Source organism: Solanum dulcamara, chromosome 7 (genome assembly GCF_947179165.1).
Source record: "Solanum dulcamara chromosome 7, daSolDulc1.2, whole genome shotgun sequence".
Lineage (NCBI taxonomy): Eukaryota > Viridiplantae > Streptophyta > Magnoliopsida > Solanales > Solanaceae > Solanum > Solanum dulcamara.
In genome coordinates this window covers 58,456,542-58,600,720 of record NC_077243.1, presented here as the reverse complement: position 1 = coordinate 58,600,720, position 144,179 = coordinate 58,456,542, and positions in this window count along the sequence as shown.

The following is a 144,179-nucleotide window of genomic DNA, read 5'->3' as shown; positions in this document are numbered from 1 at the left end:
ACACGAAATAGCAGCAAAAGACACAAAAAATCAGCACATAAAAATACCAATCTGCTGCACCAGACAGCGACACTAGACCACAAAAAATCAGTACCAGACTGCATAAAAAACTGCACCAATCTACAAAAAAAACTACACAAAAAAAGTCACTAAGCTACACCAAACTGCACACAAACAATACCAAACAACACCAAAAAACTTAGCTTAAAAAAGCATAAACGACCAAAATGCTCAACTAATTACTTAAAATTATAATTTGAACTTAAATTTTCACCGTATTCAAATTGTGTCAAACTATACCAATCACGAAAGCACATCACTTTTTTGAGCGTAAATTAGCTTGGCTCTCTGCATCTCTTCAAACTTGCAAAATATAATGAATTAGGAGAAAATATTTACATAATTTAAATATAATAAATAAATAAAATATGCTATAGATAAAAGAAAAAAGTACTGATAGTTTAGTAGGAGCAAATGATAAAGATGATTCTTGATATTGTGGAGTCACATTTTGAGAATCTGTCTGCAACAAATTATACTTGCAAGATCTTGTGTTATGTCCAATCTTGAAACATGTACTACATTCTAAATTCTTTAGCTTCCTCTTCATTTTTGTCCTACTTGTGCCAACTTCATCTGATTTTTTTTCTTTTCTTTTCTTTTCTTTCTTTAGTACTTTGTCTTACTACTCTTGGAGGCAAAGGAGGAAGATTATCTTGGTGCGGCTGCATATTTTGACCATTCATAGGAAGAATAGTAAAACCATAGATTCTTATATAAGTTTTCACCTTATAACAATCATCAATATAAAAACTAATTTCATCATTTTTAGCCCAAATTACTGCTATAGCATGCTTACAAGGTATTCTTGTCAAATCTCATTCTGTACAATTACATTTTCTATTTAGCAAATCTATCTCCCAAAAGTCAGTTACGTTAGCTCTATAAGCTCATAGTTCCATTCATCTGATAATCTAGGAATATATTCAGTAGCAACAACTTGACTTTTGTGCAGTACATCCCTAATCCTAGGACAAATATCATCAGAATTCCACTTGGCAGATTAATCCCTATTTGCTTGCATTCCTATCATGAGAATATATCGAATTTTCTCTAGAAGAGTGACAATAGGTTTATCTCTTGCATCCAATATCACGCTGTTAAAATATTTACACATGTTATTTAGTAAGGTATCACATTTTACATATTCAGAAAAGTGATATCTAGACCATTCACTAGATGACTTATCTCTCAACCAAATAGTAGCTTTGGGATTCAAATTAAATACTTCAAGTATGCGTTCATCAAACCATTTTAATATTGTTTTACTAGAAACTTTTCAAAGTGCATTTCTAAGTGTGTTACCCCCAAATCCAGCCCTTTTAAAATTACTTTGCAAGTGTCTCACACAAATTCTATGAAAGATAAAAGGCAATACATCATTGAATGTTTCTATCAAACCTTTTTTCTTGTCTGACATAAAGGTTCAATGAACTCCATTATCGATCTCCAATTCAAGCTTCAGATGATTTAAAAACCATGACCATGACTCACGATTTTGTTTCTCCACAATTGCATATCCTATCGGATAGATATTGTTATTAGGATCAAGCCCCAATTTTACATAACAATTGAGTCCCATACATTGGACCCTTGAGCGATAACCTTCCACTCTTACTATCCTTCTACAACCACTGTTGAACCCTTCCTTGCAATCACTAAAGAAAACATAAAATCTCTGAAATCTTTTGGTCTTGTAGGGATGTTTATTTTCAACTAACTTTATATAAACAGAAGTATTTGGATTTGTACTTACTATTTCATTGTAATAGTTTCAAAACAACTTGAATTGATCAGAGATATCTCCATTAATTATTGCAATTACCTGCTTCTTTGCCCTTCTATATTTAGATAATGTCACATGTTCTCTTAACTAAATACTATCATGATCTCTAAAGTCGAAGATCTTCCAATTCGTGTTTGCTTTTATGGCATCAAGATATCTTCTAGTAATGAATAAAGATGTGATAATTTTATGTAATGACCCTCCAAGTCATTTTTGAATTTAAGCATTCATTCTATAATTTAGAGTGTTCCTGTAGTAGACCCAAGTCATTTGACTTGCTGGCACTAACTGTTTGGTCGCCTGGTCGTTCATTTGGATTTTAGTCCCATTTCTTTATTTTGGAACTTTTATAAATTAAAAAGTTGACTTTGGTCATAACTTCAACAAATAGACCTCAAAACGGAATTCTGATAGTTCCATCAGCTCCAAAATGACCAAATTAGGCTAGTAGTATGGTCGACATCAGTATCGAGGAAATCAGTACGAGTTTAGGACTATTTGATGCTTTTGCCTTTAAAAATTAGACTATAGTTTACTTTGGTCAACATTCTTGAAAAATGCACTTGAATGACAATTCTGACAGCGCAATTAGCTCCAAAATATCGAGTTTGGTCTAGAACGACCCTTTATTTGGTTCCTAAGGTTTGTGGTCTGATCCCGAGGCCCATTATGGAAACAAACTAAAAATTAAACTTAGGTGTAGAACTCACTTTTCATTAAAATAACCTCGTATGGGAATTTTGAATGCACTATTGAGTTCTGAATATCAAATTTGGTGGGGTAACATATCTCATTTGTGCACACGGGGCTCCGAACAAATTTTGAGCACCCGTCAAAGGTTTTGGTATGCTAAGCTCTTTCTTGCACCAGCTGTGTCCGGTAGCATCGCTTAAGGGATCCTTGTTCATTAATGCAAGTGCCGCTAAAGCAGACAGAAGCTCTCTAAGGCCTCCAACCCATTTGGGCGGGTGTCGCTTAAGGGACAGCCCTGTCCCTAAAGTGACTGATCGTTTAAGCGACCAAGCAGTGCTAAAGCGATGCCCGCCATTTAGGTGGGTGTCACTTAAGTGATCGCCGGGTGGTCGCTAAAGAGACATCTGAGGGTCATTCTTAAGACTTATTTTTTAGATTTTATATCAAGTTTCAAACTTGGTTTTTTCTTTTTCAATTCTTAGGCGATTTGGGCGATTTAAAGGTTAATATGCATAGATTTTTGAGGGAAATCCAATGGTGTTTTACAATTAGGAGTTGAGGCTTCCTTTGAGTGTAGAAAATTTTGGGTGTCGAGCATGCTAAACCTAGAATCCATGTCCTAGGCCTTATTCGGGTAATTATTGGTTTGTGTAAGCATGACTCCTGTGGTTGTTGGTTGTTCCTATCCTGTAATAAATTATATGCCTATGGTTATACATTTGGAAGCATGTTAGGCCTTAGTTTAGGCTTGACTTGTGATTTCCCTAGATGTGCGCTAGTTTGATACTGTTGGGCCTTTGAACTTCTCCGACATCCTTTTAGCCTGTTAGCTTCCTATAGACTGATGTAGCATACTGGACTCTGATAGTCTGAGCCTTATCTAGGAAGTAACTCAACTTGTGACCTTACCTCCATAATGCCCGATCTCCTATCGGTCCTATATCACTAAGTTCTTGATTTTGGAAGTTTTCTCGGCAATTCGAGTTATATTTGGTTCAGGCTGGAATGGTGTATTGATGAAACTCTCTTTAGGGGTACTCCTGTAATTTATGATTGGTCGCTGATTCTAATTCGGTCTGATACTTAGCTATAGATACCCAGTCAAAGTCCGCGGTTCAGCTTACTTGTGTTCAACTCCTTAGCTACATATACACGGTTAAAGTCTATGGTCTAGCTTACTTGTGTTTAGGCTTTTTAGCTATAGTTACAAGGTTAAAGTCCGCGGTCTAGCTTAACCATGCTCAACCTTCAGCTATAGTTACCCAGTTAAAGTATGTGGTGTAGCCTACTCACCTCGACTTATTAACTACAGTTACTTGGTTGCAGTCCGTGGTCCAGCTTGCACGTGGTTAAATTCCTGATTCCCTAATGAATCTTTGGTTTAATTCTCCATCTAATCTCAGGTATGGGTTGAGGTCTTAGAGTTTGGAAATAGTTCAGTTCAAGTCTGAGAAATGGTGATATTACTTAAATCCTTTGGATTCCATTCATTTTTGTTCAACTATTCTTGTATCGGTCAAGCTTATAGGAGTCCGTGCAGGTTGTCACTCTATATTTGTGCATGAGCGTACCAATCGGGTTTCTGAGAGACCAACGGAGTTAGTTAGATTCTCTCTTCTTGCCCTATATTTGGTTGTGATTTTTTTCTTGCATTTCAGTTACTTTTGCTTATCTTTGTTTTGGTATGCATACTACACTTTGCATCTATTTTCATGATGTAGGTCCAAGTACTAGCTACCAATATTGATCTGAGCTAGCTGTGGTTGCGATAGGAGGTGAGGGTGATCATATTGTATCCTGGATTTACCCATCTCCCCCTTTGTATACATTTTTCCTGTCTTTTGCTTTTTGAGACAATTCTATTTCTATGGTCCAGTTTTTGGACTTATACTCTGTACTAGTAGCTCTGTACATGTGACTTTTAGGTTCTATGAGAGATCTTTTTTTTTGTATATATTTAGTTTCTTCCTCCCATTCATGTATGCTCTTATTATTTATTTATTAATTATTTTAGATTGTATTGCTAGTCTTCTTCCCTAAAATCCCATTACTCACAGTTTTGGGATATGGGCGGCATGCCTACTGGTGGGTCATAGTAGGCACCATCATGACTTGAGAAATTGGGTCGTGATAAGTTGGTATCAGAGCCCCAAGTTCACCTATCTCATTTGTACAGAGCTAACGTCTAGAGTCTTGCATATTGGCTAAGAGTCATCCGTGACTTATCCTCGAGAGGCTATAAGATGTCATTAGGAATATCTCTCTTTTGTATCGCTGTTGTGCAATATGTGTATTGTTGGTTCTTGGAAATCTCACTTGTTCCACTATTTTACAGGATGGATCACACGTGCGTGAGTGGTAGAAGTCGACCTTGAGGTCATGCCAGGGTTGCAGCATCAGCCCAAGATTGAGTGCAGTCTCCGAAGATGGAGGTGAAGCCACCAATAACTCCAGTACATTAGAAGCTGGTGGGATCGAGACCAGCCCAACCACTGCTCGAGCCAGCTACAGCTACGGACCTACATTTAATATTCACCCAGATTTTAGCTACCATTGGGGGTATGCAGCAGGACCTAGCTTCTGCCACTCCAGTACTGTAGGACCAACCTACACCAACAACACCGGTTGTTCAGCAGCCAGCGGCACTGGTCGCTCAGCCTGATGATTTGGAGGGCATTATGCCACTTTGGGAGCAAAATTTGCTTGGGGTGTTCCTTAAACTATCACCACCATGATATTATGGGGTTATGGGTAAGGATATCCACGAGTTTCTACTTACTTGTCATGAGTGACTACAGACTTTGGGTTTAGTGGAGTCGAGAAGAGCTGACTTCACCACTTATTAGCTAGACAGTCCTGCCCGGTAGTGGTGGCATACATAATTAAGTAATGCCCCTGCCGTGTTCATAGACTTGATGACCTAGGTGTTTAGGCCGTACGTGGACTCATTCATCACAGTCTTCATTGATGATATTCTGGTATACTCGCAAAGCTGGGAGGAGCATGAGCAACATTGGAGAGTAGTACTCCAGACTTTGAGAAATAAGAGGCTTTATGCCAAGTTCTAAAAGTGTGAATTTTGGCTTGAGTCAGTACCATTCTTGGGGCACATGGTGTCCAAGGATTACATTATAGTGTATCCGGCGAAGAATGAGGCTATTTATGATTGGGCCAGACCCACCTTTGTGACTGAGATTTGTAGCTTCATCGAATTGGCAAGGTACTATAGGTGTTTTATTGAGGGGTTTTCTACTATAGCGGCACCTCTAAATTATTTGACTCGCTAAGATTTCCCATTTGTGTGGCCCAAGGAGTGTGAGAGGAGCTTTTTGAGGCTCAAGGACTTGCTTACCACTAATCCTATATTAACTCTTCTAATTGAGGGCAAGGGATTCACTATTTATTGTGAAACATCCAATATTAGTTTAGGTTGTGTACTGATGTAGTAAGGCTGGGTTATTACATATGTATCGAGGCAGCTTATGCTGTATGAGCGCAACTACACCACTCATGACTTAGAGTTGGCAGTAGTAGCCTTTTCGCTTAAGATTTGAAGGCACTACCTATTTTGGAGTTTGATGAAAGTTTTACACTAATCATAGGATCTTTGAGTACATTATGAGCAAAGGGATCTTAATTCACGGCAGTGCCGTTGGATTGAGCTCTTGAAGGACTATGACCTTTCTATTCTCTACCATTCGGGCAAGGCGAATATAGTAGCAGATGCCTTGAGTCGAAAGGTGGTGAGTATGGGTAGTCTATCCTTCCTTTTTACTATAGAGAAACCATTATATTTGGACATCCAGTCCTTAGCTAACTAGATAATTCAGCTTGATATCTTTTATTGCTAGTGTGTGCTAGCTTATGAGGGAGCTTGGTCATCTCTATTGGACCGGATTTGCAGCTGTCAGTGTGAGAATGAGGATTTAGTTACACTTCAAGATCGGGTTTTGGGAGGTTACGCCAGCCTGGCTACCTTAGATTCATATGGGGTTTTGAGGTTTAGTGGTTGACTTTGTGTTTCAACAGTTCGGGGTTATATTTAGATGATCCTTAGGAAGGTTCATGACTCCAAATATTCTATCCACCCATGCACGCTAAGATGTATCTTGACTTGAGGCAGCACTACTGGTGGAATGGCATGGGGAGAGATATCGCAGATTATGTGTTGCATTGTTTGAGTTTTCATCAGGTTAAGGCCGAGCATTTGAGGACTAGTGGAGAGCTTCAGAGATTACCCATTATCGAGTGGAAATAGGAGTGAATCATCATGGATTTAATTGTGGGGTTGCCTCACACTTCTCATGGTCTTGATAGTATTTGCGTCATCATAAATTGATTGACCAAGTCTGCACATTTCTTTTCCAGTCATATTTCCTACAATGTTGAGAGGTTGTATTTACATTCGGGAGGTAGTCCACCTTTATGGTGTGCTTATTTTTATCATCTTAGACTGAGGCTCACAATTCATATCTAGCTTTTAGAGGACCTTTTAGAAGGAGTTGGGTACCTGTTTTGACCTTAGCACAACTTTCCACTCACAGACTGATGGTTAGTTGGAGCACAATATATAGGTTCTCAAGGACATGTTGCAGGTTTGCATTATGGATTTTAGGGGTCAGTGGGATCAATTTTTTCTTTTTGCAGAGTTTGCGTACAACAACAACTACCACTCTAGTATGCAGATAGCCTCGTTTGAGGCCTTATAGCATTGTCGCTCTCTAGTTGGTTGGTTTGAGTCTACGAAGCCCAGTCCGCGTAGTACAGACTTAATATAGGAAGCCTTAGATCATGTCAAGGTGATTCAGGATAGGCTCAGGACAACTCAGAGTAGACATCGGAGTTATGCGGATCGTAGATGTCGGCCATTAAGATTTGCCATGGGTGATAGAGTATTCCTTTGTATATTGCCCATGAAGTACGTGATGAGATTTGGAGGCAGGCAAGCTTATCCCTAGGTATATTGGTCCTTTTGAGATATTGAGGACAGTTGGAGAGGTTGCATATGAGTTAGCTTTTCCCTCAGTTTTTAAGCTATTTATCTAGTTTTCCATGTTTCGATGTGTACTAGTATATTCTAAATGAGTCCCATGTGATTCAGTATGACGCGGTTGACTTGGATAATCGTTTGAGCTATATTGAGGAGCTAGTTGCTATTTTGGCTAGAGATGTCAGACAATTGCATTCTAGAGCCATTCCTGTGGTTAAGGTCCTTTGGCGGTATCATCCAAATGAGAAGGCTTCCTAGGAGACCGAGTATGAGATGCGGGCACAGTTCCCCTGCTTATTTGAGCCTTAAGGTACTTCTTGACTCTTACTTTTGCTGACGAAAGTTCTTTTAGTAATGCTTGTTGTAATGACGCTCCATGTCAGTTTTGAATTTAAGCATTATTCCATCACTTGAGCATTCCTGTAGTGACTCCAAGTCATTTATGTACTTTTAAAACTGACTGTTCGGTCGCCTAGTCGTTCGTTTGGGTTTTAGGCTTGTTTCCCAATTTTGGAACTTTTATAACTTAAAAAATTGACTTCGGTCATAACTTTAGGAAAATGACCTCAGAACAGAATTCTGATGGTTCCATCAACTCTAGGATGGCTAAATTAGGCTAGTTGCATGGTCGACATGAGTACCGAGGAAATTGGTACGAGTTTTGGACCATTTGGCGCTTTTGCCTATGAAATTTTGCCTATAGTTGACTTTGGTCAATATCCTTGGAAAATATGCTCGAATAAAAATCCTGACAATACGGTTAGCTTTGGAATGCCGAGTTTGGTCTAAAATGACCCTTTGTTCGCTTTCTGAGGCTTACAATCTTATCTCGAAGCCCGTTGTGGAAATAGGCTCAAAGTGGCACTAGGTGTGGGCCCCACTTTTCCTTAAAATGACCTCATATAGGAATTTTGAATACGTCATTAAGTTCAGAACCTCGAACTTGGTGGGTAGAATATCTCAATTGCACACACGGGGCTCCGATCAAATCCCGAGCATGCTAAGCTCTTCTTGCACCAGCAGTGTTTGGTGCCATCGGTTAAGCGACCCCTGCTCACTAAAGTGAGTACCTCTTTAATGTCCAGGAGCTCGCAAAGTGACCAGCCCATTTGGGCAGGTGTCATTTAAGCGACAGCCCTATCGCTAATACTACTGGTTGCTTAAGCGACTAGGCATCGCTAAAGCATTGCCCGCCTTTTAGGTTGGTGTCGCTTAGGCAATCACTGGGTGGTCGCTAAAGCGACACTTGAGGGCCGCTCTTAAGACTCATTTTTAAGATTTTATATCAAGTTTTGATTGGTTTTCTCCTTCAATTCTTAGGCGATTCAAATGGCTAACTTGCATAGATTTTTGAGGGGAATCTAGTGATATGTTCAGAATTAGGATTTGAGGCTTCCTTTGAGCATGGCAGCTTTCAGAGGTCGCTCAGAAGGTAAAAGCTTCAATTTTAGGAAATGATTTTCCCTCCTATTGACAAAGCATGTTTAGGAAATTATACATTGATTTGTATGAGTTTAGTGGGGTTTGGTGTCGAGCATGCTAAATTCCTAGAATCCATGTCCTGGGCCTTATTCGGGTAATTTTTGGTCTTTCTATGCATGACTCTTGTCGTTGTTGGTTGTTCCTATCCTGTACTGAATGATGTGCCTGTGGTAATACATTTGGAAGCATGTTGGGCCTTAGTCTAGGCTTAGACTAGTGATTACCCTAGACTTTCCCTAGTTTGGTGCCATTGGGCCTTGAAACTTCTCCAACGTCATTTTGGACAATTAGCTCTCTGTAGACGTATTTAGCAGACTGAAGTCTGATAGTCCGAGTGTTAGCTAGGAAGTAACTCAGCTTGTGACCTTACCTCCATAATGCCCTATTATCCTATCGGTTCTATATCCCTCAGTTCTTGATTTTGGAATTTTTCTTGACGATTCAGATTATATTTGGTTCAGGATGGAGCAGTGCATTGATGACACTCGATTTGGGGATACTCCCCATGATGCATGGTTGGCCGCTAATTCTAATTCTCTTTGATTCCTTAGCTTCAGATACCTCCGTGGTCCAGCTTACTTGTGTTCAGATCCTTTGCTGGACCCAGTCAAAGTCTGAGGTCCAGCTTACTTGAGTTCAGACTTCTTAGCTATAATTACCCGTTAAAGTCTGTGGTCTGGCTTACTCGTGCTCAACCTTTGGCTGTAGTTATCTGGTTAAAGTCTGTGGTATAGCCTACTCATGTCACCTTATTAGCTATAGTTACTCGGTTGCAGTTCGTGGTCCAGCTTACACGAGGTTAAATTCCTGATTCCCTGATGAATCTTCGGTTTAAGTCTCCATCTACTCTCAACTGTGGGTTGAGGTGTTAGATTTTGGAAATGGTTCGATTCAAGTTTGGGAAATGGTGATGTCACGATCTGACCTAGGGCCTAGTCATAACATGATGATCGAAACCCGAAGTGCTCTAACCAAACCTCTTGTACATATGATAAGCATACATAAGGTAAAATATAAAAGTAGAAACATCATAAGAGAGTCTAAACATGAATAAAAATCTGAGAATGTCTTATGACAACATAGACTCAAACATACACCATGTCATCCCCATCAAATTCAAGCTTTCTCCTCCTAGTGTCCGAATATGACTTTTGACGACTTTGATCCATTTTCAATCTTTTTCTTATGAGCCTTACTTTCTCCATTGCATTAATTACCAAATATGGACCAATAATTGCCATCTCACCAACTTCAAACCACCCCATCGGAGACCTACATCTTCTCCCGTACAAGGCTTCAAAAGGAGCCATTTGGTTGCTAGAGTGATAACTATTATTATAAGTGAACTCAATAATGGAAAATGGTCATCCCAACTTCCTCTAAGGTCAATCACACATTCCCTTAACATATCCTCCAAGGTTTGAATTGTTCTCTCGGCTTGCCCATCAGTTTGAGGATGAAAAGCGGCACTTAGCTTGACTTTAGTGCCAAGACCTTTCTGAAATGACTTCCAAAAATATGAACTAAATTAAGTACCTCTATCCGATATAATCGACAATGGAACACCATGAAGTTTCACAAGTTCACAAATATACAACTTAGCATAGTCTTCGGCACCATAAGAAGTTTTGACTGGTAGAAAATGCGCCAATTTTGTCATTAAGTCCACAATGACCCAAATAGAATCATGTTGTCTTCTAGTACGAGGCAAACCCGTTACAAAGTCCATATTCACATCTTCCCACTTCTATGTAGGAATTTTAATTTCTTGAGTTAGACCTCCCGACCTTTGATGTTCAACTTTCACTTGTTGGCAATTAGGACATTTATCCACGAACTCCGCTATGTCCTTATTCATGCCATTCTACCAATACACTTCCCTCAAGTCACGATACATGTTGGTGGATCCCGGATGAATTGAATACCGAGAACTATGGGCCTCATTTAATATCAACTCTCTTATTCCATCAACATTTGGAATACACAACTGATCTTGGTAACGTAGTACCCCATCTTCTCCTAGGGAGAAAGCCTCAATGGACCTTTTGGCAACAGACTTCTTCAATTCGACCAAAGTTGGATCATTGTCTTGCTTGGCCTTGACTTCTGCCGCAAGAGATGGTTCTGAAACATTATGTATAAATGCCAACATCATTGGAATCAACCAAATGCACACCTAAATATGCCAATCTATGGACCTCTTTGACTAATTCCCTTTTACACCTTCCTCAACATGTACGACACTACCCATACACAACCAACCAAGAGCATCGGCTACAACATTTGCCTTACCTGGATGGTAAAATACGCTCATGTCATAGTTGTTTAGGAGTTCAAGCCACCTCCTTTGCCTAAGGTTTAAGTCTTTTTGACTTAATACATATTGCAAGCTTCTTTGGTCGGTAAACATATCAACATGCACCCCATAAATATAATGGCACTAAATTTTCAATGCAAACACAACCGCCACAAGTTCAAGATTATGGGTTGGATAGTTTCTTTTATGTACTTTAAGTTGCGTAGAGGCATAGGCTATAACCTTACAATATTGCATCAAGACGCAACCCAAACCAATATGTGAAGCATCAAAATAAACAACAAACCCATCTGAACCTTCGAGTAATGTCAAAATAGGAGCTAGCGTAAGACGATCTTTCAACATTTAGAAACTTTTCTCACATTCTTCCGACCATTGGAATTTTGCCTTCTTTTGTGTCAACTTAGTTTAAGGCGAAGCAGTAGATGAGAACCCTTCAACAAACCTTCTGTAGTATCCGGTTAAGCCCAAAAAGCTTCTAATCTCTAAAGGAGATAATGGTCTAGGCCAATTTTTAACAGCCTCCATTTTCTTTGGATCTACTTTAATCCCATCACCGGACACCACATGGACAAGAAATGCAACCTCTCTTAGACAAAATTCGCACTTACTAAATTTAGCGAATAGTTTCTTTTCTCTTAATGTTTACAACACAATCCTCAAGTGACCCATATGATCTTTCTCATTTCGAGAGTAAATCAAGATGTCATCAATAAACACCACTACAAACATATCCAAATATGGCTTGAAAATGCGATTCATCAAATCCATGAATATAGTGGGAGCATTTTTCAATACAAACGACATTAATACATATTCAAAATGACCATACCTTATCCCAAAGGCCATATTAGGAATATCACACTCCCTTACCCTCAATTGATGATAATCGAAATGGAGGTCAATCTTGGAAAAATTGCTTGCTCCTTGTAATTGATCAAACAAGTCATCTATCCTTGGGATTGGATATTTATTCTTTATGGTGACCTTATTCAATTACTGGTAGTCTATACACATTTGGAGTGACCCATCTTTCCTCCTAAAAAACAACACGAGAGCACCCCAATATGAAATACTCAGTCTTATAAAACACTTATCCAACAAATCCTTCAATTGTTTTTTCAACTCCTTAAGTTCTGCCAGAGCCATACAATAAGGAGAAATAGAGAAAGGTTGGGTATTGGAAGGAGATCTATGCCAAATTCAATCTCCCTTTTGGGAGGAATGCTGGGCAAATCATTGGGAAACACGTTGGAAAACTCATTAACTATAGGGACCGACTTAAGAGGAGTTTTGGAATCAATGTCCCTAACTCGCATAATATGATAAATGAACCCTTTGGAAATCATTTTCTGGGCCTTAATACATGAGATTAATCGACCCTTAACCACTGAATCCTTTCCCTTCCATTCAAGAATAGGCTTATTAGGGAAGTGAAACTTAACCACACGAGTTCTATAATATATAGATGCGTAAGTGGCATGCAACTAATCCATACCAAGAATGATGTAGCAATCAGTCATATTAAGTTCAACAAGGTCACATGGAATAACTTTATGCAAGACCCATATTGGATAATTTCTATAAGCTCTCTTGGTTAATACCGAACCACCAATGGGAGTATAGACCGAGAAAGGTTCTATTACCACTTCGCGGCACATATCAAAACTCATAGCAATGTAAGGAAAAAAAATATAAGTTGGCACCCAGATCAAGCAATGCATATACATCAAAGTTAAAGACTCATAATATACCCGTGACCACATCGAAAGACTCATCAACCTCTTGCCTAGCATAAAGGGCATAGAAGCGGTTGTTGTGTTGGCCACCCTTAGGTTGAGCTTGGGCGCCTTGTTGCACTTGGCCTCCTATAGGATGACCATCTCCACCCTTGTTGGCTATAAGAGGGCATTCGGATTGATTATGTCCCATCTTGCCACATCCATAGCAAGCATCTGTTCCCATTAAGCACCTTCCTCCATGACCCTTTCCACACTTTGCACACCTTGGAATAGAAGGGTTACTAGCATTTGCACCTCCTTCACCTTGAGCTTTAGAGTATGTCACACTATACTTATAAAAATTCTTCCCCGAGGTTTGGCCTTGATGAGAGTGTCCACTGCTACCAACAGTCCTAGTATTAGAGAACCCACCTTCATATTGGGCCCTTTTAGAATCCCTCATCCTTATTTCTTTAAGCTTTTCTCCTTCAATTTGTTCGGCAAAAGTCATAAGCTGAGATATGTCCATCTCCTTAAAAAGTATAGTGGTGCGACATTCCTTAGCAACCAAGTTGGAAACCTCTGATATGAATTTACTTATTCGGGCACATGAATCAGCAACCATTGATGGAGCATACTTGGATAGCTTAGTAAACTTGAGGGCATAGTCCCTCATTCCCATATTGCCTTGTCAAAGATTTAGGAAGTCCAATACTTTAGCCTCCCTTAACTCAAGAGGGAAAAAGTAATCAAGGAAAGTAAGTTTAAAAGCTTCCCATTCGACAGGACCTTCATCCACCCTCTCCGACTTCTAGTTAGTATACCATAGTTGAGGAACACCTTTGAGTTTGTAAGTCGCCAACTTTATTTTTTCTTCCGAAGTTATCCCCATAATACTCACTATCTTGTAGACCTCATTAATGAACTCTTGAGGATACTCATCAACCTTGAGCCATGAAACTCCAGAGGATTCATTCGTGCAAAGTCCCTTACTCTTGAGAATGGAGTAGGAACATTAGGGAGCCACAACATCTTTGTTGGTCACCACTCTGGCTAGCATAGTGATAGCGGTTTGGAACTACGCATTAGTCACTTGGTCCTATAGAGGACCATTGTCTTGAGGAGCCGGGGGAGCTTGGGCTTTATTAACATTCTCTCCCCTTAGAAATGGTTGTTTTCTTGAAGCCATTTTCTAAAAATAGTAAAGAAAGACCGTTAGGGAAAATAAGTCTTAACATAAACTCTATAGCATAACATGGATAATGAAAGAGGTAAGAATTCCTAAAATGCCTCATAGCCTCCTACTCATAAGTGTGGCTCGCTTCAAACCCATGAATAAGACTCTACTTAACACGGCATATTGGACACCCTAGGACAATTGGAAAACCTTGTGCTCTAATACCAAGTTTGTCACGACCTGACCTAGGGCCTAGTCATAAAATAGTGATCAAAACCCCAAAAGGCTCCAACCAAGCCTCTTGTACATATCATAAGCATACATAAAGTAAAATATAAAAGCGGAAACATCATAAGAGAGTCTAAAACATGAATAGAACTCTGAGAATGTCTTATGATAACATAGACTCAAATATATGTCCAATGAGATGCCTCTAAACATGAGTATGGGCGGGGCTAAGACATGTCCTTATCTCACCCTCAATACACAATATAAGAAAAAGACTTTTGACAAAAAAACAGTAAGTATCTTGAAACTAGTCCCCGGTCAATGAGGACTCACCACAACACCTTCGAATAGGAACGCCTATTAGTTATGTGGACGAATAGGATATTCAACCTCAACCCCTATATTATGATACAATGTAGGCAAAAAGAATGCATTAGTACATTGGAATGTACTAAGTATGAGGGAATGACATGCAACATAAATCATGGAATGCAAAGGTCAAGTAAAACACATGATAAAATAGAATACGTAAAGTCGTGAGAAAATCATATTGACCAAAGTATTTAAAAACATAAATTCAAGTCATAACATAATTAAGAAATCATACATATGTGGAATAGGAACCATAACAAATAATAAGACTATGCGAGCTATAACATGAAATCCAATGATCCCCACATCGAGAAGGGGGAGGCTACTTTGCCAAGGTAGACTCCTAATCATAAACATGTGCTATTTTTGGATCCCCTAGCTAGGCCATAAAGGCAACCTATGGTGGCACGTATTTATGAGACAAGAAAATTTATATAAGGACCCCTTGATTCTAGCCTCCACCTCAAGTCCACATTCAGTGCTAAGTCAAATCTTGTGGAATACATACATAACATAAGATCATAATTTCATATATCATAGTCATGATCATAGTTTTAAAATCATAGAGTAGCTCATTTTCATAACATACTTGTAATGTGAGAATTTTCATTTCATCATTATAATTATTTTTGCATAATTCATATCGTTAGGCCTTAGGTCGCCTTACTTAATAACTTGCATGAAAAACCGTAATTTAAAACATACTTATAATTCATGATCATAATAGAAATACATAGTCATAATTCATACTTTGAAAATTCATGACCATAGCTTGGACTTGAAATTAGGGTATGACATGAATGCATGATCAATTTACTTGAAAATAATGAAATTAACTTGAAGATATTAATGGTCATAAACTTTATATCAATCCATACATAATTCATATAGATAATATCCTTTAGAAGTATAAATCAAAATACCCATAATTTACATCATGAACCTTAGAAATCAAAATAGGAGACTTCGTAGAAAAATTCTTCAATTTAATTCAATAACCATCAATCTATATCAAAATAGACTCATGATTATATTTTAAATCAAAATTCATGAAATTGAAATGGAGATCACAAAATACATAAAATACCATACTTTAATTTGATAGAAAACCTTGAGAAATTGATTGGCCTTCATGGATGAAAGGATCTATGAATCAATACCCACATACCTTGAGTGAGGACACCAATTAATTTGGAAGAACTTGAGAATTTTAATAGAGAAATTGAGTGAATTTTCTTGAAGTCTTCAATGGAAACCCTTGAGAGCGTTTTTTAGAGAGAAAAATATTTGATAGATGAATTGTAGAATAATGAATTGAATTAGAGGTTTAGGTTAATTTATATAGTTGAATTAGGTCCTAAAAAGGTCTAGGTTCATTAACTAATAATTTGGGAAAAGTCTAAAAAGCCTCTAAAAAAAACTCAATACGACCGGAACTGCTTCCTAGGTCCGCGATGCGGTCCTGTTGTGGACCACATTGTTTTGTGGTTTCTTCAAAAATCCTTCTTCCGTTCTACGGGTCCTAAAAATCCACCGAGAATATTTTTCCACAGGTTTTGATCTCCTGATCAATATTCCAAACTTGGATTTTCCAAAAAGATTAAGGATAATTCGTTACATGAGCGGCCTATTTTCAAGACATTCTTAAAGCACTCATGAACATTTTTTAATGATTTTTAAGGGATGTTACAGGTGATATTACGTAAATCATTTGGGTTCCATTCATTTTTGTTCAACTATTCTTGCATCTATCGTGCTTATGGAAGTCCGAATAGGTAGTTACTCTTTATTTGTGTACGAGCATATCCGTTAGGTTTATGGGAGCTCGATGGAATTAGTTAGATTCTCTCTCTTTATTTTCTAGTACGCTCATGTACATACCTACATTTACTTCTTGCCCTGTCTTTGGTTGTGATATTTTTCTTGCATTTCAATTTACTTTTGCTTATCTTACTTAGTCGGCCTATAATGCCTACTGGGTAACTATTATTTCGGTACTCATACTACACTCTGCATCTTTTTTTGTGATGCAGGTCTGAGTACTAGCTACCGACATTGATCCGAGCCAGCTGCTATCGTGATCGAAGGCGAGGGTGAGCACATTGTGTCCTGAATTTACCCGTCTTCCTCTGTATACACATTTTGCCTGTCTTTTATTTTTTGAGACAACTTTGTTTCCGTGGTCCACTTTTGGGACTTGTACTCTTTACTATTAGCTCTGTACATATGACTTCAAGGATATGGGAGGGATCTTTTTGTTTGTATATATTTAGTTGCTTCCGCCCATTCATGTATGCTCATTTTATTTCTTTATTGTTTTAGATTGTATTGCTAGTCTTCTACCTTGACATTTTATTACTCATAGTTCTGAATTATGAGTTGGCTTGCCTACTGGTGCATCGTAGTAGGCGCCATCAGGACCTAAGAAATTGGGTCGTGAAATTTTATTAATATGATTCCAATTTTTGCACTTGTTGGTGGGATTATACATCTTCACTTAAAAAGCATTATCTCTATACATTTTAGAAGCCATAATCTCCAAAATCAGAATTTGGATGTTTCGCACACCTCCCCGTATCCTTTTCGTATTATTCTTCCGCCATTTTATATACCTTTATTGAGTTCATGAGTTATGACAACATTCTAGAATTCCTTTTTTCTTTTAAATATCAATTCAAGTGCCAATATTGGATAAAGCCCATCTATCTTTGGATTAAACTCAAGAAAGTTTATACCATCTGAATTATAATCACTTTCTAGGCTTTTAAAAGCTTCAGAGTTAACATAGTAAGAATCTCCTTCTTTATGAGCCATCTTATTTAACACTTCTTCACTAACTTCATATCTCTGTGGCCCATTTTCACTCCTTTCTAAAACATCATGTTCATCCGACAAATTATTATCACCACTTGAAGAATATTCAGTCCTTCCCTCTTTGTTAGTACATATAGCAGATTGTTGATGTCCACTTGCATCTTTGCTATTTTGTTCTTCATTGAATGTTTTTCTGATATCCATTTCAATATAAGAATCTAAATGTTCAAAGTCAACCTCAATTACTCTATCTCGAGGGATGTTTTTGGATACGAAATTAGCTTCAAAATCAGTTGAAACAAGCCTTAATTTTTCACTGAGTCTACCATACTTGTCCGAAATGCAACTGAATCATTACCATATCTACATATGTCAGCCATAATCTTAAATTGTGATAACTTTATTTCTAAAATATAAACATGGTCAATGAACTGGACACGACCCCCAAAATAATGTCTTCTAGGCTGGTTTTCATAATACCACCGTGGGTTACTTTGATGTTGACTTTTAATGCATCATGAATAGAATATGTCGAACAAAATATTATTATCTTTTTATAGAAAAATTTCTCACAAATAAAACTTGAACTCTAAAAAAGCTCACAATAGAGAGGAGTTGTACCACCTTCTGATCGTAAAATCATTGTCTTGAGCTTTCAATAATGGTGAAAACTGATGAAAATACTAGGGTTTAATTTTATTATAGCGGCAATGGAGAAAGAAGAGGGAAAGAGAGCGTCAGGAGAGAGAAGCTGAAAAACTAACAATGTTCTTATGGTGTTTGTATAAAAATAAGTAATGACCAAACATGATAAAATTTTGCATAGTTGAAGGTCTAAATCCGGCAAGAGCATATTGAAGGACTATTTTAGACCAACTCATATAATTGAGGGACTATTTGTGGCATTTTCTCTTTCTCAAAATGAAGGCCAAAATATCATGCATGGACCACTTCAGCGACGTTAGTCGTGCCCGCCGAAGTGGTCGGTAAGTAGCCACATGCTCAGACCTTTTGCATTTCGATGCCTTGGTTCTTCAGTTTCTGAGTTGACTAGTTGGCTAGATCTCTCCAACTAGCACATCTGTTTGGCATATCGCCTTGTGGAACTTTTCTTCAATCTTTTATTGCTCAGTTTCTAGGTGGCTCAAATCTTTTGGGCCAGCTTAGTCGAACTTGCCTTTCCAGTCGGTGTGTCCCTTCTTCAATTCAACATTGCCATTTTGGAGCTTTATTCAGGCCAAGTCTTCAGCCTTTTTAGCCTAGCACGATGTGCCTTGCCTTTCTAATTTGGCAATTCGTCATTGGTTTATTTGCTCGCTGCTTTTCCTTGGCTCTTAGATTTGTCCTTCAGTGACATTGCGCGAAATTGGAGCCCTCTAGGCGAATTTCCCTTTCTTTGAGGGCTTCAGTGTTTGTTTTGCTTATTTTTGCCACTGTTTAGATCTTTTCTCAAAATTCATGTTCAAGCCTTGTCCTTAACTCCTCACATATGCAAACCAACACTTTAAGGTCAGCATTGAACACAATATATGCAAAGAGGACACTATTTCATTAAATTTTTAGCCGTAAATGAGTCAAAATGCCTGACTCATCAATAACATGCTTACAAGAACTCAGTACTACCTGAAAATGCCTAAAACATAAATTTTACACTAACAAGAATGTTCGATCACCAAACCAATCCAAATTCTATAAAATCCTCATTTTATCACATAATCAAGTTCAATCTAGGAAGAGAAAAGTCGTAGCTTACCTATAGGCCGATTATACGTGCTCCAAAATTGCAGAACCAGAGCTTTCCCTTTTCAAACATCCTCCAAACATTGCCTCACAATAACAAATAAGTACACAAAGTCAATACGGTCATTTCGTTACTAAATTTACTAAAAATAGAAATGGACAAATTCGGAGTTAAAAATAGAAATGTGGGACCTACTCCAGTAATTCTAAAATTAATTCTGTGAAAAAGTTCTATTTACTACCCTGAACTTGTGTTCCAAAATGGAACACAATTTAGGGCACGAAATAGCCCAAACAAGAACATGCAAGAGTTACACAATTTAGCTGAAAAATTCAACTATGGAAACAGTTGAAAATGGAACTTTATCTCTACTGAAGCTTTCCCAACACTATCCAACCATCCACCCATGTAGCCATAAATATTACAGACATTTAGGACTTTGAATCACCCAATTTGAAGCTCTCTAGTTCAAGTTATGAATGTTTGAAGTTGTGAATTTAGGGTCAATCGTTTTGGTCTTTTATTTAAAGAGACATACCAAGAATGACCTTCACGAATGCGGTCATAGTGGCCCATAAATGTGGAGGTATTAGGAGTCAGCCTTCGTGAATATGGAGGGGCCTCTGCAAACGTGAAAGGCAATTGCCTTGGCCTTCGTGTATGCAGCAGACCTCCCGCGAACATAGAAGTCAACCCATTAACTCTCCGCGAATGTAGCTAGGGTCCTTCGAACAAGGAAACCAATACACTTGTCCTCCACAATCGCGTCCCTATACCCGCTAATATGGGAAAAATACCCTTGCACCTGTAATTGATGCAATTTCCAACTTTGGCATTGTCTAAGTCTTTGACGAGATACTCAAGATTCATCTGGAACCCTATGCACACAAACGAGATATGGTACTCCACAAAATTTGACATTCCAAACTCAATAGAATATTCAAAAATTCTATATGAGGTCATTTTAATTAGAAGTGGGTCCCACACACAAAGGCCAATTTTAACCAAATTCCACAATGAGCTTCAAATTAGACCAAAAACCCTGAGAAGTACATGAGGATCATTCTAGACTAAACTCAACATTCCAAAACTAACTGTGCTGACAAAATTTTCATCCAAGCGTGTTTTCCAAGAATGTTGACTAAAGTCAAACTTAGGCCAAATTTTAAAGGTTAAAATGCCAAATGGTCCAAACTCACACCAAAAGCCTCGATGCTCGTGTTGACCATGCTACAAGCCTAATTTGGCTATTTTGAAGCTGGTGGAACCAACAAAATTACATTTTGAGGTCATTTACATGAAGTTATGAACGAAACCAATTTTCAAGTTTCAAAATCTCCAAAATAGAGAAATGGGCCTAAAATGAAATGAATGACTAGGCGACCAAACAGGCAATGCCACCAAGTCATAAATGTCTTGGGGTTACTACAGGAATGATCTAAATGGCCAAATGAAAGTATTAAATCAAAAATAACCCGGATGGTCATTAAAACATCAAGTACTAAGAATTTTCACCCGTGAAAGTAAAAGTCAAGAAGTACTTGAAGGCTCAAATAAGCTAGGAAACTGTTCCCGCATCTCCTGTTTGGTGTCCAAGGTAGCCTCCTTGACTGAATGATGCCTCCAATGGACTCTAACCATAGGAATGGCTTTGAATCGCAACCTCCTCACATCTCTAGTTAATATGGTAACTTGCTTCTTAATAAAGGTCAGATGGTCATCTAACTCAATTGAATCATACTGAAGCACATGTGACTCATTTATAAAATATCAGAGCAACATCGAAACATGGAAGACTAGATGAATAACTGAGAAGGAAGGAGGTAAAGCTAATACATAGGCCATATAACCAACTGTCCTTATAATCTAAAGGGCCTAATATACTTAGTTCTAAGCTGGACCTACCTCCCAAATCTCATAATGCCTTTCATGGGCTATACTCAGAGGAACACACTATCACCAGTGACAAATCTCAATGGTTAATGCCTACGATCCGTATAACTCTGATGTCTACTCTAAGCTATCTTAAGACTATTTTGAATCACCTCCACATGATCTAAGGACTCCTAAATAAAATTTGTACAACACAACCTCAATTTCATAAACTCAAACCAACAACTGGAGAACAACAATGCCTACCATATAAAGCCTCGAACAGGGCCATCTGAATAGTTGAGTTATAGCTATTGTTGTATGCAAACTCCTTAAAAGGCAAAAAATGGTCCCACTGGCCCCTAAAATCAAAGACACAGGTCTGCAACATATCCTCAAGAACCCGAATAGTGCACTCTGACTGACCATCAGCCTACAGGTGAAAAGGTGTGCTAAAATCGACACGGTTACCGAACTCCTCATGAAAATTCCTCTAAAAGCTATTTATGAACTTTGAGCCTTAGTCTGATATGATAGAAACAGATACCTAATGGAGATGAACCACATCTTGAATATAGATACGAGCCAACCTCTCACCACTTTAGAAAGTATGAATAGAAAGGAAGTGCATGAATTGGTCAATCGATAAATAATAACCCAAATATTATCAATACCTTTGGAAGTACGAGGCAACCTCACAATAAAGTCCATGGTAATACACTCTTATTTCCACTCAGGCATGGGTAATCTCTAAAACTCCCCACCAGGCCTCAAGTGCTCATCCTTTAACGTGCTAACAACTCAAGAAACACGACATGTAGTCTGCAATATATTTCCTCATAACTCTCCACCAGTACTTCGACTACAAGTCACGATATATCTTAGTGGTGCCCCGAATAAATAAAGTAATTAGAATCATGGGACTCGCTAAGGATCAACTAAATCAAACTCCCAACTTTTAGAGGAGATAAGAGGCCATAAAATCACGAAAACCTATCTGAATCTAAGGTAGCCTGACCGGTGTCACCTCCCAAAACTCAATATCAAAGTGCTGCTAATAGAAAGGCCTCAACTCCTACATAAGCTAGCATACACTTTGGAATCTAAAATATCAGGCGAATTATCCTGTGGGCTAAGGAATGGATATCCAAAGCCAAAGGTCGCTATATAATAGAAAGAAAGTCTAGACTACCCTACTCCCTACCTTCCGACTCAAGGTGACTGCTATTATGTTTGGCATGCCTAGATGGTAGAGAATAGAGAGCTCGTAGTACTTTAAGATCTCAATCTAATGGTGCTTCCTCAAATTAATATCCCGCTAGCTCATAATATAATGTAGGCTCATATGATATGTGTAGATATAACAAAAAACTCCATATAGGTAGTGTCTCCAAATCTTAAGCACAAAAACTGCCATAGCTAACTCTAAGTCATGAGTGGCGTAGTTGCACTCATGTAAATTAAGCTGCTTCGATGCATAAGATATAACATGGCCCTGCTGCATTAGTAAAAAATCAAACCAATGCCAGATGATTCACAATACACAATGAATCCCTCATTCTCAATTGGAAGAGTTAATATAAGAGAAGTGGTAAATAACTCCTTGAGCTTTTGAAAACTCAACTCACACTCCTTAGACCACTCAAATGGGACAACCTAGCGAGTCAAATAAGTCAATGGCGCAATAATGCTAGGGAAGCCCTCAGTCGATGATAGTAACCTGCTATTCCAACAAAGTTATGAATATTAGTAATAAAGGTAGGCCTATCCTAAACACGAATAACCTTATTTTTTGCTGAATCTACCATGATACCGTGTTTATACACCACGTGCCCCAAGAATGGTATAAAATTAACCCAAAACTCATAGTTTAAGAACTTGGTAAAAAGCCACGAATCTCTCAAAGTCTGGAGCACTAATATCAAATACTGCTTATGCTTACTCTGGCTCAGTGAATACCCAAAAATGTCATCTATAAGGACTATGAAAAAGGATTCCAGGTATGACCTGTATACACGAGTTATCAAGTCCATGAAGGTGGATGAGGCATTAGTAAACCCAAAAGACATCACTAGGAGCTCATTGTGGCCATATCGAGTCCTAAATGTAGTCTTAGGGATGTCAGCTGCTCTAGTCCTTAGCTAATGGTAATCGAATCTCAAATCTATCTTAGAAATCACTGCGTTACCTTAAAGTTGATCAAATAGGTCATTAATATGAGGTATGGGTAGTGGTTCTTCATTGTCACCTTGTTCATCTACGTGTAATGAACACGCATCCGCATATAATAGTTTTTTTTCTTCACTAATAGGATTGGGGTACCCTAAGGTAAGATACTAGGTTGAGTAAACCCCTTACCAAAGAGGTCCTCTATCCAAGCCCTAAGCTCATTGAATTCTGTAAGGTCCATTCGATAAGGCAAAATAGAAATAAGATAGGTAGGGCAGGTAGGTCGGTAGGAAACACATTTGCAAACTCCTAGACTATAGGATCCAAATCAATTTAAGGGTCCTCCCATCTGACATTACACACTTAGGACAAATACGTTAAGCACCTAGAAGCAACCAATTGCTGATCCCGCATAAAAGAGATAATCCCTGTTGGTATGGGATAATAAGAACCCTACCATAACACAAGAGGAATGCCAGGCATGGCTAAAGTAATAGTCCTAACATAGAAATCTAATACTTTATGGTAGGGTCATAATGAGTCCATGCCAGAATCAAATCGAAATCAATCATATCTGGCAGAATCAAATCAACTCTAGTGTCATAACCGTTGATAGTCACTAAGCAAGATCGTAATACTAGATTCACTACAAAGGACTCACCCACTGGGGTCAAAACATGAATTTTCTTAGACAAGGCTGCACTCATACCCAATCAAGCAACATAATGAATAAAAACATATGAAAAAGTAGAGCCTGAATCAAATAAAACTGTGGGAGGTTGATGGAAAAATAAAAGCATACCTGTGATGACATCGTCAGATGCCTCAACCTTCGCCCTCACTAGGGCTGTAAAGAATTGGCCTTGAGAACCTCTGCCTAGTGCTTCTAAACTTTTATGGAAAAGTTCATAGCCTATAAACATCCATCCCTTCAAATTTCCCTCATATTATATTCATTCCTCAAAATTTTCCTAAGGCAAGACTAAGCAAATTCTATCAAAAGGTTCTCCTATAATTTCAAGCTAGGGTTTCAAGTTCAACAAGTTTCTTCTTTAATTTCTGAGTAAATTCACCATGGTATGTGGGATTAATCCATGGGTTCCTTGCATCCATGGAGTCCCAAGGCTTTCCTCAAGATCTCTTTAAATTTTATTACTTTCTAACCCTAGTTTTGATGAATTTCATTAGGCTATTTTAATTATATTTTTAATTATTATAAATGATCATTATAAGCCTGATTCTACATAAATTTTATGATTTCAAGTTGAATTATGAATGACCATGCATAAAGCTATCTTCAATAAGGACTTACGTGAAGTATGATTATGAAGTGCAATGATGTTCAAAAAAGGTTTTAAGAATGAAGTTGAGACATGCTTTAATGATGAAAGTTATAATAATGATCGATGATGATAAAAGAGAGTTATTATGATATGATAAGGACAATTCTCATACAAGTTATGATTTAAGATGGTGATAGGTACAATTCTCACCAAAGTTATGGATTCCTATGAATCACTAAAGTTAATGAGCTACTCTAATGATTATTTTCATGATGAAGTTAATGATGATGCTTTAATGTTTTAATAAATTCTATTGAGATATTGACTAAGCACCAAGAGGACTTGTAGGTGGGGTTCGGTCCGGTAACGTAGTTAGTTACCCAAAGAAATCCTAATAGCAACCTAAAGTCCCAAACTACATGCCATTGTAGGATTACCTTTATGGCCTATCTAGTGGATCCACATAAAGCTCACAAAAGTTAAAGTTGTTTTCACCGAGTCTACCTTGGCAAATAGCCTCTCCCTTCTCGATGTAGAAGTTACAATGAATTCCATTTTATAGCTCGCATGGTATTAGATGTCGGTTAAATATCTTATACCATAAAATTTGCATGCAAAGATGTAAGTTTTATTGTGAAGTTCTATGGCACATTGAACAAAGGTTTTCATCTATTTTCAAATGCTTTAAATCTTTATTCATGTTCATTATGATTGGCTTTATATCCAATGCCATATTTCTCATGTCCTATTACTTATCCATGCATATCTTATATACTTAGTACCTTGTATGTAGTAATGTATACTTTTTCACATTACCTCATAATGTAGGGGACGACGACCATGTTCATCCTACTCATGGCTAGATTTGACTTAGCTTTCTTAAGTTGTCATTGGTGATTCCTCATTTATCGAGGATGAGACTTTTTTTATGTTGATTAATTTGATTTTCTATTATGATTTGGGTGAGCTAGGAGCTTGTCCTAAGTCCCCATCAAGTATAGACTTAGAGACATATTTAGACTTAGAGACATATTTAGACGATTAAACGGATGTAGTCAATTTTAGACATTGAGTTGAGTTTACTTCCTCTTTTTACATCTATGTTAAGTTGCTTCTTCCATGTATTTCATTATCTTTCAATCGCCTTATGTATTCAATGTATACTAAGATGTCTTGGTTGGGATCCTTCAGGTTCTTGATCGCTGTGTCACATGTAGTCCCTAGGCTTGGGGTTTGACAAACTTGGTATCAGAGCAGAAGGTTTAGGAGCATCCTAGGGATTCTAACATGCCATGTTAAGTACAGTCTTTTGTTCATCGGTGTGAAGCATGCCACATCTATTACTAGGAGGTTATGAAGCGTCTTAGGAAAACCTCACTTTTTTATGATCTATGTCATGAAGTAGAGTGGTACGCTAAGTCTTTTCCCTCTAACTCTTATTCTTTGTAATTTTTAGAAAATGCCTCCATGAAGATACCTCGCTTGAAGGAATGTGGTTGAAGATGAGCTATAACTCTGAATGATCCCTTGAATGACCAACAGACTAATGCTGAGTTTCTAGCGGCCTTTCAAGTACTTGCTGAAGCCGTGATGGAACAAAACAATTGTGAGGTGGTTTCTACCGTGAACCCAAGTGTGGGTATGACGGCAACAAAGGTTCTGACTTCAAGAGGATGAATCCTCTAGAGTTTTGGGGTTCTAAGGTGGAAGAGGATCCTTAAGAGTTTGTTGATAACATTCACAAGATTATGGAGATTATGGGGATTAGCCTGGTTGAGATGGAGGAGTTAGCTACGTATGAATTAAAGGGTGTTTTTCGAATTTAGTTTGATCAATGGAAAAGTGAGAGGCCTAGGGAGGCAAATCTCGTGACTTGGGAAGAATTCAATGGAGTGTTTCTTGGTTGTTTTTTCCTGTTAGAGTTGAGAGAGGCCAAGATAAAAGAGTTTATCAATCTTAAGCAAGGAGATATGAGTGTGATGGAGTATTACCTCAAGTTAACCCAATTTTCGAAATATGCTCCATTCATAGTTCGCGATCCAAGAGCTCGTATGAGCAAGTTTGTGTCGGGTGTGTCGAATTTAGTTTTATGAAATGTTAGACTTCTATGTTGATTCAAGAAATGGACATCTCTAGACTCAAGAACCATGTATAGCATATAGAGGGTGAGAATCTAAGGGAGCATATTAGGGATTCTAAAAGGGCAAGGATTAATGGCAGTGATTACTCTCATGCTAGGTCTGGAAGTGGTGGGCATCGTTATTTTCGACAAAGGTATTTCGGTTAGGGTTCTTCAAATGCCACTACTCCAAGGTTTGAAAAGAATAGGGTGACCAACCCTAAGCCTCAAAGAGGTGCCCCAATTGGCCAAATTACCTCCGCATAAAAGAAGTGTGGGAAAAACCACAAGGGGGAGTGTATACTGGGTTTGAATGTGTGCTATCAATGTAGCAAGTTGGGTCATCATGAGAAGGGGTGTAGGGTTAAAGATGGTCTTCCTCAAGGCTAATCTTCTCATGAAGGCCAAGTATAACCAAGGTGTGGTCAAAGTAACAATCAATTTTATATTCTTCATGGTAAACAAGAGGTCGAGGAGACTCCCGATGTTATTACCAGTATCACATGTCCTTTTTTTAATTAAATGAACCTTACCCAAGGATCTTATACCTTATGGTGGTTAGGGGTTAATCCACACACCCCCAAGACTTAACATAAATAAAACACAAAAGTGCAAGGAGAGGGACATAAACCTTACCTCGTGTCCTATGGTAGTTCATAAGTTGGTTGTCCTACTAAGGATAACCAACTCATACCCAATAATATAAAGAAACAAACCTAGAAACTAAGTACCTAATGAGAGGACTCCTCTCAATACAAAGAAAGTAGGAAAGTAATAAACAAGGGAGACTCTTCCCTTTGCAACAAAATCCTAATTAGAAAATTCTTCAAAAAAAGCTATAACAGCTAGATTGAAGAAAGTATAGTAGCAACAAAAAAATTGGACAAGCATATGGAAGAACTCATGGTGGTTTTTTGATTCTCTTGAATTTTGTTCTTCTGAAGCTGGCCATTTCTATCTTTTTAAGTTCAAAATATTCTCTAGCCTCCTTTGGAAGTTGTTTTCTGGTGAAATAGAGTTGAGTAGTACACTTATGGCTATGATTGGATAATACATTAGTTGTATAATTAGCTTTCCTGTAGGTATGATTGCATCTGAAGTTTTGGATTTGGTTTGTAATGTTCTTGAGCTTGTCCAGTAGGTGTTGTATTTACCATGGAGGTTAGGAACTTTGCTTGATCTAGTTAGTGAGCAGTTCATAGTCTACCTCAAGGAGCACTTTAGAATACCCAAGATGCACAAACCATGAAACACCAAAAATAGCAACTTCAAATTCAGCTTGATTTTTGGTTCCTTCCCCCATAGGTGTAGAAAAAGCATAGATGAATTCTCCATCTCTATCCATGAGAATTCCTCCAGTACCTATTCTACTAGGGTTGTCAATTCTACTGCCATCGGTGTTTAATTTGACAAAGTTTTAAGGAGGTTTTATCCAGGTAACAGTGATCACCTTATTAACATTGGTGCATTTTTCCAACAAAAGGACCAAGTCCTTCCAATGTGCAAGACACAAAATATAAAGGTAGGTAGTTGCAAGTACATTGAATGTATCCTTCTGTACTGAGTATATACCTCTTTTTGTGTTAGATTGCTTTCCTCCATATTTTATTGCATACCTACTTTTCCATAAGTTCCAACAAATAAAAATAGGAATAGAGTGCAATATTAGATTATGAGCATCATTATTATACTTAGCAGTCCACCACCTCATAATCATGTTTCTTAGGGGAGTGTAATCATTACTAATGCCAATTGAATCCACAAAGAACTTCTATATGAACATAGCAAAATGACCAGTCAAGAATACATGCTCAATGGTGTCTTGTCCAGGGTTATAGCAGTAGTAGCAATTAGAAGGGCTATGCCTAAAACTAGTGATCTTCTCATTTGTAGGGAATTTCCCTCTAAGGGTTCTCTACAATTGAAATGAATACTTGTGTTACAACCCATAATTTTGTACCTTGGAATGTGTTCTTAAGTCTCTTGAAAGTCTCTAAAGTTTCATGGAAGGATCGTAAGCCTCTTAAGTTTCTTAAGGTTTCCTAAAGTATCTTAAAGCTTCTAAAAGCTTCTTAAGACTTTTTAAGAACTCTTAAGCTTCTTAATAGTTGCCATGTGAGCCGGATAATCTATAACGCTATCAAATAACTCTAAGGAATGGAGAATGTGATACCCCATAGTAGAGAAGATAGAGTAATAAGAATCCAGAAGAAGTTGGAGACCGAATGATGAGTCGTAGGACACGACTTATTTACATAAGCTACCAAATTGAAAATCTTACATACTTAAGCTACTGGAGTACATACCAAGATTACGTATCAAGAATTATGTAGGTTTGTAAAGTAAGATGAGATTATAAACCCACGAGGGGAAAAAGAGAGTGCCACATGGCAGTATGAGAGAGTGCCACGTGGCAGCATGAGAGAGTGCCATATGGCAGCAACTGGAGCAAGGGTTGTGGACCCCTATATGCCATGTGGCAGCCTGTGATTGGAGGAAAAGGGTGTGTTGTCCCAATGGGGGTTGACATATGTCACCACTTAGGGCTTGGCATGTGTCACCACTTAGGGGTTGACATGTGTCACCACTTAGGGGTTGATACGTGTCACCTCCTAAGGTGGACCATATATATATATGTTGGGTGACACATTCTTATGAGAAATTCATCCTTATCTCCAACAAATTCAATAAAATTCTAGAGAGAGAAACAAGAGAACAAATCGTAGAGCTAGAGAGAAACTAGTAGCGGCCAAGGGGAGAAAAAGGTAAATGTTCTGATTTCATTCTATGAATTAATTATCTAGTGTAAACCATGATGGTATGAAGGTTTTAGTAATTAAAATTTATGGTTTGGATCATCCCAAAATATTAGCAAACAACCACAAAATTTTAGGCGCGCTAAAGGAACTTCTGAGGTAAGTTTCAATGAGTTTGACGAGTTTTGGGAAAGGTAAGGGATTCCCTTTAAAATTGGAGTTTATGATGTTTTTATGAGGTATATCACATGTCTTAAATAAGGTTGGAAGTGGAAAAATTGCATAAGGATGCTTGACGTCAGAAACAAACTAAATTGAAGTGGTTATAGCTAAATCGAAGTCGAGTAGTGGGTTGTCGTTTTGGTGCTGCGAGTGCAGATGGTTGGGTTGAGTTTTGCAGGAATTTAATGTTTTTTAAAAATGATGTGGGTTTTGATGGTTTCAGCCACACTACCCTCCGTTTGGTATGGTTAAAAATTTTGTGAAATAAAGATTAAAAACCCTATTTTCGTATCGTAGTTTGGAGCTAGTTGTTTGGATCTTATATTGTGTAAGGTTGAAGTGATTTACTTGTAAATATGCTTCTTGTTTTTGGTGGTGGTATTTTTGTTGATATTGTATCCGAGTTGAAATCTCGGTGATGTTGAAGTTATAGGAGAGATGCTGCCCGATTTTCAGTAGATTCAGAACTAGTAACAAACTAGTCGAGAGTAATGGATAAGAAAATAACTCCTATAAGTACTTGGGTTTATAGTTGGAAATTGGAAAGTGAAAGGTCATTAATCTTATTATTACTTTCATTTTAAAAAGGTTCAAGAGACGACGAGGCAAACGTGTAAGAGTAATCCGTAAGAGGAATGTAAAGTTATCCTTCTTTTCTTTTGGCATGTCTTAGCCTTAAGTGATTGATATATGAAATGTGGGAATAATTCCATTCATAGAACCTCAAGTATGAATCATAAGTCTTATTCACTTCTCGATGGTAGAATTCCTATACTAGTTGAGTTATTGCCTCTCAAGGCTTCTATATGATGGAGAGTAGTATGTGAAGTTATCTCCTTTCTCATGGCATGTTTTGGCATAAGTATGTAGATCTACCCTTGTTTCCTCTTGATATGTCTTTGTCATAAGGTTGTTTCTATGATGGTAAGGCAATGCAATAATAAAGTTATGATACCGAGCCCATAACGGGCCGGGTACGATATATATAATAATCACTCCTTGAGGAAAGGTAAAGACTAGGTAAAACTTATTCTTATCTTCCTTTGGCATGTCCTAATTGTAAGTAAAATGTGATACGAGCTCTGTGGTAACTCCACTTTTAAGTCCTAAATGTAATCCGTATCTCTTATTCACTTCTGAATGTCAAACTCTTGTAGTAAGTTGAACTACTTTCCTTGAACTCCATAGGTTGAGAAGTACTTGATGCATAAGCTCCTAGTCCTAAGGACTATGTGATGATGGGTATCCCTAATTCTATGAACTGTTAGTATTACTTTAGTACATGTCTAGGGTCCCCAAGATCATAAGTGATATAGGCCTCAATGGCATTTAGAAGGCACTCGAGATGACTACACTACTATTCTGTTCCTTAGACGATAACTTAATCTTCTTACATTGTCCAGTCTCTAATAATGATTTAGATTGTATATGGTTACTCACTACTTGATTAGTGTATACTGTAATACATATGACACAGAGTCCTATAAGGGGCCGGGTACGCTATATGATGATTATGACACCGAGTTCCATAAAGGGCCGGGTATGGTATATGATGATTATGACACCGAGTCCTATAAAGGGCCTAGTACAGTATATGATGATATGATTACACCAAGTCCCATAAAGGGCCGGGTACGGTATATGATAATATGATGACATCGAGTCCTATAAAGGGCCAAGTACGGTATATGATAATGTGATGACATCGAGTCCCATGAAGGGCTGGGTACGGTATATGTATGCAATGATATAATATGATGATATGGATTGGGCTGAATGTTCCTCGGCATTACTATATGATATTTCGATCGGGATGACTGTTCTTCAGCATTACTATATGATAAATTGATCGGGATGTATGTTCCTCAGCATTATTATATGATGTGCAGATCTGGCCGTATATTCCTCGGCATCTACTTACTATATACATGGATCGTACTATACGTTCCATATTGCTAATCATATATATGTAAATATGATGATAGAATGATGTAGATGGTACACCGAGTCCCCCAAATGGGTCGAGCACAGTATGTGATGGTAATATGTATGACTTTCTTTTATACGATGCGAGTGCGGCAAATAGTTAAATGTTATACTTGCCCCCTGCATCCCTATGCCAACTGTAATTTCCTTATGATGTCTATACTTTACATACTTAGTACATATATCGTACTGACCCCCTTTTCTCGGGGGTGCTGCATTCATGCCTGCAGGTACAGATACACACTTTGGGGATCCATCAGTGCAGGAGTTCCACTCAGCAGTTCAGAAGTACTCTATTGTGTTGGAGCCTAGTTTTGGTATTAACCCTCAATGTATATATTTATTTGTTCATGGGTACGACGGGAGCCCTGTCCCGCCTTATATTATTATTCTTACTCGTAGAGGTTTGTGGACATATATGTGGGTTGTGTATGGATTATATATGAATGTATGTATAGTGGTGCCTATAATAAGCCTCGCCGACTTATATGTTATCCTACTTGTTGATGTGCTATAACTTAAACAGGGGAAAAATTTACTTACAAATAGCAGGGATTTATGCGAGTGCCCTATTCGAGCACCCATCACGGCCTACGTGGTTGGGTTGTGACAACTTGATGGGATAAATTTATGCCAAGTGTGAGAGTTGATCATAGTTTTACTCCTTTTGTCTCTTATCAAATTCCATGTAGTAGAACAACTGAAATTCCTATCACTGTTGAGTTTCCAAATAGGTTGATCAGAGGTCTATGGAACTGAAAATGAGTGGCCAGAATAATAGAAACCAATTGTATTGGTGCTTTCTGAGTGATCCTACACTCATTCCACTGTCCATTTTTCAAAAAATCTAAAGCTTTAATGTTGTTTGGTCTAGTGAAAACACTCATATACCCTGTTAGAGGACCTGTGCCCAACCAATCATCCCACCAAAAAAGACTAGTGCCTGAGTAAAGCTGCCACTGAATATGAGGCTCCATTTTCTGCTTGTTAGACATCATATGCTTCTAAGTTAAAGATTGACTAGTTTGCCACTTTTCAGATATGGGATTGGATCTTTGAAAATATTTAGACCTCAAAAAAATAACCCCATAGTGTGTTCTTAGTTCTAAAAATCCACCATTATTTATATTGTAAGAAGGTAGACACATCTGCAATTTGCCTAATTCCAATACCTGCTTCATCATATGGAAAGATCAAATTCTTCCAAGAGGACCAGTGTTACTTCTTCCTATCACTTTTTCATCCGCAAAAAAAAATAAGCAGTGAGGTTTTAGATCTGTTTGAAGGTGGTTTTAGGAGGAGAAATAGCCGACAAGAGGTGGATGGAAAGGGATTGAATTACATGCTTTATCAATGTAGCTCTTCCACCATAACTCATAATTCTAGATTGTCATCTTGTGATCCTATCTATGACTTTGGACACCAAGTTAGATTAGCAAATTACTCTTTGTCTTCCAATATATAGAGGACAACCTAAGTATGTGATATGACTTTTTTCTGAGAGAAACCAATAATCTTTTTGATCTTATCCACAGTGACATTAGTAGGGATCATGAAATGGATTTTTTCCTTGTTGATTAGCTGTCCCAAAACTTTCTCATAACACCAAGAGTTTTCATGTGAGCTTGAGTGAATATTTTCTCCTAGATGTAAAAATAATAACATCATCAGCAAAGCTAAGATGGTTTATTTAAGGTCCCTTTTTTTGCATGTTAAAACCATGATATTGAGGATGCAAGTGCAATATATTCATCAACCTGGATAGAATTTCGTCTACCAAAATAAAGAGGGCAGGGGAATACCAATTACAATAACAAAATACCAATTATTACGCATGATCCTCCAAGCTATATCTATGAATATTTCACCAAAACCAATTTTTCTGAGGACTAAGCAAATATAGGACCAAGAAACCCTGCCATAAGCCTTTGCCATGTCCAGTTTGATGACCATATTACCTCCAATATTTGGATTTTTAATCTGATGGATGGTTTCCTAAGACAACATAATATTCTTAAAAATATTCCTGTTCTTGAAAATAGTAGATTGGTTCAAGTAAAATGAGGTTAGGGAGTATAGGAGATAGTCTAAGACAAAGAAGTTTGGAGATGATTTTGTTGGTGAAGTTGCTTAAACTAATGGGTCTAAATTATAAAATTTTATTAGGATGGTCCACTTTTAGGAGTAGGACAAAACCTGCATGAGAGAAAAATCTTGGCATAGTGTGTCCACAAAAAAAGGAGCTTATAACCTCCATAAGATCTAAACTAATAATACTCCAGGACACTAGAAAGAAATGCCCATTCATCCTATCAAGACCTACTATAGAATTAGGATTCATAGAGAAAACTACACTTTTCAATTCCTCCAGTGTATGGAAAGCTTGAAGATGACTGTTCTGATCAACAATAACCATTCTAAGTATACACTCCAACATATCCTCCTGAATAATCTTCTCCTCACTAGTAAAGATGTGTTTGAAATGTTCACAAGCAGCCTTGGCAATATTATCATCTCTTTGTAACCAGGTACCCTTTTCATCTTGGATTTTATGAATATACAATCTCCTTTTTCTTCCTTTAATCAAAGCATAAAAGTACCTGGAGTTCATGTCACCCTCTTTGAATCATTGGAGCTGATTTTTTTGTTTAAAAACTGACTCCTCTCTTTTTAAGAATTTAATAAACTAAGCATTAGTAGCATTTAGAATGATCCTATTCTATTCTGAGTTCACATTTATGAGATTTTCTTCTGCAACTCTAACTTTTCCTTCATAGTCTTTGTCCTGTGCATAAATGTCTCCAAATTCTTTCTTAGACCAGGTGCTAAGGGTGGCAAATAACCTCTTCATGCTCTGATAAAGGATTCCCCTTGCATTACAATTACTTTTTTATTCCAATAATTATTTACAGTATCTAGGAAGGAGGGATGGTCAGTCCAACATTTAAGAAATTTAAAGTACTTAATATTGATTTTTGTTTCTCCACCATTTCTATAAGTATATGGCAGTCGTCTAATCTAAGTTAAGGTAAATGGGTGATAGAAGTATGAGGCATAGTTTTAAGTCATTTGTCATTAGCTATGGCTCTGTCTAGTCTCTTTCATATCCTGAATTAAATACCCCTTTGGTTAGGAATGGTATACTTTTGACCACTAAAACCAAGATCCATGAGTCCACAAGCCTCAATCACACGTATAAACTCAAAACTCTTTTTCATATTATAAGTCACACCTCCTAGCTTCTCCTTAGGAGTAGTAATGACATTAAAATCCCCCATAGTACACCAGGGCAAGTTGGTGTTAGCATACTATAGTATCTTATCCTAAAGGGGTCTTCTAAGAATGTCCTTACACTTGACATAAATAAACGTGGAGATTAACTTATGAATCCAGAATTCTATAATCCACATCTTTAGACTAGAAAAGACAAATCTTAGCATTAGGATTACAAGCTATATGATCCATGTTAAGATGGATTCTAAAACTATAGATATGGGAGTTATTAGAAAAATGTTCTAACTGGGCGATAAAAGAAATTTGATGGATATTTTTGAGAGTTTTGAGTCTTTACATTGATCATTGGGTATTAATACCCCTCATAATATATATGATTATACTAATCATTGAGAATTTCTAGATTGAAAGACCTTTGTGTTAGGTCTACCAAGAGGGGCAGAGCTGATAAATTTGGTAAGATTAGTGTTGAATATAGTGTTGTGAATACCTCTAGGAGAAAGTCCCTTATTGTTGGTCACTTGATTTAATTCCTCTTCTATTCTATTAACACTAGGGGGATGAAAGCTTTGATCAACTGTTCACTGACTTCATCATCATCTTTCTTTTTATTCCCAAACTGGTTATCCTTGCCTACCTCATTCTTAAATTCAAGAACTTCATACTTACCAAATTCTTCAGGGATTCTAGGAGTGGTATTAAGAGTGATATAAGGAGGTTCTGTAGGTAGTTTATATGGAGATGTAGTATTGTAGTAAAGAACAAATTTATTGTAGCCTGTATCCATTTGTTGTTGCTAAGCTTGACTGACATTCATATTTGATTTCTGCTCACCACCTACACTGTTTTCTTGATCATCCATTTTCTTTTAATAGTATCTCTTTTCTTCTTACTCAACTTAGCTTTTTTAGCTATAAGACTCATACTAGTTGTACTGGCAACTGATCCCAAGTCCTTATTCATAGAACCTTTATTTTTATTTTAAATTGGAGTAGATGCAGTGTCCATAGTTTGATTATGAAATTCAGTGGTTTCAAGGGCTTTAGAGTCAATCCTATGGTCACTGTGTTGTCTCTCATGCAAAATATTAGACAAATTGCCCCTCCTTTTGGTACCCCTTCTTGCAGGCTAGAAAGGCTCTCCTTCATACCATCCTCACCTCTATTAAATACATCATCAAAAACTTCAATGGGAATTGAAGAAGGGGACATAGTAACAATATTTTCCACAATAATATCTGAGGGATTGGGTGGTTGATCCTGTGGTCCAGAATCAACAACAAATTTTTGGAGCTTCTAAGTCAATACTTGAGATTGTTCTTCTTTCCATATGAATTGCAGTGGTGGTTTCTATATTAGAGATCTTACTTTGTGGCTCCTTATCCTATTTTTTCTCCTTATTCTTCTTTTGTTGCATCTTTTTTTGATTATTTACCTAACCATCATCCTTAACTTTATTGTTGTGATCCTTTTGTTATTGTTTACTGCATGTTTGTTATTTTATTGCTAATTTTTCTGATAATTGTTTATTTTATTTTTTATTCTTCATGATTCTGTTGTTTTTAATTCCTTTTTTTGAGTTTTCCAATCACCATCTTGCATTTTTTCTTTCCCTTGTAGTCTTATTGATTGACTTTCCTTTGTTCCTGCATCACTAGTAGCAATATCAACAAAATCAGATTCAATAGAGTTATTTGGAGGAGATACCTGATTGTTGGGTTCATCAACTTGTTTATTCTTGGCTTTCTTAGCTACTTCTATTTATTTTCTTCTTTTTTCCTCCTCATCTCTTTTTTTGATTGTGCAGACTTATTCTCAATGGCCTTGATGTTTACACTATGGGAAGTAAGTAGGTAAGCCATCGTACTGAATAGCCTTCCACCTTCTAATTGTGAGATCATCCTTATCAAACCCCATCCATACACGAGGGGTTCTTTCCTTAGTAAGATCCAACTGAATTCTGACTTTTGCCACACTCCCTCTAATTTTTTTAAAGTGAAGTTGCATCTAGGTATAGTGTTTTTGCAATAGGATATAGGAGGAGTGATATGAATTCCTGAGTATAACAGTGCCAAGGGAGTATCAGAGTCTCTTTTTCAGTGGAAAAAGTGGATGCCATACTTGCAGACTTATAAGCTATCCTTCTATGTACATCCTTTGTTTATTCCAAATGGAGATATGTTCTTTTTAATAATCTAAGTCAATGTAAATGTGCCTAGCATTGAAATGAGCAATTTTGACTCCCCCATTCAATTGAGCTTGTTCAATAAAGCTTTTTATGATGAGCTCAATCTTTGGCATAGTGTTAAAAGGGCTAGATTCTGACATCAATTTGGGGTTGTGAAGTTTTTTGAAGGTAGAGTTAGGGACTTTAGTGGTGGTATCTTGAGGTGAATGCTATTTAAGATTATGGTTGTGATTGGTGTGCTTTTCAAAGTTAGAAGTCAACTTACTATTATCATGAGGAGAAGTTATTTGACTTTTGGTGTTTTGGTTGTTTTCTCTTTTTGGTTGATATCTCTGTTATCCTTACCTTCCATATCACGCTACTAGAAAAATGGCATACGGAAATAGTTCATTTTCTTTTACAGTAGATAGAAATTCTGTTGCTATAACCCTATTGCAACGGTTTTAGAAACCCTCCCAACAGATTACATTCCTAGAGATCTATCGCTATATTTTGTAGCAATGATTTGTATGATCATCGCAATAGAAGTTTGTATTGCAACGGTTCTTACTTTTGAGGTATTACCACGGTTTGAGAATTCTATTGGGACGATTTCAAAACTGTTCCTATAAAGTCTAATGCAACATTTATGTGTTTTTTCAATGGCTCTTACTTATAAGGTTTAGCAATGGTTTCAATGCTCTATTGGGATGGTTTCCAAACCATTTTTATAAAGTTGTATGTAACACTTATTCTATCACTGCAACAGTTATTATATTTAAGGTATTGCAACAGTTTTAACACTCTATTGGGTCAATTTACAATCGTTTCTAAAAATTCTTATGCAACACTTATTTTATCATTGCAACATAATAATTTAAAAGTTCTATTGGGACAGTTTTCAGACCATTTCTATAAAGTCTTATGCAAATTTGAACAAATATTATAGGCAATAATATTGCATAAAGAAACATATATAACATACATAAATATACAGATATGATAACAAGAAAAATCTATTCATAATCAAAATTATAAAACAAGATCCAAGGTCAAGTAATATCCATAAAAGCAAAATACACAACAATTTTTGACCATTCAAAACACTTGCTCGTATAACACAAGTTTTTGGTATTCAAAAATATAAGACTTGTAGAACACATGTTCAATTTCAAAAAGATATCAACTAAATCATCCTAAGGCGTGCCTTCATTGCTTCAAAACCCTTGTTCACTTTCATAACCTACAAATGATAATAAAAAATGAATTAGTACATTTTAAAAAGAATATAATTAAAAAAAACTCAAAAATGTCATAACCCATAGAAAAGAGTAATAAAAAGTCCGCTATGATCAAACCCTATAGAAAGAGAGAATAGAAAATCTTAAGAATAATTGCGTGACACAAAAGAAAGTTGCAACTTTTCTAAAGGAGTATCAAAATTGCATAATACACAAATAATTAGGAAATCATCTTTAATTTCACTTTCACATATTTTAAAATAACTTTTTTTCTAATGCGATACTTATTTTAGGCCAAGTATTTTCCATTTTAGGAATCTCTTCCTATACAAATTTCTTTTTTATTGACTAATATAAATCACAAGCCACTATAAAAATGCAATCTGGCAATAAATTAAACTTGGACCAACCACTTTCACTTATTAGCATAACTTTGACACGGTTATTTTTTAATTTAATCTAATTAGTTACAAATTGATAATAACATGGGCATTTGGTGGTTGTTCACATCAAATTTGACATTTACCAACCAAAGTTGACTACATAATTAATGCAATTACCCAACAAAGAAAGCTAAGTCCAAGGTAACTTCTTTTTTCCTTTAATAAAATATCACCTCTCAACAATCTAGCACATAACCATCAAACCGAATAAGCATGATCAACTTTCTATAAAGGAAAAAAGAAGCAGCTGAAGAAGTCAAAAAAAAGAGAAAACCATAACCCCATAGCTGAAATTGATCTTGTGGTAAGCTCAGCCTCAGTCCAAGCAATGGGGTTTCCATCTTACTCAGTTATAATTCCCATCTAGTAACTGTACATATTCATCTCCTGAATCCTATCTAAGTTTAATGCAACGTCATTCATGAGAAGATTCAATTACATGATTTTGTGTATAATTAGGTACATGGAGACTGATAGGAAGTTGATCACTATTACACTTAACAGAAATTGACCCAATTTGGCTAACTTCATCACTTCACAAATTAAGTTCTTCCTTGTAACTCCATCACTTCCTTCACATACTAGAATTAGGACTAATAAAACTTCTCTTATATTTTTTTTGTATAAATACTAGTAGTACAATATTTTTTTTTGTATCACAAATATCATGGCTTCTGCAGAAAATTACTTCAGTTTCTAAACAATTTTTCTTGTGTATTTGTTGCTTTCAGCAAAATGCTCTTTTCCAAAAGCTCAAAATCTTACATAAGATTACCAACCACTAGTATTGTGCGATGAAATATATGTAGTTGGAGAAGTAGAATGACTAACAAATATATGTAATTAGATGAAATATATGGCCTTGTCCTCAAGATTATCTCTACGAACCTACGAGTAATATTTTATTAGTACTGTACCTTTAACTCTTCATGTTATTATTAATTTCTCCTTAGTTTCAAATTACTATGTAAAATCAGATATTCTTATATATGTTGCCAGTTACTTTCACCTGATGGTGTATAAAAATTTACTCATGTTCCTGTTTTAGCTTGTACAAGTTTATTGAATTTCTATAGAAAATACTTTGTTGCTTCTTGTTATGCAACCCTATAATGATCAAGTCTTTTCTAACAACAAATTTATAGGATGGCGTATGCTGATGTATGATAGCTTACTGAGTATATCGTAGAACAGTACAACACCTAAAAATCAAATTTTTCGATACAAAAATATTAGTTGTTTCAAGTAAATAATCAAAATTTGCTTCTAAAAAATAATCCTAAAAATAGAAATTTTTAGTATTGAAAATAATGTGAAGATTCAACTTCTTAAAAAAAGCCCTAACCCATAATTTTCATAATAACCTTTACAAATGTGTGTTACAAACTTTAAACATAAATAGATTGAATCATAGACATAAAATAGCACAAACAACATCTATTTCATAGAAATAATTTGTGCATTCAAAAACCCTTCAATGGGGTTAAAAAATTTAAAGAGAAGAAGTTCTTTCAACAACGCATGAAAATGTAGAGACAAAGAAAACTTAAAAAGAATGATGTAGATAAAATATCACACCATTTGTTGAAGATTAAGCTGCAGAGGAATACCACAAGTCACATGTTGAATCTGTTGGAGATAGTGCTTTTGTCGGAGAAGAACTCTTCTGGGAGATAAGCTATTGGTGGAGCCGATTCGGAGACAACCCACCAAGGTCAGAGTTCTTGGTGCTTTTTGGAGATGACCCCTCAGAGAAACCCTTGATCTATTTTTCCCATTGATAGAACAAAGTCCTTAATTTTGTATTCTAGAGAAGTCCACTAAAATATTACTTTGCATCTAAAAAAAATAATTCGAGGGCTTCTAAAATTAGTGAAGGGAAATTAAAATTTTTTTGGACAATGCATGTATCAATAGAATTTTTTTCACAAAAACCGTCCCTATAGTATTTCATATTGCAACGGTTAAAAATACTATTACAAAAAGTATATCTCTGGCAACGGTTTTAGCTTTATGCAATGATTTATTTTAATAATTATTGTATTAGGTCCAAGGGTCTATGGTAACGGTTAAAATTGTTGCTATAGAATATTTATAGCAATGGTTATTAAACCGTTTCATAATTAATGTTGCCATAGGCCATATTTCTAGTAGTGTTAGTATTAGCAACACTATTCTTCCCAACATATATGTTATTACTATCATGAATACCATGTTTCATAGAAGAGGTTAGATCAACAATATTTTGCTCAATTGTGTGACTTTGCAATTGACCTATATTATGACTATAATGATTATAAATAGTAAGCTTAGGATCAAGATTTATACCTTGGGAAGTTGACTTAGGATTGCAGATCACTTGTGGATGAGTACCTCCCAATTCATTATCCATATTTTGTAGCTTACCATTGTCCAGTAGCTCTAAATTACTCTTTTCAATAAATTCAACATTCATTTGATCATCATGAAATTGAATTCCTTTATCATGTTTACTTACTTTAATTTGAGCTGTTGACACTTTTATAAGTTGTGGCCCTTCAGTGAATTGACCTCCTGTTCTAAGAGTGGGAGTTTTTTGTCTGTTAGGATGATCAATTTGACCATCCAAACCTATTTGAACTGATTCAAAAGCCATGGTACTACTAGGAGTGTCCACCACCTTGTGTTGAATATTGTGATATTGATCTTGATCGAAGTTCTTCACCGGAGCCCTAGCAACTTTGCCTGAATTCTTGCCAGCATCAATTTCCCCATGGAATTTGTTCATGTTGGTACTAATAGATGTTCCTTCCTTAGGAGATGAGACCCAATATATTTCGAACAACATCAAAATTTGTTCGAATCAAAGGAAGACTCTTAGGTGATTTAAAAGTGATTCTCGTAGAAATTACCATTTGAGAAATCACAATTGGAATGATGGAACTAGCTTTGTCTTACACAACCAAATTTACTTGAATCAATTTAGCTTCTCTCGAAATTGCTACTGTGATTGCAGTTTTTTTTTCCAGATTTAAGGAAATATGAATGGAATTAGAGGATGATGTTTGATGAGTTATGTTCATATTGAGATTCCTCATTATTTGGGAGTCATCCGGTGGCCTGGAAAGCTCTACCAGAGGCGGTGAGGCCATTCTGGTAGAGAAAATTTATTACCATTACGAAGTTGATGAACAGTGTCTTAGTTCAAAGATAATTCATAAGAAGGATAAGTTGTATGTTACAGGTCTTTTACTATGATGTTTATGCCTTACTTGATCCGGGTGCAAATTTATCTTTTTTTACTTCTTATGTGGCCAAAGATTTGATGTTAGCCCCAAAATATTGTTAGAGCCTTTTTCCGTCTATATTTTCGTAGGTGAGTCGGTACTGGCTCAAAGGGTCTATAAAAATTATCCGGTTTTAGTTTTCCATAAAGTTACCTTATGTGATCTAGTTGAGCTTTATATGAATGATTTTGATGTTATCCTTCGTATGGATTGACTATATGCATGTTATGATTCGATTGATTATAGATTCCGAGAGGTAAAGTTTTAATTTTCAAATGAACCAGTCCTAGAATGGAAGGTTAGTAATTTTATGTTTAAAGGTCAATTCAGTTTGTGCCTAAAGCTTTAAAAATGATTTTCAAGGGTTGCATCTTCCATATTGTGAGATTTAGGGATACAAATTCTGAATCCCCTACTCTATAGTCAATCCCTATTGTTAGCTAAAGATCTACTTGGTGTGCCTCCCGAAAGGAAAATTGACTTTGGCATATAACTTCTTCCCGGTACTCAACCCATTTCTATTCCTTTTTAACGAATTGCCCCGGCTGAACTAAAAAAGTTAAAGGATCAATTGAAAGACTTGTTAGACAAAGGTTTCATTAGACCAAGTATATCTACATGGGGTGCTCCTGTTTTGTTTGTTAGGAAGAAGGATGGTTCGCTTTATATGTGTATTGACTACCAGCAATTGAACAAAGTAACCATCAAGAATAAATATCCAATCCTGTGAATAGATGATTTGTTTGATTAATTTCAAGGGACAAGTTATTTCTCTAAGATTGACCTCCGTTCCGGTTATTAACAATTAAGGGTAAGAGAGTGTGCTATTCCCAAGATAGTATTTTGAACAAGGTATGGAAATTATGAGTTTTTAGTTATGTATTTTGGATTGACCAATGACCCCACGACATTCATGGACTTGATGATTAGGGTTTTCAAACAATATTTGGACATGTTTGTAATTGTATTTATTGATGACATTTTGATTTACTCTTGAAATGGGGAGGAGCATGCTAATCACTTGAGGATTGTATTGCAAACTTTATGGGACAAGAAATTATTTTCAAAGTTTAATAAGTATAAGTTTTGGCTAATGGAGGTTGCTTTTGTTAGTCACATTGTATCCGGTGAAGGGATTATGATTGATCCTAAGAAAATCGTGGTGGTTAAGGATTGGCCTAGACCATTGTCCCTTTTGGATATTAGGAGTTTCTTAGGCCTAACTAGATATTATAGAAGATTTGTGGAAGGTTTTTCCTAGATTTCATCACCTTTGACTAAGTTGACCCAAAAGAAAGTAAAGTTTCAATGGTCGGAAGCTTGTGAGAAGAGTTTTCAGGAATAGAAAGATCATCTTACTACCGCTCCTATTTTGACCTTGTCGAAAGGGTCCAATGGTTTTACTATGTATTGTGATGCCTCAAGGGTAGTAATTGGTTGTCTTTTGATGCAACATGATAAGGTGATAGCCTATGCTCATAGGCAACTAAAGATGCATGAAAAGAATTATCCGACTTATGACTTGTAACTAACATCGGTTGTGTTTGCCTTGAAGATTTGGAGACACTATATTTATGGTGTCCATGTGGATGTATTCATCGATCATACAATTTTACAACATGTGATTAAGCAAAAGAACTTGAACCTTCTACAAAGAAGATGGCTTGAACTGTTGAAAGACTATGATATGAGTGTGTTGTACCGTCTGGGTAAAGCTAATGTTGTTGCCAATGCATTAAGTAGATTATACATTAATAGTGTTGCACATGTTGAGGAAGGAAAGAATAAAATAGTTAAGGGTGTGTATATATTGGTTTGTTTAGGTGTATAGTTGGTTGATTCCAATGATGGAGGTCTTCTTATTCAAAATGGTTCAGAATTGTATCTTGTAGCAGATGTTAAGGTTAAGCAAGACAATGATCTAATGTTTGTTGAAATAAAGAAGTCGATTACCGAAAAAGACATTGAGGCTTTCTCCCAAGAAGGAGATGGTGCTCTTAATTATCAAGGCTGGTTGTGTGTGCCTAATGTTGATGGTTTGAGAGAGTTGATATTAGATATGGCATATATTTTACGGTATTCAATTCATCTGGGATCCACCAAGATGTATCACAATTTGAGAGAAGTGTATTGGTGGAATGGCTTAAAAAAGGACATAGCGGAGTTTGTGGCTAGGTGTCCAAATTGCCACCAAGTTAAAGTTGAGCATCAAAAATTGGGAGGCTTAGCTCAAGACATTGAGGTTCCTACTTGGAAGTGGGAATATGTGAACATGGACTTTGTGATGGGTTTTCCTCATATTAAGAAGCAATATGATTCTAGTTGGGTTATTGTGGATTGAATGACTAAGAAGGCTCATTTCCTACAGGTTAAGACTTTTTATAGTGCCAAAGACTATGCTAGGTTGTATGTTTATGCGTTGGTAAGAATACATGGTGTTCCCTTTTCTATTATATCGGATCGAGGTACTCAATTCACTTCGCACTTATTGAGGTCATTTCAAAAAGGTCTTGGTATGAAAGTTAAGCTAAGCACCACTTTCCATTCTCAAACCGATGGTCAAGTCGAAAGAATGATTCTAACTTTAGAGGATATGTTGAGGCCATGTGTGATTGATTTTAAAGAAAGTTGGGATGAGCATTTGGCATTGATTGAGTTTACCTACAATAATAGTTATCACTCTAGCATCCAAATGGCTCCTTTTGAAGCATTGTATGGGAGAAGATGTAGGTCCCCGATGGAATGGTTTGAAGTAGGTGAAATAGCCTTGATTGGTCCCAATTTGGTGATAGATGCTATGGAAAAGGTGAGACTCATAAGGGAGAGATTAAATATGGATCAAAGTCATCACAAGTCCTATTTTGGATGTTAGGAAAAGGGATCTTAAATTTGATGTGGATGATTGCATCTATTTGAAGGTTTCATCCATAGAGGGTGTAAAGAATTTTAGTAAGAAAGGGAAATTGAGACCTAGATATGTTAGACCTTATAAGCTATTGAGGTATATTAGCATAGTGGCTTATGAGTTACATTTTCCATTTGAGTTGGCTATGGTTCACCCAGTGTTTCATATATCTATGCTAAGAAAGTTTGTGGGCGATCTAAATTCCATTGTACCATTGAAAGATGTGAAAATTGAAGAGAAATTCACTTGTGAGGAGATTCTGGTGGAAATCCTAGACCAGAAAGTGAAGAGATTGAGAAATGAGGAGGTTGCGTCCAGAAGGTATGTGGAGAAATCAACAAGTAGAGAGTGCTACGTGGAAAGCAGAGAAGGATATGATAAAACGATACCCGCATCTCTTTCCCTTTATCCAATCCTAAGGTATTAAGTTGTTCTTATTCAAATTGATTGAACTCCTACATATTCAGTTCCTCTTATGTCATTCATATGCATGTTCATGAAGATAATTTCAAGTCATGTTTTATGTTAAGTTTGAAAATCTCATATTTTTTGCATTTTAAGGTGTCATTGTATTCATGTTGGGTTGCTAGTCCTCTTTCTGTGTCCTTCTATGCTAGTGGAATATCCTTTGAGGATTAGTGTTATCGAGAGAGAGATATTGTAACACCCATAAGTCGAAAAGTTAGAGCAAGGGGAAAATTCTAAGAAAACAGAACTGACCTCAAGTGAACGATTCAACCTATGAGTCTTGTATACTCCTTTGAGTTGTAAAAGTGACTTGTAGGGAAGGTTGTGAGTGAAGGAACAAGATTGGAGGAAATAAAGGGTCTATGATTCAAGTTGATGACTCATAGATGCCTGTACAAATCGTAATGGCCACTTGCAAAACTTTAGACACTACTCAATTTTGCTGGTTTTCAAAACCAGTAGGACAAGTTTGGTCTACGACCCATAATCCAGATGACGAGTCATAATCACGACTCATAGAAGCATCTTCAGAGACTCATCCCTTAGGTTTTTTTCATACCTACAAGATGAGGCAAGGCTAAGACTCATAGAATTGAAGACGAGTCATACAGACCAACTCGTAGGTCCAAATTCAATATTTAATAAAAGATAATATTTTCTTTTCCCAAGTTCAGCTCAATGATTCTAGACATTTTTATGGCCAAGTTCATATCCTATAAACACCGATCCCTTCAAATTCCCCTCCTATTATATTCATTCCTCAAAATTCCCCGAGGCAAGACTAAGTAAATTCTCTCAAGGTTCTCCTACAATTTCAAGCTAGGGTTTCAAGTTCATCAAGTTTCTTCTTCAATTTCTAAGTAAATTCAAAAAGATATATGAGGATTAATCCACGGGTTCCTTTCACCCATGGAATCCCAAGGTTTTCCTCAAGATTTATTTAAATTTCATTGCTTTCTAACCTTAGTTTTGATAAATTGCATTGGAATGTTTCAATTACATTTTTAATTATTATTAGTGATCATTATAATAATAATTCTACATTAATTGCATAATTTTAAGTTGAATTATGAATGCTTATGCATAAATCTATTTTCAATAAGGAGTTACGTTTAGTATGATTATGAAGTTCAATGATGTTCAAAGAAGGTTTTATGACTAAGTTGAGGCTTATGATTGAATGATGAAAGCTATAATGATGATCAATGATGATCCAAGAAAGTTATTATGGTGTGATAAGGATAATTCTCACACAAGTTATAATTTAAGATGGTGATAAGGATAATTTTTACCAAAGTTATGGATTTCTATGAATCACTAAAATTAATGAGCCACTTTAATAATTATTTTCAAATAAAGTTAATGATGATTCTTTAATATTTTAATAAATTCTGTTGGGATATTGAGTAAGCACCGAGAGGACTTGTAGGTGGGGTTCTGTCCGATAACGTAGTTAGTTACCCCAGCGAATTCTAGTAGCAACCTTAAGTCCCAAACTACCTGCCACTGCAAGATTGTCTTTATGGCCTAGCTAGTGGATCCACATATACCTCCCAAAGTTAAAGTTGTTCTCACGGAGCCTACTTTGGCAAGTAGCCTCTCTCTTCTCGAGGTGAGAATTACATCATATTCCATGTTATAGCTCACATGGTCTTAGATGCTGGTTAAAGGTCTTATCCCACCCAAGTTGCATGCAAAGATGTAAGTTTTACTATGAAGTTCTATGGCGCATTGACCAAAGGTTTTCATGCATTTTCAAATGCTTTAAAGCTTTATTCATGTTCATTATGATTACTCATGTATTCTATGCCATATTGCTCATGTTCTATCACTTTTTCATGTATATATCACATACTTAGTACCTTTTATGTACTGATGCATATTTTGCCTATATTGTCTCATACTGTAGGGGCCAATAATCACGTTCATTCTACTCATGGCTAGAGTTTACTTAGCATTCTCAAGTTTTCATTGGTGATTCCTTATGTATTGAGGATGAGACTTTCTTTTATGTTGATTACTTTGACATTCTCTTATGATTTGGGTGAGCTAGGATCTTGTCCTAAGATCCCATCAAGTGTGGACTTAGAGGCATGTTTAGACGATTAAAGGGATGTAGTCAATTTTTGAAATTGAGTTGAGTTTACTTCCTCTTTTGACATCTATGTTGAGTTTCTTCTTCCACATATTTCATTATGTTTAAATCACCTTATGTATATGATATATACTAACATGGCTTGGTTGGGATCCTTATGGTTCCCGATAGCCATGTCACCTCTAGGCCCTAGGCTTGGGATTTGATAGGAGTGCCCCAAGGTGAGACACTTGGCCTAATGAACCCCTAATCAATAAAATCTCTCAACTGCTCTTTTAACTTAGATGGAGAAATTCTGTATGGAAGTATAGAGATAGGCTGTATATCATGAAGAACATCTATCATGAAATCTATCTGTCGGGAGGGAGGGGCTCTAGGTAAACCCTTAGGAAAGACTTCCGAAAACTCATTTATAACAAGATCTGACTGAAGGGATGGTGTCACGACTCTATCATCTGTAACTTAAACAATGTGGTAGATTTACCCCTTGGAAACTTACTTTTTGCCCTTAAGGTATGAAATAAATTTACCCTTAGGCACTAGTGGACTACCCATCCACTCAATAACTGACTTAATTGGAAACTAAAATTTGGCAACTCGAGTTCTACAATCTACTTAGGCATAATAAGCATAAAGTCAGTCCATACCTACAATGACATTAAAATCCACCATATCTAACTCAACTTAGTCGGTTATGGTGTTCCTTATGTAGATGGAAACTCTACAGTCTCTACAAACTCTTTTAGCTAAAATGGACTCACCAACAAGATTAGAAACATTGAAGGGCTCTAAAAGATGGAGTCACAAAGGACAGACTTGCACTGGATCAAATAAGGCATAAATATTATAAGAATGGACTTTATGCATACTAGTAACGACGTCTGGCGAGTTCTCTTAGTCTTGGTAACTAGCCATAGTATACACACGGTTTGAACCTCTACCTGCCCTTGAAGTAGTACCTCTTTGGCCAACTCTATCGGAATGTGCTGCTGAAGAAGATTGAACCTTACTTCCCCCCATTACCTTGTATATTTTAAGGGAAGTCTCTCATATGGTGACCCATCCAGTAGCACTTGCAGAAGACATTAATGCCATCACGACACTCTCCCAAATGTAATCTACCACACTTACCACAAGGCTGCATATGTGAAGAACCTTGGCCCATACTCCCTTGAGACTGAGAACCTTGAGCACTGAAGTTCTAGTTACTCTACGACCTCTGGTCATTTCTATTTTTTGATGTAGGTGCACTTTCTGATGATGGTGAATAACTAGAAGACCTTCTATGTAAGAATGACCAATTTTTGTTACCATTCTTCTAGTGGTTTGTCTCATTACGGATAAACTTTGCTTTCTTATGTTGGTTCTCCTCCTCAACCTGTTTTGTATACACCATGAGTCAAGAGGTGTCTATGTTAGAAACCAATAAGGTAGCCTTGCACTCTTTTTTCACATGTTCGCTCAGGACAGAGACAAACTTCCTCATTTTATACCTCACTTTAGGAACTATCTTGGAAGTATACCTGGATAGCTGGATGAACTTAAGGTTCTACTACTTCACTTTCAACCCCTCTTATTTTAGATTCACGAACTCTTCAACCATTGCTTCCTTTAGCTCTCAAGGAAAGATATGGTATAGGAATACACTCTCAAACTTATCACAAATAGAAGCCTCACCACGACTCTCCTCCCACTGGTTATACCAAACATTAGACACATCTTTGATTTGATAAGAAACAAGTTCAACTCCTACAACCTCACTAGCATGCATTGCCTTAAGGGTCTTCAACATCTCATTAATGAAGTTCTGTGGATCCCCCTCAACCTTGGACCCAGTGAAGACTAGTGGGTTTATCATCTAAAAGTCTCTAATTGTCATGATCCGACTTAGGGTGTAGTCGTAACACAGAAATCAAAGCCCCAAAAGGATCCAACCAAGCCTCTTCTACATATCATAAGCATACATAGTGTGAAATATAAAAGAAAAAACATCATAAGAGAGTCTAAATCATGAATAGAAATCTGAAAATGTCTTATGATAATATAGACTCAAACATATATCCAACTAGATGCCTCTAAACATAAGTCTGGGCGGGGGTTAAGACATGTCCCTAGCTCACCCTCAATACATAACATCAGCAAAAGTCTTTTGAAAAGAAAATAGTAACCAACTTGAAACTAATCCTCAGTCAATGAGGACTCACCACAACACCTTGGGATAGAAACGCCTATTAGTTACGTGGACAATAAGGATCTTCAATCTCAACCCCTACATTATGAAATAATGTAGGCAAAAAGTATGAATTAGTATGTTAGAATATACTAAGTATGAGGGCGTGACATGCAATGTAAATCATGGAATGCAAAGGTCAAGTAAAACACATGATAAGATGGAATACGTAAAATCATGAGAAAATTATATTGAACAAAGCATTTAAAAGAATAAATTCAAAATCATAACATACTTAAGAGATCATACATATGTGGGATAGGGACCATAACCGACAATAAGACCATGCGAGCTATAACATGGAAATCGATGATACCCATATCGAGAAGGAGGAGGCTACTTTGCCATGGTAGACTCCTAATCATGAACATGTGCTATTTGTGGATCTACTAGCTAGGCTATAAAGGCAACCTACGGTGGCACGTAGTTTATGGGACTTGAGGCTGCTACTAAGGCTTTTGGTAGGGCCCCCACCTCAAGTACACTTGGTTCTAAGTCAAATCCCACAGAATACATACATAACATAAGATCATAATACCATATATCACAGTCATGATCATAGGCCTGAAATAATAGATTAGCTTATTTTCATAACATACGTGTAATGTGAGAATTATTCTTTCATCATTACAATCATTTTTTGCATAATTTATATCGTTAGGCCTTAGGTCACCACATAGGTCCCTAAGTCACCCTACTTCATAACTTGCGTGAAATTCATACCTTGAAACATACTTATAATTCATGATCATAATGGAAACACATAGTCATAATTCATACTTTGAAAGTTCATGACAATAGCTTGAACTTGAAATTAGGGTATGAAATGAATACATGATTAATTGTATTAAAAATCATGAAATTTACTTGAAGATATGATCATAAACTTATATTAGCCCATACATAATTCATATAGATAATATCCTTTAGAAATAGAGTTCAAAATACTCATAATTTTATTCATGAAACCTAGAGATCAAATTAGGAAAATTTATGGAAAAAGTCTTCAATTTAATTCAATAACCATAAATTTATATCAAAATAATATCATTATCATACTTTAAACCAAAATTCATGCAATTGGAATAGAGATCACAAAACACATAAAATACCATACTTTAATTTGATAGAAAACCTTGAGAAATTGATTGGTCTTTCATGGATGAAAAGATCCATGAATCAATACCCACATACCTTTAGTGAGAACACCAATTAATTTGGAAGAACTTGAGAATTTTGATGGAGAAGTTGAGTGAATTTTCTTGAAGTCTTCAATGGAAACCCTCGAGAGCCTTTTTTGTAGAAAGAGAAATATTTGATAGATGAATTGTAGAAGAATGAATATAATTAGAAGTTTAGGTTAATTTATACAGTTGAATTAGGTCCTAAAAATGTCTAGGTTCATTAACTAATAATTTGGGAAAAGTCTAAAATGTACTTAAAAAAAACTAAATTCGGCCAGGAAACCTTCCCAAGTCTGTGACATGGTCCTGTCGCGACCAACTCAACCGGAACTGCTTCCCAGGTCCACAACGCGGTCTTGTCGTAGACCAAACTATTTTATGGTTTCTTCGAAAATCTTTCTTTCGATCTACGAGTCTTAAATATCCACCGAGATCATTTTCCCATAGGTTTTGACCCGTGATCAATATTTTAAACTTGTATTTTCCAAAAAGATTAAGAATAATGTGTTACATGAGCGGCCTATTTTCAAGGAATTCTTAAGGAACTTATGAGCATTTTGTGAGTATTTTTATAATTCTTTTGAGGGATGTTACAATATCTCCCCATTGGGAACATTCGTCCTCGAATGAGATTCAACTAATATAGGAAAGAAATGCAAAAAAGGATTTAGAAACCTGACATGGACATGAAGACACTTTGAAAAATGCATAGGACGTGTAAACTTCATACTTAAAGCAAAATATAATCCTTGAGAGAAATCATTTTCATGAATCATGCATGCATATGAATGACATGTGGAACTGAAGCATAGAAGTTTAATCGATTTAATTATGAGAAACTTAGTACCTTTAGACTAGAGTGAAAGAAAAGTGATAAGGATATCGCTTCTTTATGTCCGATTCCGCTTCCCATGTAGCACTCTCTACTTGTTGATTCCTCCATAATACTTTAACAGATGCAACATCTTTATTTTTTAGCCTTTTCATTTGGCCGTCTAAAATCTCAACTGGGACCTCCTTATAAGTCAAATTCTCTTCAATACTCACGTTCTCCCTTGGTATAATAGAATTTGGATCACCCACAAATTTCCTCAACATCGATATATGAAATACCAGATAAAACAAAGCCAACTCAAGTGGCAAGTCTAACTCATATGCTACCTTGCCAATGCGCTTTAATATCCTATACAGTCCTATATATCTAGGGCTCAACTTCCCTTTCTTACCAAACGCACCCCTTTTATAGGTGAAATCTTCAAATACACCATCTCATCTACATCAAATTAAAGATCTCTCCTCCTAGTGTCCGAATAGGACTTTTGATGACTTTGAGCCATTTTCAATCTTTCTCTTATGAGACTTACTTTCTCCATTGCACCAATTACCAAATCTAGACCAATCAATGTCATCTCACAAACATCAAACCACCCCACTGGAGACCTAGAGTGATAACTATTATTATAAGCGAACTCAATCAATGGCAAATGGTCATCCAACTTCCTGTAAGGTCAATCAGACATGCCCTTAACATATCCTTCAATGTTTGAATTATTCTCTTGGCTTGCCCATAGGTTTAAGGATGGAACGTGGTAGTTAGATTGACTTTAGTGCCTACACCTTTTTAAAATGACTTCCATAAATGTGAACTAAATTTGGTACCTCTATCCAATATAATCAACAAGGGAAAACCATGAAGTTTCACGAGTTCATGACTGTACAACTTAGTATAGTCCTCGGCACCATAAGAAGTTTTGACAGGTAGAAAATATGCCAATTTGGTCATTCGGTCCATAATGACCCAAATAGAGTCATGTTGTCATCTAGTATGAGGCAAATCCGTGACAAAGTCCATATTCACATCTTTCCACTTCCATGTAGGAATTTTAATTTCTTGAGCTAGACCTTCCGACCTTTGATGTTCAACTTTCACTTATTGGCAATTAGGACACTTATCCATGAATTCCGCTATGTCCTTCTTCATGCCATTCCACCAATACACTTCCCTCAAGTCATGATACATCTTGTTGTTTCCCAGATGAATTGATACCGAGAATTATGGTCCTCATTCAATATCAACTCTCTTATTCAATCAATATATAGAACACACAAACGACCTTCGTAACATAGAACCCAATCTTCTCCTAGGGAGAAATCCTCAACGGATATTTCGGCAACTGAATTCTTCAATTCGACCAAAGTTGTATCACTGTCTTGCATTTCCTTGACTTTTACCACAAGAGATGATTCCAAAACATTATGTATAAGAATTCCTGCATCATTGGAATCAACCAAACGCACACCTAAACGTGCCAATCTATAGACCTCTTTGACCAATTCCCTTTTACCTTCCTTAACATGTGCGACACTATCCATAGACAACCAACTAAGAGCATCGGCTACAACATTTGCTTTACCCGGATGGTAGAATACGCTCGTATCATTGTCTTTTAGGAGTTTAAGTCACCTCTTTTACCTAAGGTTTAAGTCCTTTTGACTAAACACATATTGCAAGCTTCTGCGGTCGGTAAACACATCAACATGCACCCCATAATGATAATGGCGCCAAATTTTCAATGTAAACACAACCGCTGCAAGTTCAAGATCATGGGTTGGATAGTTTATTTCATGTACCTTAAGTTGCCTAGAGGCATAGACTATAACCTTACCATGTTGCATCAAGACACAACCCAAACCAAGATGTGAAGAATCACAATAAACAACAAATCCATTTGAACCTTCGGGCAATGTTAAAATAAGAGCTGACGTAAGACGATCTTTCAATATTTGGAAACTTTTCTCATATTCTTCCTACCATTGAAATTTTGCCTTCTTTTGTGTCAACTTAGTTCAAGGAAAAGCAATAGATAAGAACCCTTCAACAAACCTTCTGTAGTATCTAGCTAAGCCCAAGAAGCTTCTGATGTCCGAAGAAGATAATGGTCTAGGCCAATTTTTAACTGCCTCTGTTTTGTTTGGATCTACTTTAATCCCATCACCAGACACTACATGGCCAAGAAATGCAACCTCTCTTAGACAAAATTCGCACTTACTAAATTTGGCGAATAATTTCTTTTCCCTCAATGTTTGAAACATAATCCTCAAGTGACCCATATGATCTTCCTCATTTCGAGAGTAAATCAAGATGTCATCAATAAATACCACTATAAACATATCCAAATATGGCTTGAAAATGCGATTCATCAAATCCATGAATATAGTAGGAGCATTTGTAAACCCAAATGACATTACTACAAATCCTAAATAACCATACGTTGTCCGAAAGGCTATTTGGAGAATATCACTCTCCCTTACCCTCAATTGATGATAATCGAAATGGAGGTCAATCTTAGAAAAATAGCTTGCTCCTTGTAATTGATCGAACAAGTCATCTATCCTTGGAATTGGATATTTCTTCTTTATGGTGACTTTATTTAATTGACGGTAGTCTATACACATTTGGAGTGACCCATCTTTCTTCCTAAGAAATAACACGGGAGCACCCCAAGGTAAAATACTTGGTCTTATAAAACTCTTATCCAACAAGTCCTTCAATTGTTCCTTCAACTCCTTAAATTCTGCCGAAGCCATACGGTAAGGAGGAATAGAGATAGGTTGGGTATCGGAAAGGAGATCTATGCCAAGTCAATCTCCCTTTTGGGAGGAATACCAGGCAAATCATTGGTAAACACTTTGGAGAACTCATTAACTATAGGGATCGACTCAAGAGTACGAGTTTTGGAATCAATGTCCCTAACTCACACAATATGATAAATTCACCCTTTGGAAATCATTTTTCGGTCCTTAATACATGAGATGAATTGACCCTTAACTACTGAATCATTACCCTTCCATTAAAGAATAGGCTTATTAGGGAAGTGAAAATTAACGACACGAGTTCTACAACATATAGATGCGTAAGCAATATGTAACCAATCCATACCAAGAATGATGTAGAAATTAGTCATATAAAGTTCAAAAAGGTCACATGGAATAACTTTATGCAAGACCCATACGGGAGAATCTCTATAAGATCTCTTGGCTAATACTGAACCACCAATGGGAGTATAAACCGAGAAAGGTACTATTAACACTTCGGGGCACACATCAAATCTCATAGCAATGTAAGGAGTAATAAAAGACAAGTTGGAAACTGGATCAAGAAATGCAAAAACATTGAAGTTAAAGACTCGTAACATACCCGTGACCACATCGAGAGACTCATCAACCTCTTGCCTAGCATGAAGAGCATAGAAACAATTGTTGCGTTGGACACCCCTAGGTTGAGCTTGGTTGCCTTGTTGCACTTAGCCTCCTATAGGACGACCATCTCCACCCTTGTTGGCTACAAAAGGACACTCGGATCACTTATGGCCCATATTTCCACATTCATAGCAAGCACCCATTCCGATCAAGCACTTTTGTTTATAATTCCTTCCACACTTTGCACATTTTGGAATAAAAGGGTTACTAGCATTTCCACCTTCTTCTTCTTGAGATTTAGGGTGCGACATCCTATTCTTATCAAACTTCTTCCTTAAGCTTTGACCTTGATGAGAGCATCCACTCTACCAATGGTCCTAGCATTGGAGAACACACCTTCATACTAGCCCTCTAAGAATCCCTCATCCTCATTTCCATGAGCTTTTCTCCTTCAATTTGTTCGACAAATGTCATGAGATGAGATATGTCGATCTCCTTGACAAGCATAGCGGTGCGACATTCCTTGGCAACTAAGTCGTACACTCCCGATATGAATTTACTCATTCGGGCCTGTGGATCGGCAACTATTGAAGGAGCATACTTGGATAGCTTAGTAAACTTGAGGGCATATTCCCTCATCCCCATACTGCCTTGTCGAAAATTTATGAACTCCAACACCTTAGCCTCCCTTAACTGAAGAGGGAAAAAATGATCAAGGAAAGAAAGTTTGAAAACTTCCCATTCAATAGAACCTTAATCCACCCTCTCCAACTTCCATTGAGCGTACCATAATTGAGCAAAACCTTTGAGTTTGTAAGCCGCTAACTCTTTTTTTTCTTTCGAAGTCATCCCCATAATACTCACTATCTTGTAGACTTCATCAATGAACTCTTGAGGATCCTCATCAACCTTTGAGCCATGAAACTCTAGAGGATTCATTCATACAAAGTCTCTTACTCTTGAGGCTAGAGTAGGAACATTAGAAAGAGCCAGGACACCTTGGTTGGTCACTACTCTAGCTAGCATAGTGATATCAGTTCGGAACTCTGCATTAGTCACTTGGTCCGGTAGAGTACCATTGTCTTGAGGAGTCGGGGGAACTTGGTCTTCATTAACATTTTCTCCCCTTGGAAATGGTGGTCTTCTTGGAGCCATTTTTCTTAAAATCGCAAAGAAAGACCATTAGGGAAAAGAAGTGTTAATGTAAACTCTATAGAACGACATGGATTACAAAAAAAGTGAGAATTCCAAAACGCTTCATAGTCTTCTACTCATAAGTGGGCGCGCTTCACACCCATGAATAAGAATCTACTTGACGTGGTATGTTGGACACCCTAGGATACTTGGAAAACCTTGTGCTCTGATACCAAGTTTGTCACAACCCGACCTAGGGCCTAGTCGTAACATGACAATATAAACCCCAAAAGGATCCAACCAAGCCTCTTCTACATATCATAAGCATACATAAGGTGAAATATAAAAGCAGAAACATAATAAGAGAGTCTAAATCATGAATAGAAATCTGAAAATGTCTTATGACAATATAGACTCAAATATATATCCAACTAGATGCCTCTAAACATGATCCTGGGCGGGGGTTAATACATGTCCCTAGCTCACCCTCAATATACAATATAAGCAAAAGTCTTTTGAAAATAAAATAGTAACCAACTTGAAACTAGTCCCCGGTCAATGAGGACTCACCACAACACCTTGGGTTAGGAACGTCTACTGTTACGTGGACGATAAGGATCTTCAACCTCAACCCCTACATTATAATACAATATAGGCAAAAATTATGAATTAGTACGTTGGAATATACTAAGTATGAGGGCGTGACATACAACGTAAATCATAGAATGCAAAGGTCAAGTAAAACACATGATAAGATGGAATACGTAAAGTCATGAGAAAATCATATTGACCAAAGCATTTAAAAGCATAAATTCAAAATCGTAACATACTTAAGAGATCATGCATACGTGATAAGGATTATAACCGATAATAAGACCATGCGAGCTATAACATAGAATCCGATGATACCCACATCGAGAAGGAGGAGGTTACTCTGCCAAGGTAGACTCCTAATCATGAACATGTGCTATTTGTGGATCTACTAGCTAGGCCATAAAAGCAACCTATGGTGGCAGGTAGTTTTTGGGACATGAAGCTGCTACTAAGGCTTTTGGTAGGGCCCCCATCTCAAGTCCACTTAGTGCTAAGTCAAATCCCATGGAGTACATACATAATATAAGATCATAATATCATATATCATAGTAATGATCATAAGCTTAAAATAATATAGTAGCTTATTTTCATAACATACTTATAATGTTAGAATTGTCCTTTCATCATTACAATCATTTTTTGCATAATTCATATCGTTAGGCCTTAGGTCACCACATAGGGCCCTAAGTCACCCTACTTCATAACTTGCGCGAAATTCATACCTTGAAACATACTTATAATTCAAGATCATAATGGAAACACATAGTCATAATTCATACTTTGAAAATTCATGAGCATAACTTAAACTTGAAATTAGGGTATGACATGAATGCATGATCAATGGTCTTAAAAATCATGAAATTTACTTGAAGATATGCATGATCATAAACTTTATATAAGCCTATACATAATTTATATAGATAATATCCTTTAGAAATATAATTCAAAATACTCATAATTTACATCATGAACCCTAGAGATCAAAATACGAGAATTTATGGAAAAAACTCTTCAATTTAATTCAATAACCATTAATTTATATCACAATAGTCTCATGATCATACAGTAAATCAAAATTCATGCAATTGGAATAGAGATCACAAAACCCATAAAATATCATATTTTAATTTTATAGAAAACCTTGAGAAATTGATTGAGCTTCATGGATAAAAAGATCCATGAATCAATACCCACATACCTTGAGAGCCTTTTTTATAAAGAGAGAAATATTTGATAGATGAATTGTAAAATAATGAATAGAATTAGAAGTTTAGGTTAATTTATAGAGTTGAATTAGGTCCTAAAAATATCTAGGTTCATTAACTAATAATTTAGGAAAAGTGTAAAACACCCTTAAAAAAATTAAATTCAACCAGGAAACCTTCCCAAGTCCGTGACACGGTCCTGTCGCGACCAATTCACCCAAAACTACTTCCCAAGTCCATGACGCGGTCTTGTCATGGGACACACTGTTTTGTGGTTTCTTCAAAAATCCTTCTTCCGATCTACGGGTCCTAAAAAACCACCGAAATTATTTTCCCGCAGGTTTTGACCACCTGATCAATATTCCAAACTCGAATTTCCCAAAAAGATTAAGGATAATGTGTTATGTGAGTGACCTATTTTTAAGGCATTCTTAAGACACTTATGAGCATTTTCTGACCATTTGTTTTTGATTTTTTTAAGGGATGTTACACTAATCCTCCTAAAAGTTTTAGGTGCTTGAGAACTAGAACTAGGGACTGGATTGCTTCGACAACCTGACTAGGCATCTATAAACTGAGTGAGCATAGTAATAGCTCCTCTAGTTTCTGCCTCAAAAAAAAGGGTAGGTTGAGCAGTAGATGTTTGTGGAACCTCTTGAGTTCCTGTTAGTCTCCTACTCCAATACTCAGGCTTTATTCCTTGTCTACATTCCAAGTGGTGGATGCATAGTAGTCGATGGGATTTTAGTGTTGGTAACGTTCTTCTAATTGATAGTGCATTTCAGAGGCATGATCTAATAATGTGTAAACATATGATTTAGATGGAATTTTATGGATTTAAACTCTAGCACAAATTTAAAATATGAAAAAAGTGAAACGCTTTCCTAAATTCATGTTGCCTCCCTATTATAGATGTGGTGCACTTCACACTGATAAGGAGGAATGTACTAGACCCAGCTTCATAGACATCCTAGGACTCTTAAACTATATATTCTGGTACCAAGTCATCAAACACCAAGTCTACACCCTAGGCATGGCCGACACTCAAAAATCATTAATGGTCCAAAGCAAAACCTTGGCCTGCCTAACTACTCTGTGGAAGACTCAACTTAATAAAATAGTATCAAAATGCGTGAGTATTTAAAGCATATTAAAAGTAAACTCCTGATAAATGAAATAAGACTTTGAATATGAGAAAATCACGTCTTAAAACATAAGTAATGAAATACTGGACTGACTTTCGACTTTATTTATAAAGCCTCTAAAACAATAGATAGGTAACTAGACGGGCCCATGGCTACCTCAAGATCTAATAATAAAGGATAAATAAACTAAAAAGAGTCCTTACGGAATGCAATGAGGTCTCACCAAGAGATTAATGAAAAGTGATCTTCAATGATGCGTCTATTGAGGATATCTAACATTTGTATCTATATAATAAAAAGTTACAGCATTGAAAGATGTTAGTACATGAAATATATGGTATATAAAATAATTAAAAGGAAGCATACTCACTAAATACTAAACTGGAATGAAATCCAAAGTAACTCAACTCAAATAAAGAATGCAAATATGAAAATAAGTCAATGCTTTAGAAAATATAAGTCCATTCAACAAAGAAATGGTAATGACAACCGGTCATTCTTTTAGAAAAGGTCTTTTGGATATGCACTATCATTAGCAAGTGCACCATCACCCTGTAATAGAAATGATCAGAGGATCAAGAGTAATTAGACTTCTTAAAGCTCAGGGTTCTCAGTCGCAAGGTAGTGTGGTGTCACTACCTGACCTAGGGCCTAATCATAACACAATGATTGAAACCCCAAAAGGCTCTAACAAAGCCTCTTGTATATATCATAAGCATTCATAAGGTAAAGTAAAAGTAGAAACATCATAAGAGAGTCTAAATCATGAATAGAAATTTAAGAACGGCATATGACAATATAAACTCAAAACATTTATCCAACTAGATACCTCTACTCATGAATATGGGCGGGAATAAGACATGTCCATAGCTTACCCTCAAAATGAAACATAGAAAAAGTATTTGAAAATAGTAACCAACTCGATAAATAGTCCCCGATAAATGAGGACTCACCACAATCGCTGGATAGGAAAGCTTAACTAACCACGTAGATGAGTGTAATCTTCAACCTCAACCCCTACATTATGAGACAATGTAGGCAAAAAGTATGCATTAGTACATTGGAATGTACTAAGTATGTGGGCATGACATGCAATGTAAATCATGGAATGCAATGGTCAAGAAAATCACATGGTAAGATGAGGTAAGTAAAGACATGAGAAAATTATATTGACCAAATTATTTAAAAAGCATAATTTAAAATCATAGCATATCTATACGATCATACATATGTGGGATAGGAACCATAACCGACAATAAGACTATGCGAGCTATAACATGGAATCCCGTTGTCTCCCCATACAACGAAGAAAAAGGATAATCCACTTGCCAAAATAAACTCTACCCCGCTAATCAGTTCATGCATATGCTAAATGTGGATTAACTAGAGAGGCCATGAAAGAATCCTATGGTGGCATGTAGTTATGAGACAAGAGACTTTATATAAGGACCCCGTATTTTGATCCCCCACCTCAAGTCCAAATTCCGTGCTAAGTCAAATCCCATGGAATACATACATAGCATAGAAATCATAATTTCATATATCATAGTTATTATCATTGGTTTGAAATCACGGATTAGCTCATTTTCATAACATACTTGTAATGTGAGAATTGTCCTTTCATCATTACAATCATATTTACATAATATATCATTTGGTCTTAGGTCACCACATAGGGCCCTAAGTCACCTTACTTCATAACTTGCATGAAAATCATCCTTCAAAATATACTTATAGTCTGTGATCATAATTGAAATACATAATCATAGTTCATACTTGAAAATTCATGATCATAGCTTATACTTGAAATTTAGGTAAGACATGAATGCATGATCAATTGATTTGAAAATCATGTAATTGACTTGAAAACTTGCATGATCAAATACTTTATATCAGACCATGCATAATTCATATAGATAATATCATTCGTAAGATAATTGAAAATACTCATAATTTTCATCATGAACCGTACAGATCAAAATAGGAGAATTCATGGAAAAACTTTTCAATTTAATGCAATAACCATAAATTTATATCAAAATAGACTAGTCATCATATTTTGAATCATAATTCATGCAATAGGAGTAGAGATCATAAGACCCATAAAATACCATACTTTAATTTGATAGAAAGCCTTGAGAAATTTATTGGGCTTCATGGATGAAAGAATCCATGAATCAATACCCACATACCTTAAGTGAGAATACCAAATAATTTATAAGAACTTGAGAGTTTTGATGGAGAGCTTGAGTTAATTTTCTTGAAGTCTTCAATGGAGTTCTTGAGAGTCTTTTGTAGAGAGAGAAATATTTGAGAAGGTGAATTGTAGAAGAATGAATAGATTTAGAGGATTAGGTTTATTTATATAGTTGAATTAGGTCCTTAAAACATCTAGGTTCATTAGCTAATAATTTAGGGAAAAGTCTAAGTGCCCTTACTAAAATCTAAATTCGGCCAAAAACACACTGCTAGGTCGGTGACACAGAGGCAAGCAAGTTCGCGATACAGACTTGTCGCGGACCTTACTGGTTTGCGCAGTTCCTTGAAAAATCTATCTTTCGATCTATGGGTCCTAAAAATCAACGAGACTATTTTTCAACAGGTTTTGACCCCTTGATCGATATTACAAACTTGGATTTTCCAAAAAGATTAAGGATAATGAATTAGTTGAGCGGCCTATTCCCAAGACATTCTTAAGGCACTTGTGAGCATTTTGAGGGATGTTACAATATCTCTTCCTAGAGAACATTCATTCTCGAATGAGATTCAACTAATATAGAAAGGACATGTAAAAATGACTAACAACCCAACATGATTATAAGGACACTTCAAAAAATGCATAGAACATGTAAACTTCATACTTAACATAAAATATAGTATTTGAAAAAAATATTTTTATTAATCATGCATGCATATGAATGACATATGGAACTGAAACATAGGAGTTTAATCGATTTGATCATGAACAACTTAGTATCTTTAGGATCGAGTGAAAGAAAAGAGATACGGATATCGCTTCATCATGTCTGATTCCGCTTCCCACGTAGCACTCTCTACTTGTTGATTCCTCCATAACACTTTGACAGATGCAATGTCTTTATTTCTTAACCTCTTTACTTGCCGGTCTAAAATCTCAATAGGGACATCCTCATAAGTCAAATTCTCTTCAATATTTACATTCTTCATTGGCACAATAGAATTTGAATCACCCACAAACTTTCTCAACATTGACATGTGAAATACCGGATGAACCAAACCTAACTCAAGTGGCAAGTCTAACTCATATGCTACTTTGCTAATGCGCTTCAATATCCTATAGGGTCCTATTTATCTAGGTCTCAACTTACCTTTCTTAACAAACCGCATTACCCTTTTCATAGGTGAAATCTTCAAATACATCATATCATCTACATTAAATTCAAGATCTCTCTTGCTAGTGTCCGAATAGGACTTTTGATGACTTTCAGCCATTTTCAATCTTTCTCTTATGAGCCTTACTTTCTTCATTGCATCAACTACCAAATCTGGACCAATCAATTCTATCTCACCTACTTAAAACCACCCCACCGGAGACCTATATCTTCTCCCATACAAGGCTTCATAAGAGGCCATTTAGATGCTAGAGTGATAACTATTATTGTAGGCAAACTCAATCAATGACAAATGGTTATCCCAACTTCATCTAAGATAAATCACACATGCCCTTAACATATCCTTCAAGGTTTGAATTGTTTTTTTGGCTTGTCCATCGGTTTAAGAATGGAAAGCGGTACTTAGCTTAACTTTAGTACCAAGACCTTTCTGAAATGACTTCTAAAAATGTAAACTAAATTGAGTACCTCTATGCAATATAATTGATAAAGAAACACCATGATGCTTCACATATTCATGAATGTACAACTTAGCATAATCTTCGGCACCATAAGAAGTCTTGATCGGTAGAAAATGTGTTGATTTGGTCATTTGGTCCACAATGACCCAAGTAGAATCATGTTGTCTTCTAGTACGAGGCAAACCCATGACAAAGTTCATATTCACATCTTCCCACTTCAATGTAGGAATTTTGATTTCTTTAGCTAGACCTCTCGGCCTTTGATGCTCAACTTTCACTTGTTGACAATTTGGATACTTAGCCACAAACTACGCTATGTCCTTCTTCATGCCATTCCACCAATACTCTTTGTTCAAGTCACGATACATCTTGGTGGATCCCAGATGAATTGAATACCAAGAATGATAGGCCTCATCAATATCAACTCTCTTAATCAATCAACATTTGGAACACACAAGAGACCTTGGTAACGTAGTACCCTATCTTATCATAAAGAGAAAGCTTCAATGGATTTTTTAGAAACTGCCTTCTTCAATTCGATTAAAATTGAATCATTGTCTTGTTTGGACTTAACGTCTGCCGCAAGAGACGATTCCAAACCATTATGGATAAGAATGCCTGCATCATTAGAATAAACCAAACGCACACCTAAACATGCCAATCTATGGACCTATTTAACCAATTCCCTTTTATCTTCCTCAACATATGCAATACTACCCATAAACAACTAACTGAGGGCATCAGCTACAATATTTGCCTTACCCAGATGGTAGAATACGCTCATGTCATAGTCTTTTAGGAGTTCAAGCCACCTCCTTTGCCTAAGGTTCAAGTCCCTTTTACTAAACACATATTTAAACTTTTATGGTCGGTAAACACATTAACATGCACCCCATAAAGATAATGGCACCAAATTTTCAACGCAAACACAACCGCCGCAAGTTTAAGATCATGGGTTGGATAGTTTAGTTCATGCACTTTAAGTTGCCTAGAGGCATAGGTTATCACCTTACTATGTTGCATCAAGACACAACCCAAACCAACGCGTGAAACATCACAATAAACAACAAACCCATTTGAACCTTCAGGCAATGTTAAAATAGGAGCTGACGTAAGATGATCCTTCAATAGTTGGAAACTTTTCTCATATTCTTCCAACCATACGAATTTTGCCTTTTTTGTGTCAACTTAGTTAAAGGCGAAGCAATAGATGAGAACCCTTCAGCAAACCTTTGGTAGTATGTGGCTAAGCCCAAAAAGTTTCTACTGTCCGAAGGAGATAATGGTCTAGGCCAATTCTTAACCGCCTCCCTTTTCTTTGGATCTACTTTAATCTTATCACCAGACACCACATGTCCAAGAAATGCAACCTCCCTTAGCAAAAATTCAAACTTACTAAATTTAGCGAATAATTGCTTGTCTTTCAATGTTTGCAACACAATCCTCAAGTGACCCATATGTACTTCCTCATTTCGAGAGTAAACCAAGATATCATCAAGAAATACCACTACAAACATATCCAAATATGGCTTAAATATACAATTCATCAAATCCATAAATATAGCGGGAGCATTTGTCAACCCAAATGATATTACTACAAATTCAAAATGACCATACCTTATATGAAAAGACATCTTGGGAATATCACACTCCCTTACCCTTAATTAATGATAACCGAAACTGATGTCAATCTTAGAAAAGTAGCTTGCTCCTTGTAATTGATCAAACAAGTAATCTATCCTTAGAATTGGATATTTCTTCTTTATGGTGACCTTATTCAATTGTCGATAGTCAATACACATTCCAAATGACCCTTCCTTGTTCCTAACAAATAATATGGGAGCACCCCATGGTGAAATACTCGGTCTTATAAAACCCTTATCCAACAAATCCTTCAATTGTTCCTTCAACTCTTTAAGTTTCGCTGGATCCATATGGTAAGGAGGAATAGAAATAGGTTGGGTATCCAAAAGGAGATCTATGCAATAGTCAATTTCCCTTTTGGGAGAAATACCGGGCAAATCATTAGGAAACACATCAAAGAACTCATTAACTATAGGGACCAACTCAAGAGTACGAGTTTTGGAATCGATGTCCCTAACTCACACAATATGATAAATACACCCTTTGGAAATAATTTTTTGGGCCTTAATGCATGAGATGAATCGACCCTTAACCACTAAATCATTGCCCTTCCATTCAAGAATAGGGTCATTAGGAAAGTAAAACTTAACCACGTGAGTCCTACAATATATGGATGCATAAGCGTCATATAACCAATCTATACAAAGAATGATATCAAAATCAGTCATATCAAGTTCAACAAGGTTACATGGAATAACTCTATGACCTATATAGGACAATTTCTATAAGCTCTCTTGGCTAATACCGAATCACCAATGGGAGTATAAACTGAAAAGGGTTCTATTAACACCTCGGGGCACACATTAAATCTCATAGCAATGTAAGGAGTAACAAAATATAAGTTAGCACCCGGATTAAGCAATGCATAAACATCAAAGTTAATAACTCGTAATATACCTTTGACCACATCGAGAGCCTCATCAACCTTTTGTATAACATGAAGAGCATAGAATTGGTTGTTGCGTTGGCCACCCTTAGATTGAGCTTGGGCGCCTTGTTGCACTTGGCCTCCTAGAGGATGACCTTATCCACCCTTGTTGGCAACAAGATGGCACTCAGATAGCTTCCAACCCATCTTTCCACATCCATGGCAACCACCATTCCTATCAAGCACTTTTCTCCATGATGATTTCCACAATTTACACACTTAGGAAAAGAAGGGTTACTAGCATTTACACCTCCTTCTCCTTGCATTTTAGGGTATGGTACCCTATTCTTAGAAAACTTCTTCCCTAAGCTTAGGCCTTGATGAGAGCGTCCACTACTACCAACGGTCCTAGCATTGGAAACCCACCTTCATACTGGGCCCTCTTAGAATCTCTCATCCTTATTTCCTTAAGATTTTCTCCTTCAATTTATGCAGCAAAAGTCATGAGACGAGATATGTCCATCTCCTTAACAAGCATAGCGGTGCGACATTACTTGCAACTAAGTCGGACACCCCTGATATGAATTTACTCATTTGGATAACTTAGTAAACATGAGAGCATTTTCCCTCATCCCCATATTGCCTTATCAAAGATTTATGAACTCCAACACTTTAGCCTCCCTTAACTCAAGAGGGAAAAAAAGATCAAGGAAAGAAAATTTGAAAGCTTCCCATTCAATAGGACCTTTATCCACACTCTCCAACTTCCATGTACCATAGTTGAGCAACACCCTTAAGTTGGTAAGCTGCCAACTCCACTTTTTCTTTTGAAGTCACCCCCATAATACTCACTATTTTGTAGACCTCATCAATGAACTCTTGAGGATCCTCATCAACTTTTGATCTATGAAACTCTGGAGGATTCATTCGTGCATAGTCCCTTACTCTTAAGGCCAGAGTAGGAACATTTGGAGGAGTCACAATACCTTGGTTGGTCACAACTCAGGCTAGCATAGTAATGGTAGTTCAGTACTCTGCATTAGTCACTTAGTCCAGTAAAGGACCATTGTTTTAAAGAACCGGCGGATCTTGGGCTTCATTAGCTTTATCTCCCCTTGGAAATGGTGGTCTTCTTGGAGCCATCTTTCTAAAAATCGCAAAGAAAGACCATTAGGGAAAATAAGTCTTATAATAAACTCTATAGTACGACATGGATCATGAAAAAATTGAGAATTCCTAAAATGCCTCATAGCTTTCTACTCATAAGTGTGGAGTACTTCACACCCATGAATAATATTCTACTTGATGCAGAATGTTAGACACCCTAGGATACTTGAAAACGAACCTTGTGCTCTGATATCAAGTTTGTCATGATCCGACCTAGGTTTTAGTCGTAACACAACAATTGAAACCCCGAAGGGCTCCAACTAATCCTCTTGTACCTATTATAAGCATTCATAAGGTATAGAAAAAGCATAAATATCATAAGAGAATCTGAATCATGAATAGAAATTTAAGAATGACACATGACAACATAAACTCGAAATATTTGTCCAACTATATGCCTTTACTCATGAATATGGATGGAAGACATGTCCCTATCTCACCCTAAATATGAAATATAGAAAAAGTCTTTGAAAGTAGTAACCAAATTGATAAATACTCCTGATAAATGAGGACTTACCACAACTGTTGGATAGTAAAGCTTAACTAGCCACATAGATAAGTGTGATCTTTAACCTTAACACCTACATTATGAGACAATGTAGGCAAAAAGTATGCATTAGTAAGTTAGAATGTACTAAGTATGTGGGCATGACATGCAACGTAAATCATGGAATGCAATGGTCAAGCAAATCACATAGTAAGATGAGGTAAGTAAAGACATGAGAAAATCATATTGACCAAAGCATTTAAAAAACATAATTTAAAATCATAGCATATCTAAGAGATCATAAATATGTAGGATAAGAACCATAACCGACAATAAGGCTATGTGAGCTATAACATGGAATCCTGTTGTCTCCCCATACAATGAAAAAATAGGGGAATCTACTTGTCAAGGTAGACTCTACCCCGCTAATCGGGTCATGCATATGCTATATGTGGATCCACTAGATAGTCCATAAAGGAAATCCTACGGTGCAATGTAGTTATGAGACAAGAGACTTTATATAAGGACCCTGTATTTCGTGTCCCCACCTTAAGTCCACATTCCTTGCTAAGTCAAATCCCACGGAATACATATATAGCATATAAATCATAATTTTTGTTACACCCCACCCTTTTTAAACTCAGAATGTCTCATAAGTTCCTTGGACATTATCATGTGAGCCGGATACGCTACGATACTATCAAACGGCTCTAAGGAAGGGAGAATGTGATACCCCATACTAGAGAAGGTTAGAAGGGGAATCATAAGAATCCGGAAGGAATCGGAGGCCAAGTAACGAGTCGTAGGACTCGACTTATCTACGTAAGCTACTAATTTAGAAATCTTACATACATGAGTTACTTGATTACATACCAAGCTTACGTAGAAAGGGTTTCATAGGCTCTTAAAGTGAAACGAGATTACGAACCTACGAGAGGGAGCAAAAACTAGTTTCCGAACTTACGAAAGTGAAGCAAGCAGGTGACAAGCAGGCAGGTGACTCACCTACTTGGGATGGACCCCACGCTGCCACGTGGCAGTTTTGTGTTGGAAGCTTGGACGAGGTGTCACCCTAGGAGGCTGCCACGTGTCACCCTAGGGGACTGCCACGTGTCACCTCCTTAGGAGGTGTATATATACATGTTGGCTGACTCTTTAACTCATTTTCCATCCAAAAACATCAGCCAAATGAGAGGAAAAACGTGAAGAACCAAAAGGAACAAGGCAGCAACATTTTTGAAGAATTAAAGGTGAGTTTTCCAATTTTCTTCCGTGAATTAATTATATACGGTGTACCTTAAGTATGTGGATACATATATATGTATTTTAAGACCTTCATGGAAGTAAAACTCCAGCTTTTCAATTGGAATTTGGAAGAGAAAATAAGAGAAAGTCGAAGGAGAAAATGTTAAGAATTAATTAACCAACCCGTTTTTGGAAGGGACAGTGGTTACTAATATTGGTATAACTTCTTGTGTACAGATTCGTTTCGAGTGATTTAATATGTTTTGGAAAGGTATTTCGTGGTTCTATAACGTTCATTCAGACTCAAAAATCCAGTTCTACTTTTATCAGCTTCAAAAGTGGTGATGAAGTGTAGAGGAGGTACTGCCCAGATTTGGTTTTGGAAATTCTACACGGACAGCTGTAAGTATTTTGTTCATATCTTTTTGTACAAAATTGATGTGGGGATGATTCGAAATTGTTTGCAACCCTAAGACATATGTCTATAACTTTCATGAAGGGCGTAAATCCTGTTTCCCTCCATTACCCCTTCGAAACGAAGCGACAAGGTGAAACAGTAAACTGTCCAGATTTCACATTTTGGATAGTTTTGGCGAGTTTGACAAGTTTAACGTAAGGTAAGGTTTCTTCTTTAAATTTGAGCTTTATGTGTTCTGATGGAGCATGTTACACGCCCTATTGGTGGCTGGAAATATGAAAATGGCTTAGAAATACTTGGCGTTCGGAATAAACTAATTTGTAGTCGTTATAGTTGAATTGTTGTCGAAACAAAGTGTTGTTCTTGTGAGTTGCTCTGCAGGGGTGTGGCTTGTTGTTGCAGGGCCTGAATATGTCATAATGTGGTTTAGGGTGCTTCTAGTCGAAGCCACATGACCCCTCGTTATGTATAATTAAAGGCATCACAAAATAAAGGCTAGACGCCCTATTTTGATATCGTATTTTTGAATAAGTCGTTTGGAGTGTATGTTGTATATTGTTGGTATGAATTGTTGCAGGTTGTTGTTGTTGGTTGGCTGTAGGTATTAGGTACCTAATTGTAAATTTGGATAGGGCACATTATAGGGGAGGTGCTGCCCAATTTTCGTTAACGCCTTAACAAACTAAAGAACTAGTCGAGGAAACGACTAAGGGAATAGATTCCATTAGCATTAAGGCGTAACCTCAGATACTGAAAAGTTAAGAGTAGTTGATATTCGTATTACTTTATATTGAATAGGTTCAGAAGACGACGAGGCGAGCAGGATAAAGGGTAACTCCCAAGAGGTATGTAAAGCTTTCTTGTGGCATGTTTTGGTATAAGCACGTACAATTATCTTTCTTTCCTTTTGGCAAGTTTTAGCCTTAAGTGAATTGTATGTGGAATGTGGGAATAATTCCATTCTCGGAACTCCAGGTATGCCCCATAATCCCTAACTACAGTTAAGTGTTAACGCCCCTACAAGGATTGAGTATTACCTGTTAAGACTTCTACGTGCTAAAAGAATAGTGTATGGAAAACTATCTTTCCCTTCTCTTGATATGTATTTGGTAGTGGATCACCGAGCCCTATAATGGGTCGGGTATGAAATATGTGTATGAAGGTCATCTGAAACAAAGTACAGACTACATAAAGCTTATTCTCTTTCTTCTTTTGGGCATGCCTTTGTCTTAGTTGTAAGTTAAATATGATCTGAGCTCTAGGGTAACTCTATTCTCAAACATCTCTTATTTACTTATGAATATTGAACTCCTACAGTAGTCGAACTATTTCCCTGGAAACTGTTATATGCTATAGAGATAACAAATATACAAGCTCCAAGTCTTACAGACTATATGTTAACAAATATTTCTGGTTCCATAAGCAATTTGGTTTTACTTTAGTACGTGTCTAAGGACCCCAAAACACTAGCTAATATAGCCCCTAATGGCATTTAAAGGGCATTTAAGGTGATTACATTACAATCCTGATTCTCAGACAATAGCTTAATTTTCTTCTACGGTTGAGTCTTCGATAATGATTTAAATTGCATATAGTTGCTCATTACTCTACTCGTGTATACTGTGACCCATCTTTCCTTGAGTCCCGGGCCAGGATATGTTCTCGTGCACAGTTCACTGCATTATTCACTGAGTCCCTCAATAGAGGGCCAGGATACGTGTATAAATATATGATGATGTGTTGTAATAAGGTGGTGATGGCACTGGGGCCATGATGGTTTTACAGAGATGATTTACAGAGATGATTCATCGGACCCCCGAAAGGGCCGGCTATATCATATGACTCGAACATGCATGTTTTTGTAATTCATAAAGTACAGGTACAGGTTTCTGAATTGATATCTTATCCCCTGATTCTCTATCTCAGATATGTTTCGAGTTGTATTATATTATGTTTTACATACTCAGTACACATATCGTACTGACCCCCTTTCTCGGGGGGCTGCGTTCATGCCCGCAGGTACAGATACAAATTTTAGGAGTCCGTCAGCTTAGGATTCCATGCAGCTCAGCTGGAAGAGGCTCCATTGTATCGGAGCCTAGTTTTTGATACTGTCCACGGATGTATAGAAATTGTTTTATCCAATCAGGGGTACGGCGGGGGCCCTGTCCCGCCATATGTTGTCATTTATATGTTTAGAGGTCTGCAGATATGTATATGTGGGTTGTGTATGTCAGTTTGATTAAGCTGGGTCTACATGATATATGATATATGTTATTATGTTATGGCAGCCTTGTCGGCTTGCGTGCCCTGTCATGTTGTGATACAAACGAAAAGTACTACAGTTTATGAAAATGTTATCGCCTAGTGGGGCTCTGTTATATGATATTGTCTTATTCACGATTCAATGTGACCTCAGCTAATAGATATGTGTACGGGGGGTCCAGGTCGGACCCCAGTCGCGGCCTACGGGGTTGGGTCGTGACAGAAGTGGTATCAGAGCAGTTCGTCCTCGGAGTGTCTGCAGATCGTGTCTAGTAGAGTCTTGTTTATCGGTGTGTTGCGCGCCACATCTATAAACAGGAAGCTATAGGATATTTAGGATGTTACCTTCCTTCTACATCTGAGATCGTGCTTTAGATCTGAGTCATAGGAAAAATTCCTTATACTAACCTTGGATCTTAACAGAAGGACGACACCAATAGAAGAAAGTAATTGATGACATGGAAAGTTACAAAGCATGCAAGTAAGTGAAGTAAAGCCACGGAAGATATCCATCGGGTAAGGTATTGAAATATAAAGTTGAAACCTGAAAGAAAAGCAGACAAAAAGTGCAACAGATGTAGTTTGGAGTTGGACATATGAGGTAAGTCTAGTATTTTTATATTATTGTTAACGTTGCAAGCCCTGTGTGGCTGCGATATGATATGTATATATATATATGTTGGCCCTGTGAGGCATTGTTGGTATTTTCTGCGTGCAGGTTTTGGCATAAGTAAGAAATGTAGAGGAAACTTTGTCGAAATTTTCCCAGAACAAGGAAAAGGGAATGAAACATAGATTTTTAGGATGTCCTGGAGATTGATATCAAGTACCCTTATTATGTTTAATTAAAACTATAAGAGGTACTCTTCATGTCGTCAATAAGGGATACTTTTCTTACTCGAGGAAATTATTTTGAAGAAACAAAAGTCTGTCTGAGCAGTACAGTTCAGACCGTAGTATCTCCAACCGTAATTGTGTTGTAAAAAAAAAAAAGAGGCTCAGGATGAAGGATAAGATGTCACGCGAACGAGTATCACTCTTTTTGGGAAAAAAATACCAAACCTCCAATTCCTAATTGTAAATCAGATGAGTTGTTTATAGCTTGAGGATAAACTCAGAAGGAGACCAGGTAGGTCAAGTATTAGAAGAAGTACTGTGATGTTTAAGAGGTTCTAATTTCTTCCAACAATAGTTGGAAAATGATGTACGATAATAGTTTATAATTTGCCACCGATTAATTGGGGAAAGAACTTCTAATAAAAGCACCTCAAAGAGATGTCAGGAACCAAATATATATACGAGTTAAAAGGGGGATAGGTAAGTATGAACTGAACAGTGTGATATGAGTATGCAGGGATAAATTGGAGCCACTAGTAAGACGCACTTAGTACGCGTTGCCTAAGTTAAAGGCCTGCATTGAGAACGCAGTAAGAGCATGGGGCTTAAGATACAAAGAAATAACGCGGGTACACCACGTCGCCCCAAAAATAGTGGAACCCTCAAGGGACGAGGATGGCAAACTTAAGGAATAATTGGCACAACTTGTATTCGTCCCAAGAAACAAAGGATATAGGTTGGGATAAAGCCACTACTTTAAGAAAACCTGGAATAGTTATTCCCAGAATACTAGTACCGCCTAATTGAAATTGGAATGACTACAAGTACATACAGAGGAAAGCACGAGTACCCTCTAAAGGGGGGAAGTTAATGAGAAAATGGCAAAAGTAAGGTGAAGGCAATCAATATGGTAATATATTTGAGATGGACGTCTAAACTTCAATAAGATATCCTGCCGAACCAAGTTAGAAAGGTCTGGAAGCCACCAGTAATTGAACGGAAGCCAGAATGCTACATAAGGCAGCGTTAAGAAGTTTGTGACGAGACCCTGAACAACATAACACTAGAAGGTGGCTGCGTATAAAAATAGAAGAATGTACCAATGAAAGGATATCGAATAATTCAAGAGACACTACGAAGGATAATGATAACATGCTAGAACAAAAGCCAAAATGTTGGTTATAGAGTTAGTCGCAAATGATATTGCGATAGATAAATAACCAAAAAAAAGAATAGAAAGCCTCTTGTGGTAGAAAATATGGAGAACATAAAATGAATAAAGGATCGTAGAGCTAAAGGTCTACACCGATACTAGATGCAAGATAACATATGAAAAGATGGGGCAAAACATAAAGACTCGCGAGACAACGCTGAGGTAAATCTAGAGCTAAGTTGAGTGTCCGCACCTCGTGGAAAAGGTTATAATGAAACGCGACCTGAAGACTTCCCATGGAGGTCACCCATCCCAATATTACTCTCGCCCCAGCACGCTTTACTTCGAAATTCTGATGGAACTTAATATGTTAGTGCTGGTATGATCACGCGAGACAGAAGAATCTGACTAGTAACGGAGAAACGAGATGAGATTATGTACCCGGAGTATTATAAGATATGGTAAAGAAAATCGTAACAAGGTCTTAAGAAAAACAAGAAGGATTAGCTATTTTCTAACTGATGACATACTTGAGTGCCACAACTCTTCAACATAGAACTAGTTAATGAGAGGAAAACCGCAGAATGGCTATATAGGCCAGTGGGCGAGGGAATTTCGACACCACTTGGTAGCCAACTCTGAGGGCAAAAAAGCAAACGCCAAAGGTAAGGGTACTAGCGGATGTAATTTACAAATGATAGGAAGCAGTGCCCAAGGTCGGAAATCCCACAATATGACCAAGACTACAAAACTCATTTTGCACTCTAACGCCAGATGACTCTGGAGGGAATGTTACTTGTGGAATAACGATATTAGTCCCTACTCCTTCGATCAAAGGTTACCTAATCTTCTGAGGAGGTGTAAAATTATATAGTAAAAAAAAAAACATGGTAGGACTATTATCCCAAACAAAGGAGCCCAAGTTGCAACTAACTACTGAGAGGTGCAAAGATAAGTTAAGCCAAACTACCGAGATGGAATTAGTACTACGGGTAAAGTAAGACATGGCCACGATTGGACCAAAGATCTACCCCAACCTCGAGTGTAGGAAGGGAGGAAAGGCAGGGCAAGATATGAGGACTAGCGAGGTAACGCTAGGATGCTTCTTGTACACTCTTGTATTCTTGTAAAGGTAAAAGAATGACAAAAGATAATGTGTCTAGAGGATTATAAGCGGGGGTAAGGGAAATTGTGAAAAGGTTTAAGTAAAACTGACTGAACTAGCTGGTTACTATAGGATAGCGAGCTTCTATGCCCAAACTCTTTTGGAATTACACCAGATCATGTTAGACAAAGCACAGAATGACTACGAGCGCCGTTATATGGGGGGACTACAACATTATTCGGTAGCCAACCCTAAGGATTGGAAAAAGAGGGGAAGAAGGACCCAAAAGATCGAATGCCAGTTAAAGTCCTGAAAAGAGTCGAGAAAGACTATACGAGGCTAACGGTTCCCAAATTATCCATGTCATTACGCACCCATTTTATACTTGGTAAGAGTAGGGTGCTATATGAGTTGTTGTGATTAGGCTAAGGAATCAGCCCATTTGCTTCCAATCAAGAGCACCTATACTGCTGAAATTAGGGGGAGTTATAGAACATGGAGAATGGTAAGGTTCCGTGAGGTTTCCTCCTCTAATATCCAGATAAAGGGACTTCAATTATAATTAATGCCTTGAGATCAGTCCAAGAAGAGGTCAGGAGCACAAACAGGTCTTAGTACCGCATTTCTCCCTCGAGCTACTAAACAGACTGAGCGCACTATTAGACGCTATAAGATATGTCACGAGCCGGGAGATTAACTTTGAAGGTAGCCGGAATGATTATCCATCACTTATCAAGTTTCCTACAATAATAATTACTACACTAGTATTCCAATGGCCTCGACATGATTAAGCAAGCTATTGACTAAAAGCCCAGAGTCGGCAGGAATGACATACAGATAATCGACGTCGACATATAGAGTTCAAGTTGATGATTGGATGTTCATCATAGGGTCACCTAGAAAAGGAACTTGAACCAGAATATATTAGACTGTATCAAGTTACTTATAAGGTGGGCAACGTGGCTGGTAAGTTGAGCTTACCACTTGATTTGGAGACCATACACCCAGCCTATCAGATATAGATATTTTGCGAATGTACTAGCGATCCACCCATAGTATGTTTTATAAATGAAGTCCATGAGATGAAAGAGTTATCCTATGAGGAGAAACTTATTTCCATCGTCGATTGGTAAATTAGAAGGTTGCGAACTGAGGACGTGCCTTCCGTCAAGGTACTGTGGCAAAAATCAAAACCAGAAAAGGGGATGACCTAAGGAATTAAAAAGAGGACATAACACACCAGGTCAACAGGTAACCCCAACTCCTGAAACTCGTATACTAAGTACTTCGATGGAAATATGTGTAAGGAAATAGAAACGAATCCCCCGATGGTCTATATAAGTTCTAAGGGAAGTTTTGTTTAACATTCGGGGACGAATGTTCTAAAGGGGGGAAGGATGTTACACCCCACCCTTTTTAAACTCAGAATGTCTCATAAGTTCCTTGGACATTATCATGTGAGCCGGATACGCTACGACACTATCAAACGGCTCTAAGGAAGGGAGAATGTGATACCCCATACTAGAGAAGGTTAGAAGGGGAATCATAAGAATCCGGAAGGAATCGGAGGCCAAGTAACGAGTCGTAGGACTCGACTTATCTACGTAAGCTACTAATTTAGAAATCTTACATACATGAGTTACTTGATTACATACCAAGCTTACGTAGAAAGGGTTTCATAGGCTCTTAAAGTGAAACGAGATTACGAACCTACGAGAGGGAGCAAAAACTAGTTTCCGAACTTACGAAAGTGAAGCAAGCAGGTGACAAGCAGGCAGGTGACTCACCTACTTGGGATGGACCCCACGCTGCCACGTGGCAGTTTTGTGTTGGAAGCTTGGACGAGGTGTCACCCTAGGAGGCTGCCACGTGTCACCCTAGGGGACTGCCACGTGTCACCTCCTAAGGAGGTGTATATATACATGTTGGCTGACTCTTTAACTCATTTTCCATCCAAAAACATCAGCCAAATGAGAGGAAAAACGTGAAGAACCAAAAGGAACAAGGCAGCAACATTTTTGAAGAATTAAAGGTGAGTTTTCCAATTTTCTTCCGTGAATTAATTATATACGGTGTACCTTAAGTATGTGGATACGTATATATGTATTTTAAGACCTTCATGGAAGTAAAACTCCAGCTTTTCAATTGGAATTTGGAAGAGAAAATAAGAGAAAGTCGAAGGAGAAAATGTTAAGAATTAATTAACCAACCCGTTTTTGGAAGGGACAGTGGTTAGTAATATTGGTATAACTTCTTGTGTACAGATTCGTTTCGAGTGATTTAATATGTTTTGGAAAGGTATTTCGTGGTGCTATAACGTTCATTCAGACTCCAAAATCCAGTTCTACTTTTATCAGCTTCAAAAGTGGTGATGAAGTGTAGAGGAGGTACTGCCCAGATTTGGTTTTGGTAATTCTACACGGACAGCTGTAAGTATTTTGGTCATATCTTTTTGTACAAAATTGATGTAGGGATGATTCGAAATTTTTTGCGACCCTAAGACATATGTCTATAACTTTCATGAAGGGCGTAAATCCTGTTTCCCTCCATTACCCCTTCGAAACGAAGCGACAAGGTGAAACAGTAAACTGTCCAGATTTCACATTTTGGATAGTTTTGGCGAGTTTGACAAGTTTAACGTAAGGTAAGGTTTCTTATTTAAATTTGAGCTTTATGTGTTCTGATGGAGCATGTTACACGCCCTATTGGTGGCTGGAAATATGAAAATGGCTTAGAAATACTTGGCGTTCGGAATAAACTAATTTGTAGTCGTTATAGTTGAATTGTTGTCGAAACAAAGTGTTGTTCTTGTGAGTTGCTCTGCAGGGGTGTGGCTTGTTGTTGCAGGGCCTGAATATGTCCTAATGTGGGTTAGGGTGCTTCTAGTCGAAGCCACATGACCCCTCGTTATGTATAATTAAAGGCATCACAAAATAAAGGCTAGACGCCCTATTTTGATATCGTATTTTTGAATAAGTCGTTTGGAGTGTATGTTGTATATTGTTGGTATGAATTGTTGCAGATTGTTGTTGTTGGTTATCTGTAGGTATTAGGTACCTAATTTTAAATTTGGATAGGGCACATTATAGGGGAGGTGCTGCCCAATTTTCGTTAACGCCTTAACAAACTAAAGAACTAGTCGAGGAAACGACTAAGGGAATAGATTCCATTAGCATTAAGGCGTAACCTCAGATACTGAAAAGTTAAGAGTAGTTTATATTAGTATTACTTTATATTGAATAGGTTCATAAGACGACGAGGCGAGCAGGATAAAGGGTAACTCCCAAGAGGTATGTAAAGCTTTCTTGTGGCATGTTTTGGTATAAGCACGTACAATTATCTTTCTTTCCTTTTGGCAAGTTTTAGCCTTAAGTGAATTGTATGTGGAATGTGGGAATAATTCCATTCTCGGAACTCCAGGTATGCCCCATAATCCCTAACTACAGTTAAGTGTTAACGCCCCTACAAGGATTGAGTATTACCTGTTAAGACTTCTACGTGCTAAAAGAATAGTGTATGGAAAACTATCTTTCCCTTCTCTTGATATGTATTTGGTAGTGGATCACCGAGCCCTATAATGGGTCGGGTATGAAATATGTGTATGAAGGTCATCTGAAACAAAGTACAGACTACATAAAGCTTATTCTCTTTCTTCTTTTGGGCATGCCTTTGTCTTAGTTGTAAGTTAAATATGATCTGAGCTCTAGGGTAACTCTATTCTCAAACATCTCTTATTTACTTATGAATATTGAACTCCTACAGTAGTCGAACTATTTCCCTGGAAACTGTTATATGCTATAGAGATAACAAATATACAAGCTCCAAGTCTTACAGACTATATGTTAACAAATGTTTCTGGTTCCATAAGCAATTTGGTTTTACTTTAGTACGTGTCTAAGGACCCCAAAACACTAGCTAATATATCCCCTAATGGCATTTAAAGGGCATTTAAGGTGATTACATTACAATCCTGATTCTCAGACAATAGCTTAATTTTCTTCTACGGTTGAGTCTTCGATAATGATTTAAATTGCATATAGTTGCTCATTACTCTACTCGTGTATACTGTGACCCATCTTTCCCTGAGTCCCGGGCCAGGATATGTTCTCGTGCACAGTGCACTGCATTATTCACTGAGTCCCTCAATAGAGGGCCAGGATACGTGTATAAATATATGTTGATGTGTTGTAATAAGGTGGTGATGGCACTGGGGCCATGATGGTTTTACAGAGATGATTCACCGGACCCCCGAAAGGGCCGGCTATATCATATGACTCAAATATGCATGTTTTTGTAATTCATAAAGTACAGGTACAGGTTTCTGAATTGATATCTTATCCCCTGATTCTCTATCTCAGATATGTTTCGAGTTGTATTATATTATGTTTTACATACTCAGTACACATATCGTACTGACCCCCTTTCTCAGGGGGCTGCGTTCATGCCCGCAGGTACAGATACAAATTTTGGGAGTCCGTCAGCTTAGGATTCCATGCAGCTCAGCTGGAAGAGGCTCCATTGTATCGGAGCCTAGTTTTTGATACTGTCCACGGATGTATAGAAATTGTTTTATCCATTCAGGGGTACGGCGGGGGCCCTGTCCCGCCATATGTTGTCATTTATATGTTTAGAGGTCTGCAGATATGTATATGTGGGTTGTGTATGTCAGTTTGATTAAGCTGGGTCTACATTATATATGATATATGTTATTATGTTATGGCAGCCTTGTCGGCTTGCATGCCCTGTCATGTTGTGATACAAACGAAAAGGGCTACAATTTATGAAAATGTTATCGCCTAGTGGGGCTCTGTTATATGATATTGTCTTATTCACGATTCAATGAGATCTCAGCTAATAGATATGTGTACGGGGGGTCCAGGTCGGACCCCAGTCGCGGCCTACGGGGTTGGGTCATGACAATTTTATATATCATAGTCATTATCATAGGTTTGAAATCATGGATTAGCTCATTTTCATAACATACTTGTAATGTGAGAATTGTCCTTTTATTATTACAATTATATTTATATAATTCATATCTTTTGGCCTTAGGTCACCATATAGGGCCATAAGTTACCTTACTTCATAACTTGCATGAAAATCATCCTTCAAAACATACTTATAGTCCATGATCATAATTAAAATACATAATCATAATCATAATTGGAAATTCATGATCATAGCTTATACTTGAAATTTAGGTAAGACATGAATGCATGATCAATTAATTTGAAAATTATGTAATTGACTTGAAAACATGCATGATCATAAAATTTATATCAAACCATACATAATTTATATAGATAATATCATTAGGAAGTATAATTGAAAATACTCATAATTTTCATCATGAACCCTAGAGATCAAAATAGAGAATTCATGGAAAAACTCTTCAATTTAATGTAATAACCATCAATTTATATCAAAATAGACTAATGATCATACTTTGAATCATAATTCATGCAATAGGAGTAGAGATCATAAGACCCATAAAATACTATACTTTAATTTGATACAAAACCTTGAGAAATTTATTGGGCTTCATGGATGAAAGAATCCATGAATCAATACCCACATACCTTAAGAGAGAATACCAAATAATTTGGAAAAACTTGAGAGTTTTGATGGAGAGCTTGAGTTAATTTGCTTGAAGTCTTCAATGGAGTCCTTGAGAATCTTTTGTAGAGAGAGAAATATTTGAATAGGTGAATTATAGGAGAATGAATAGAATTAGAGGTTTAGTTTAATTTATAGAGTTGAATTAGGTCCTTAAAACATCTAGGTTCATTATCTAACAATTTAGGGAAAAGTCTAAAGTTCCCTTACTAAAAACTAAATTCGGCCAAAAATACACTGCCAGGTGCGCGACGCGGACTTGTCGCAGACCTTACTGGTTTGCACAGTTCCTTGAGAAATCTATCTTTCTATCTATGGGTCCTAAAAATCCCCCGAGACTATTCTCCTACAGGTTTTGACCCCCTGATCGATAATCCGAACTCGAATTTTCCAAAAAGATAAAGGATAATACATTATTTGAGTGGCCTATTCCCAAGGCATTCTTAAGGCACTTATGAGCATTTTGAGGGATGTTACATTTGCCCAAGGATACACTCAAAATCCACCTTGTGGTACATGTGGTATGCCTTATCAGGGGGAGTGCTTTTAGGGAATAAGTGATTGTTACAAGTATGGGCAGGTGGGTCAGTTTTTGAGAGATTTTCCGATGTGAAAGCAGAGTAGTGGGGGCAATAAGGTCCAATCTTCATCAACAACTCTATCTAGTAGGGTTGACAAAAGAGGTACTACTTTAGGAATAAGTGTGTCATTGGTTTAGGTGACTCCTCTCCTTAGTCACTAATAAGGACTTTTTAGATAGATACATAAGTAAAGTTGGTGTCCTATGCTCTAGTAAGGTATAGATCTAGCAATATTGGCAGAATCTTGTATCATCATGAGGCTTATAGTGATGGTTGTTGATTAGAGAAACTTCATAAGAAAGTAAAGATATTTATTTTAAGATTTGCATTATTGCCTTATATCAGTTTTAATATTTTACCTATTTTCCTTTAAACATGAATTACTTTACTTTGAGACAAGTTATTTTTTGCATTCCTTTCAACATAAGTATTTAGCTAATTTGTTATTACATTCAACTTTATTATACACTGTATATTTTATTTATTGATATCTTTCAATATTGCATCATTTTATGATGCAGGCACAGGTATTCAGGATCATCAACAGACGCACCATTGAGATCATGCTTCATCAGCCTTTTGATGAGTCCTCCATGCTTTTGGAGGACTCCACTTCATTTATTCTTTCAATTTTAATAGTTCCTTTGAGGTAGTCATGGGTCTTGTCTCGACACTTATATTTAGTTAGTAAAGGATTTTTGGATAAAGTTAGTGAGTCAGTTTAATCATTTTAGTTTGATGGTAAACATTATTTCATATTATATTCACTTATTTCAGATAGATGCATGAGTTTTACTTAAAGCATTTTAAAGTCTCATCGTTTAAATCTTCCACGTTCATGCTTAGTCTTCCGCTCAGTAGTTTGTCAGGCTAAGGGTTCTCTTAGGACCAACTATGATTTATGAGTATCGACCATGCCTTAGGTATACACTCGGGCATGATAAGATCATAATACCAGTTCTTATCATTGATATGTGCCTCATGCGGAGCTACTTTTGGGATTTGGAGATAGGGGTGACCTTCTGGCATCCGAAGCAGCCATTCTCCCTCTATTTTTGATAGGACTAGTCTTTATTTTACATTTGAAGACTTTTCTATATATATATATATATATGTATGTATGTATATATATTTGTATTTGTAATGCCTTGTGCGTCTATTTTGATTAAAATCTCTACTACCGCTGATGGTAGGTCTTGGGGTTGTTTAGTATGTATATATTTGTTTATTTCTCTCTCTTCTATTTTGATAATTTCTTCTTCTTTCCATATTTTTTCTTCCACGTGATAGCCTGTTACTCTGTGTTTTGGGCTTTGGAGTTGGCTTGCCTTGTAGTGGGATGTAGTAGGTACCACCATGACCTGAGAAAGTGGGTCATGACAAATAAACATTCTATTTTGGTTTGTTTGTCTTAGTTTGACCCAGGCAGAGTTGAAGAAAATAAATAAAAGTTTTGGATCTTGCTGTCTTAAACCAAAATGTATGAAATATACTAAAATTCCCTTTGAATCTTGTAGGTATAAAGAGTTTCTCTCTCTGTCCCAAATTATGTGGTACAACTCAAATTTCTAAAATCTAACTTTTTAATTTTGATTGTGAATTCATATATTAAATTTGAATCTTTTGAAGTAAAATCTACATATTTGGTGACTATGTAAAGAGTACAATAAGTTACAATAACTGGCTCAATATGTTTAATGAAGAATATTCTTAAAAAATTAGGATGAAATACAAAATATAGAAAGCAATGAATGAATTATTATTTACACACCTAATGTATGTGTACCTTTGGGATAGATAGCTTATTGTTATGTTTTACTAATCTACACTTGTAATGACCCTTCATGTTAGCTTTGTGTTAATGCATTTATTTAGTTGGTTAGAGCATTCTTATAGTGGCTCTAAGTCATTTATAACTTGATGGCACTGACTGTTTGGTTGCCTGCTCGTTCATTTTGGTTTTAGGTATCTTTCCCTATTTTGGAGCTTTTGAAATATCAAAAGTTGATTTTTGTCAAAACATCAGATAAAAAACCTTGAAATGGAATTTTTATGATTCCATTAGCTCTAAAATGGTTAATTTAGGCTAGTAGCATAGTCGGCATGAGTCCCAAGGCTATCATTGTGAGTTTGGACCACTTAGAATTTTAGCCTTTAAAATTTTGCCTAAGTTTTACTTTGATAAACATTCTTGGAAAACACAGTCGGATAAAAAATTCATTAGCATGGTTAGTTCCTGAATATCGATTTTGGTCTAGAACAACCTTTTGTGCTCTTCTTGAGGTTTTTTATTTAATCCCGCGGCACATTGTAGAATTTGGTTTAAAATAACACTTAGGTGTCATACCTACCTTTTATCAAAATGTCGTTTGGAAATTTTAACTGTGCCATTATGTCTGGAATGTCGAATTTAGTGGGGTTGCATATCTCATTTGCACACACGGGATTTAGAATGATTTTCGATCACCCTACGAAAACTTGATCATTTTCCAAACCAGTTGTTGCATCTAGTACTGGTGCATATCACTTTCTTCATCGAGATCATGATAAAGCCTCAACGATTGAGAAGGGTCACCATATCTGGGCATCGCAATAGCGTGGCCCTTGGCCGCGATCGCGATGAATGGTTTGCTGGAGTTGACCATATTTGGTCTTCACGATTGCAACACCTGATCTCCACAATCATGATGGTAATTTTCCTTGGTTGTCACTTTGTGACCCATACCCTCACAATCGCGATGTTCAAGTTCGTCTGAAGTTTTAATTGAAGACCAAACACGAGTAGCCTATTGACCCAAACTTTAAAATTGTATATCTTGAGTTGTGGAGGTCCGAATTAAGTAACTGAAAGCCTGGGTTATGGGTAATTGATGGGAGAACATATAGGAGTTTTCAAGATTTATCGAGAAGGTTTCGTTTGTGGTTAATTTTGTAAAATACGTGCTGCCAATATTGTGTTTTTAAGCTAAAATTCGTGATTTTGATGCATATCTCATTTGGGGTAGTTTTGAGTCCCGAATTGTGTTCCCTTTTTGTCACAATTTTGGGGAACTAAGTTGGACCAATTTATGAAGTCAATCTCAGAATTACCAGAGCGGGTCCCATATTCTCCTTTTTTACTCCAAACATGGTCCATCTCCATTTTTAGTAATTTTAGTGTTTAAACAATCGTATTGATATTGTGAACATATTTTTGATAGTATGACAGCATTCTTAGGCTGTTTGAAAAGGGAAAACTCTGGTACCTTGACTTTGGAGGGCGCGTGATCAGCCTACAGGTAGGCTACAACTTCCCTCTTCCTACACCTGGTTTATTTATATGATATCATGAAGATTACTTAGAATTTAGGTTGTTTAAGTGCTTGATCAAGCCTATTAGTTTAGAAATATTATTTTAGTCTATATTCGGGTAGTAGCGGATCCTTGTGAGCATGCTGTTGTTTCTAATGTCATTATCTATACCGTATGGCTTTGAGTATTAATATTTTCTATTGATATTGACCATGTTGGCCTTAGTCTAGGCTTAGACTAGTGTTTTCCATAGACTTGAAATAAATAGAGCCTTTAGGCCTTGCTTTTAATCCAATGTCAATTCGAATGACTTAGTTTCCTATAGATTAGAATAACAGACCTAGCTCTGGTAGTTTGAGCCATAGATTGGTGTTGCCTCAACTTTGATAGCCTTCTGCCCTTTTCTCTCTTCTTACGGCATGTACGTGGATGATTTAGGCTTTTTGGGCTTGGTTGAGTGATTTGAGATTGGGTTTGGTTTGATCTTGGAGTAGTTGGTTGACTAACTGTGAGTGAGGTGATCCATAGTGATTTTATGATACAAGGTGACCTTATTTGGCCACGATTATCATCGCTAATTCAAGGTCTTATCATAATGCCCTCTTATCCTCTATAGAGATGATTTATTTTGTTATAGATTATAGCCCCTTTGAGACATATTCACTATTTGAGCTTCTAGGTGTGGACTTCTTAGCTAGGTTGTCCATATTGACTATTTCGAGACTACTACTGATTTTCTCTTTAAGGTTCATCCACGGTTTGAGGTCTAGGCATTGGAAGTTTTAGCTAGGTTGTTCATATTGATTACTTGGAGGCTATCTATGGTTCGCGGTCCGAGCTATGCTTATCTTGCTCAGGATTCACGGTTTCACATTTTTAGTAGTTAGTAGTTTTGTGTACTCGTTGGGCTTATGGGGGTTCACTTGGATTTTTACTTAAACTTGTGCACGAGTGTAACTTATGGGATTATTGGACCCAGTTAGATTTAGTTAGTTGTAATTAGTTCTTTTAGTTCCGTACACTCATGTGCATATCCTTTATTTTCTGTCCCACTCTATTATTTTTTCTAGATTCTATCTTTTCTTGTTGCCTTTACATTTCAAGCTCATTCGGTGTACGATGCCTACTAAATACCTTTTGTTTTGGTACTCATACTACACTCTTTATATATTTTCGTGATGTAGGTCGGAGCACCAGTTACCAATATTGATTCGGGGCAGTTGTAATTTATACAAGAGACGAGGGTGAGCACTTGGTATTTTAGAGCCTTCCTATCTTCATCTGTATATAGTTGACTAGTCTTTTTCTTTTTGAGAAAAGTCTATATTTTTAGTGCACTTTTGGGACTTGTATCAGTGTATGTTCTAGGTTCTGGGACAAATCTTATGGTTTTGGTGTATATATTTATTCGATGTGCTTCTACTTATCCATGTTATTCTAGATTTTTCCTTACTTTTTTTAGTTTCTACCCAAAATACCATTTGGCAGTTCTGGGATATGTGTTGGCTTACCTTTTGGTGGGTTATAGTATGTGTTATCATGACTCATGGTATCGGGTCAGGACAAGTTGGTACCAAAGCCTTTGATTCACCGATCTCACTTTTACAGAGCTAATGTCTAGTAGTGTCTTGCAGATCGGTGTGGAGATGTTCATAACTTATCCCTAGGAGGTTTTATGGTGTCTTTAGGAACTCTTTCGCTTTTGTATCACTTTCATGCAGTATGTGTCTTATTGGTTTCATGAATATCACTTGTTCCACTCTTTTACCGGACACCTTGCATATATAATACCGTCTAAGGGTGACGCACCTGAGCCTACTAATAGATCCACTACTTGGGGTACATTCCGACCAAGAGGTCCTGCCAGGGCTACAACACTAGCCAAGGATAAAGGAAAGACTCTAGAGTAGGAGGCAGATCCTCAGGTGGATCTTGTTCATCACTAGTTGGTGAGGCCGAGGCCATACCAACAACCACCCACACCAGTTGTGGCTCCTGAGCTACAAATGGACATTACTTAGCTACTGAGAGTGTGAAGGGGTATGCTCTAGTAGGCCCGATCTATAGCCACAGTCATACTAGTATAGTAGGGTAGCCTACAGTAACGGCTCTAGAATTTTGGTGGCCACTATACCCCACCACCGATCAGCCAATTATAGTCGATGGGGATATATCTCTACACGAGTAGAAGATGTTTGGGGTGTTCCAAATATTGTCACTACCTAGATTTTCTACAATGATAGGAGAGGATGCCCAGGAGTTCCTGATGACACATTAGGAGTAGCTTTATTCTTTGGGACTTGTGGAGTCGAGAGGGGTTGACTACACCGCTTACCAATTCTGCAAATCCACCAGGTAGTGGTGGTATTAGTATCTATAGACCAAGCCTGCTAGGTCATCTCAAGTATTATGGGATGAGGTTTTAAAGTCCTTCCTGGCATGATACATACCACAAAGCATCAGGGACAAGCTTCATGACTAGTTCTTCAGGTTAGAGTAGGGATCCATGACTGTATCGCAATATGAGGTAAGGTTCCATGAGCTATATTTCCATGCCACCATGATATTACCCACCGAGGAGGAAAACGACTGTTGTTTTGTATGTGGCCTGAGATTTCAGTTGAGAATTGAGATAGATCCTATGGCCTCAGTAGGGAAATTATTTCTGGTTGTCATAGATCATGTCCAAACTATAGAGCATATTCATTTGGAGGCTCACCTGGTAAGTGACAAGAGAAATCACCAATAGGGAAGCTATATCAGGTCCCGATCCAGTCATAGGGACTCACTTCTATGATAGGTATCGCCCACAGTTTCATCTTGGTGTGTCTAGTCGGCCTCTTCATGCGGCATTACCTACTTGAGAGAGTAGCCAACAACTCATGGGATAAAAAGACATTTGGATACTCAAATGAAAATTGTTGTTTCTTGCAAACTTAATAAGAGGCAAGTGATCATCCTAATTACCTTTGAAGTCATTGACATAAGATCTCAACATATCCTGAAGAGTTTGAATGGTCTACTCTACTTGACCATCTACCTGAGGATGAAAAGCAGTACTAAGATTTACCCTAGAGCCTAAGGGAACTTATGAAGTTAGACTATCTCTTGAATCTACAATCTCACATAAATCTTCTGCTGAATTTGCAGTCTTAACAGTCAAGAAGTGGGCTGATTTGGTCATCTTATCCACAATCACCCAAGTCAAGTCATGTTGTTTGCGAGATCGTGGTAACCCTATAAGGAATTCTCCCATTTCCACTCCGGCAACTTTATGTTCGGAGCTATACCTCAGGCCTTTTATATTCAACCTTTAATTGCTAACATTTTGGCCACTTAGCGACAAAGTATACAATATATATCTTCATACCCTTCCACCAAAAGACTTCCCTCAAGTCACAGTACATTTTTGTGGAACAAAGATGAATCGAATGTCTGGAGCTATAAGACTCAGACATGATTCTATTTGGAATACCATTATGGGCATTTCGGCATTCATTGGAAGGGTATTCTAAGGTTAAGCTCCATCTTTCCTTTTAGCACCAATTCTAGGAAATTCCTAAAATGTCAAATACAATATTTTACTATTCTATTGCAAGAAAGACCTTTTATAAAAGGTATTGGGATCGTAGCTGAAGTATTTTTGTGATACCATTATATTGATATTCCACTCATTCCTGTAAATAGAGTATTTGACATATATATGTCATTTTGCCAACTTTAATGACTATATATTCATATGCATGAATTTTTATTTTTATTTGTGTGTTCTAACTTAAAAAGATTATGAAAGATATTAAGCATTTACAATCAACCCTCATTCCTTGCTAAGGTGTATTTTGAAATACTTTGAAGTAACACATCGATTCTCAAAACTATCAAATATAATTTGTATGTTTAAACTACTAAAACACTTGGTTTTGAAATATTTTATTTTATAAATTTTTAAGAAATCGTGTATAGGAGCTAAGTGAATCACCTTAATCTTTTATGAACATCTTCAGGGTTAAGTTATCTTTCTAAAAGTCTAGTTAAGTTTTCAAGCCTCAAAAAACATATGAGGTTCCACGATACATTTGCACGTGTATACGGAAGTGATTATGAGAATAAGAATACCAATGATCCAAGATTGGTTTTCTTGTTATGGTCAACTATGTGCATTTAATGTTCAGATCATACATGGCATGTTATGCATGGACTCCGAGCTATAATCGAAGGAAAGAGGGCCTATTTTCCCAAAATACTACGTGGATTATATAGATAGCCACAGGTTCAAAATATGATGCTCGTTAGGTACCGGAAGAGACAACCACTATTAGTTTTTGGTTGGGTATATTATACATTTGTATAAATATATATGTATTCACAACATATGATTACACTACCATACCATGCATATTTTATTAATATGAGGTCTGATGTTAGCCATAGATGCTATCAGAGTTTTTGTGTTAAGTGGTATCTCTAGTACCCTTTTTACAACAACTATTTATGATACTACTTTAACCTTATATATAAGTAGATTTTTATTCATACTGATGTCCCGCTTCCTGAGGATGCTGCAATTTTGTTTCGTGCATGCTGGTCCAAGTAGGAATTCTGATCGGCCCCTCTACTATGATTTCGGGGTTAAATTGTGAGTTGGTAAGCTCCACTTCTTCCTAGAGCTTTCATATGATGTTTACTTTTGTTGTACTATTTGGGTATAGTCGAGGACTTTTCCCGACAATTCTTATGACTCTATTAGAGTCTATTGCGGACACATTGTTCTGGGTTTCTTTTTTCAACATTTAGTCTCCATCCCATAGGCTTGGCATGTATACATATGTGTGTATGCATATATGTCTTCAGTTTTGGCCTCGTCATCTAACAAGTACCTTAATTATTTTGGCTTGTCTACATTTATTTTATTGGCTTATTGTTATTCAGGTCATGACTATAATGATCTAGGCTTAGTATTTGAAATATTGTGTTGCTTGATATTTTGGGCTACAATTTAGTGTGCTAGTATATTTAAATGACTAATTCAATAAAAATGGTATTGAGGTACCTGTCGCACCTCTCATAGTTTGGAGCATAAAAAACTTGGAATTAGAGTAATTTGTATCCCAAGGAGTCCACAAGTTGTGTCTAGTAGAGTTTTTCTTAAGGTTGTGTTCTGCACCACACTTCTAATTAGAAGTCTACGCGGCATTTAAGAGTGATTATGTTTCTTTCCATCGATAGATTGTGCGATAGAGCAATGTTATAACATATGAAATCTAAATCATGCTTTATGTTTCTTAGCTAACAGGTTTTCATGTCTTTCGAGCTTACAAATGCCCCAGCAACCTTTATAAATATGAAGACTTAGGTCTTCAAACCATTCTTGGATGTATTTTTGATTGTGTTTATTGATGACATCCTTATATATTCACGATCGAAAGATGAGCATGCAGACCACTTTTGATCTTTATTCCAGACTCTCCATGACTATAAGTTATATGCTAAATTCTCTAAATATGAAATTTTGCTAACTTCTGTAGCTTTTCCTAATCATGTTATTACCGGCGATGGTATGAGGGTTGATGGCCAAATAATTAAAGTTGTGATGTCTTGGCCGAGGCCCTTGAATCTGATAGAGGTTCATAGCATTTTAGGCTTGTAGGGGATTACCAAAGGTTTTTGGAGAGATTATCCTCTATCTATACACCATTAAAAAAATTGACCCATAAGGTAGCTAAGTTTCAAAGGACTAAGGCATGCGAACAGAATTTTTAGGAGTTAAAGAAAAGGCTTTCCACGGCACCTATCTTGACCCCTTCAGATGGTATCGAGGGTTATGTTATATATTGTGATGCCTCGATATTATTCCTAGGTTGTGTTATTATGCTTCATGGTAAGTTTATCGCATACACTTCTAGACAATTGCAGAAACATGAACAAAACTATCCTATGCATGATCTTGAGTTAGCCGCAGTTGTCTTTGCCCTAAAGATTTGGCAAAATTATCTATACAAGGTTCATATTAATGTTTTAACTAACCACTAGAGCCCTTAGTAATTATTTAATAAGTGGGATTTGAACCTACGATGAACCTACGACAAAGATAATGGCTAAAATTACTAAAGGACTAAGATGATAACATTTTATGTCATCCCGACAAAGCTAATGTTGTTGCCGATGTTCTTAGATGGAAGTCCATGGGAAGTCTAACACATGCTGAAGATGAGAGGGTTAAAATGACCAAAAATATATGCCATCTAGCTAGTTTGTAGGTGTAATTGGTAGATGAAGAAAATTGAGGTATTTTCATTCAGAATACAACAAAATCCTTCTTTGTTACTAAAGAAAAAAAGATACAGGATGAGGATCCTGAGCTTATGAAACTAAGGGAAAGTATTCTATAGCAGTGACAACTTTTATTTGAGCTAACTGGAGATGGAGTCCTTAGATACTAGAGGCATTATGTGTACCAACAGTCGGAAATCACCACCCTAAGATTCTTTTAGAGGCCTATTATTTTAGATATTCCACTCACCTAGAATAAAGAAGATTTTTGGGACCTTCAATAGATCTATTGGTGGAATGGCTTGAAAAATATTATTGTAGAGATGGTAGCTCAATGTCCCAACTGCCAACAAGTGAAAGTTGAACATTAGAGGAATCAAGGAGAAACACAGTATATTGAGCTTCCATTATGTAAATGGGACATGATAAATAAAGACTTCATCACTAGTTTACCTCGCACTCCACGGAGGTGTGATTCTATTAGGGTAATTATTAATAGGCTGATAAAATCTTCTCATTTCTTGCTAGTTAGAATGACATATTCAGCAAAGATTATGCCAAGGTTTACATTTGAGAGATTGTTCACTTTCACGGAGTTCACTTATCTATTATCTATGATCAATGGGCTTGATTTACAGTACATTTTTAGAGATCTTATCAGAAGGGTATAGGCACTTTGGTAAATCTTAGCATCACTTTCTATCCACAAACTGATGGACAAGCATCGCGTACTATTTAGCCCATTGAGGATATGTTATCTTGTGTGAGGATTTTAAATGAACTTGGGATGATCATAGACATATTATTGAGTTTGATTATAATAGCAGCTTCCTAGCTAGTAATCAGATGGCTCCTTACAAAGCCCTATACACGCAGAAGTGTAGATCGCTGATCGATTTGTTCAAGGTTGGAAAGTAGAGTTGCTAGGTCCTAATCTAGTCCAATAAGTAATGGAAAAGGTAAAGCTTATTAGAGACCAGTTGCACACAACATAAAGTCGACAAAAGTCTTATGTAGATGTTCGAGAACGTGACCAAGAATTTGACATAAAAGATTGGATTTTCCTGAAAGTATTGCCTGTGAAGGGCTTTATATGATTTGGAATGAAAGGAAAGCTCATTCCTAGTATGCTAGATCATGTAAGATTATTTGGAGGATTGGCAGGGTGGCGTACGAGCTTGATTGCCTTAGTAATTGGAAGCAGTCCATCCAGTGTTTCATGTATATATGTTGTGAAAGTGCATTGGATGCCCTTCATGAATTATGCCCATTGAGAATATTCATATTTTTGATGACTTGTGTTATGTAGAGGTACCAATAGCTATTTTAGATCAGCAGGTAAAGAAGCATCGAACTGAAAAGTGGCTTCCATGAATGTGTTATGGAGAAATAACAACGTCGAGGAAATAACTTGGGAACACAAAGAGAAAATGAAAAAGAAGTACCCTCACCTATTAAATAATTAAGGTTAGTCACATTTCAATAAATGGCAATTCATTCTTTACAACAACTTAATTTGATTTTAAATGAATTGAAAGTGCAGTTTATATATCTTGTTGCGAGATGTATATATATAAAAAGCCTAGTAGTTAGAAATTTTAGAATTTGATTTAAGATTTGCAAATGAAACAAATATAGCATCGCAAATAATGTATTATTAGGAAAGAAATTCAACTAAGGAATTGCTTCAATCCATTCGTGGATGAATGTTCTTAAGGAAGGGGGGGGGGGGAATGTGAAATCCCATAATTTTTTTCCTTCATAATGTATGTAGTATGGCATGGTTATATAAGGAATATATGACTTAGTATTGCACATCAGGAGAATAATACTACAAATGTGTTATAATATTAGGAAACTAAACTAAATATTTAGGTCAAAGAAAGCCCTTTAACAAAGGTTCGAGGTTAATGAAATGATTCGAGTAGCACCCCGCCCAGTTGGAAAGTTTAAATTAACTCGTATCTTTTGGATAGGACTAAGAGTGTCTATTATCTAAATAATAATAATCTATGAGGTATTATAAGATTAGAATGGTCGTTTGTTAATGTAAGACCCCAGAAGTTGGAAAGTCAAAGCAGAAAAGAAAAATGGAGAAAAGCTCAACTGGTGCAAAAAGTTTCTGGTGCATGACCTATAAAAACTCAATATGGATTGTACAAGTCTATACGGTCCGTACAGATCGATTGTGGAACCAAGAAAATTGGTACTTGGGAAAGATTATCCACTGATACTTGGAAAAGACCTTCTACGGACTGTACAAGGTTACACGGACGGTAGAAGACAACCGCAGAGGTATACAAGGAAGGGTGGAAACTATTTTTGGGAAAAATGGTTATACGGAAAGATTACAGTTCATACAAACTTATATAAGGGGCATATAACCATCCATAGGAACACTTGAAGGGATGCTGGGCAGGGTTTCCTTTAACTTAGACCTTTACAGACTATCAAACTCTACGCGACGTGTATACTCTTCCATTTAAGTCACCCTCCTTATTACCCTATTCTCCTTCACTTCTACGGATGCCTATGCGATCTGTGGTTGTTTATACAAACCATATAGTGGTTCGTGAAGATGTTCCCATCAGCTCTAAGGTTAGGGGTATTTTGTTCTTTTCCTATTTACTTATTCATATTCTTAGTCGTTTTAAGCTTTAATAAGGGACTATGAATAATTCCAAAACCCTCATTCTCCCAAGTTAGAATCTATTCTCTTTCATGTTTCTCTCAAACTTCTTATCCAAGGAAAGAAGTGAGCAACTCAAGCCATCTCATAGGCCTCACGTTCAGCACTTTCTAACAAAAAACATATTGTAGGCTCTTGTGATCTGTGAACACATCTACATGCACACCATAGAGATAATGATGCCATATCTTCAAAGACAACACTACCATTACCAACTCTAGATCATGAGTTGAATAATTCCTCTCGTGATTATTAAGATGTATGGAAGCATAAGCTATGATCTTACCTCTCTTTGTCAAAACACAACCTAATCCAACTCTGGACTCATCACAATAGATCACAAAACCATTTGTTCCCTTTGGTAGGGACAACACTGGAGCAGTAGTTAATCAAATTTTCAACCCTTGAAAAGTTTTCTCATAAGCACCAGAACATTGAAACTTATTCTTATTATTAGTCAAATTAGTCAACAGAGATGATATGGATGTAAATCCCTCGACAAACCTTCTATAGTAACAAGCCAAATCCAAGAAACTTCTTATGTCATTCAGAGATGTGGGTCTAGGCTAATTCATTACAGTCTCATTTTTTGTGTATCTACTTGGATACCGTCACCATACATAATATATCCTAGGAATGCCATAAATGCAAGACAAAACTCACCCTTGAAAAACTTAGCATATAACTCTTTATCCTTGAGAGATTAGAGAATAATTCTAAGATGGATACCATGCTCCTTTTGTTTCTAGAATAGATCAGAATATCACCGATAAATATGATAAAAAACATGTCTAGATATTGCTTAAACACTCTGTTCACGAGGTCTATGAATGATGCAGGAGAATTAGTCAAACCAAAGGACATAACTAGGAACGCATAATGACTACACCTTATTCTGAAGGTTTTCTTTGGTATGTCACTTTCGCTCACTTTCATCTAATGATCGCCTAATTTGAGGTCTATCTTAGAAAAATAAGTGGCACCCTAAAGTTGATCGAACAATTCATCGGTTATCAAAAGAGGGTACTTATTTTTATAGTGGCCTTGTTCAACTACCGATAGTCAATGCATATTCTAAAGAAACCAACTTTTTTGTATGAATAGGACATGAACGCTGCAAGGTAAGACACTCGGCCTAATGAATATGTTACACCCTACACTTTTGAACCTTGAAACGTGTTCTTGGTCTTCTTGAAAGTGGCCAGGAGATCCCCCACTGTCCAGACATTATCAAATGACTCTAAGGAGGGGAGAATGTGATACCCTATAGTAGAGAAAGTTAGAAATAGAGTCATAAGAATCCGGAAGGAATTGGAGGCTAAGAAGGGAATCGTAAGACTTAATTTACCTACGTAATCCACTAATTTAGAAGTCTTATACACTTAAGCTAATTGAGGATATATAAAGCTTGCGAAGCACGAATTACATAGGCTCTTGAAATGAGACAAGATGATGATCCTACGAAAGGGAGCAAAACTAATTTCCGAACTTACAAAAGTGAAGAAAGCAAGTGAAAAGAAAGCAGGTGACTCACCTACTTGGGGTGGACCCTGCTGCCATATGGCAGCATGTGATTGGCCATAGGGGTTAAGGTGGTACCCTAGGAGGCTTCCACATATCACCCTAGGGGGATACCATGTGGCACCTTCTAAAGAGGTGTTTATATGTGTATTTGGATGACTACTAAGTCATTCTTATTCTATTTGGAGCTGAAACGCCAGCAAACAAAAGAAGAGGAAAAAAGTGAGGAACAAAGAACAAGGTAGCCATGGTTTTTTAAGAATTAAAGGTAAGTTCTTAAATTTTTCTCCATGAATTAATTATCTATGGTGTTCCTCAACCACATGGAGATGTATATATGTATCTTACGATGTCTACAGAATTAATTCTTCAACTTTACACCTAGAAGAGGGTGAAAGAACAAAGAGATAAAACGTTAAGAGCTAGTTAAAAAACCTGTTTTCGAATAGGACTATTGTCAGTAATATTAGTATAAATTCTTTTGTACAGATTCATTTTGAGTGATTCAATATGTTTCGGAAACATAATTCATAGATCTATAACTTTTATTTAGCCTTTAAAATCCATTTTTGCTTTTATCTGGTCGAAAAAGGGTGATGAAGTATAGAGGAGGTACTGTCCAGATTTTTGTTTTGGACATCTTACCCATACTGCTGTTGGTATTTTGGGCATATCCTTTTTTACCGAATTAATGTAGGGGTTATTTGAAATTGTATACGACCCTAAGATACATGTATATAACTTTCATGAAGGACAGAAAGCCTATTTCCCTCAATTACCCCTTTGAAATGAAGCAACAATACAAGAGAGTATGCTGTCCAGAATTCACGTTTTGATAGTTTTGAGCGAGTTGTTTGGGGTTTTTACTGTGTAATGTTGGTGTGAATTGCTTGTATATATGTTGTAGGTTGTTTTTTCTGGTTGGATATAGTTATTAGGGGTGTGATTGGAAATTCGGATAGGGCATATTATAGGGGAGGTGTAGCCCAATTTTCGTTAATACCTTAACTAATTAAAGAACTAGTCGAGGAAATGAACAAGGAAATATATTCCATGAATACTAAGGTGCAACTAAAGGTGCTAGAAAGTCAAGAGTATTTGATATTCATATTACTTCCATGTTAAATAGGTTCAAATGATGATGAGGTAAACGTGACAAAGAGTGACTCGTACGAGGTATGTAAAGCTTTCTCTTGACATGTTTTGGTATAAGTACGTACAACTATCTTTCTTTCCTTTTGGCAAGTCTTAGCCTTAAGTGAATTGTATGTGGAATGTGGGGATAATTCCATTCCCATAACCCCAGGTGCGCCTCATAATCCCTAACTACAGTTAGGTGTTGACACCCCTATAAGAATTGAGCATTTCCTGTTAAGGCTTCTACGTGCAAAACAGTAGTGTATGGGAAACTATCTTTCCTTTCTCTTGATATGTACTTGGTATGAAAATGAGATTATGATGCCATAGTTGTTCACTGACCCCCAGGATGGGCTGGGTATGAGATTTGTATATAATGACCACCTGAAAAAAAGTACAGACTATATAGAGTTTACTCTCTTTCTTTTCTGGCATGTCTTAATTGTAAGTTAAATAGAATGTGAGATCTGGAGTAACTCCATTCTTAACATCTCCTATTTACTTTTGAATATCGAACTCTGATAGTAGTTGAACTATTTCCCTAGAAACTTCTATATGTTAAAGAGGTATCAAATGTACAGGCTCCAAGTCTTAAAGACTATACGAGACTAAGTGTTTTTGATTCCATAAATGATTTGTCCCTATGTTAATACATGTCTAGGGTCTCCGAGATTACTTTTGAGGCAGCCCATAATGGCATTTAGAGGACCCTCAAGACGACTACACCGTTACTCGGATCCTCAAACAAAAGCTTAGCTTTCTTATTTTGTCGAGTCTCTAATAATGATTTAAATTGCATATAGTTACTCACTACTCGACCCATATATACTATAACCCTTCTTTCATTGAGTCCTAGGCCGGGTACGTTATCATGCACAATTTACTGCATTATCTACCGAGCCCCTCACTAGAGGGTTGGGTACGTATGTATATGTATGATGATGTGTTGTAATAAGGTGGTGATGGAACTGGTGCCATGATGGTTTTACAGAGGTGATTCACTGGACCCCCAAAAGGACCGGCTATATGATATGATTCGAACATGCATGCTTTTGTAATTCACAAAGTACAGGTATAGGTTTCTGACTTGATAACTTGTTCCCCTACTTCTCTATTTCGGATATACCTCCAGTTGTATTATGTTATGTTTTACGTGTTCAGTTCATATGTCATACTGACCCCCTTTCTTTAGGGGGCTGCGTTTCATGCCCACAGGTACAGGTACAAGTTTTGGGAGTCCGTCTGCTTAGTATTCCGCTCAGCTCAACTAGAAGAGGTTCCATTCTGCAGACATGTATTTGTGGGTTGTGTATATCAGTTTGATTCAGCTGGGTCTACATGATGTATGGTATATGTTATTATGTTATGGCAGACTTGTCGGCTCGCATGCCCTTTCATGTTACAATACAAACGAAAAGGGCTACAGGTTTATGAAAATGTTATCACCCAATAGGGCTCTGTTATATGATATTGTTTTATTTACAGTTCAATTTGACCACATCTGATAGTTAGGTATATGGGAGGTCCAGGTCGGACCCCAATCGTGGCCTACGAGGTTGGGTCATGATAGAAGTGGTATCAAAGCAGTTCATCCTTGGATTGTCTGCAGACTATGTCTAGTAGAATCTTGTGTATCGATGTGTTGCGTGCCATATCTATAAACAGGAGGCTACAGGATATTTAGGATGTTACCTTTCTTTTATATCTGAGATCGTGCTATAGATCCAAGTCATAGGACAATTCCTTATACCTTGGATCTTAGCAGAAGCACGACACCAATAGAAGGAAGTAATTGACGACATAAGAAGTTACGACGCACACAGGTAAGTAAAGTAAAGGCCCAAAATATATTTGTTGGGTAAGGTATTGATATGTTATTGAAATATAAAGTTTAAACCTGAAAGGAAAGCAGACAAAAAGTGCAACAGATGCAATTTGAAGTTGAACATATGAGGTAAGTCTAGTATTTTTATATTATTATTGACATTGAAAGCCCTGTGTGGCTACAATATGAGATGATATTAAAAGCCCTGTGTTGCTGTTATATAAGATGAATATATATATATATATGTGTGTGTTGGCCCTGTAAGGCATTGCTGGTATTTTCTACGTGTAGGTTGTGGGATAGTAAGAAGTGTAGAGGAAACTCTGCTGAAATTTTCCCAACACAAGAAAAAGGAATGAAACATAGCTTTATGAAATATCCTGAAAGTGGATACCAAGTACCCCTATTTTGTTTAATTAAAGCTGTAGGAGGTACTCTTCATGTCATCGACATGGGGAACCATTCCTACTTGGAGAATTTTATTTCAGAGAAACAAAAGCCGACCTGAGCAATAAAGTTTAGATCACGGTACATTCAGCCGTATTTTTGCTGTAGGAAAGGAAAGAAAAACTTTGGGTAAAGGGTAAAATGTCCAGCAATCGAGTTCACTTTTCTTGAAAAGTATGAAGCCCCAACTCTTAGTTAAAAATTGGATAAGTTGTTCATAACTCGAGGATAAACTCAGAAGGAGACCAGGTAGGTCAAGTATTAAAAGAAGTATTGTGATGTGTAAGAGATTCTAGTTTCTTCCGACAATGGTTGAAAAATGGGTTACGATAACATTTTATAGTTCTCCACCGACTAATTGGGGAAAGAACTTCTAACAAAAGCACCCTAAAGAGATGTTAGGAATTGAATATGAGTACGAACTAAAAGGGGGATGTGTAAGTATGAATTGAATGGTGTGATACAAATATATAGGGATAAAGTAGGACCACTAGTAAGGTGCACTAGGTATATGTTGACTAAGTTAAAAGCCTGTGGTGGGTACACAGTAAGGGCAAGGGGAATAAGGTATAAAGGAATGACGTGTGTACAAAATGTTGCCCCAAAAATAATAAGAACCCTTAAAAGACAAAGACGGCAAACTCAAGGAATAATTGGTATAACCTACATACACCCCAAGAAACGAAGGAGATAGGTTGGGATAAAGCTACTCCTTCGAGGAAACCTTGAACAGTTATTGTTGGAATACTGGTACTGCCTACTTGGAATTGGAACGACTACAGGTACTAGTTAAATTTTGATAAAGATAAGTAAAATATGGCCTTGGATGAGTTATTCCACAAGTCCCATTACTCAAGTATAAAGTAATAGATAAGGTGTAAAACTATGTATAAAAAGGTTCTCGTCGTTTCATAATTTAGCCAAGATTCCATATACGGATATCTAGGTTGTAAAATATACAAGAAGACGGGGACCTGATGCAGTACCAAGTAGATTGGAGAAAGAGATTGGATGAAATTGAGACTGGACATAGAGACATAGAGCAAGGTACAAGCAGATGAAAGTACTAGTACCCTCTAAAGGGGGGAAGTTAATGAGAAAATGGAAAAAGTAGGAGGAGACAATTGGTATGGCAATATATTTGAGATGGACGTCTAAAATTCAATAAAATATCTTGCCAAACCAAGTTAGAAAGGTCTGAAAGCCACCAATAATTGGATGGAAGCCAGAATGATACATAAGGCAGTGTTAAGGACTTTGTGATGAGACCTTGAACAACATAACACTAGAAGGTGGCTGCGTATAAAAATAGAAGAGTGTAACCATGAAAAGATATCAAATAACTCAAGAGACATTACAAAGGATAATGACAGCATGCTATACCAAAAGCTAAAATGTTGGCTACAGAGTTAGTCGCAAATGATGTTGCGATGGATAAATAACAAAAAAAAGGAATAGAAAGCCTCTTGTGGCAAAAAATGAGAAGAAAATAGAGTGAATAGGGGAAAATAAAGAAGTGCGACAAGGTGGGATGAGTAGAACAATGCTAAGATATCTCTCAGATTAAGTTGAAAACCTTTGCATACCCTTGTAAAGGTAAAGAATGACACGAAAATGTGTCAAGGAGATTACAAGCGGGGGTAAGGAAAATTGTGAAATGGTTTGAATAAGACGAACAGGAATAGCTGGTTGCTATAGGATAGACAGGCTTATATGTCAAATTCCTTTAAACCTATGCCAGCTAATAATAGACCAAAACTCAAAGCGGCTCTAAAGGTCACTACATGAACGAACTTTAGCACTACTCAGTAGCCCACTCTAATGAATGTGTGCCTAAAAAAAAGGAGGACAGGGTCATAGTGGAACTAAAGGTCTACCCCAATACTGGTTGCAAGATAACAAAGCAAAGAACAAGGCAAAACATAAAGACTCGCGAGATAACGCTGAGGTAAATCTTGACCTAAGTTGAGTGCCCCGCACATTATTGCAAGTATTACCATGAAATGCGACATGAGGACTTCCCAAAGAGGTCACCTATCCCAGTATTACTCTCGCCCAATGTCACGACCCAACCCCGTAGGCCGCAACTGGGGTCCGACCTGGACCCTCTTATGCGTATTTAACAACTACACTTAAGTTTAACCATGTGTGATGTGATACTATATACAAAAACCCCAGTAGTTTAAAACTTTTTCATGTACATGTAGCCTCTTTTATTTGTATCATATCATGAAAGGGCACGCGAGCCGACAAGGCTGCTATAACAAAAACATTCACAACATATCGAATAGGCAACATCGAAACTAACTCACAAACAACCCACATATACATATGTCTACAGACCTCTAAGAATAGTAACAACAACATATGGCGGAACAAGGCCCCCGCCGTACCCCTGAATGTACAAATATATACATTAAGTGACTAGCATCAAAATTTAGGCTCCAGAACAGTGAAGCACTTCCGACACAGCTGAGAGGAACTCCTATGCTGATGAATCTCCAGAATAAACATCTGTACCTGCGGGCATGAAACGCAGCCCCCCGAAGAAAGGGGGTCAGTACGATATATGTACTGAGTATGTAAAGCATAACACATCGTAACTGAGATCATAACTGAAATAGGGATGCAGGGGACAAGTATAATAACTAAATAATTACTGTACCTGCACCTTAGGACACGTAAATCATACACATCATCATATGCTGTGCCCGGCCCTCTAGTGAACTCGGTGTTATAATCACTTATCATCGTATCATAATGCATTTCATTTCATCATATCATCGTATACGGTATCATACCATCGTATACGGTATCACTTATCATATATATCATCGTATCACACCCGGTTCACTGCGGGGCTCAGGGTCACAATGTATTGCTTTAATCTCATATGCATGCCTACATAAAGTATCCGGCCCTTTGGTGAGGGACTCGGTGAATGGAGTGGTGTACGTCTATAGCGTACCATCATAATATACATATGTACCCGGCCCTCTAAGGAGGGACTCGATGTTCCTTCCTTATTTCACCACATATACTATCATATTACAGCCGGCCCGGGATTCGGTGAATAATCGTATCGTCATAACATATAACATATATCGCACCTCACGTACGGCATCGTCTCCTCGTGCGTGGAACTATACACATCCAGCCCGGGACGCGGTGAAAGAAGTAGTAACACTGTGCACGATAACATATCCCGGCCCATCGTGGGACTCGAGGAAGGATGGGTTACAGTATGTACGAGTAGAGTAGTGAGAAACCATATGCAACTAAGTCATTATTTAAGACTCGATGAAACAGTCAAGTGAACCGTCACCTGAAGACTGGGGGAGTAATTATCCGAGGTATCCCTTTAGATGTCATTAGGGCTTACATCAGTTGGGGCCTCAAGAATCACAGACATGCATCCAGACAATGCCATATAGCTTATGCAATCAGAAACATGGTTTATGTAATCAAAGACACGATTATACAATCAGAGACACAGTTATCTAGTCAAAGACTCAAATTATGCAATCAGACGCTTTTACCATTTCAGAGCCTTTAAATGGAGAGGAGCTGGTACTTCCACTTATTATTCATTATATAGCAGGCTCGAGAATAGTAGTTTGACTACTTTTAGACTCTTAATGTTCAAGAGTGACTACAAGTCACGAGTTACAATCAGAGCTCATAAATGGAATTACCTCTAGACCTATATCATATACCATTTCACTTAAAGTTAAGCCATTCCAAAGGAAAAAAAGAAATAGGCTTTACATGTACTAGTTTTCATTACATAAAACACTTAAAGGCAACCACTCAGCTATTGCAGGAGTTCTAACATCAAGAAGTAAATAAGAGTTTCGACTTATATTCAGGGCTTTATGAATGGATTGAATCCCACATATCATATACATATCATTTATAACTTACATCTAAGACATGCCAAAAGAAAAGAAAGATAGTTCTACATACTAATTCCAAAAACATGCCAAAAGAAAGCTTCACATACCTTGTATGGACTTCTCTTAATCACGTCCACATCGTTGTCCTCGAAACCTATTTAACATGGAAGTAATGTAAGTATTAACAACCTTGGACTTTTCAGCAACTTAGACTACCCACGAATATTCATAACATTCATCCCTTCGCTCGCCTTCTCGACTAGTTCCTTAACTAGTTAGGATGTTAACGAAAATCGGACAGCACCTCCCCTATAATGTGCCCTATCCGAAATCCCAACCATTTCCTTAGAACCTGCAGCCAACCAACAATGCAACCAGCAGCCCATACATATACATATTATGACAAAATTACTCAATATGAACCCCCAATAATTCACTCGAAACTAAGATACCAAAACTAGAGTTTTTAATCTTTCTTTCGCGAATTCTTTAATTGCAAAGCCTGTGGCTGCAACCAGAAGCTCCCACACCTCATTTAGATAACTTTTAGAGCCTGCAACACGCCACAACACAACCACCAGCAGCCCCTACACGTACAACACTTTATTTCGACAACAACTTAACTATAGAGATTCTAAATTCGTTAATTTCGAACGCTGAACTTTTCAAACCTTTTCCCCAAGTTCCAGCAGCTCCTAAGGTGTGTAATACACCATAATTTAACATCATAAACTTCAAATTATATGGTAAGAACTTACCTTTCCCGAAATTGGCTAGAACTCGCCAAAATCGCGCCTCGGAAATATTTTCAGCATGCTGTAACGTCGTGGCAGCTTGCTGTCCGTTTTTTTGCTGCATCAAATCCTAATTTTGTACTACTAATACTTCCATATCATCGTAGTATACGCTAATTAATTAATTTACGGAAGAAAGTTGAGAAACTCACCTTTAATCTTCAAGAACCAAAGCTGCCTCTCTTTTCTCTCTTCTCACGTTTGTTTTCTGTTTGTTTTGCTGCAGTTTGAAGACCAAAACTGAAGTATATCCCTAATATACATACATATATGTGGTCCCAAGGGGTGACACGTGTCAGCTCCTAAGAGGGACACATGTCCAGCCCCTATTGGGCCACCGTGTCATGCTGCCAATTAGGGGCTGCCACATGGCAGCGGGGTCCACCTCCCCCAAGCAGCTGCATCACCTACTTGACCCTAAGTAGGTGAATCACCTGCTTGCTTGAGGTGCTGCCACGTGTCGCTCCTCCATTGGCTGCCACGCGTCGTCTTTTTTCCTTCCTCGCGGGTTCGTAATCTTGTCTTACTTTAAGAGCTCATGTAATCCGCACTACGTAAGCTTGGTATATCCTTAAACAACTTAAGTGTATAAGACTCTTAACTTAGTGTCTTACGTAGGTAAATCGAGTCCTACGACTCATTTCTTAGCCTCCAACTCTTTCCGGATTCTTATGACTCTATCTCCGACCTCCCTTCTCGCGAGGTATCACAATCTTCTTTCCTTAGAGTTGTTTGATAGTGTCGTAGCTTATCCGGCTCACATGATAGTATCTAAGGAACTTAAGAAGACGTTCCGAGCTCAAGAGTGCGGGGTGTAACATCCTTCCCCCCTTCAGAACATTCGTCCCCGAATGTTGAATAAAACCTTCCTTAAGACTTTATACGGATCATAGGGAGATGCCTTTCTACTGGAATGACATACATTTTCATCCAAGTAATTAATATACGAGTTCCAAGACTGGGCTATCCGTAGACATCGGGAATAGGTATGGACACTTGTGTTTCATGTCCTTTTCAACCTCCCAGTTTATGTCTTCACGATTCTTATTCCGCTATAGTACCTTGACGAAAGTTATGTCCTTAGTTCGCAACCCGTTTACTCTACTGATCCCGGATGGAGATAGGTTGCCCCTCGTAGGATAACTCCCTGTTATGTGGACCTCCTCCACGAGAAATATTCTGGGAGCGTCGTTCTCATTCTTACGGAGCATTGATCTGTGAAAACTTAATGTATTGTTTCAAATCGGACGGTAGGTCCTACTCATAGGGTGCTTTATCTATTCTAAAAATGCTCTGCGAAGGATCAATGTATCCCCTTCTTGCTGACTTTAGGCTGCTAATCGATATCTTGTTCCGGAATAAGCTTTACTTCATCAATAATTTAGTGGATCACATCTAGGCCTGTCCCTTAATCGAAGGGCAAAATGTCATACTAAGATTCATCTGGGTTCCTCAATTCCTTTCGAAATGATTTCCAGCAGTTAGCTGTAAATTGAACTTTTCTATCTGAGATAATAGATGTGGGGACTCCGTTAAATCTTATTGTTTCCCTACTATGTCATTTCGCAGAACCCTTAGCTGAATATGCCTTTCTAACTGGAGGGGAACAAGTTGATTCTGTCAGCCCATCTACAATAGCCCGTATAAACTCCTAGTTCCTTAGAATGCGAGGTCAGCTCGTACTATAATACATATTAACTGCTTTCCACCTCTGAGTTAGGGTTTCCATTCCCTGAGATAGGTTATCAGACTACTGATGCTTCTTTTAACTTAAGCTATTGTACAACTCCTCTTAATCTAACTTGTAATACCTTAGGTATGCTATCTTTCTCTTTTACTCAGATCTTTTCTCCAGTTTTCTTACCATACATCATATTGTAATCCTTACATAAACGTGTGTACGGACATAGAGCAGTCCAAAAAATTCCTTAGAGTTGTTATACTAGTGGCTTACCTCCTTTAGTCGAGGTCAAGGCTCCACTTTGGCTTTTGTCCTTAATACCGATTATATCTGAATAGTTCTGCCTCGAACCATCTTACACTTTTCCTGAATAGATTCTAAATATGGCAATCACATTGTTATTACTGACTTTCTTTTATCGAGTAATCATTTGACCTCGCTCTTAGTATGCCAATATTCATAGGTTGCATAACTATTCTTGTGCCATTTTCACGAGGTGCATTGTATTTCAGTCATAATCTTTTCTGCTCTTGGCGTACTCTATTCTATATGTGTCGTTGTACTAACCCACTTTTATAATCTCTTTTTGTCATACTTGTTTTGTTCTCTTTCTCACTTCCCAAGGGGTCACCCATCCCAGTGCTACTCTCATTCGAGCACGCTTAACTTCAGTGTTTTGACGGAATCCGGTGCATTAATACGGGTATGATCGCGTCCATCCCTTATGGGGTCTCGTTTGACGTTTAAGCGTCCCCATTTACATGCGATAGCATCAGTTGATTTTCTTTTACGCTTGTACTTCTTTTGTCCACTTCCCCCCTTTTAGGGTGTACCTATGTCATTCTCCGTATATCTTCAGCTATTTACACGCGAATAATTCTATTCCAATATATTTAACGGGTTGCACCATATCTACATCTTCTGTTAAATCATCCCCACGTTAGGTTGCCTTTCTAGGAAACCCTAGCATACCCGTAGGGTGCTTTAGTATTCGCAATGTATCGTATAAAATCTCATCTAACAATTGATATTCGAGTAATATCCGTAATGTAGCAGTACATTCAAAGCCATATTCCATTCATCCCAATCAGTAATTAGGGAGGGCTCATAATTGGTGCACATTCCCCACTCGAGTGTACTTATACTTTAATGACTCATGTTTCGAGCTTCGTCATTATACTAACTTTATTCCAGTGGATACCACTAATCATTAGAGTGGAGTCACGTGTACACCATACTTCTTTACGCCTCCTGAGCTTGCACCTTTGTCGTGTGCCTAAGGCTCATTTCTAATCCTGCTTAAAACCACATCAACTTCGTGGTAGTAGGGGCCTTATCTTATTACTTTTTCATCGTACTATACCTCCAGTTCGTAACTGTCTATGTCTCTTTTTGTTCGATACCTATACTTAATTAATCGCATCTATCTTGAGTGCCTCTATTAGAACTTCTGTATTATTCCTTCAACTCATTTCCATTTTTGGTTGGGCGTAAGGAATTCCATCTTACTCTTTATTTCCTTGCACTAGCCATCCTTTTCGTCATCATATAACCTTTATTCGAAACTTTCCTTATGGAACTTGATAAATCTTCCTTATTTGTTCCATAGCTTGCTTTTCCGTTCCACACCTATCTTTACATTCCATTTACATGGACCACATCACACCTTCTAGTTAATTCCTTACTAAGTTTTTCTTATTCTAATAATGGTTTTTGCTATGTTCACCTGGTACCTTGTTCGCATTCAGACCAATAGTATAATACCGCTTGACTTTCTTCACGATTCTTACTATGGGTTACTTACCCTTCTTAGCTAGTCTTGTCCTTAATGTCTCACAAGCTATCTTATTAACACTTCATATCCGTCACAATTCTTTTCCCTTTGTACTCTTGTCTTACTCTTGTCTTAACCATACGGTTACTTCCTTCAACTATCACTTGTCATAGTTTATCCCTATATCAATTCAGGAAATGCCTTACTATCTCATTTTATCCTGATCTATCATTCCTCTCTGAGTCATTTTCTTTGGCTTATAGGTCCTTTCTAACTTATTCTACTATTCCAGTATCGTCCTCCTAGTTTCTATTGCCATTAACTCAGCAATTAACTTATTTCTCGAGGTCAGCCATACTTGTTTAGTCAAATCTCATCATTGTTGCGAGGACAACCTTTTAAGACATATTGTAGCCCTGTATCTCATTCTCCTCTTATTTCTAGGAAAATTTGGGCAGAGTTTCCTCTGTATTTCTTACTATCTCAACACCTGCACGCAGAAAATACCAACAATGCCTCATAGGGCACACATATATACATTCATATTGTATAACATCTCAGCCACACATGGCACACATATATAGTCATATCACCTCACATCGCAGCTACACAGGGTGCCCACAATTAATAATATGGAAATGAACTTACCTGTTATGTCCACTCGAGCTACACCGGTTATACTTTCCTGTTTACCTTTCCTTTCACTTTTCAATTGTATCTGTCAATCGCATTTCAATACCTTAACTAACATAGGGCTTTCGTGCCTTTGCTTACCTGCGTGCTTTGTAACATCCAATATTGTCAGTTACTTTCTTCTATCGGCGTTGTCTTCCTGCTAAAATCGCAGGTTAGTATAAGGAATTTCATTTCCTATAGCTCGGCTCTATCGCACGATCTTAGATATGAAAGAAAGTAACATCCTAAATGTCCTGTAGCCTCTTGTCTATAGATGTGGTGCACAACACACCGATAAACAAGACTCTACTAGACACGGTCTGTAGGCATTCCAAGGACGAACTGCTCTGATACCACTTCTGTCACGACCCAACCCCGTAGGCCGCAACTGGGGTCTGACCTGGACCCTCTTATGCGTATTTAACAACTACACTTAAGTTTAACCATGTGTGATGTGATACTATATACAAAAACCCCAGTAGTTTAAAACTTTTTCATGTACATGTAGCCTCTTTTATTTGTATCATATCATGAAAGGGCACGCGAGCCGACAAGGCTGCTATAACAAAAACATTCACAACATATCGAATAGGCAACATCGAAACTAACTCACAAACAACCCACATATACATATGTCTACAGACCTCTAAGAATAGTAACAACAACATATGGCGGAACAAGGCCCCCGCCGTACCCCTGAATGTACAAATATATACATTAAGTGACTAGCATCAAAATTTAGGCTCCAGAACAGTGAAGCACTTCCGACACAGCTGAGAGGAACTCCTATGCTGATGAATCTCCAGAATAAACATCTGTACCTGCGGGCATGAAACGCAGCCCCCCGAAGAAAGGGGGTCAGTACGATATATGTACTGAGTATGTAAAGCATAACACATCGTAACTGAGATCATAACTGAAATAAGGATGCAGGGGACAAGTATAATAACTAAATGAATTACTGTACCTGCACCTTAGGACACGTAAATCATACACATCATCATATGCTGTGCCCGGCCCTCTAGTGAACTCGGTGTTATAATCACTTATCATCGTATCATAATGCATTTCATTTCATCATATCATCGTATACGGTATCATACCATCGTATACGGTATCACTTATCATATATATCATCGTATCACACCCGGTTCACTGCGGGGCTCAGGGTCACAATGTATTGCTTTAATCTCATATGCATGCCTACATAAAGTATCCGGCCCTTTGGTGAGGGACTCGGTGAATGGAGTGGTGTACGTCTATAGCGTACCATCATAATATACATATGTACCCGGCCCTCTAAGGAGGGACTCAATGTTCCTTCCTTATTTCACCACATATACTATCATATTACAGCCGGCCCGGGATTCGGTGAATAATCGTATCGTCATAACATATAACATATATCGCACCTCACGTACGGCATCGTCTCCTCGTGCGTGGAACTATACACATCCGGCCCGGGACGCGGTGAAAGAAGTAGTAACACTGTGCACGATAACATATCCCGGCCCATCGTGGGACTCGAGGAAGGATGGGTTACAGTATGTACGAGTAGAGTAGTGAGAAACCATATGCAACTAAGTCATTATTTAAGACTCGATGAAACAGTCAAGTGAACCGTCACCTGAAGACTGGGGGAGTAATTATCCGAGGTATCCCTTTAGATGTCATTAGGGCTTACATCAGTTGGGGCCTCAAGAATCACAGACATGCATCCAGACAATGCCATATAGCTTATGCAATCAGAAACATGGTTTATGTAATCAAAGACACGATTATACAATCAGAGACACAGTTATCTAGTCAAAGACTCAAATTATGCAATCAGACGCTTTTACCATTTCAGAGCCTTTAAATGGAGAGGAGCTGGTACTTCCACTTATTATTCATTATATAGCAGGCTCGAGAATAGTAGTTTGACTACTTTCAGACTCTTAATGTTCAAGAGTGACTACAAGTCACGAGTTACAATCAGAGCTCATAAATGGAATTACCTCTAGACCTATATCATATACCATTTCACTTAAAGTTAAGCCATTCCAAAGGAAAAAAAGAAATAGGCTTTACATGTACTAGTTTTCATTACATAAAACACTTAAAGGCAACCACTCAGCTATTGCAGGAGTTCTAACATCAAGAAGTAAATAAGAGTTTTGACTTATATTCAGGGCTTTATGAATGGATTGAATCCCACATATCATATACATATCATTTATAACTTACATCTAAGACATGCCAAAAGAAAAGAAAGATAGTTCTACATACTAATTCCAAAAACATGCCAAAAGAAAGCTTCACATACCTTGTATGGACTTCTCTTAATCACATCCACATCGTTGCCCTCGAAACCTATTTAACATGGAAGTAATGTAAGTATTAACAACCTTGGACTTTTCAGCAACTTAGACTACCCACGAATATTCATAACATTCATCCCTTCGCTCGCCTTCTCGACTAGTTCCTTAACTAGTTAGGATGTTAACGAAAATCGGACAGCACCTCCCCTATAATGTGCCCTATCCGAAATCCCAACCATTTCCTTAGAACCTGAAGCCAACCAACAATGCAACCAGCAGCCCATACATATACATATTATGACAAAATTACTCAATATGAACCCCCAATAATTCACTCGAAACTAAGATACCAAAACTAGAGTTTTTAATCTTTCTTTCGCGAATTCTTTAATTGCAAAGCCTGTGGCTGCAACCAGCAGCTCCCACACCTCATTTAGATAACTTTTAGAGCCTGCAACACGCCACAACACAACCAGCAGCAGCCCCTACACGTACAACACTTTATTTCGACAACAACTTAACTATAGCGATTCTAAATTCGTTAATTTCGAACGCTGAACTTTTCAAACCTTTTCCCCAAGTTCCAGCAGCTCCTAAGGTGTGTAATACACCATAATTTAACATCATAAACTTAAAATTAGAGGGTAAGAACTTACCTTTCCTGAAATTGGCTAGAACTCGCCAAAATCGCGCCTCGGAAATATTTTCAGCATGCTGTAACGTCGTGGCAGCTTGCTGTCCGTTTTTTTTGCTGCATCAAATCCTAATTTTGTACTACTAATACTTCCATATCATCGTAGTATACGCTAATTAATTAATTTACGGAAGAAAGTTGAGAAACTCACCTTTAATCTTCAAGAACCAAAGCTGCCTCTCTTTTCTCTCTTCTCACGTTTGTTTTCTGTTTGTTTTGCTGCAGTTTGAAGACCAAAACTGAAGTATATCCCTAATATACATACATATATGTGGTCCCAAGGGGTGACACGTGTCATCCCCTAAGAGGGACACATGTCCAGCCCCTATTGGGCCACCGTGTCATGCTGCCAATTAGGGGCTGCCACGTGGCAGCGGGGTCCACCTCCCCCAAGCAGCTGCATCACCTACTTGACCCTAAGTAGGTGAATCACCTGCTTGCTTGAGGTTCTGCCACGTGTCGCTCCTCCATTGGCTGCCACGCGTCGTCTTTTTTCCTTCCTCGCGGGTTCGTAATCTTGTCTTACTTTAAGAGCTCATGTAATCCGCACTACGTAAGCTTGGTATATCCTTAAACAACTTAAGTGTATAAGACTCTTAACTTAGTGTCTTACGTAGGTAAATCGAGTCCTACGACTCATTTCTTAGCCTCCAACTCTTTCCGGATTCTTATGACTCTATCTCCGACCTCCCTTCTCGCGAGGTATCACAATCTTCTTTCCTTAGAGTTGTTTGATAGTGTCGTAGCTTATCCGGCTCACATGATAGTATCTAAGGAACTTAAGAAGACGTTCCGAGCTCAAGAGTGCGGGGTGTAACACCCAAGCACGCTTAACTTCTAAATTCTAGTGGAATTTAGTGCGATAATGCGGGTGTGATCGCGCGAGATGGAAGAATCTGAACTAGCGGCGGAGAAATGATATGGGATTATGTTCCTGGAGTATTGTAAGTTACATTAAGGGTATTGTAAAAAGGATTTAATAAATACAAGAAGGATTAGCTAATTGCTAACCGATGATGCACTCGAATGCCATAGTTTGACAACATAGTACCAGTTAATGAGAAGCAAAATCTAAAGGATGGAGCGCCAATTAAAGTTTGGAAAAAAAACGAGAAGGACTATATGAGGCTAAGTATTCCCAAATAATCAATATCATCACGCACCTATTCTATAATCTTCAAGAGTAGGGTGCTATACGGGTTACTGCGAGAAGTCTAACCAATCAACCCATTTGCTTTCAAGCAAGACTACCTATGTAGCTGGAACTAGGTGAAGTTATAAGACAAGGAGGGAGTAAGGTTCTGTGAGGTTTCCCTAGCTAATATCTCAGATAGAGGGACTTCAATTATGATTAACGTCTGGAGATCAGTCCAAGAAAAGATCGGGAGCACAAACAGGTCTTTGTACCGTATTTCTTCTCGGGCTGCTTAACAGACTGAGCATACTATTATATGGTTGGCTTTAAGAGTAATTGGGATGATCGTCCAACACTTATTGAGTTTACCTACCATAATGGCTACCACTCTGGTATCCTAATGACCCCGTATAAGACTGGTGGGAAAGGGCATGTAAGTCCCCTATTGGTATGGTCGATGTTAGAAAGACTAAGCTGGTAAGCCAAACATGATTAAGCAAGCTATTGACTAATAACCCAAAGTCAGCAGAAATGATATACAGATACTCGACATCGACATTTAAAGTTCAAATTAATGATTGGATGTTCATAACAAAGTCACCCAGAAAAGGGATGACCTGGAAATTGAAAAGGACAGGAAACACAAGTATTCGTACCAATTTCCGATATCTACAGGTAGCCCCAACTCCTAGAACTCATATAATAACTATTTAGAGGGAAGTGGGTGTTATCATAATAGAAATGAATCTCCCTATACTCTGTATAAAGTTCTAAGAAAAATTTTAACATTTGGGGACGAATGTTCTAAAGGGGGAAGGATGTTACACCCCGCACTTTTGAACCTTGAAACGTGTTCCTGGTCTTCTTGAAAGTGGCCAGGAGATCCCCGCTGTCCAGACACTATCAAATGACTCTAAGAAGGGGCGAATGTGATACCCCGTAGTAGAGAAAGTTAGAAATAGAGTCATAAGAATCTAGAAGGAATTGGAGGCCAAGAAGGGAATCATAAGACTTGATTTACTTATGTAAACCACTAATTTAGAAGTCTTATACACTTAAGCTACTTGAAGATATATCAAACTTGCGAAGCACGGGTTACATAGGCTCTTGAAATGAGACGAGATGATGATCCTATGAAAGAGAGCAAAACTAGTTTCCGAACTTACAAAAGTGAAGCAAGTAGGTGAAAAGAAAGCAGGTGACTCACCTACTTGGGGTGGACCCCGCTTCCATATGGCAACATGTGATTGGCCATAGGGGTTAAGGTGGTACCCTAGAAGGCTGCCACGTGTCACCCTAGGGGGCTCCCATGTGGCACCTTATAAAGAGGTGTTTATATGTGTATTTGGATGACTACTAAGTCATTCTTATTCTATTTGGAGCTGAAATGCCAGCAAACAAAAGAAGAGGAAAAAAGTGAGGAACAAAGAACAAGGTAGCCATGTTTTTTATGAATTAAAGGAAAGTTCTTAAATTGTTCTCCATGAATTAATTATCTATGGTGTTCCTCAACCATATGGAGATGTATATATGTATCTTACGATGTCTACGGAATTAATTTTTCAGCTTTACACCTAGAAGAGGGTGAAAGAACAAAGAGAGAAAACGTTAAGAGCTAGTTAACAAACCCGTTTTCGAATAGGACTATTGTCAGTAATATTAGTATAACTTCTTTTGTACAGATTCATTTCGAGTGATTCAATATGTTTCGGAAATATATTTCATAGGTCTATAACTTTTATTTAGACTTTAAAATCCAATTTTGCTTTTATCTGGTCGAAAAAGGGTGATGAAGTATAGAGGAGGTACTGCCCAGATTTTGGTTTTGGACATCTTACCCAGACTGCTGTTGGTATTTTGGGCATATCTTTTTGTACCGAATTAATGTAGGGGTTATTTGAAATTGTATGCGACCCTAAAACACATGTATATAACTTTCATGAAGGACAAAAAGCATGTTTCCCTCAATTACCCCTTTGAAACGAAGCAACAATGCAAGACAGTAAGCTGCCCAGAATTCACGTTTTGATAGTTTTGAGCGAGTTGTTTGGGGTTTTTATTATGTAATCTTGGTGTGAATTGCTTGTATATATGTTGCAGGTTGTTTTTTCTGGTTGGTTGTAGTTATTAGGGGTATGATTGGAAATTCGGATAGGGCATATTATAGGGGAGGTGCTGTCCAATTTTCATAAATACCTTAACTAATTAAAGAACTAGTCGAGGAAACGAACAAGGAAATAGATTCCATGAATACTAAGGTACAACTGAAGGTGCTAGAAAGTCAAGAGGGGTTGATATTTGTATTATTCCATGTTGAATAGGTTCAAAGAATGACGTGGCAAACATGACAAAGAGTGACTCGTACAAGGTATGTAAAGCTTTCTCTTGGCATATTTTGGTATAAGTACGTACAACTATCTTTCTTTCTTTTTGGCAAGTCTTAGCCTTAAGTGAATTGTATATGGAATGTGGGGATAATTCCATTCCCATAACCCCAGGTGCGCCTCATAATCCCTAACTACAGTTAGGTGTTGACACCCCTACAAGAATTAAGCATTGCCTGTTAAGGCTTCTACGTGCAAAACAGTAGTGTATGGGAAACTATCTTTCCTTTTTCTTGATATGTACTTGGTATAAAAATGAGATTATGATGCCATAGTTGTTCACTGAGCCCCGGGATGGGCCGGGTATGAGATATGTATATAATGACCACTTGAAGGAAAGTACAGACTATATAGAGTTTACTCTCTTTCTTTTCTGGCATGTCTTAGTTGTAAGTTAAATAGAATGTGAGCTATGGAGTAACTCCATTCTCAACATCTCCTATTTACTTTTGAATATCAAACTCTGATAGTTGTTGAACTATTTCCCTGGAAACTTCTATATGTTAAAGAGGTACCAAATGTACAGGCTCCAAGTCTTAAAGACTATACAAGACTAAGTGTTTTTGATTCCATAAATGATTTGGCCCTATGTTAATACATGTCTAGGGTCCCCGAGATTACTTTTGAGGCAGCCCATAATGGCATTTAAAGGACCCTCAAGACGATTACACCATTACTCGGGTCCTCAAACAAAAGCTTAACTTTCTTATTTTGTCGAGTATCTATTAATGATTTAAATTGCATATAGTTACTCACTACTCTACTCATGTATACTGTAACCCTTCTTTCACCGATTCCCGGGCCGATTACGTTATTATGCACAATTCACTACATTATCTATCGAGCCCCTCACTAGAGGGTCGGGTACATATGTTTATGTATGATGATGTATTGTAATAAAGTGCTGATGGTACTGGTGCCATGATGGCTTTACAGAGGTGATTCACCAGACCCTAGAAAGGGACGGCTATATGATATGATTCGAACATGCATGCTTTTGTAATTCACAAAGTACAGGTACAGGTTTCTGACTTGATAACTTGTTCCCCTACTTCTCTATTTCGAATATACCTCCAGTTGTATTATGTTACATTTTACATACTCAGTACATATGTCGTACTGACCCCCTTTCTTCGGGGGTGTGTGTTTCATGCCCGCAGGTACAAGTACAAGTTTTGGGAGTTCGTCAGCTTAGGATTCCACTCAGCTCAGCTGGAGGAGGCTCCATTATATCGGAGCCTAGTTTTTGATACTGACCATTGATGTACAAAATTGTTTTATCTATTCAGGGGTACGGTGGGGACCCTATCCCGCCATATGTTGTCGTTAATATTTTTAGAGGTCTGCAGACATGTATATGTGGGTTGTGTATATCAGTTTGATTCAGCTGGGTCTACATAATGTATGGTATATGTTATCATGTTATGGTAGCCTTATCGGCTCGTATTCCCTTTCATGTTATGACACAAACGAAAAGGGCTACAGGTTTATTAAAATGTTATCACCTAATGGGGCTCTATTACATGATATTGCTTTACTTATAGTTCAATTTGACCATATCTGATCGTTAGGTATATGGGGGTCTAGGTTGGACCCCAGTCGCGGCCTACGGGGTTGGGTCTTGACAGAATACTTTATCTAAAGATCTTTTAACTATTCATTTAAGTCTTTTAACTCAGCTGGAGAAATTCTATATGGCAGAATAGAGATAGGTTGTGTATCAATAAGGACATCTATTCTAAAGTCTATCTCTATTTTTGGGGGACTATAGATAAATCCTCACGAAAGACTTCAGGAAACTCATTTATGACTGAAATTGACTGAAGAGATGGTGTCTCCATACTAATATCTTAACTCGAATAATGTAATAGACACACCCCTTAGAAACTAACTTTCTGGCCTTAAGGTATCAAATAAATCAACCCTTAGGAACTACTAGACTACCCTTCCACTCAATAACTGGCTTATTAAGAAATGGAAACTTGACGACTCGAGTTCTACAATCAACTGAGGTATAAAAAGAATAGAGCCAGTCCATACCGAGGATTACATTAAAATAAACCGTCTAACTCAACTAACTCTGCTGAAGTATCTTTATGATAGATAGAAATTGTGCAATCTCTATAGACTCTTTTAGTTAGGATAGACTTACCAACAAGAATAGAAACACTAAAAGGATCTAAAAGATATTCAAGATGTATCCCAAACATAACAATCACATAAGGAGTCACAAAAGACAAAGTTGCACTGGGATCAAGTAATGCATAAATGTAATTAGAAAGGACTTAAAGCATATTGGTGGAAAACTCTAGTGAGTTCTCTTGCTCTTAACCACTAGTCATAGAGTACAGATGGTTTGAACCTATGCCTACCCCCGAAATAGTTCCTCTCTAATTACCTCTACCCGATGGTGCTGTTGAAGAAGATTAGGCCCTATTGCCCCATTACTCTTCCTTTCTGATGGGTAGTCTCTCATAAAGTGACCCATTTGATCAAACTTGTAACAACCACTAGTTCTATCATGACACTCTCCTAAATGCAGTGTAACACACTTACCATAAAGCGGCTTACGAGAAGAGCCTTGGTCCATACTTCCTTAAGACTGAGAGTCTTAAGCTTTGATGTTATGGTAACTCTGAGATCTCTAGTAATTCTTGTTGTTGACTACAAATACACTTATTGATGATGGTGCATAACTAGAAGGTCTCCTCTGAAAAAAGGAAGAGTTTCCATTACCACTCTTCTGGTGGTTAGTATCATTACCTGTAGATTTGGCCTTCTTATGATGGTGCTCCTCACTATCTTTCTTTTTATCCTCAGCCTACTGAGCAAACACCATAATTTTGGAGGTGTTCATAACTGAAATAAACAATGCAGCTTGACACTCATTCTTCACATGTTTTCCTAGGCTTGAGACAAACTTCATCATCTTTGCCCTCACATCAGGAATCATCTCTAGAGCATACATAAATAGTTTGATAAAGTTGATGTTGTACTTCTTCACAATAAAACCCTCTTGATTTAAATTAAAGAACTCCTCAAGTTTTATTCCCTCAACTCTCGAGGAAAGAAGTTGTCTAAAAATGCACCCTCAAACTCACCCAAATTGCAGGATCAGCATTTTCACCACAAATGTCCTCTTACTAATTATACTAGACATTTACAACATCCTTGAGATGATAGGAAACAAGCTCAACTCCCTTGATCTCAGTTGCATGCATAGCTTTCAGAATCTTCCAAATATTTTTTATGAAGTTATGGGGATCCTCCTTAACTCTAGATCTAGTGAACAGTGCATTCAACCTTAGAAAGTCTTTAATCTTTGTAGGAACAAACGACTTTTGAAAACTAGATCTAGAGACTGGAGTACTCTAACAACTTGACTAAGCAGACATCAATTGTGTCAGAATTGAAATTATTCTTCTAAACTCTGCCTCAGTAGTTATGGTAAATTGAGTATTATGTGGAACCTCTTGAGTTCCATTCTCATTCTAAGGCTCAGTTGCTCAAGCATGGTTTCATGCTGCATTCTAGATAGTGGTGGAATTTCATTGTGGTGACGTTCCTCTATCTCATAGTGCATTTTGAAGGCATGATCTGAAAAATAAAATGTACAAATTAGAAGGAGACTTTATAGAGTCAACGTCTATTGCACAAACTTGTAGTATGAAAGAAGTGAAATAATTTCTAAAGTCTTGTAACCTACCCGTTATAGATGTCGCATGCTTCAAACCAATAACGATCTACTAGATTCAACTTCATAGATATCTTAAGACTCTTGAACTTTGTTCTCTGATATCAAGCTTTTCATGCCCCGATTCTACACCCTAGCATGGATGGCACTCAGAAACCACTGTTAGTTCCCAAGAAGATCCTGGGCCTGGCTAACTACTAAGTAGAAGACTTGACTTACTCAAATAGTTTCATATGGGCATGCAAATTTATAAAAATGAAACTTCTAATATTTAAGTCTCAAAAATATTCTAAATATAATATAACTTAATATTTTCAAAACATGAACTCTGAAAATAACACTGAATAAATTCTACTTTGTCAGTGTCTATGAAGCATCTAAAACTGACTAAGAATAGGTAGTGGGAAAGGCCCATGTCTACCTGAAAAGACTAAAACTAGATGACTGTAATAAATAATAGAAGATTTATTTTGAAAACAAAGAGGTCTCACCAAAATCTGAAAGGAATTTGATCTTCAAAGATACGCTTATTGAGGATCTCTATCACCTGTATCTGCATCACAAAATGATGCAACGTCGAATGGCATCGGTATATAAATGAAGGTAGGCTCAAGCTAAGATTCTGCTCACAAGTGTAATGGTATTGTAATATCCCTAAAAATGCTCATAAGTATCATAAGAATGCCTTGGGATTAGGTCGCTCATGTAGTGCATTGTCCTTAATCTTTTTGGAAAATTTGAGTTAAGAATATCAATCAGCAGGTCAAAACCTGCAGTAAAATAGTTTTGGTGGATTTTTAGGACCCGTATATCGAAAGATAGATTTCTCAAGGGACTACATAAACAATCAAGGTGCACGACAAGTCTGCATCATGGACTTGCTTGCCTCTGCATCGTGGACCTGGCGAGGGTTTTTATGGCCGAATTTAGCTTTTAGCAAGGGCAATTTAGACTTTTCCTTAATTGTTAGTTAATGAACCTGGACGTTTTTAGGACCCAATTAAACTCTATAAATTAACCTAAACCTCTAATTCTATTCATTCTTCTACAAGTCGCCTACTCAAATATGTTTCTCTCTACAAAAGACTCTCAAGGACTCCATTGAAGACTTCAAGTAAATTCACTCAATCTCTCCATCAAAACTCTCAAGTTCTTCCAAATTATTTGGTGTTCTCACTTAAGGTATGTGGGTATTGATGCATGGATTCTTTCATCCATGAAGCCCAAGCAATTTCTCAAGGTTTTCTATCAAATTAAAGTATGGTATTTTATGAGTTTTATGATCTCTGTTCCTATTGCATGAATTATGATTCAAAGTATGATCATGTGTCTATTTTGATATAAATTGATGGTTATTGCATTAAATTGAAGAGCTTTTCTATGAATTCTCCTATTTTGATCTCTAGGGTTCAAGATATAAATTAAGAGAATTTTTTATTATACTTCCAAAGAGTATTATCTATATGAATTACGTATGGACTGATATGAAGTTTATGATCATACATGTTTTCAAGTCAATTACATGATTTTCAAAGATATTGATGATACAATTAAGTTCTACTCTAAGTTCAAGGTATGAATTATCATGCAAGTTATGAAAAAGGTGACTTAGGGCCCTATATGGTGACATAAGGCCAAACGATATGAATTATGCAAATAAGATTGTAATGATGAAAGGACAATTCTTACATTATAAGTATGTCATAAAAATGAGCTACTCTATGATTTCAAATCTATGATAATGACTATGATATATGTAATTATGATTTTTATGCTATGCATGTATTCTGTGGGATTTAACTTAGTACCAAGTGGACTTGAGGTGGGGGCCCTACCAAAAGCCTTAGTATCAGCCTTATGTCCCATAAACTACGTGCCACTGTAGGTTGTCTTCATGTCCTAACTATTGGATCCATATATAGCATATGTATGACCTGCCTAGCGGGGTAGAGTGTACCTTGGCAAGTAGATTCCCCTTTCTCTTCATTGTATGGAGAGACAATGGGATTCCATGTTATAGCTCGCACGGTGTTATTGTTGGTTATGGTTCCTATCCCACATATGTATGATATCTTATGTATGCTATGATCTTAAATTATATATTTTAAATGCTTTGGTCAATATGATTTTCTCACAACTTTACTTACCTCATCTTATCATGTGATTTACTTGAACATTGCATTCCATAATTTATGTTGAAAGTCATGAACTCATACTTAGTACATTCCACCTTACTAATGAATACTTTTAGCGTACGTTATCTCATAATGTAGGGATTGAGGTTAAAGATCAGACTCATCTATATGGCTAGTTAAGTTTTCCTATACAGCGGTGATTTTGGTGAGTTCTCATTTATCTTGAACTTGTTATTGAGTTAGTTGTTGTTTTCAAAGACTTTCGCTATGTTTTATATTGAGGGTGAGCTAAGGACATGTCTTAGTCCCACCCATATTAATGAGTAGAGGCATCTAGTTGGACAAATATTTTGAGTTTATATTATCCTGTGACGTTCATAAATTTCTATTCATGATTTAGACTCTCTTAGGTCGGGTCGTGACAGGTATAAGTTGGCCTGACTATGAAACCAACTGGTCGAACAGACAATCAACGTTCAACTGCTAAAGGTTGGAGAGAAGCTCCTTCTTTTGAATGTACGGTATATAAAATAGCTAAAAAGAAACTTACTCAAGAATACTCAAATAACTCTACTAAATAAAGAATGAAACATATAAATAAGACAATGCTTTACAAACTATAAATAAGTAAATGCAACTCAGTATAAAAATAGTATTTTACTCTTTGGGGAGTTTCTCTAACCAACGACATCCACTATGAGCATCGTGATGATACACTAAAATATAGTCATTGCCATAGTCGTCAAATACCTTACCAAGATAAGGGACGCAACTCATCTCATGGATTTAATAAAAGTATCTATCAAGGACTGAAGTGAGGAGTCACTCGAACCAACGGTACGATAGTATCCGAAGCTAGCTTTGTAGTTTATAGGTTTTGAATTGTTTTAAACTCTTTCCGAAATTGGTGCTCAATACTACTTCCAAAATATATTTATTATGCTCATAATCTCAAGTAAGTGTAAGTACTTAAAATAAACTCATTTAGTCTCATTGGAATTTTATCAGATTACATCAACGCCTCTCAAATCAAATCTTCTATTTAAAATAATTATACTCCTAAAACTTAGTAAATACATTTAAACATGGTTTTGGTTTTTCAACTCAGTCTCAAAATAAATGCATAAACTCTAACTCATTAAACTTGATAAAAATAATTCTCAAAATTTGTGAATGATGGACTTCTCAAAACTCAAACTCATACTCAAATTCCTTACTCAATTTATGACATGAAATATATTATTATTTAATCTCAACTTAATGCATAGAAATAAACAATGCAAATTCTCAATTAGGGTTCATGTGAATTCAAACATGAACAACAAACTTAAGACATTAAACTCATAGGAATAATAATAATATAAATCAATACACAGGGAACTCAATGAAAGATTTCATAATTTACTCAAGAACTCAATATAACGGGATTGAAACTCAAAATCAAACTCATACTGACTGAACGAAGATGTAGGGCACAAGGACGAAATCAGTCCAACATTGTGATTAGCCTTACATACCTGGAAGATTGATGATCAAAGAAAAACGTAAAAACTTGGTTGAAACGCTTGAACTCTACCTTTTCTCTTCTCAAATCCTTGCTCTCAAAATATTTTAAGTGTTAATGAGAGAAATGCATTTCTTTGGGTACTGATAAGTGACATATTTTTGTCCCAAAAATATTAGGGTTTTTTAGTTTGGGAGAGGTGGGAAAATACAGTTTTACCCTACATTAAAAATCAAGTTATTCATCTATGAGCCCTTTCTATGATCATAGAACTTTCTGCGAGTCGTAGGGGCCCTATCGTAGGAACTGGGGGTCTAATGGAGGTTGGGGTCTACGTACCGCTCTATATTTTGTCAAAATTTGTACTAGTCATACACCCTGGTTGTTGGGACATTTAAACATTCCATTAGCTACTCGAATGTTATACTTGGATCTATAGGTGACCCAAGGGGTCATAGGAAGTTTTATGGCTCATAACTTGGGTTCGTGAAATTGGCTATAAATTCTGGGCTTGCTGACCTCTCTAGGACGTCTTCTACATTCCTTAGTAACTTCCAGGAGTCGTAGGGCCAACTCATAGAATAGTACCAACTCATGAAATTTTCACTAAGTGTAGATGGACTCTATGAGCTCCACCTATGACTCGGAGAATCTTCTATGGGTCGTAGGTTCCCTCTCGTAGGCCACTAGTCAGATTAAATTCTTCACGTTCTAATGTCTCTTTGGGATTTAACTATGTTAGAATAGTATGGGGTATTACAGATTTAACATGGACTCATGCATTATGCTATAATTTCAATTATGAACTATGAATTTATGATCATGAACTTTAGAATGATTTTACGAATGTTTTACCAATGCCATGAATTGTGTTTCAAGTATGTCTTCATGCATGAATGAATAATTTATGAAATATTTTCTCACAATATGAAGGAATCATCATTTAGATTCTTAGAAAGATAAGTTTCTATATGAATTATGATATGATCATGATTTTCAAGGAGCTATTCTTATTATAAATTTTATGATGTTGATTGGTATTGATTATTGTCTTTACAACCGATATGAATGATAAATGTTTACTTATTCCGTTTGGATTAATTTAACACATAGAGGACTTTTGGTAGAGACTTGGTAAGGGAATCTCTAGTTGCAAGCCCTAGTCCTAAACTAAGTTCCCTCATAGATTTGTCTTAATTGGCCTATCTAGTAGATCCGCATATAGCACATAATAATGATTATAATACAGAGTCTCCCTTGACAAGTAGACTCTCTCTTTTTGGTGTGAGAGTTACATCAGATTTCATGTTATAGCTCATAGGGTATAACAATCCAATCGCTTAAGTCATGATGGCACAAACTATAACCCACAAGTAGGTAAGCCAACCCATACCTAGAACTGCGCATAATGTGATTAAGGTTAGAAACTAAACAATAATAAAACAATAACAAGAATAAAATAAATAAGCGGAAGAAAATCAAATATAAAGAACAAAACATGAAAATCCCTCCTAGAACATGGAAGTCACAAGTATAGAGCTACTACCAAAAACTAATACAAGTCCCAAAAGTAGACCAGACAACTATATATATATGGAGACAAAATTGCCAAGTTCTCACCCTCGCCTTTGATGAAGACTATAACTAGCCAGAATCAGCGCTGGTAACTGGTGCTCAGACCTGCATCATGAAAATAAATGCAGAGTGTAGTATGAGTATCAAAAAAGGTACCTAGAAGTCATCATAAGACGACTGAGTTTGAGAAGTCAAACAAATAAGAAAACATAGAACCTAGGAAAATAATAGATTTGAAAGTAAGTAAAGGAGATACACATGAGTGTAATGAACTAAAAAAACTAAGGACAACATATAAAACCAACTAGGGCCCCATAAGCCCCAAAAAAACACTCATGCGCAAAGTTTAAGTAAAAACCTGAGCGAACCCCCATAAGCCCGACGGGTAAATAGTATAACTAAAACTACTAGAAATGTAAAACGGTACATCTAGAGCTAAAAGATCAGAGCTCGGACCTCAAACTACCAATAGCCTCAAAGTAAACAATAGTTACATCCCAGCTAAGAAGTCCAGCGTTGGGACCTCAAACTGCAGTTGAGTCTCAAAGGGGTGAATAGTATGGAGCCAAATATATCAAAAGTAGTCTCCAAATAGTCTACAAGGACAACCTAGCTATGAATTCCTACGCTCCCAGACCTGAAACCGCGTATTTGTCCCAAAGGGGTAATATTCCAAAGCCACGTGAATCATCTTCATAGAAGATAAGAGGGAAGCATGACCAGACCTTGAATTTGTGATGGTAGTGGCTACCAAATGCTATCATGTAATCCATTCATTGTAAAACCCAAAGAGTATCAATCTCCACTATCAGTTTATCAACCAAGCACTCCAAGCGGGAACCAAACCCAATCCCAAATCACCAAGTGAAGCCCAAAACATCAAATCATCCATGTATGGTCTGTAAGAAGAGGGAGAAGGATAGAAGGTCATCAAAGTTGTGGCAACCCCTAATCTAAGGCTCAAACTATCAAAACCCAAGTCTATTATTTAGTAATCAAGGAGCTAAGCTGTCTGAATTGACATCAAAGTAAACGTAAGGCCTAGGGGCTCTTATTATCACAAGTCTATGGAAAACACTATTCTAAACCTAGACAAAGGCCAATATTCTCAATCACATCATAAAATAACAATTATGAAGTCATAAAGCATGGATGATAAAAATATGAGCAACATGCTCACAAGTACCTAATACTACCTAAAAGTAGTCTAAAATAGGATTTCTAAACAAATAGGCATGATCAATCACCTAAACCACCCAAATTCTAAGTAATCCTCATAGTTTTGCATAAACAAACACAATCTAAGGAGAGGAAAGTCATAGCCTACCTGTACGTCGATCACCGTTCTCCAAAATTAAGGTATCAAAGCTATCCCTTTTCAACAGCCCTTCAAATGCTTCCATATTATCAAAAATAGGTTCACAACATTAATAAAGTCATTTAGACACTAAAATTACTAAAAATAGAGATGGACCAATTTCAGAGTCTAACACAAAAATGTGGGACCACTCTAAGAATTCCAAAATTGACTTGGTAAAAGTGTCTAATTCACCTATCCCAACTTGTGTTACAAAATGGAACACACTTCAAAGCTCGAAATAGTAGAAAACCGAATATGTAATAAAAATCACTATTTAGGCTAAAAAAGACATCAATAACAGCAGCAAAACACTAAATTTTACCTCAAACAAATGTTCCTCGACTCTTTTTGAAGCCTCTAATGTTACACCCCGCACTCTTGAGCTTGGAACGTCTTCTTGAGTTCCTTAGACACTATCATGTGAGCCGGATAAGCTACGACACTATCAAACAACTCTAAGGAAAGAAAATTGTGATACCTCGCGAGAAGGGAGGTTGGAGATAGAGTCATAAGAATCTGGAAAGAGTTGGAGGCTAAGAAATGAGTCGTAGGACTCGATTTACCTACGTAAGACACTAAGTTAAGAGTCTTATACACTTAAGTTGCTTAAGGATATACCAAGCCTACATAGCACGGATTACATAGGCTCTTAAAATAAAGTGAGATGACAAACCTACGAAAGGAAGCAAATACTAGTTTCCGAACTTATGAAAGCAAAGCAAGCAGGTGACAAGCAGGTAGGTGACACACCTAGGTGGGACCCACACTGCCACATGGCAGCATGTGACTGGCCGAATAAGTTGAGGTGGCACCCTAGGAGGCTGCCACGTGTCACCCTAGGGGGCTGCCACGTGGCACCTTCTAAAAAGGTGTATATATATGCATTATGTGACTCTTAACTTGTTCATTATCCAAAAATCAGCCAAGGAAGTTGAGAGAAAACGTGAGAGAAAGAGAGAAAGCTAGGCAGCCACGGATTGAAGAACCCGTTTTTAAAGAGGACTGCTGTTACTAATACTATCATAACTCCTTCTGTATAGTTTCGTTTCAAGTGATTCAAGATGTTTTGGAAATCTATTTCATAGGTATATAACTTTCGTGTAGCCTCTGAAACCCAGTTTTTCTTTTATCAGCTCGAAAAAGGTGATGAAGTATGGGGTAGGTGCTGCCCAGATTTCGTTTTAGAAATCCTACACAGACTGCTGTTGGTATTTTGGGCATATCTCTTTGTACAAAATTGCTGTAGGGTTGATTCTAAATGGTATGCGACCTTGAGACACATGTATATAACTTTCATTGAGAACACAAATCCTGTTACCGTCAATTAGCCCTTCGAAACTAAGGGACAATACGAGACAGTAACCCGCCCAGAATTCACGTTTTGACAACTTTGGTGAATTTTGACCAATTTCGGGTGAGGTAAGGTATTACCTTCTAATTTGAAGTTTATGGTGTTTTTATAAGGTGTATTAAACACCTTTTAGGATGCTGGAAGTGTAAAAATGTCATAGCAATGTTTAACGTTCGAAGCAATCCAAATTGTAGTCGTTATAGTCGAATTGTTGTCGAAGTGAAGTGTTGTTAGTGTGAGTGGTTGCTGCAGGGGTGTGAGGTGTGGTTGCAGGTACTAAATGTGTTTTAAAGTGGTTTATGGTGCTGCTGGTTGAAGCCACATGACCCCTCGTTGTATATAATTAAAGGCGTTACAAAATAAAGTCTAGACGCCCTATTGTGATATCGTATTTTTGAATAAGTCGTTTGAAGTTTATGTTGTATATTGTTGTTGTGAATTGCTTAAACATATGCTGCAGGTTGTTGTTGTTGGTTGGCTGTAGGTCTTAGGGACCTAATTGGAAATCCGGATAGGGCACATTGTAGGGGAGGTGCTGCCCAATTTTCGTTAACGCCTTAACTAGTTAAGGAACTAGTCGAGAAGGCGAGCGAAGGGATGAATGTGATGAATACTCGTGGGTACTCTAAGTTTCTGAAAAGTCCAAGGTTGTTAATACTTGCATTACTTCCATGTTAAATAGGTTTCGAGGACAACAAGGTGGACGTGATTAAGAGAAGTCCATACAAGGTATGTGAAGCTTTCTTTTGGCATGTTTTTGGAATTAGTATGTAGAACTATCTTTCTTTTCTTTTGGCATGTCTTAGATGTAAGTTATAAATGATATATATATGATATGTGGGATTCAATCCATTCATAAAGCCCTGAATATAAGTCGAAACTCTTATTTACTTCTTGATGTTAGAACTCCTGCAATATCTGAGTGGTTGCCCTTAAGTCTTTTATGTAATGAAAACTAGTACATGTAAAGCCTATTTCTTTTTTTCCTTTGGAATGGCTTAATTTTAAGTTAAATGGTATATGATATAGGTTTAGAGGTAATTCCATTTATGAGCTCTGATTGTAACTCGTGACTTGTAGTCACTCCTGAACATTAAGAGTCTGAAAGTAGTCAAACTACTATTCTCGAGCCTGCTATATAATGAATAGAAAGTAGAGGTACCAGCTCCTCTTTTTAGAGGCTCTGAAATGATAAATGCCGTTGATTGCATGAGTTGATTCCTTGACTAGATAAATTGTGTTTCTGATTGCATAGATTATATTTCTGATTGCATGAATTATGTGGCATTATTTTGATGCATGTTTGTGATCCCTGAAGCCCCAACTGATGTAAGCCCTAATGACATCTAAAGGGATACCTCGGATAATTACTCCCCCAGTCTTCAGGTGACGGTTCACTTGACTGTTTCATCGAGTCTTAGATAATGACTTAGTTGCATATGGTTTCTCACTACTCTACTCGTACATACTGTAACCCATCCTTCCTCGAGTCCCACGATGGACCGGGATATGTTATCGTGCACAGTGTTACTACTTCTTTCACCGCGTCCCGGGCCGGATGTGTATAGTTCCATGCACGAGGAGACGATGCCGTACGTGAGGTGTGATATATGTTATATGTTATGACGATACGATTATTCACCGAGTCCCGGGCCGGCTGTAATATGATAGTATATGTGGTGAAATAAGGAAGGAACACCGAGTCCCTCCTTAGAGGGCCGGGTATATATGTATATTATGATGGTACACTATAGACGTACACCACTCCATTCACCGAGTCCCTCACTAAAGGGCCGGATACTTTATGTAGGCATGCATATGAGATTAAAGCAATACATTGTGACCCTGAGCCCCGTAGTGAACCGGGTATAACACGATGATATACATGATAAGATGATACCGTATACGATGGTAAGATACCGTATACGATAATATGATGAAATGAAATGCATTATGACACGATGATTTGTGATTATGAAGTAATGATAATGACACTGAGTTCACTAGAGGGCCGGGCGCAGTATATGATGGTGTATAGGATCACGTGTCCTAAGGTGCAGGTACAGTAAATTGTTAATTGTTATACTTATCCCCTGCATCCCTATTTCAGTTATGATCTCAGTTACGATGTGTTATGCTTTACATACTCAGTACATATATCGTACTGACCCCCCTTTTCTCGGGGGGCTGCATTTCATGCCCGCAGGTACAGATGTTTATTCTGGAGATCCATCAGCATAAGAGTTCCTCTCAGCTGTGTCGGAAGTGCTTCAATGTTCTGGAGCCTAAATTTTGATGCTGGTCACTTAATGTATATATTTGTACATTCAAGGGTACGGCGAGGGTCTTGTCCCGCCATATATTGCTGTTACTATTCTTAGAGGTCTGTAGACATATGTATATGTGGGTTGTTTGTGAGTTAGTTTTGATGTTGCCTATTCGATATGTTGTGAATGTTTTTGTTATAGCAGCCTTGTCGGCTCGTATGCCCTTTCATGATATGATACAAATGAAAGAGGCTACATGTACATGAAAAAGTTTTAAACTATTGGGTTTTTATATATAGTATCACATCACACACGGTTCAACTTAAGTGTAGTTGATAAATACGCATAAGAGGGTCCCGGTCGGTCCCCAGTTGCGGCCTACGGGGTTGGGTCGTGACAGAAGTGGTATCAGAGCAGTTCGTCCTTGGAATGTCTACAGACCGTGTCTAGTAGAGTCTTGTTTATCGGTGTGTTGTGCACCACATCTATAGACAGGAGGCTACAGGATATATTTAGGATGTTATTTTCTTTCATATCTAAGATCGTGCGATAGAGCCGAGCTATAGGAAATGAAATTCCTCATACTAACCTGCGATTTTAGCAGGAAGACAACGTCGATAGAAGAAAGTAACTGACAATATTGGATGTTACGAAGCACGCAGGTAAGCAAAGGTACAAAAGCCCTATGCCAGGTATGGTATTGAAATGCGATTGACAGATACAATTGAAAAGTGAAAGGAAAGGTAAACAGGAAAGTATTACAGGTGCAGCTCGAGTGGACATAACAGGTAAGTTCATTTCCATACTGTTAATTATGGGCGCCCTGTGCGGCTGTGATATGAGATGATATGACTATATATGTGTGCCCTGTGTGGCTGCGATATAATACGATAGGAATATATATGATGTTGGCCCTGTGAGGCATTGTTGGTATTTTCTGCGTGCAGGTGTTGAGATAGTAAGAAATACAGAGGAAACTCTGCCCAAATTTTCCTAGAAATAAGAGGAGAATGAGATACAGGGCTATAGTATGTCTTGAAAGGTTGTCCTCGCAACAATGATGAGATTTGACTAAACAAGTATGGTTGACCTCGAGAAATAAGTTAATTGCTGAGTTAATGGCAATAGAAACTAGGAGGACGATACTGGAATAGTAGAATAAGTTAGAAAGGAACTATAAGCCAAAGAAAATGACTCAAAGAGGACTGATAGATCGAGATAAAATGAGATAGTAAGGCATTGCCTAAATTGATACATAGGGATAAACTATGACAAGTGATAGTTGAAGGAAGTAACAGTATGGTTAAGACAAGAGTAAGACAAGAGTACAAAGGGAAAAGAATTGTGACGGATATGAAGTGTTAATAAGATAGCTTGTGAGACATTAAGGACAAGACTAGCTAAGAAGGGTAAGTAACCCATAGTAAGAATCGTGAAGAAAGTCAAGCGGTATTATACTATGGGTCTGAATGCGAACAAGGTACCAGGAGAACATAACAAAAACCATTATTAGAATAAGTAAAACTTAGTAAGGAATTAACTAGAAGGTGTGATGTGGTCCATGTAAATGGAATGTAAAGATAGGTGTGGAACGGAAAAGCAAGCTATGGAACAAATAAGGAAGATTTATCAAGTTCCATAAGGAAAGTTTCGAATAAAGGTTATATGATGACGAAAAGGATGGCTAGTGCAAGGAAATAAAGAGTAATATGGAATTCCTTACGCCCAACCAAAAATGGAAATGAGTTGAAGGAATGATACAAAAGTTCTAATAGAGGCACTCAAGATAGATGCGATTAATTAAGTATAGGTATCGAACAAAAAGAGACATAGATAGTTACGAACTGGAGGTATAGTACGATGAAAAAGTAATAAGATAAGTCCCCTACTACCACGAAGTTGATGTGGTTTTAAGCAGGATTAGAAATGAGCCTTAGGCACACGAAAAAGGTGCAAGCTCAGGAGGCGTAAAGAAGTATGGTGTACACGTGACTCCACTCTAATGATTAGTGGTATCCACTGGAATAAAGTTAGTATAATGATGAAGCTCGAAACATGAGTCATTAAAGTATAAGTACACTTGAGTGGGGAATGTGCACCAATTATGAGCCCTCGCTAATTACTGATTGGGATGAATGGAACATGTCTTTGAGTGAACTACTACATTACGGATACTACTCGAGTATCAATCATTAGATGAGATTTGATTCGAGATATTCCAAATATTACAGCACCCTACGATTGTGCTAGGGTTTCCTATAAAGGCAACATAACGTGGGGATGATTTAACAGAAGATGTAGATATGGTGCAACCCGTTAAATATGTTGGAATAGAATCATTCGTGTGTAAATAGCTGAAGATATACGGAGAATGACATAGGTACACCCTAAAAGGGGGGAAGTGGACAAAAGAAGTACAAGCGTAAAAGAAAATCAACTAATGCTATCGCATGTAAATGGGGACGCTTAAACGTCAAACGAGACCCCATAAGGGATGGACGCGATCATACCCGTATTAATGCACCGGATTCCGTCAAAACACTGAAGTTAAGCGTGCTCGAATGAGAGTAGCACTGGGATGGGTGACCCCCTGGGAAGTGAGAAAGAGAACAAAACAAGTATGACAAAAAGAGATTATAAAAGCGGGTTAGTACAACGACACATATAGAACAGAGTTAGCCAAGAGCAGAAAAGATTATGACTGAAATACAATGCACCTCGTGAAAATGGCACAAGAATAGTTGTGCAGCTTATGAATATTGGCATACTAAGAGCGAGGTCAAATGATTACTCGATAAAAGAAAGTCAGTAATAACAATGTGATTGCCATATTTAGAATCTATTCAGGAAAAGTGTAAGATGGTTCGAGGCAGAACTATTCAGATATAATCGGTATTAAGGATAAGAGCCAAAGTGGAGCCTTGACCTCGACTAAAGGAGGTAAGCCACTAGTATAGCAACGCTAAGGAATTTTCTGGGCTGCTCTATGTCCGTACACACGTTTATGTAAGGATTACAATATGATGTATGGTAAGAAAACTAGAGAAAAGATCTGAGTAAAAGAGAAAGATAGCATACCTAAGGTATTACAAGTTGGATTAAGAGGAGTTGTACAATAGCTTAAGTTAAAAGAAGCATCAGCAGTCTGATAGCCTATCTCAGGGAATGGAAACCCCGACTCAGAGGTGGAAAGCAGTTAATATGTATTATAGTACGAGCTGACCTCGCATTCTAAGGAACTTGGAGTTCATACGGGCTATGGTAGATGGGCTGACAGAATCAACCTGTTCCCCTCCAGTTAGAAAGGCATATTCAACTGAGGGTTCTGTGAAATGACATAGTAGGGAAACAATAAGATTTCACGGAGTCCCCACATCTATTATCTCAGATAGAAAAGTTCAATTTGCAGCTAACTGCTGGAAATCATTTCGAAAGGGATTGAGGAACCCAGATGAATCTTAGTATGACATTTTGCCCTTCGATTAAGGGACAGGCCCAGATGTGATCCACTAAATTATTGATGAAGTAAAGCTTATTCCGGGATAAGATATCAATTAGCAGCCTAAAGTCAGCAAGAAGGGGATACATTGATCCTTCGCAGAGCATTTTTAGAATAGATAAAGCTGCCTAAGAGTGAGACCTATCGTCCGATTTGAAACAATACATTCATTTTTCACAGATCAATGCTCCGTAAGAATGGGAATGACGCTCCCAGAATATTTCCCGTGGAGGAGGTCCACATAACAGGGAGTTATCCTACGAGGGGCAACCTATCTCCATCCGGGATCAGCAGAGTAAACGGGTTGCGAACTAAGGACATAGTTTCCATCAAGGTACTGTGGCGGAATAAGAATCGTGAAGACATAAATTGGGAGGTTGAAAAGGACATGAAACACAAGTGTCCGTACCTATTCCCGATGTCTACGGATAGCCCTAGTCTTGGAACTCGTATATTAATTACTTGTATGAAAATGTATGTCATTCCAGTAGAAAGGCATCTCCCTATGATCCGTATAAAGTCTTAAGGAAAGTTTTATTCAACATTCGGGGACGAATGTTCTAAAGGGGGGAAGGATGTTACACCCCGCACTCTTGAGCTCGGAACGTCTTCTTGAGTTTCTTAGACACTATCATGTGAGCCGGATAAGCTACGACACTATCAAACAACTCTAAGGAAAGAAAATTGTGATACCTCGCGAGAAGGGAGGTTGGAGATAGAGTCATAAGAATCTGGAAAGAGTTGGAGGCTAAGAAATGAGTCGTAGGACTCGATTTACCTACGTAAGACACTAAGTTAAGAGTCTTATACACTTAAGTTGCTTAAGGATATACCAAGCCTACATAGCACGGATTACATAGGCTCTTAAAATAAAGTGAGATGACAAACCTACGAAAGGAAGCAAATACTAGTTTCCGAACTTATGAAAGCAAAGCAAGCAGGTGACAAGCAGGTAGGTGACACACCTAGGTGGGACCCACACTGCCACATGGCAGCATGTGACTGGCCGAATAAGTTGAGGTGGCACCCTAGGAGGCTGCCACGTGTCACCCTAGGGGGCTGCCACGTGGCACCTTCTAAAAAGGTGTATATATATGCATTATGTGACTCTTAACTTGTTCATTATCCAAAAATCAGCCAAGGAAGTTGAGAGAAAACGTGAGAGAAAGAGAGAAAGCTAGGCAGCCACGGATTGAAGAACCCGTTTTTAAAGAGGACTGCTGTTACTAATACTATCATAACTCCTTCTGTATAGTTTCGTTTCAAGTGATTCAAGATGTTTTGGAAATCTATTTCATAGGTATATAACTTTCGTGTAGCCTCTGAAACCCAGTTTTTCTTTTATCAGCTCGAAAAAGGTGATGAAGTATGGGGTAGGTGCTGCCCAGATTTCGTTTTAGAAATCCTACACAGACTGCTGTTGGTATTTTGGGCATATCTCTTTGTACAAAATTGCTGTAGGGTTGATTCTAAATGGTATGCGACCTTGAGACACATGTATATAACTTTCATTGAGAACACAAATCCTGTTACCGTCAATTAGCCCTTCGAAACTAAGGGACAATACGAGACAGTAACCTGCCCAGAATTCACGTTTTGACAACTTTGGTGAATTTTGACCAATTTCGGGTGAGGTAAGGTCTTACCTTCTAATTTGAAGTTTATGGTGTTTTTATAAGGTGTATTAAACACCTTTTAGGCTGCTGGAAGTGTAAAAATGTCATAGCAATGTTTAACGTTCGAAGCAATCCAAATTGTAGTCGTTATAGTCGAATTGTTGTCGAAGTGAAGTGTTGTTAGTGTGAGTGGTTGCTGCAGGGGTGTGAGGTGTGGTTGCAGGGCCTAAATGTGTTTTAAAGTGGTTTATGGTGCTGCTGGTTGAAGCCACATGACCCCTCGTTGTATATAATTAAAGGCGTTACAAAATAAAGTCTAGACGCCCTATTGTGATATCGTATTTTTGAATAAGTCGTTTGAAGTTTATGTTGTATATTGTTGTTGCGAATTGCTTAAACATATGCTGCAGGTTGTTGTTGTTGGTTGGCTGTAGGTCTTAGGGACCTAATTGGAAATCCGGATAGGGCACATTGTAGGGGAGGTGCTGCCCAATTTTCGTTAACGCCTTAACTAGTTAAGGAACTAGTCGAGAAGGCGAGCGAAGGGATGAATGTGATGAATACTCGTGGGTACTCTAAGTTTCTGAAAAGTCCAAGGTTGTTAATACTTGCATTACTTCCATGTTAAATAGGTTTCGAGGACAACGAGGTGGACGTGATTAAGAGAAGTCCATACAAGGTATGTGAAGCTTTCTTTTGGCATGTTTTTGGAATTAGTATGTAGAACTATCTTTCTTTTCTTTTGGCATGTCTTAGATGTAAGTTATAAATGATATATATATGATATGTGGGATTCAATCCATTCATAAAGCCCTGAATATAAGTCGAAACTCTTATTTACTTCTTGATGTTAGAACTCCTGCAATAGCTGAGTGGTTGCCGTTAAGTCTTTTATGTAATGAAAACTAGTACATGTAAAGCCTATTTCTTTTTTTCCTTTGGAATGGCTTAATTTTAAGTTAAATGGTATATGATATAGGTTTAGAGGTAATTCCATTTATGAGCTCTGATTGTAACTCATGACTTGTAGTCACTCCTGAACATTAAGAGACTGAAAGTAGTCAAACTACTATTCTCGAGCCTGCTATATAATGAATAGAAAGTAGAGGTACCAGCTCCTCTTTTTAGAGGCTCTGAAATGATAAATGCCGTTGATTGCATGAGTTGAGTCCTTGACTAGATAAATTGTGTTTCTGATTGCATAGATTATATTTCTGATTGCATGAATTATGTGGCATTATTTTGATGCATGTTTGTGATCCCTGAAGCCCCAACTGATGTAAGCCCTAATGACATCTAAAGGGATACCTCGGATAATTACTCCCCAGTCTTCAGGTGACGGTTCACTTGACTGTTTCATCGAGTCTTAGATAATGACTTAGTTGCATATGGTTTCTCACTACTCTACTCGTACATACTGTAACCCATCCTTCCTCGAGTCCCACGATGGACCGGGATATGTTATCGTGCACAGTGTTACTACTTCTTTCACCGCGTCCCAGGCCGGATGTGTATAGTTCCATGCACGAGGAGTCTATGCCGTACGTGAGGTGTGATATATGTTATATGTTATGACGATACGATTATTCATCGAGTCCCGGGCCGGCTGTAATATGATAGTATATGTGGTAAAATAAGGAAGGAACACCGAGTCCCTCCTTAGAGGGCCGGGTATATATGTATATTATGATGGTACGCTATAGACGTACACCACTCCATTCACCGAGTCCCTCACTAAAGGGCCGGATACTTTATGTAGGCATGCATATGAGATTAAAGCAATACATTGTGACCCTGAGCCCCGTAGTGAACCGGGTATAACACGATGATATACATGATAAGATGATACCGTATACGATGGTAAGATACCGTATACGATAATATGATGAAATGAAATGCATTATGACACGATGATTTGTGATTATGAAGTAATGATAATGACACTGAGTTCACTAGAGGGCCGGGCGCAGTATATGATGGTGTATAGGATCACGTGTCCTAAGGTGCAGGTACAGTAAATTGTTAATTGTTATACTTATCCCCTGCATCCCTATTTCAGTTATGATCTCAGTTACGATGTGTTATGCTTTACATACTCAGTACATATATCGTACTGACCCCCCTTTTCTCGGGGGGCTGCGTTTCATGCCCGCAGGTACAGATGTTTATTCTGGAGATCCATCAGCATAGGAGTTCCTCTCAGCTGTGTCGGAAGTGCTTCAATGTTCTGGAGCCTAAATTTTGATGCTGGTCACTTAATGTATATATTTGTACATTCAAGGGTACGGCGAGGGTCTTGTCCCGCGATATATTGCTGTTACTATTCTTAGAGGTCTGTAGACATATGTATATGTGGGTTGTTTGTGAGTTAGTTTTGATGTTGCCTATTCGATATGTTGTGAATGTTTTTGTTATAGCAGCCTTGTTGGCTCGCATGCCCTTTCATGATATGATACAAATGAAAGAGGCTACATGTACATGAAAAAGTTTTAAACTATTGGGTTTTTATATATAGTATCACATCACACACGGTTCAACTTAAGTGTAGTTGATAAATACGCATAAGAGGGTCCCGGTCGGACCCCAGTTGCGGCCTACGGGGTTAGGTCATGACATCTAACACGTTCCCCCGACAATAAACCAATACCCAACCTTTGATCACCCAAATCTGAGCTGAAATAAGAGTAAAAAACAAAGTTTGATCTTTGAGAAATGCGGTTGATCATGTATGGTATTTTAATTGAAAGACCATGCCAAAATGACCTTCGTGAATGCCTCTATCGAGGCCCGCACATGAAAAGAAAAGAAATCTAGACCTCCACTAACATGGCTCCTGGCTCACAAAAGCAGAGAAGAAGTTGGCACATCTCCACGAATATGGAAGGCTTCAAGTAAATGGGGAAGCCAAGTTCCCAACTATATGTGAACACGTATAGGGTTCTGTGAATGCAAAGAACAATTCATTAGGCCTCCACAAAGGTGGCCCTCTTCCCGTAAACACAGACGGCAAATTTTCCTTGCCCCAGTAACTGTTGTAACTTTGAGATTTAGCATTGCCCAACTCTCCGACGGGGTGCTCAAGAGTCGTTCAGAATCCCGTGTGAGAAAACGAGATATGCTACCACACCAAATTCAAAATTTTGGACTCAATGGCGTAGTTAAAATTTCTATAAGAGGATATTTTGACAAAAAATGGGTGTTACACCCAAGTGTCATTTTTAGCCAGTTCCATAAGAGGCCTCAAAATTGAACCAAAAGCCTCGGGAAGCGTATGAATTATCTTCTAGACCAAACTCAATATTTTGGAACTAAATACGCTCATAGAATTTTCATCTAAGAACTTTTTTCAAGAATTTTGACCAACGTCAAACTGAGGCCAAATTTCAAAGGCTAAAATGCATAATGGTACAATCTCGCACCAAAAACCTCAAACTCATGCTGATAATTCTACTAGCTTAAAGTGACCACTCCAAAGCAGATGGAACCATTAGAATTTCTTTCTGAGCTTGTTTACCTGAAGTTTAGACCAAAATCAATCTTTCAAATTTTAAAAGCTCTAAAATAGAGAAAGGGGCATAAATCCCAACCGAACAACCAGGCAATCAAAAAGTCATTGCCAATAAGTCATATATGACTTGGGGATAAAAACCCTCTAAACGAAAATAATAAGACATTATCACAAAAATTACCTAGAGGCTCATTACAAATGGACTTAAATGTCGATTGAGGTTAATATCCCAAAAACGAACTATGCTTCTTAGAAGATTTCTTATGTCTTTTAAATGATGCATTGACTCTATTTCATATTTTATAATTTACTTTCATATTTTACTGGATTCTTGGTCTTGCATCTCATGTTTTATTCTCATTCTGATATCATGTTTACCTTGTGCATGTTCTCATATAGTTAGTCCATTCCATATGCTAGCACATACTTTTGCCTATACTTTATCATAATGTAGGGTTCGACTCTCATCCTTCAACACATGGCTAGTTCTGTAGTGCTCTTGAGTACATTGTTGGTGAGTACTCATATTTTGAGGACACAACACTTATGAGTTTCATGCTTTCCTTTATGACTTTTAATTTTCTTATGTTTGGGTGAGCTAGGGCTTATCCTAATCTCCATTGTAGTAGTAGAGACATTGTTAAACTATGGTCATGTAGTTCTATTTTTTTGAATGTTATGTTTTGAGTTTGCTTTTCTATCAAGATTGTTATGTTAAGACTTATCTTTTGAATTTATGATTGCTATATTAAGCCTTATATTTTAAATTTATGATTTTCTTTTGATATTTCTTATTCACCCTATATATGATATGTTAATAGGCTTGTTGTAATGACCCTCGGGTCATTTATTCAGTTTTTAATATTTTTAGCATTTAAAGCTTTCTTGTAGTGACACCAAGTCATTTATGACAAGCTGAGACTAAAAGTTTGGTATTCTAATCATTCATTTAGTTTTTATGCAATTTTTATGATTTGTAGATCTTAGAGCTTGAACGGGTGACTACGATCAAAACTCTAAGAAGCCGACCTCATAACAAAATTTTGATGGTTCAATCAGCTTTGGAAGGGTCATTTAAATCTAATGGCATGGTCGGCTTGGTTCCCTAGTCTTTCAGTGTGAGTTTGTGCCATTTGACGTTTTATCTTTTAATTATTGACTAAGTTTGACCTTTGTTAAAATTATTAGAAATCACGCCCGGATGAAAATTCCATCTATGTGGTTAGCTCTAAATTGTCGAGTTTGGTCTAGAATGACCTTTCATGCGTATGGAGCATCAAATATAGTGGAGAAGCACAGTCTTTTTGAGATCACGGGTTCTAAATGAATATCGAACACCCAGTTAGAGACTTGAAATTGAGGGAAACCAGTTGGTTTGCTGATCTTGTGTAGCCCAGCCATTGGCCTTCTCGGTCATACGAGGCTGGTTGCATTCACGCAAGGCTACGTGTGCTGGCCTGCTTATTAACGCCAGTTGTCTGCCATGTTCGCACTATATCAGCGCACTAGCATGCATGTTTACATATGACATTGATCGCATTTGTGCTGCATGGGTGCACTGGCTTGCGCACGCTGTTAGCCACATTCCCTCCAGACCGCCTGGCCTTATAAGACAATCTTGTTTTAAGTTTTTTTTCCTATTTTTCAAAATTGAATATCTTGAGCTATAAAGCTCCGTTTTTGGTGATTCAAAGTCCAATGTGTTTGAGACGTTTGTGGATTATGATTTTGAGTACTTAGAAACTATTAGGAACTCAATGTTCAAGGTAAATTTTGCCCTAAAGTGGCTACCCAATATTGATTTGAAGCTTTAATAGTGGCTTTCTTGCATGAACTGACTTTGGGAAATTTTGAGCCACAAATTGTGTAAATTGTGTTTAGTTTAGGGAAATAAGTTTGGAAAGGTAAAATAAACCTTTTTACGGAGTCAATTTTAGGATTCCCAGACACCTTAAGAATGCCTTGGAAATAGGTCGCTCATGTAACACATTATCCTTAATCTTTTTGAAAATTCCGAGTTCGGATTATCAATCAGGGGGTCAAAAACTACGGAAAAATGGTCTTGGTGAATTTTTAGGACCCGTAGATCGGAAGAAAGATTTTTGAAGAATCCACAAAATAGTGTGGTCCACGACATGACCGCGTCGCGGACCTGGAAAGTAGTTCTTGCCGAATTAAGTTTTTTTAAGGGCATTTTAGACTTTTTCCAAATTATTAGTTAATAAAACTAGACATTTTTAGGACCTAATTCAACTCTATAAATTAACCTAAACCTCTAATTATATTCATTCTTCTACAATTCATCTATCAAATATTTCTCTCTCTACAAAAATGCTCTCAAGGGTTTCCATTAAAGACTTCAAGAAAATTCACTCAATTTCTCCATCAAAACTCTCAAATTCTTCCAAATTAATTGGTTCTCTCACTCAAGGTATGTGGGTATTGATTCATGGATCCTTTCATCCATTAAGCCCAATCAATTTCTCAAGGTTTTCTATCAAATTAAAGTATGGTATTTTATGGGTTTTGTGATTTCTATTCCATTTGCATGAATTTTGATTTAAAGTATGATCATGAGTATATTTTGATATAAATTGATGGTTACTGAATTAAATTAAATATTTTTTTTCATGAATTCTCCTATTTTGATTTTTAGGGTTTATGATATAAATTATGAGTAGTTTCAATTATGCTTCCTAATGATACTATCTATATGAATTATGTATGAGCTAATATAAAGTTTATGATCATGCATATTTTCAAGTAAATTTCATGATTTTTAAGTCAATTGATCTGCATTAATGTCATGCCCTAATTTCAAGTACAAGATATGGTCATTAATTTTCAAAGTATGAATTATGATTATGTGTTTCCATTATGATCATGAATTATAAGTATGTCTCAAATTATGGAATTTCATGCAGGTTATTATGACTATGTGTTTCCATTATAATCACCGAATGTGGACTTGAGGTGGGGGCTCGAAGAAAGGGGTTCTTATATAAAGTCTCTTGTCTCATAACTACGTGTCACCATGGGATTACCTTTTTGTCCCAGCTAGTGGATCCACAAATAGCACATGTTCATGATTAAGAATCTACCTTGGCAAAGTAGCCTCCCCCTTCTCGATGTGGGGATCATCATATTCTATATTATAGCTCACATGGTCTTGTTGTCGGTTATGGTTCCTATCCCACATATGTATGATCTCTTACGTATTTTATGATTTTGAATTTATATTTTTAAATGCTTGGGTCAATATGATTTTCTCATGACTTTACGTATTCCATCTTATAATGTGATTTACTTGACCTTTGCAATCTATGATTTACGTTGCATGTCACGCCTTATACTTTATACATTCCAACGTACTAATATATACTTTTTGCCTACATTGTCTCATAATGTAGGGGTTGAGGTTGAAGATCCTAATCGTCCATGTAACTAGTAGGTGTTCATATCTGAAGGTGTTGTGGTGAGTACTCATTGGCCGGGGACTAGTTTCAAGTTGGTTACTATTTTTTTTCTTGTTCAAAGACTTTGTTTACATTTTATATTGAGGGTGAGCTAGGGACATGTCTTAGTCCCTGCCCATACTCATGTTTAGAGGCATCTAGTTGGACATATGTTTGAGTTTATGTTGTCATAAGACATTTTCATATTTCTATTCATGATTTTTGACTCTCTTATGATGTTTCCAATTTTATATTTTTCCTTATGTATGCTTATGATATGTACAAGAGGCTTGGTTGGAACATTTCAGGGTTTTGATCATCGTGTTACGACTAGGCCCTAGGTCAGGTCATAACAAACTTGGTATCACAGCACAAGGTTTTCCAAGTATCCTAGGATGTCTAACATGCCACATCAAGTAGAGTCTTATTAATAGGTGTGAAGCGCGCCACACTTATGATTAGGAGGCTATGAGGCATTTAGGAATTCTCACTTCTTTCATGATCCATGTCTTGCTATAATGTTTACGTTAAGACTTCTTTTCCGTAATAGTCTTTTTCTGCGATTTTCAGAGAAATGGCTCCAAGAAGACCACCATTTCCAAGGGGAGAGAATGTTATTGAAGCCCAAACTCCCTTGTCTCCTCAAGACAATAGTCCTCTACCGGACCAAGTGACTAATGTAGAGTTCTGAACCTCTATCACTATGCTACCTAGAGTAGTGACCAACCAAGGTGTTGTGGCTCCTCCTAATGTTTCTACTCCGGCCTCAAGAGTAAGGGACTTTGTACAAATGAATCCTCCAAAATTTCATGGATCAAAGGTTGATGAGGATCCTCAAGAGTTCATTGATGAGGTCTATAAGATAGTGAGTATTATGGGGGTGACTTTGGAAGAAAAAGCAGAGTTGTCGGCTTAATAACTCAAAGGTGTTGCTCAACTATGGTACACTCAATGAAAGTTGGAGAGGGTGGATGAAGGTCCTGTCGAATGGAAGCTTTCAAACTTGCTTTCCTTGATCATTTTTTCCCTCTTAAGTTAAGGGAGGCTAATGTGTTGGAGTTCATAAATCTTCGACAAGGCAATATGGGGATGAGGGACTATGCCCTCAAGTTTACTAAGCTATCCAAGTATTCACCTTCAATAGTTGCCGATCCACGTGCCCGAATGAGTAAATTCATATTGGGGGTATCCGACTTGGTTGCTAAGAATGTCACACCACTATGCATATTAATGAGATGTGTTACACCCCACCCTCTCGAGCTCAGAATGTCTCTTAAGTTCCTTAGACATTATCATGTGAAACGGATAAGATACAACACTAACAAACGACTCTAAGAAAAGGAGAATGTGATACCCCATATTAGAGAAGGTTGGAAATAGAGTCATAAGAATCCAGAAGGAGTCGGAGGCCAAGTAATGAGTCGTAGGACTCGATTTATCTATATAAGCTCCTAACATAGAAGTCTTGCATACCCAAGCTACTCGAGGATATGCCAAGCTTACATAGTATGCATTACATAGGCTCTTAAAATAAGATGAGAGATTACGAACCCATGAGGAAGAGAAAAAGAAGCCATGTGGCAGCCAATGGGGGAGTGACATGTGGCATCACCTCAATAAATCAGGTGCCCCACCTGCTTGTGGGGTGGACCCCACTACCACATAGCAGCCCCTAGTTGGCAGCATGTTATGGTGGCCAATCATGGCTTGACACGTGTCACCCTAAGGGGATGACATGTGTCACCTCCAAGGCAGCCCATATATACATATTAAAATGACTCTTAACTTTAGTTAAATTATCCATAACCTGCAGCAAAACACCAAAAACTTCAGCAACACAAAGAAAAGAAAACCCTAAGCTTAGAGAGAAAAGGGTTATGGCTTAAGGAAAAAAATAGGTAAGTCCCGATTTCATTCTGTAAATTAATTATCCATCATATACCAAGATAATATGGAGGTATGATAAGTATAAACTCATTTCTTGGTGCAGCCAAAATTGACAGCAAGCAATTATGCAGTTTCAGCGCGACTAAAGAAGTTTCGAGGCACAATTTTGGCGAGTTTTGGCAAATTTTGGGAAAGGTAAGGTCTTCCCTTCTAATTTGAATTTTATGGGGTTGTAATGTAGTGTATTATATACCTTTTATACTGCTGTAAGTATAAATAATGTTGTGGAGATGCTCGACAATAGAAATAATCAAAATTGAAGTCGTCGTAGTTAAATTGTAGTCGAAATGAGGCGCTGTGTGTGTGGAGGATGATTATGGTTGTGTGGTATGTGTTTCAGGGCTTAAATGTGTCTTAACATAGGTGGGTTAGTTCTGGTTGTATCCACATGACCCCCCTGCTTCGTACGGTTAAAGGTTTCACAAAATAGAAACTAGAAACCCTATTTTGGATATCGTAATTTCGAGCTAGTCGTTTGGAGGTTGTAATGTATAATGTTGCCATCTTTTATATAATTATGATATTCTGGTTATGTTTTTGGTTGGATGTAGGTATTAGGGATGTGATTAGGAATTCGGATAGGGCACATTATAGGGGAGGTGCTGTCTGATTTCCGTTAACGCCTTAACTAGTTAAAGAACTAGTCAAGAAGGCGAGCGAGGAAATGGTTTTTATGAATACTCATAAGTGATGTAAGATGCTGAAATATCTAAGGATGTTTATACTCGTATTGCTTTCATGTTACCTAGGTTCATAGGATGACGAGGCGGCCGGGATAAAGAATAACCCGTAAGAGGTATGTAGAGCTACTCTTCTTTTCTTTTGGCATGTCTTAGGTATAGGTGATGAATGATTTGTATATGAAAGAAGGAGATAATTCCACTCATGAAAATCCAAATGTAATTCACAAATTGTATTCATGTTGTGATGGTAAGACTCCTATAATAGTTGAGTTATTGTCTATCCAAGCTGCTAGATCATGAACGGTAGTATATGTAAAGTCTGTCTGTTCTTCCTTTTGAAATGTCTTAAGTATAAATGTAATGGCATATGATATAAAGTGTAGGTAGTTCTAGTTATAAGATCCGGGTATAACTTATGACTTCTATTCATTACTTGATATTAGAATGCTTAAGTAGTTGAACTACTACCCTCGAGTCTCCTATCTGATAAATGATAATTGAATGCATCAGCTCCTATTCCTAAGGTCTCTACGACGATAAACATCTCTATCTCCATAAACTGTTTAACCTTGTCTCGATACACGTCTACGATTCCTAAAACTCCAACTAATATGATTTCGAACGGTCTTTAGAAGGTATTTAAGATGACTATTACTCTAGTCTTCAGGTGATGATTCACTTGACTATTTCATTGAGTCTCAGAAGGTTGCATAGTTGCATATAGTTTCTCACTACTCTACTCATGCATGTTGTAACCTTTCTTTCTTTGCATCCCATGATGGGTCGGATATTATGTCGAGCGCAGATTTACTACTTCTTTCACTGCGTCCTGGGCCGGATATGTATAGTTCCATATACGAGGAGATGATTTCATACATGAGGTATGATATATGTTATATATTATGATTATACGATTATTCACCGAGTCTCGAGCCAGCTGTAATATTATAGTATATGTGGAGAAATAAGGAAGGAACACCGAGTCCCTCCCTAGAGGGCCGGGTAAGAGATGTATATTATGATGGTACGCTATAAACGTACACTACTCCATTCACCGAGTCCCTCACTATAGGACCAAATACTTTATGTAAGCATGCAAATGAAAATAGAATGATACGTTTGTGACCCTGAGCCCCATATTGAACCGGATGTAATATGATGGCATACATGATAAGATTATACCGTATATGATGATATGATGAAGAAAAATACATAATGATATGATGACATGTGAATATGAAGAAATGATTATGACACCGAGTTTGCTAGAGGGTCGGGCACAGTATATGATGATGTATATGATTATGTGTCCTAAGGTGCAGGTACAGAAACTTGTTAATTGTTATACTTGTCCCCTGCATCCCTATTTCAGTTATGGTCTCAGTTATGTATTGTTATGCTTTATATACTCAGTACATATATCGTACTGACTCCTGTTCTCCAGGAGGCTGCGTTTCATGCCCGCAGGTACAGATGTTCATATTGGGGATTCGTAAGACTAGGGTTTCTACTCAGCGATGTTGGGAGTGCTCCACTATTCTGCAGCCTAAATTTTGATATTGGTCATGTAATATGTATATATTTGTATACTCAAGAGTACGGTGAGGGCCCTGTCCCGCCATATGTTGTTGTTACTATTCCTAGAGGTCTATAGACATATGGATGTGTGTTGTTTATGAGTTTGTTTTGACTATTCCTATATGGCATGTTGTAAATGTTTTTATGTCATGACAGCCTCATTGGCTCGCATTCCTATTTCATGATATGATATGAATGAAAGAGGCTACATGTACATGAATGTGTTGTAAACTATTGAGGTTTTTGTGTATAGTATCACATCACATCACGGTTCAACTTAAGTGTAGCTGATAGATACGTGTAAGGGGGTCCAAGTCGGACCCCAGGCGTGGCCTACGAGGTTGGGTCGTGACAAAAGTGGTATCAGAGCAGTTCATCCTTAGATTGTCTATAGATCGTATCTAGTAGATTCTTGTTTATTGGTATGTTGTTCACCACATCTATAGACAAGAGTTTATAGGACATTTAGGATGTTACTTTCTTTCATATCTAAGATCGTGCGATAGAGTCGAGCCATAGGAAATGAAATTCCTCATACTAATCGGTGATTTCAACAGAAGGACAACATCGATAGAAGAAGTGACTGACAATATTAGAAGTTATAAAGCACGCAGGTAAGCAAAGGCACGAAGGACGTAAGTTCAGGTAAGGTGTTGCAATAAGATTGATATGTAAATTTGAAAAATAAAAGGAAAACTATACAGGAAAGTGCAACTGGTGCAGTTCGAGTGGACATACGAGGTAAGTCCATTTTCATACTGCTAATTGTGGGCGCCCTATGTGGCTGTGATATGAGATGATATGACTATATATGTACTCCCTGTATGGCTGCGATATGATACGATATGAATATATATATGTGTGCCCTATGAGCCATTGTTGGTATTTTCTACTTGTAGGTGTTGAGATAGTAAGAAATACAGAGGAAACTCTGCCCAAATTTTCTTAGAAATAAGAAGAGAATGAGATACAAGGATG